Raw genomic sequence first — 144,179 nt, 5'->3', positions numbered from 1 at the left:
ATAAAGTAAACGATTTTCATATTTTTAAAAAATAGGGATGCCTTTTAGGCATCTGTTTCCTCTTATATATGGTTGTTGACTTGATTATTTTAAACTTCTAGCTTTAGAGTTCAGCCTGCTACAGTCAGAAGCCAGTTTTTCAAACCATCCCACTGCCACTTCTGCACCATCCAGTGAGCTTTGTACCATGCTCTTTCCAAAGAGAATGGTGAGTGCTGGACTTTGGTTGAGTGCTGTGACTCTGGTGAGTGCTTTCAGAAAGGCAAATAAGGCATAATGTCAGAAATATTTACAGTTGCCAGCAGTTCCATCTCTGAGCTAAAGTTATAAATACTTGACTAAATTCCAAAGGAATATTTATGAGGTTTTTCCCTGGAGAAAGAATTGCAATCTCTAAAAATGTGGTTAAAAAGAAATCTAGTTTGGAAAATGTGTTTCTTTTTGGTTTCACAGAACTTTGGAATCTGTGGTACAAGAAGCCCTAGGGCTCATCTTTTCTGACCCTTACCCCTGCCTCGGTGCCACATACAAAACTTAGAGCCTTGGGCTACTCTTAGTTGCTTTGGCTAAAGGCCTTGTTGGTAGGTCCTGCTTCTGTGTATTGCGGCTAAACCCTGTACATTAATTATGAACTAGAACAAGATCACTGTAAATTCTAGAAGACTAAACAAATTGGTTTCCAAAGCATATATTTTTGCAATTGATTAACCATATGGGCAATCAGAGATACCAAATGTCATTAGTGCATAGTTCATTATATATCCTGATTTCTATATTTGCTTTCCTAGAGTATAACATAGTATGTATTACTAAAGAACATAATGAAGAAAGGACCTAGTGATGTATAATAAAAAACTGATAGAATAGACAGCTAATAGTAATTAGGAAGTTTTCCCCCAAGTGGAAATTTTGCTCTATTTAGTTATTTTATTTTGTTTTTTTATTGAGGTGAAATTCACTTAACACAAAATTACCCACTTGAAAGTGAACAAAACAGTGTTATCTTTCTGGATATTTTAAAGCCTAGACTGGCTAACCATGCCATACCAGTGCTAAAACTGAAAGCTGCAATCAGTTAAAATGTTTTGTATTTTATGTTATGTTTATGCCAAATAAAAGGTTCGACTGATTTTTTTTTCCATTTAACTGACTATATTAGATACAGTTGACTCAAATTGACTGATTATTCAGGATATGCTTATATAACACTAACAGATCGACCAGAGGAAAAACAACAGTCAAGTCAATTGTGTTCTTATACATTTAGCTAATGAACAACATTTTAGTCTACCACTGTGCTGTCTTAGAGACATAAGTCAGCAGTCATTCCATTGAACCCTAAGAGCTTCACAAAGAGTACTATGCACTTGCTCACAGGACTTGACCTTATTATCTCCATCGTCACTCGGAGTTTGCAACATGGCTTTGACAACACTGTGTTCAGCTTTTCTGCTTCTGCCCAGGGAAGAATTATACCATCATATTTGACTCCTCCATATTAAGCATGAGCCTAGGCAGTGAGTGGCAAAATTGATAACATTTATATAAAGTCTGTTCTGTGGAATCTCCAAATTTGCTAATCAGAATCTTTCTCCTTCTTTGTTATAGTCTGGATGACCAGTAAATTTCTGTATCTCTGCATGCTCAGGCCTGGATGCAAGCTCCTAAACCTTTCTCAACTCCAATTAACCTAGTGCTTTATGCCCAGTACCTTCTTGATTGCTTTTGATAATATAATAAACAATTCAGAACTACAAAGTCAAAGGCTGTTAACAAATGACACTTCACATTACTGTTGCACTTCAGCCTCAGAGACACACAGGGGGAACTAGTGAGAGGATTCTCAGACATCTTTCTAGGTTTGGGGCACCTACTTCCCTTCTGTGCTCTTGTAATAATTGTGGGCTGTTACCCTGATGAGGCAGATCTTGAGAATGTGTTTATTTTAAGCTTAAGAAATTACAAATGTTATTCCAAAGGAGGAACTTTCACTCCAGAATCACCTGTGCATCTTTTCAAATGAAAAACACCCATGCCTGTGACCCACCTCCAGGCACCTGTGGATTTTGAAAGCACCCAGGTGAGTTTTAGCCACAGCTAGGGTTGACTTCTTCTTGAAAAATTCTAGTCATTAGATGATTACTGAGGACCAATCTAAATCTTAAGTTCAATGATGTGCAATTAAGCATTTATCTTGCCACAATCATGAGAGAAAATTACATCTCACAGTCTGCTCTGTTAGCCTTTTCTAGGACCCCATGAATCTTGGGCAAAGATTTTTAGTACCAAATGTGATATCCGGATTTTAAATCCAGATTTCATTTTCCTCCTAATATTCACCATTGACGAATGACAGGTTGAGATCTTAGTGACTCCACTCCATTACTGAAATGAATTGAAAGGCTTCAAAAAAGCATCCCCTACTAAGCCATCAATAATGTAAAAACATGTTCCCTGTGGATTGCAAAATAGATGTCTATTTCGATGGGAACATCCTGTGTGGCTCTTGTGTGTGGGGGTAGACTCATTTAATTAAAAGAGCTCCTCATCTCTGTCAGAGCAGTCATTCCAAACTCGCTCAACAAATCTTAACAAGAGCACGTCTGCCACCCAGCGTTCAAAGCCGGCATAAAATTGTGTCAGAATTCAAAGAGAAGCAGCTCCTCTATTTCAATTTTACTTTCCATAGCTAAAGTCAATTCAGGAGAGTAGGGGTAGGCTTGGCAGTAATACAAAGAGGTATTATGTTGATGCAAAACCTATAGAAACACAAACATTTGCACTCATTACTTACTTACTGGATACTATGAAAATCAATCCAAAACATCATGATTCATGCGCCTGATGCTCATTCTCATTAAATTGGCTCCACAAAATTGGCAACCAGAAGTACGTAGGCTTACAGAGCCCACGCTTGGGGCAAGCAGCTATATGTGGTGACTCCATGCATGTTTATAAACTTGAAAAATGTTGCTCTTCATTGGCTGATGGTAATTTACATTTCAAAGAGGATAATAGTGAGGACTGCCATATTTTGGTGCTGAAATTCACATTTCACAGAATACAATTTACGTCAAAATGTTCTGTCACTACAAAATGCCTGAGGCTCACAGCTCACTGAACTAAATAACTCTGTCTCCCCAGGTGATGATGATCAAGACTTAATCGCTCATCTAGTTTTTCTCAGCTGGAAATTAAACCTGAATTTACTTACAAGGAGTTGTTGAGGAATAGCTGGGACAGGCAAGAGTAAAAGGTCTTGTGGAAGCAATGATGCGGATGTATCTTTGCAATATAATGTCCTTTCCTCCAGCCAAAGTAAGAACCATGTTATAGCGAAAAAGGCTACGGATGGATCGCCAGGTAAAGGATTCAGAGACAGGAGCCTATGGGGATAACTAGCACATTCTTCCTCATGTTCTCACCTCTAAAACGCAGTATACCGTCTTTGCAGTCTCCAAGGTTAAACATAAAGTATCTATGACCCGTTGAGAGCAAATAAAAAATGGCCACCATGGGAATTTATCCAGCCACCACTGTGAAAGTGGTGTAAACCTGACCCTTCCACTAGTTGCATACTTGGCCACAGAGGGAACTAGCAGGCCAGCTCCTGTGCTTATCTACATCATTACTCCCATTTGAAGATAGCACTAGCTGTCTCACACCAAAGTTGTTGCTCTTCCCAGTACCCTGCACAATCAGACTGGAGGGGTCTAGAGGTCTTCCAGACACGCGGGGAATTCCAGCTCTCTGTTCATCCTTGGCACCGCAAGCAACCTTGGCTGTAAGCACTAGAAAAAAAAGACTGTGAAAACTCCAAAGCAATGTGCTTCAAACATTAGACTTATTTGTTGATATAATATGGTACCATCACTTTCCTGATCTAAATACATATGAACAAGAAGTCACCTAAGATTCTTCGACCCAGGGCAGGATTTTAACAATAGCCTCTTAAGTAATATCCTTCAGGCCATTAGTGCTTCCTCCAAATCCTTTATGTTCTAAATACACTTTTCTACATACCTACTTTACCATGATACATTCATGCTTTTGCATTTCTCTGGTCGTCTAGAATAAAATCCATACTGCCTACTGAGGTATTTGAGGCTTTTCTCAATCTCACCTCCATCAAGACATTCGGGCTTTTCTGATGCTCCATTTCATGAATCTTCCTTTCTAATCAGTCACACATATCTACTTACTAGAAAAATTTGCTGGCTTACATTCTTCTGCTCCTTCACGGCTATATGCCTCAAATCTGGAGTGCCCTTGCCAATCCTCCGTGCTTGTCCAGATGTTAACCATACTTTTCTAGTCTCGGTTTTTAGTCTGATCTCCTTTATGAGAACTTCGTCATGTTAGCTGTCACTGATGACTCTCACAACGGTATTCCTCCAGCCCTTATAGTCAGCATCAGTTGGTATAATGAGGTGTGTGTGTGTGTGTGTGTGTGTGTGTTTTCCCATTGCACTGAAGCTCATTTGGGGCAGAAATATTTCCAACTCAATTTCTTTTTTTTTTTTTTTTTGAGACACAGTCTCACTCCATCATCCAGGCTGGAGTGCAGTGACATGATCCCAGCTCAATGCAACCTCCGCCTCCCAAGCTCAAGCGATTCTCATGCCTCAGCCTCCCGAGTAGCTGGGATTACAGGCATGTGCCACTATTCCTGGCTAATTCTTTTTTGTATTTATAGTAGAGACAGGTTTTTGCCATGCTGGCCAGGCTGGTCTTGAACTCCTGACCTCAAGTGATCTGCTCCCCTCAGCCTCCTAAAGCGCTTGGATTACAGGGTTGAGCCACTCCGCCAGGCCCCAGCTCAACGTTAAAATACATTTATTGAGAATCTACTTTGTGCCAGGCACTGTGCTCTGCACTATCTTATACTTCTTTTAACCCTCAACACAACATCTGATGCCCAGCTGGGCTTAAATTGTGTATTCAAGTAATATTTCTAGAACAAAGAAAAAATGAACACTATTTGAAGGCATAATCCATGTCAAGCCCTGTAGTAGATGTTTCTATGTGCACTGCTTTATTTAATCATAAAAACCACCCTAGAGGGTAGGTATAATTTTCCCATTTTTGAGGATAAGAATCTGATATTCTAAGAACTTAAACAATTTACCAAAGAACACCTAAAAACATGGCCAAGTTCAGATCAAAGCTAGTGGATCCTGTCTCCAAAATATGTTATACTCTACAGTTGTCTTGTCCTTATCACAGCTAAATTTTTCCTCTGTCTAAACTGGCTAGCCATATATAGAAAACTGAAACTGGATCCCTTCCTTACACCTTATAAAAAAATTAACTCAAGATGGATTAAAGACTTAAATGTAAGACCTAAAACCATAAAAATCCTAGAAGAAAACCTAGGCAATACCATCCAGGACACAGGCATGGGCAAAGACTTCATGACTAAAACACCAAAAGCAACAGCAACAAAAGCCAAAATAAACAAATGGGATCTAATTAAACTAAAGAGCTTCTGCACGGCAAAAGAAACTATCATCAGAGTGAACAGGCAACCTATAAAATAGGACAAAATTTTTGCAATCTATCCACCTGACAAAAGGCTAATATCCAGAATCTACAAAGAACTTAAACAATTTTACAAGAAAAAAACAAACATCCCCATCAAAAAGTGGGCAAAGGATATGAACAGACACTTATCAAAAGAAGACATTTATGCACCCAACAGACATATGAAAAAATGCTCATCATCACTGGTCATCAGAGAAATGCAAATCAAAACCACAATGAAATACCATCTCACGCCAGTCAGAATGATGATCATTAAAAAGTCAGGAAACAGCAGGTGCTGGAGGGGATGTGGAGAAATAGGAATGCTTTTACACTGTTGGAGGGGGTGGAAACTAGTTCAACCATTGTGGAAAAGAGTGTTACGATTCCTCAAGGATCTACAACTAGAAATACCATTTGACCTGGCAATCGTATTACTGGATATATACCCAAAGGATTATAAAACATGCTACTATAAAGACACATGCACACGTATGTTTATTGTGGCACTATTCACAATAGCAAAGACTTGGAACCAATCCACATGTCCATCAGTAATAGACTGGATAAAGATAATGTGGCATATACACACCATGGAATACTATGCAGCCATAAAAAAGGATGATTTCATGTCCTTTGCAGGGACATGGATGAAGCTGGAAACCATCATTCTTAGCAAAATATCACAAGGACAGAAAACCAATCTCCACATGTTCTCACTCATAAGTGGGAGTTGAACAGTGAGAACACATGGACACAGGGAGGGGAGCATGACACACTGGGACCTGTTTGGGGGGTAGGGGGCTGGGGGAGGGATAACATTAGGAGAAATGCCTAATTTAAATGATGAGTTGATGGATGCAGCAAACCACCACGGCACATGTATACCTATGTAACAAACCTGCACATTGTGCACATGTACCCTAGAACTTAAAGTATAATAGTAATAATAAAAATTTTCCTCTGCCTTGTTCCCCTGCCTAACATAAGCATTTAGATAAGTTGGTAAGAGATCCCATGAGAAAAATCTTTCTTCTTTCAAATAAATGCCATCTTGTAAGGAGAACTTCTTTCATCACCAAACTGTGCAGTAAATTAGTGCATCCGAGTTCAAGTTACAAACTAGATGATGCAAACTTGTTATAAAATAGTGATATAAATTTAGGTGCAAATACTATGTTTGAATCTTTAAGAATGTGGTAGTAGGAAGAATTTTTTTCTAAAAGTTAAGCCTACAGATTTAACTACCAGATTACAGAGAACTTGGGGGTCTAGGGACAAGCCGAGCAACGCCTTGAAGAATCAATAAGCCAAATCCAAAATAGGGAGCACATTATTGGACAAATGACCCAATTTGACAATAGATCAGCAGCCCAGAAGTCAGTAGCTAAGCTAGTACTGAGCCCAGGCAGTCTGCAGTTTGCTCTAAAATCTGGGCTTGTAACCTCTACACTGTATATAATGTTGTATTTCTCCCTTGACGTAGTAGAGTCCTTAGCCCAATATAAAAAAAAATTATATATATATATATATATATGTATATGGCAATCTAATGCCATTTAAACTTAAATTGGAAACTGAACAACTTCACTTTTTGTCTCCAAAACAGTCATTTATAATGCCTAGCTATTTCCCAGTAGTATAAATACTGCTGACAGCATGACTCAGTGCCATGACGAGAAATTAAACCACAAAACCATTCTTAGGTGACCATTACTGATATCCGGAAGCCTGGGATGGTTGCCATGATTCTAACAACGTGTGTTCACTATTGTCTCACGCCACACTCCTTCTGGTTATGCAACATGACCACTGTATAATAATTGAATTTCCTTTCTACTAGGTTGAACAATATCAGTAATAATGCATCCAGATGTTGATTTCAACATCTGCAAACACAGTTTGTAAAGCAGTTTAAGACCATCTAATTTAAAAGTCAGTCTAACCATTGTCTGTGGTTTTAAACTCGGATGGATTAGACTATTTCCTTCCAGCAGACAGAATGTATTTCTGCCATGTGTATCCCTTGAAAAAGCTTTAGGAAGATGAAGTTCTCAAGTTGAAGTCATGGTTCCCACACCTGACTAACCATCAGAACTTCTAGGTCAGATTTTCAAAAACACAGGCTCCCAGCCTCCACCTTAGAAAATCTGAATCTGAGTATGATTTTGGTGAGGCCCAAGAATTTGTAATTTTTTAAAACTCCCATGGATTTTGATGGCCAGCTAGGTTTCAGATGCTCTGCTTCAGAAAACAGGAGGAATCCCTCTCTTTCCCTTTGTTCTGTATTGGTTCATGAAATAGAAACTTCCACCATCAATTTTACCTTAAGTAATAGGGAATCTGACAGCCATTTGTTCCTCTTCTCCTCAATTCCTCCCACCCAAAAGAAGAGAAATAAGTTGCCCCAACTGGGGAAGCCAGCGGAAGGCCCCTGAGCATGCATAGTTTGTCCTCTGGAGTCTGGTTATAGCTGTCTACCAAGCAGATCTCAGAAGTAGAGAATCTTCTCCAGTGAGCTCCTGCTTCCATACTGGAAGTCTTGAATTGCTCTGTCTTCTAGCCTTCTCTCTTGGCCCTCTGACTCTTGTTTATCTGAACTTGAAGGGTTACAAGCACACTGTGAACTTCCAATTGTCTGGAAAAGAAGCATCTACCTTATGAATATGAACCTAATATCCTCCACATGCAATTCCCATGGTCTTGACTTGGGTGCATGTAAAAGGAGTTTCCTACACAGGCCACGAAATGGATCTTGCTGTGATCTGAATCTGTGCATCTCCCACCTATCAAATTTCTATATTAAAACCTAATTCCCCATGTGAGAATATTTGGAGGCCTTTGGGAAGTGATTAGGTCATGAGGGCAGAGCCCTCATGAATGGGATTAGTTCCCTTATTAAAAAGGCCCCAGAGGGTCCCTCACCCCTTTCATCGTGATACAGCAAGAAAAATCCATCTGTGAACCAAAAAAGCAGGTCCTCATCAGACACTGAATCTGCCAGCACTTTCATCTGGGAATTTCCAGGCTCCAGAGCTGTGGGAAATGTTGTTTATAAGCCACCTGATTTATGATATTTTGTTATACTAGTCCAAATGACCTAAGAGAATCCTGCATTTCATTCCCATCTGGTTCCTATAACTGCTTCTCAACTGGCTCCTCCAGATCTCCTAATTCAGACCACCAGGCATCGAGCCAAAACACATCTGCATGGTCCCATGATTCATTTGACCATTCATCAGGAAATGGTGCACAAGGAGCTCCAAAGCCAATAAAAAGTTAGAGCCTCTTGCCTGAAAGCAGGCAAGAACTTTGTGAACGGTGTCCTTTGGACTGCCTCTGACAAACCTCGCCGGTGGCATCAGCAGGTCTAGATTACAAGATGGAGTAAAGCAGGATGCATGGGTTAGAAATATTAAGATAAGGCGATTGCAGAGAACAAAAGAAAAAAGACCTTCCCTCAGTTGTCTCTGCTCAGTAGAGCTAGATTCGCTAGCACCTGTAGAGGGCTAATCCTCCTAACTCTTCTCCCCTCTCTTGCTAACACACACGCTCACACATGCACACATACACAACCCTCATTTATAAGACTATACCTGTGGCTGGGTCACTTTACCCAGAAAAAAACACATGTATTGGGCAAGTTAATTTTTCTGAATGTGTTTCAGTGTGAATTTTATATATAATAATTGTACAAAGAAGTAGCAGCTTTTCCAAAATAATTGCTGTGAAAAATACTCCACACTCCAGTTTCCTATCAGCTTTCTTTATGCAAACCCCATTACACTGCAGGTAGAAATATGTAAGTAATTTTGATGTTGCTTTAGAAAAGGGGTCCAGGTGTTTTCAGTTTAAAGATAAATGCTCTTTATGGAACCAGGTAGAGTTCTCATAAAGAAGTAAACGCACTTTTCAAAACTCTTCAACCCAAATTTTGTTGATATTGTTACAAGGAGTTTCAGAGTGGACTGGTAGAATAGCAATGAGAAAAAAAAGATAAAACAAACCACTATACCAGGAATCAACCCTGATGCTAAAAGAACTAACAGCCTCCCAATTACCTACCATCAGAGTTTAACACATATGCAGTCAACATGCATCAAGCTTGAATTTGCCAACTTGAAATTGATTATAATTCACACAGTGTTTTTTTTTAATTTGCCTATGAGGGAAAAAAAGGCTTATAAAAAACCAATAGCATTAATAGCATATATGGGAGAATGCTTCTTAGAAAATAAAAAGTGTTCAAATGCTTTTTAGAATTATTTTGCAAAAAGTAATATTCAATGAAGCAGCAAATGTTATTGTCTCATTATATAAACAAACATTCCTAGGCTATTCTTTAACAATAAAAATTAAGGAAGGTACTAGTGTGACTTCAAAAGTGTGTCTCCAACCACAGTGGCTATTCTTTAATCCATTCTCATTCTTTTCAATGGCCTCCTACTGATCAGCAGTGCTCATCTGTCAGGACAAACAACCCTGACATAGAGTAAAGTTAATTGACCAATATTTAGATGGTCCTGAGCTGGTGAGAACTGTGCCCTGATTTGGTTAGCATAGAGTCCTAATCAAAACTAAACATAGTTATAAGTAGCTGTTTGCCCACTTTTAGAGTGTCTATTTATATACAAACAATGCAACTGTAATACACTTAGACAGGTGGTTTCATGAACTTTTCTATTTGTGGTTTCATTAAAGTAAGCATTCTAAGAGGCTTTCAGTGCAAGTGGGCACTTGAAAAATGCAATTGAATTCATTTACAAATTTTTGTTCAAATTTATTCCATTTATGTAGACATTACCACCCCCATTACCACTCATTTAAAACTTAAATTAGCGACATGGGACTATCATGTTGAGTTCTGAAGAATTCCCTCTATGAAATGCTTTTCATTAATGACATAAATTATAACTGTACTTTCCTTGAAGAGCAATTATGTATTCTCCACCTTGCAACTTATAGTTAAAAATAAGCTATCTTAATGCATTGTATATACACATAAAATATTTATCAAGGATCACCAAGGATTTGGTTCTGCCACTTTTTAAATATGCTTCACATCAAGGGCTTTGATATTCTTAAGTTATCTGGCAAGATGACATCCCAAGCAAGATATGATTTAATCAGATATTTGGAAGTCATTCAATTTCATATAAGAGTGAAGGAAAGAAAACACATTAACTGGCAAAGAAAATGCATTTTCACCTATAAAAATATTGATTTGCTCATATGAATGATTTACATTACCAGCAGAAATATCTAATTTGGACCCTTAGGGTCTATTTTGCACTATAATTTCAAACACGTGAATGTTAAATTCTTCCAAGTTACAAAATTTATTCTTCTCTTGCATCAAAAATGTATTCCTCTATGTGATTTTTCTCAACTTCAGCACAAACAATTTATTGCTAGATGCCTTTATAAAACAGCAGAAAATATGCTTACCTCTTTTATATCCTTTTAATCAGAAATGGACTGGAATCCATAGGGAATATTTAGTCACATTTGGAGGGGAGAAAGTTAAACTAACTTGCCATTTTCTTATGAAAACGTTGAGAAAGGAACCCTTCTAAATAACTTACGTTGTTTGTTAAATCTCTCTACCTAGAGAGAAAGCCAATAATTGAATAACGGTGATAAGAAAAACATATCCTTATGTGTTTTCTGCATGACTCATAAGAAAAAGGATTAAAAAGGAAAATTCTTATCCCATAATCACAAGAAACAGGACAACACTACCCCAGTATTGTCATTTGTGGAGGGACCTCCTTGGAAGGAAATCAGCATCCTCATCCATTGCAAGATGATCTTCAGTTATAGGATTCGTATAGTATTTTATCACAGCCACACTAAAAGAATTATGCTATTTAAATTACAGTGTATTTTAATAGTTTTATATCTTAAAGATGGATGTTGATGGCTGTCTTTTTAGCCCACCCCCTTCATTTTACAAATGAGGAAATTAAGGCCTAGGGAGGGTAAATGACTTGTTCAAGGTTACAAAATTCATGCTACAGGGGGTAGCGAACTCCATGTCACCTGGCTTTTAATCTAAGATTCTCTCTAAGTCATGCATCTGCTAACTCAGCTAGCTAGCTTGGGACAAAGGATCTAGCCAACGTTTATTGAGGGCTTACTATAAGCAGAGACAAGGAAGCCTATGTGCCAGTTATCAATCTATTGCTTAGCTCCAAATTCACCCTTCAATACATGCTCCGCATTAATGGATGAATTTCCGTATGCATTTTTCTTGTGCAGTGAGCATGATATTAAGCTTTTACTGAGGAGGACATTGCAGCAATATCCCAAAAGGAAAGGACTCCTCTTATTTTTCCTGTTGACTGCACAGTCAGTCAGGGGTGTTATGTGAGCGTGTGTATAGTGCTTGACCCCAGCCATACACTTAGAAGACATGGTCTCTTGACCTTGAAGCTCTGGCCTTACCTAGTGCTCACCTTCCCAGAACCCTATCAACACTGACACTGGCCTGTTCTGATGCCATTGCTCCCTCTGCATACCCACACGCCCTGCCTAGCCACTAGCTGCTGCTCACCCGTTCCCCCTCTTCTAAAGAGTTGCTTCCTCCTTGCCCAGAGACTGCAGACCAGCTCTGGCCCACACAAACCAGCAAAATTCTCTGCCATCCAATGAGCTACAAGTACACCTTCTCCAATAACGTCTGAACCTCGGTCTCAAGAGGGAGCCCCCAAGTATGCATTTGTCCTTCCTGTGTACTCCTCCTCAGCCCCAGGGTACCCTATAAGGTTTTTCTTATATCTTATAGTTACCCTTTATCATAGCTTAATAATTCTTTATATTATATGTCCCTATTTAAATCATTGTGTGGCTTCCATCACCTGATTGGACCCAGGCTGATACACCTTGGCAGAGATGGAGTCATGGCCCAGTCTAAGAATCATGGCACCAAGAACAAAGGTAAGCAAAAAAAAAAAAACTCCCTTTTTAGATATAGTGGAGTAAATCGAGTCACCCAAGGAATATCACTGTTCAGCTATACAACAGGGGCTCTGTTTTGCTGAGTAGAGTACACAAGCTTGGGAGAGAAGCAAATTGTTCAGGATTAGAGCAAGGATTTGATATTCTAAGAGTTAAAAGAAGTGAAAGAAGGATGAAGCATGAGGCAGCTGGAAAGGTAAACAACAGATCATCAAATGCAGACTTTGGTTGTTCTGTTGTGCCACATAGATACTCATCTATGTGTCCTCAGTAAAATATTCAAGTCTCATTGATGTGGGAACAATTTGGATATATCTGGGGGCTGCATCAAGGTGAGTCCAGCCTGAAGGCAGACCCAGAGCAAGAACAGTCTGTCCACAGGATCACTGCTACCCCGGCTCATATAAATCCTATGCAGAGGCCCAGTGGTATGCTGCAAATGAGTCTTGGGTATGCAGACTTGTGAATCCCTTCAGGCTTTAGATGAAGCCTGAAGCAGCCAAAGCCTCAAGCCAGTTGCCTCTGGCTGCAAAGAGCCAGATTCAGATCTTGAAGGTTTATGAAAGGGGCAAGGGAGAGGAGACAAAAAGTGATTATCAGTCTTACCACCTAAAATGTAGTTTTGAAACTTAACAAACAGAGAGCTTTCTGATGACATAGTTACTGAAGGACAAAAGTGGAGTGGGGCATGAACATGTTATTCTGGGAAAGCTTCATAAAGAATGTGAGTTCTCCAAATCTGATTGATGTTGTGGAATTTAAAAAAAAAGAATCATTGCTGGGCGCGGTGGCTCACACCTGTAATCCCAGCACTTTGGGGGCTAAGGCGGGCAGATCACGAGATCAGGAGATCGAGACCATCCTGGCTAACACAGTGAAACCCCGTTTCTACAAAAAATACAAAAAAAAATTAGCCGGGCATGGTGGCAGGCACCTGTAGTCCCAGCTACTCGGGAGGCTGAGGCAGGAGAATGGCGTGAACCCGGGAGGCGGAGCTTGCTGTGAGCCAAGATTGCGCCACCGCACTCCAGCCAGAAAAAAAAAAAACGGAATCATCAAACCTGTGAGGCAAGCAGGGCGATGACCAGACACTTGTGTGATGATCCAGAAGAGGATCTGCAGAGTTTCCACAAACAGACTCGACCAGCTCCAAAACTGGCAACGGTTGGTCCTACCTGCAGGACCGTTTGCCTGGTGTACATGCTTCTTGACTCTCCCCATCCTGAAAACTTTCCCTGAAATAATTTCTTCCTGCTTTTCTCTGTGGTCTACAGGCTGAGCTCTTCTACATTTCCTGGGTCTCAATTTGTAGGACATTGTGTTTAACCTGTGTTTCCTTACTTCTGATTGGTGTTACTTGTCTTGTGTCCTGAGTTCTGAAGACATTGATGACATTTGTTTGTTTGTTTGTTTTTGAGACAGGGTCTCACTCTGTCACCCAGGCTGGAGTGCAGTGGTGCGATCTTGGCTCACTGCAGCCTCCACCTCCTGGGTTCAAGTGATTCTCCTGCCTCAGCCTCCTGAGTAGCTCGGATTACAGGCATGCACCAACATGCCCAGCTAATTTTTGTACTTTTAGTAGAAACAGGGTTTCACCTTGTTGGCCACACTGGTCTTGAACTCCTGACCTCAGGTGATCCACCCACCTCGGCCTCCTAAAGTGCTGGGATTACAGGTGTGAGCCACCGCACCCAACCACTGATGACAGTTTTTAAGCAATAAAAGAAATCTGCTACTTCTTCTCACCTTCAACCACCCATGGCAATTTCAGTTCTGTTGGAGATTGAGTACCTCTTCTTGACGCTTGTTCTAGAATCAAGCTGATGTTTGAATCTGGAGGCTTCACAAAAGTCCACAGAAGCTGAGAGATGACTAAGCACAATCCGACTTTCTAGGCACTGGAGCCTCCCTCTTGCTCATTCATTCAGCAATCGCATGCACTGAGCCCCAGCTGTGGGCCAGTCACAGTGCTCAGCCTGGGGCATAGTCATGACAATATCTGCTCTCCAAGTTGACAATCCATGGAGAGACCAACTATAAACATGAAAGTGTGGCAAGGAGAAGCAGGGGCTACTGTGAAAGGAGGAGGTGGCCAAACCTGGTCTGAAGATCAGAAAAGGTTTCTCACAAGAAGTGACATATCGGCAGCTGAGGCTTGAAGGGTGAGCAGGAATTGGTCAGGCGACTGTCTTATCATGCCCAGGTGTCCAGTCCCTGCATTTCCTGTGCTCCAGAGGACACACCCAATTTGACACCTCATCCTAGCTCTCCTTTCGCAGGAGATACTGCATTTCCCCTGGTCACCCCTCATTCCACCCCCCATAATGAAACATAGGTCTTTGTCTCACATTGTCTTGGTTCGTTTGTGAATATCACTCATAGTCCAATCATCTGAGATCAACATTCTGACCCTACCATCTACAGTCTTTATGAATAAGTTGTCTTATTTCTTTTCTGAGTCATTTTTCTCATCCTGAAATATGGGGTCATTTATACCTTCCTACCTACTTCACAAACATAAGAATAAATCAAATAATTGTGTTTTTGCTGCTGGATTATAAAAGGAGATTTTAAAGAAGTAGAATAGTTAAAAAAAAATATGAGTTAAGCCAGCTGTCCCCAAAACTGGGGACATCTCCTATGATGCTCTTTATATCATAACTATAGTCATAATAATAATAAAACTTAATACTTTTATTGCTTATTTTGGTGTCTGTGCAGAGCAGACACCCTATAAATATTTTTTAATCACTTAATCTTCCCAACAAGTCTATGAGGTAGATATTAGTACTATTACTATTATTATTATCCCATTTTCAGATGGATATGAGGCAGAGAGATGGATATGTTCACTAATTTGTGCACAATCTTGCAGCCAAGAAATGGTGGAACCAAGAGCAGCTGTGGGTGAGCATGTCGTGGCTATCCTCCCTTCATTTCCTAACTCTCTGCTTCAACACCCCTCCCCTGATTCTGTCCCTGGTATTGTTTTCTGCGGTCTGCATTAAAAGCAGCTTAGTCTGTTCTTTTCTTTATAGCACCACAACAGAGATGACTTTTACATGCTGCAATCATCGCAAATTCCAAGCGGCTTCTTGAACAGGCAGTCACATAGAGTTACAGAATGTGACCATTGCCCACTCTGTCAGTGCTGGAAAGACTGATTCCATGGAGGGATAGAGAAAAAGCAGGTAAAATGAAAACCTCCTGCCTAAAGTGTTAAATTTTCTTTTTAAAAACAACAGCCTCTATCTACAGACAACAGCATGTGCATCCATCAGGGCACCTGACTCATTGCCTCTATTCCAGTGGCAATTCCTGACTGGATTAGGTTCAAAAGAGCAGGTAGAGAAAATATGATACTGTCAGAGAGCCTTGGGCCTCTTTGTTACCCTGGCAGGTTCTAGCTAGATTATCACCATCGGTGTTCCGGATAACAAGACACTCCTTTTCTCTGTTAAAGCTCATGGGAGACTTTCTTTCAAACAGACAGGAAATTGAGAATCCTGGATAGTTATTCTCCAACCCTCTTCCCTCCTGTCCCTGGCCTCTCATTCCAGAGAAGGTCCTGCCCCACATCCAGGAGGAAGAAATGCTGCTCAGAGGCCATATTAGAATCCAGACAGCCCTTTCTGGGTTTACCTATTCAGTCTATTAGTGTTAGATCACACCCTTTTTGTCCAGTCATATTTCTACATGGCTGTGCATACTTGGCTGAATGTAAGCATTAAAATGGACCATTTCCCCTGTCTCTTTGGCCCTTCATTCTGAAGGCTCCTATGTCATTTAACACTATGATCAAATAAATTTGTATGCCTTTTCTCCTATTAACCTGACTCCTGTTAGTGATTTTCAGCAAACCTTCAGGGGCCTAAGGAAAAGCTTGCCCTTGGCCCCTGCATTACTCTCAGGCCAATTTATCTAACTTCTTCTAGGTAAACTAGGGATAACAATGCCTACTTTGTAGGTTTTCATGAGTTTTTAAAAACTTAATAAAACTTTATTTTCTTTCTACCTCTCTTTCTTCTACTTTGAGCCTTCAGTTTCTTTCTTTCCAGACTTACTAGAATTCATTTCAATTGAATTCTGGATGCTTGCAGAAGTCAGGTCATTTTCATAGGATGAAGATTTACCACTATTGAGTTACTTAATTTAAAAATACCACAGTTTTTGTTTGTTTGTTTGTTTGTTTTTGAGACAGGTTCTTGCTCTATCATCCAGGCTGGAGTGCTGTGACACAATCACTGTCTACTGCAGCCTCAACCTCCGAGACCCAAGTGATCCTCCCATCTCAGCCTCCCAAGTAGCTGGGACCACAGGCATGTGCCACCGCATCTGGCATTTTTTAAAATTATTTGTAGAAATGAGGTCTCCCTATGTTGTCCAGGCTGGTCTCCAACTCCTAAACTCAAGCAATCCTACCACCTCAGCCTCCCAAAGTGTGGGGATTACAGGTGTGAGCCACTGCACCTGGCCCCCAGAGATTTTTAAGGCAATTTTATAACACCATTTCTCAAAATATACTGAGCAGTAACATTTATTGAAAGGTGTCTAAAGACTCTAAGGTGACTACTTTAAAAATAATAATAGGCCTTCTGTGAGTTCTGGTCTGTTGAAATAAAATTAGTTTCGATGCCTAATAGTGGTCAGTCATGCCATTGTTAAGTACCTGCTCTCTTGAAGAAACAGTGCTGTGCCCTGTGAGAAGCACAAAAATGAATCTAAGAAAACCAAACACTGCATATTCTCACTCATAAGTGGGAGTTGAACAATGAGAACACATGGACACAGGGAGGGGAACATCACACACTGGGGCCTGTCAGGGGGTTAGGGGAAAGGGTAGGGAGACCATTAGGACAAATATCTAAAGCAAGCAGGGCTTAAAACCTAGATGATGGGTTGATAGGTGCAGCAAACCACCATGGCACATATATAGCTATGTAACAAACCTGCATGTTCAGCACATGTATCCCAGAATTTAAAGTAAACTTTTAAAAAAATGGATCCAATCCACTCTTTGCTTACCTACCTAAATGATAGATATATTTTGAGAGTTAAAGTAATAAAATGGTGCATGTGAAACATTTTGTGATTATGTAAATAAATAGAGGAAGTAGTGGAAGTAGTAGTCAAGAATCTTTCAGTCAAAAATGACAAATCCAATTGGCTTTAAGAAAAAAAAAGGGGATTTATTATCTCAAGCAATTAAAGTCCAGGAAGATTTAGCTTCAGGAATGGCCAGATCACAATGTTCAAGTGATGTAATAATCTGTTTCTGTGTGTGTATATGTGTGTGTCTTACTGTGTGTGTTTCTGTGTGTGTATGTATATGTATATATATGTATGTGCGTCAACCTTTTCCAGCATTTTTCCTGTGTTGACTTCTTTTGCAGACCAGTCCTCTTCTGTGTTAGTAAGAGCCTCAGATTTATGTCCTCACAGTTGGGCAACTGTGGTGGAAAGAGAGCCTGTCTTTTCTATTAGTTACAGCAAAAGTCCCAGATCGCATCTCATTAGTCTGGTATGGACCATGTGACCATCCATGAACTAATCACTAGGGCCCAGTAGATGAAATGCTATGATTGGTGAGGCAAGACTCATATGGCCTTCCCTGGAGTCAGCTTCATCTAATCACATGGACTAAAGTAGGAAAATTAGGGTGGTGTTTCCTGAAGAATTGGAAATTAATGCTGCACATGCAGAACAAAGTAGGTGTTAATGATAATATTAGAATGTGAGCACCAGAATAGCCCAAAGTTACAGTGGCTTCAATAAAAATAGAAGTGCATTTCTCTTTCACATTCAAGAATCACAGTGGTAGTCAGATCAGAACTTCGAGAGGTAAAAGATCAGGCTCAACTACACTGTGGGATTTCCATTCTAAAAATCACCTCGTAGTGCAAGATGGATGCTGTGGCTCCAGTGATTACATACTCATTCTACCCAGCAGACAGGAAGTAGTGTACAAAAAAATGCAGATCCTCCTGCCATTGGACCACTTCCAGCTATATCCTACTGAGTAGAACATAGTCATGTGGTCACATCCATCTACAAAGGATGCTAGAAAATATAGCCTTTATTCTGGGCAATCATGCACTCAACCAAAAATTGAGATTTAAAACCACTATTGAATAAGGAGAGGATGAATACTGAGGGAGAACTAGAAGTCTTTACCACACAGATTTAAATATAGAATTATAATACAATATAAGTTAGTAAGTGCTAAGAAGACAAAATAAGATGGTGGGTTTTGCTTTATATTTCTGGAACACTAAGCAGTTGTAATTCTAATTAGTCTTCTGATAATACTGCCAAGTTAGGGAATCACTGACCCAGAAGAATACTAAATACTGATAAAAGTAAAATCATGGCAGCCAGAGACTTCAAACACATAACTTATATAGTTTTAGGCATTCACCAAAAACATAGTTTTGAGAATAATAATGAAATAATTTTCTACACATTAGGATTTTATCATTTCAGATCTTCAAATCATGTCACAAATAGTAACAATTAGTTTCCATGATAACTTTGAGAATAATTGTAAGCAAATATTATCCCTGTTCTACCATTAAGGAATCAGAATCAAAGGCAAAACAACAAAATACTTAAGAATTCTACAAGTCTACAGAATAAAAGGAAGAGCTTTGTTTCAAAGATTCCCATCTTTATGAATCCAGTCTACATTTCCAGATTCTTTTCTCAAAAATTCTCTTCCCAATGCAGCCAGTTTTTCAGTGTAACTATCCATTCATTCTGCACAGTCTTCAGGTTTTCACCTGAATCCTTTGATGCTGCTAGGCACACCAGGTGAAACTTCCTGAAAACATTTCTTCTTGTTAAAATTTCATCCTTCCTTTTATAATTGCAAACCCACTAAACAAACACATGGTGGGCACACTGGGAGACAGAGAAATAATAACTAAAACTAAGCTCCCCTCTCAAAATAAGAATGCTCTCTCTGAACACTAAAATAATTGAAAAAAATCTAATCAAGCCAAAATATAAATGTAATCAATTTCTGTATCATTTGACAAAGACCAAAATAAGTATATTTAATTGCTCATCAAAATAAATGCAAAACACATTATTCTATTTATTTTATTTTTTCTTGAGACATCACTTTATTGCCCAGGCTGGGGTGAAGTCATATGATTATTGCTCACCGCAGCCTCAAATTCCTGGGCTCAAGTGATCCTCACCTCAGCCTCCTGAGTAGCTAGGACTATAGGTGCGAGCCATTGTGCCCACCTAACTTTTTTATTTTTTATAGAGACTGGGATATCACCATGCTGCCGAGGTTGGTCTCAAACTTCTGAGCTCAAGCAATCCTCCTGCCTCTGCCTCCCAAAGTGCTGAGATTACAGGAATGAGCCACTGTGCCCGGCTTAAAAAGCATAATTCTAAAAAGAACAACTACAGTGAGAGATTTATAACATAATCTCCTCAAAACTAATAGGACAAGCAGATAGTAATAAATGAAGATATCAAATACTCGAACAATTAGTATTGGATATATGAAATTTATTTAAACATTAGGTTGGTATGGAAAAATACCTAATGTAAATGATGAGTTGATGGGTGCAGCAAACCAACATGGTACATGTATACCTATGTATCAAGCCTGCAAGTGGTGCACATGTACCCTAGAACTTAAAGTATAATAAATATATATATATGTTAGGTTGGTGCAAAAGTAATTGCTATTTTTGCCCACTATTAAAATTTAATATTAATTAAATTTCATATATCCAATTACTTTTAATGGCAAAAACCACAATTACTTTTGCACCATCCTAACATATTAGATATAGTAGATGATACACCTTTTGAATATACATGCAACATATATAAGAATGAACTATTTCAAGCCTTTACAATAATCTCAATAAATTCCAAATGACCAATATGTACTTCAAACTATTACTCAGACTATTATACAATAAGTTTATAAATTAATACCAAAAATGTAGCTATTGAGATGTAACAAATGTTTGAGAACTAAATAATATATGACCAAACAATCCATGAGCTAAGAGAAAAAAAAAAACCTTAAAGGACATTAAGATCTATTTATAACTGAATGCAAACAAAACCCAGTTTACGTAAAATTTAGTTTGACACAGCTAAGGCAGCACTTGGGAAATTTATTGTTTACATGGACTCACTAGGAATTAAGAAAGGTTAAAAATAAACATCTTTATTATTTCTCTCCTTCTTGCTTCTTTAGATGTGTCTTATTACTCTTTTTCAACTCATTGAGTTGAATGCTGCACTTGAATGACCTGTAAACATATGAAAAAAGATGCTCAGCCTAATTAATATTCAGAGATTAGCAAATGAAAGCCATGAGATACAAGCCTGGTGTGTTACATGCATCTGCATAGTCCAAGATAACTCAGTATCATATTTGCATTCCAGCTATCAGGAAAAAAAAAAAAGTTAGGAAATGGAGGGGAAAGGCAAACCCCTTCCTTTTAAAAGGGTGTGGCCTGAAAGATGCAACATTAACATTCTCATTGACCAGAACTTGGTCATGACTACACCAAGCTTTCTGAGGATCTGGGAAATGTATACTTTCTTGAAGGCTTCCATGTACCAAGATGAAAACTGGGGTTTCTATTACTGCAGAAGAAAAAAAGAATAGACATTGAATAGATAGCCAGCATACTCTAGCATGGGAGACACACTGAAGTAAATTTTTTTAACTCTCAGACTTTGATGGGGAAATCCAGCCCCTTTTTAATGTTCTCAGATCGTTCATTTGGGTGTGGAAAGTTATCTGCTGCTCAAGATTTGAAAAAAATCTTGAAATTTTGAAAAAATTTTTCAAAAAAATTTGAAAAATAGGCCAAAACTAGGTTTGGAAAGAAAAAAAAGTATGCATGCAAATATTTTTTCAGGAAAGTTGTGTTTATTCAGTCCAACATTTAATAACTTGAAGTTTTTTCAGCCTTCACCTTTTATGGAGCTTTTGAAGCAATGCTATCTGGGATGTTATTAAGCAGAACTGCTAGATAGTTCAAACCCTGAGGACTGATGGCAGCCAATGACTTATAGTGAAAATCAGACTACCTCTCATTTCTGTTTATGATATGCCATGATTTACTAATAGTTTTATATTATCAATTATATTCACATGAAAAGGACTATAAACCTTTCTGAACACACTGACAAGGATTTGTAATACCTCTTTGGTATCAAGAACACCATCTCTGGAAACCAAATGGGCATTTGACAAGCCAATCAATTATTTAATGGAATGCAGAGGAGAATATTTGGGGGGGAATAATTGACTCCTCCGAGTGGATTTGAAATGGTATAGCTTCTTTTCACAGAAGGCTTCTAGTTACTTTTCAAGCAACAGAATAACCTGGTGTTATCAATGTATAAAAGCTTAATTTTTTTATTCAGAAATATTTTAGCCTCCAGGCTTCCCGGCAGAATCTTGAAATATTGTTGAACACTGAAAGAGTTAAGAGACCTGTTGACACTTATTACTGGAGTGAACAGAAATGAAATATCATTTTCTATTATACTGCTTGTCTCCTCTTCCCCATACCATACAAGAAAATGTAGATACACAAGTAAAATCTGTTGAAAATTTACATTTGTTTGGAAAAAAAAATGTATTAAAGAGGAGATTACAGGAATTGGCAATATCATCTTTTTACTGGAGGGCTACTGCCTGCCTGCCAGCATCAATGCCCAGTACCAGTCAAGCAACTTACCATATTTTAGGGATGGATCTAATTATAGCCAGCGGAAATTAGCTACTTTCAGATGGCACATTCACTTTCCTGTGTCCTGCATTTTATAATGTGCTTTTCCTGTCATTTGTCCCTTTGTCTAATTCAGAAGTCTTAGGAGACATTTAGCAGGAATGTGAGAGTCCTGAAGGTACCAGACATGCAAAAAATGATAACAGGAACTATAATCACCAATTGTGGGCAATGATGATAAATTGTGTCCCACAAAAATTTATGTTCAACCAGCAACTCAAGTAAAAGAGGGCAAGATTGAGGAAGAAGCTGAAATACAGGTAGCTGTGCTCAGGAAACAAAAGCTAAAATTTTTAAAATTCAGTTTTTCTGTGAGCAAATACTTTTCTGCAAGAAAAGAAATGGGATAAAGGGCATACAGGTGCTTTGAAAAAAGAATTTCAGAATGATTTGGCACTTTAATCTATGTGACTGTATAATCTGATTTAAAAGCAAGCATTAAACAATTAAAAAGCTAAAATACAATTTATTTTCAGGCTCTAACTTCCAGTACCTGTAAACATGATCTTATTTTAAAACAGTCTCTTTGCAGATGTAATCAAATTAAGATGAGCTCATACTGGATGAGGGTGGGCCTTAAATTCAATAACTTGTGTCCTTATAAGGAAAGGAAAATTTAGAGACAAAGAGACACAGACATACATAGAGGGGGAAAGGCCAAATAAACACAGAGGCAGAGATGGGAGTCAGACAGGTATAAACCAATGTATTAGTCAATTCTCCTGCTGCTAATAAAGACATTCCCGAGACTGAGTACTTTATAAAGGAAAGAGGTTTAATTGACTCACAGTTCAGCATGGCTGGGAGGCCTCAGGAAACTAACAATGGCGGAAGGAGAAGCAAACACATCCTTCTTCACATTATGGCAGGAAGGAGAATGAGTGCCCAGTGAAGGGGAACTCCCATTATAAAACCATGAGATCTCATGAGAACTAACTCACTATCACGAGAACAGGATGGGGAAACCTCCCCCATGATTCAGTTATCGCCACCTGGTTCCTCCCATGACACATGGGGATTATGGGAACTGCAATTCAAGATGAGATTTGGGCGGGAACACAGCCAAACCATATCAACCAAAGAACACCAAGGAATGCTGGGAGTTACCAGAAGCTAGGAAGAGGCAAAGGAAGGAGTCTTTGAGTCTCTGAAAGCTCAAGGAGCCTTCAAAGTGTACATGGCCCTGCCAGCACCTTGATTTAGAGCTTCTAGCCTCCAGAACTATGAGAAAATAAATTTCTACTGTTTTAAGCCAGTCAGTTTGTAGTAATTTGGTTCAGCAGTCCTAGGAAACGAACATAGGTGGAAATGATATTTCTGGCTCAAAATTTTCTACTACGTCATCAGGAGTTAGTTGCAGACACTCGACCCTCAGGGATATGGAAAAATCTGGCACTGGTTATTTGACTTAAAGGTAGTAAGAACTATGTTAATGCTCAGAAACTAGACTTTAGCAGCCCATAGCATGCTGTGGTGAATTATCTAATTAAATGAATTCCTATGGTCACCTGGAATAAACTGACCTTTAAAAGAGATTTAGGTAACCTGAGCTACTCTCCGACCTTAGACTAGTATGAAAAACTGAAGGAATTCAATATTGCGGAGTAGCAACTTCTAACAAAACCAGATATTTTAAACAGAGAAAAGCTCAATTGCTTAAATTCTCTGAACCACGATGAACTAAAGGCTTTCTATTATTATTTAGCACTAAAGCTAAGATAATTGGAGATCGAATTTCTTCCAAGGTCTGAGGTCACAGTTTCATGATTTCTTACATGACAGTTATAGCATTGGTCACAAAGGAGTGGGACAGAATTTAGAAGATTTGGACTACACCAAGACTCCAACTCCCTATGAACCTCCTCAGACAAATGGATCGGCCCTCTCTACCCTGTCCTGGTGAGGCTGTGCTACCTTCTTAAAGACACTGTCTCTCTCTTATCTGAGTAAATCACTTTTCCAGAGGAAGCCACTTCTCAATTCTCATCTTCAGTCTTGCCCCCCACCCCCACCGCTCCTCACAGTATTTAGATATTAACCATAGGAAGATACAGTATATGCTAGTAGACTAAACCCAAGAAGAAAATTCCTTGTAGTGTGTTACTTAAATTTTAGGAAGGATACCATACCATGGTGGTTAAAACACTGGAATCCAATGGCCTGAATTCAAATTCCACCTGTGACACTTACTGTGTGACCTTTGTCAAGGTTTTTTTTTTACATATTTTTGCCTTAATTTCCTCATCTGTAAAATTCAAATAATAACAGTTTTATCCCTTAGGGTTTTTGTAATAATTAAAATGAATCTATATATATAACATGCTTAGAACAGCTGCCATACACTAAGCGCTACGTAAGTCGTGGCTATTCGTGCACATTAAACTCTAGAATACAATGCACTCAGGCTCCACCCAGCAATCATCCCTTAGTGTAGTTAGACTCTGGCCTTTTCTGCTATGGAGGCTCCATGCTGCTGTGTTCCACACCTCTGGATAACTGCCATTCTCAGCACAGTCAATCTGCACATCTATGCTGAGCAGGTGCACACCGCCAAGGAAACAAAGACAATAACAAAGCCATATGTGCTAATACCAGATTCAACTTACTTAATCTGCAACATGAAAAAGTAGAATTATATAGTAACATCAAAACAGTGAGGCCCAGGATACAGCTGCTTCTTTTTATAAAACTACCATTTATTGAGGGCCTTCAGTTACAGAAACTGTGTGCTTCCCACTTTACAAGATATCGTGGATTGATGTCTTCTCAAATGTTTATGTCCCCTCATATTTCACATGTTGAACCCTAACCTCTAGTGTGATGCTATTTGGAAATAGCGTCTTTGGGAGGTAATTAGGGGCCCTCGTGATAATGGAATTTGTGTCCTTATAGAAAGAGACCAGAGAGTTTGCTCTATAAAGCTCTCTTCACCATTCTCCCTCACCCTTATGCGAGCACACAGGGAGTAGGTGGCAGTCATGTGCAAGCCAGGAAAAGAGCCCTCACCAGAATTCAACTATGCTGGCAACCTTACCTTGGACTTCCAGCCCCCAGAACTGTGAGAAAATAAATTTATATTGTTTAAGCCACCTAGACTACAATGCTTTTTATGGCAGCCCGAGTTAAGACATGGACATTTTCCTTTGTCCTCACAAGAGTGCAGGAGACCCAGTCCCTGCCCTCAGTGAACTTTCAGTTTACTGATTAGGTACTGATACCAAGGTGATTAGGCACCTAGATAGGGAAGTACACCAAGGATAGCTTGAGGAAAGGAATATATAAAGTACCCCCTCAGCAAACACCTACAATTCTCTGCCAAATACAAGGGGGTTGTTTCTTGCTTGATGACAGCAACCAATGCACTTTGAAAACAATGTCAAGCAGGTTCCTTCCCACCCCTTTCCTAGCAAGTTCTTAGGAATTATGCTTCTCTCTCTCTTCCTCCTCCTCCTCCATATTTTCCTCCACTTTTGCCCTTGCCTGCTTCAAAATTCTTGGAAGAGTTTGGACCAGCATTCACCAGTATCCTGAGGTTTCAAAGTAATCATGTCCTAGTGTGGTGGTTTCAGAACCAAGGACAGCACTGTGTCTATCTCTCCCAGACAAAATTCTGTAATCCACACCTATGGGAGTGGTGTGATTAGATTTCCCCCAAAGTCACAGTTAAGACAGATCTTTCATACTCCATCCTAAGAAAATAATATTAATGTAAAATAATAGTAGTAATGCCTAATGTTTATTGAGTGTTTAATATATGCTATATGTTTATCATTTCACTTAATTCTCATAACAACCCTATAAAGTAGATTTTTTTATTATCCCCATTTGACAGTTGAGAAACAAACTCAGGAGGACATCAAGTGGTTTGCTCAAGGTCACGTGGATAGTAAGAATGAGAACCAGAAGTGGAATCCAAATTAGGCATTTACTACTATTATTCTATTTGACATGACTTCTTACATAACTGTACTTGCTGAAATTATTCTTTCTCTGAATAGTTTTTCCATCATAAAGCACTGTTTTCCAGGAACACTATCAGAATTATGTGCATTTCACCATATGAACCTTACACAATATGACCTCATTACTCATGGGACATTGAGCTTCCATGAAGCCAGATAACATTAGCAGAGACTCCTGCAAGGAATTACATGGCGAGGCTGAGAGAAGACATTCCCAATTAATCATTGCCTTCCACCTTAACCATTGAACTACCAGCCCCAAGAACTGTGAGAAAGTGAATTTGTATTGTTTAAGCCACCTAGTCTATAACACTTAATTATGGCAGCTCAAGCTAACCATAAGACATAGACATTTTCCTTTGTCCTCAGCCTGTGAGTGATGGAGAGTTACTGTCACCAATAGGAAGGAAACGAGAATGGCAAATAATATTCATGGAAAATTGCTGTTTTGCAAGGACCTTGGTAGGCATTTTTGCAATATTTTAAAATTTTATATTCAATTTTTAAATAAAATGTATTATAGTTTTTTTAATTATATATAGACACTCCAGCGAAAAAATAAAACCAAAAGGAAAACCTCACTTATTTTCCAGTACTCAAAGATAACTACTCTTTCTGTTTTGTGTATTTCTCCACAGTCTTTACTTTCTACAGTTATTTTCAGCAAGTAGGGGAGTGAGTAGACCATCCAATGATAAACTAAGTATTTATCTGCTAAACATACTGGGACTCCAAGTAAACTCTCATTTGAAGAAAGGATATCATTTGTTTTTAAAACTAAAGTTTTTAAAATTTATCTAGTAAATATTTTGGATAAGCTTGTGGATATTTTGAAGTTGACTTTCGATTATAAACCAGAAATATTAGTAGCTAATTTGTAATCCCATGGAAGAGAAATGTCTGAGTATTGGATTTCAAAAATTCCAGAATCAACTCGCTATCTACTTATACACCACTAGGTGGTACTAGGTGATTTTTCTTTTCTCTTTAAGTCAGATAATTGTGTGTGTTTTCTGCTCTTAACACTCCTTAAAAGGTGAAATTGAAGGAAATTTGGGAAGTGCTAGAAAAGTTCTAAAATTGGATTGTGGTGATGGCTTCTAAATTTAAATCACAAATTTACTAATATGTCTTGAATGACATTTCAGTGAAGCTGTAAAAATTTTTTAAAAAGCTAAAACTTTTTCATATGTGGTTTATCTTGAGAATCCATATGCTTTTTCTGTATATTTAAAAGAAAGCAAGCAATCTGCTTAGCGACAAGTTGAAAATTTTTAATTCATTTATATAATCTGGACATGCTTCCACCATTGTACTTTTACTTCTTTAATTTGCATACTTTCAGAATTGTCTTACATCAGAAAATTGTCCTAATATTGCAGGTACCTAATTAACCAATATAATTAAGTATTTATTTAAAACCTTTTTATATAGTACTCTCAAACAGAAACAATTTGATTTTTGGTATTGCCTTTCAATAGCTTCTTTACCACGCAGCGTATCTCTATGAAATGCAAGAGTCCATAAACCCACATCTTTAACTTTTAACTTGGATGGTATTTTCAGCATTTAATTTGATTAAAGATGGGGTTTTTTTCCACAGTGATATACATGGTACAACATATTATCACTAACACAGGTATCCCTTGTTAAGGAAATTACAGAATTGGGAAGTAAGCAAATCTAGTGCAGTAGTTAAATCCCTTGGCCTCTTAGATCTGCATTGAACTCATTCTAAGCTCTGTGAGCTTGGGCAGTGTTCAGGAGTTGGAAGCTGTTTAACCTCCCCAGGCCTTTTCCTCATCTGTAAATTTGGAATAAAACTTTCTCATAGAGATTGTATGAGGATTAAATGGGTTTGACATCAGTAACATAGAGGAAGAAAAATGTTACTGAAACTACCATAGTCAACTGTGCTTGCCAAAAGTGGCTATCATAATTCATTTTTGTAAAACTAAACCTCTGTTCTTTACAGACGTGTTGAGAAACAGGGGAACAAAACTGAGACTGGAAGGCTTTGCCAGTGATGTTAAGCTTAAGATCTGAAGTAGGTAGATGGCTTGTTGCTTTTAATAAAGACATTAAGGACTCAGATATAGTAACTGTTAAAAATTCCAGGAGGGAGAGATGTAGGCACTAAAGGGTAGTTTAAGACACAGATGTTAAACATTCTATTTCAATTTGTTTGTGTTATTGCAATGCAACCAAGTTTATCATTCCCAAGCCTTCCTTTAATCCTGCTGCACAAACAAAGTCTCTGTGTGATTAGTATGAGAGGAAATCAAAGAAAAGGAGCTGAGTCCCACCCTGGCTTGTTATGGAGCAGAAAGAGCAGCTGCAGAATTAAACAAGATCAAGGGCTGTTGTCCAGGCAGTGATGTGATCATAGCTCACTGTAACCTCCAACTCCTGGACATAAGTGATCCTCCCAGCTCAGCCTCACAAGTATTTGGGACTATAGGCCTGAGTCATCATGCCTGGCTGGTTTTTAAAAATTTATTATAGAGACAGGGTTTTGCTTTGTTGCCCAGGCTTGCCTCAAACTCTTGGCCTCAAGTCATTCTCCCACCTCAGCCTCCCAAAGTGCTAGGATTACAGGCGTGAGCCACTGCACCAGGCCTCAAATTTTTTTTAAGATGTGAGATAGAAGGTTGTAATCAAATGTGCATGTTTGTGTGTGTGTGGGGGGGGGGGGGCGGGGGGATGTCTTAATGTATACAGAGTTGAGCCTCATTATTCATGGATTTCATATTTGCAAATTCACCTACTTGCTAAAATTTATTTGCAGCCCCAACACAAATACTATAAACAACAATAAATATTGACAGCATTTTCTCAGTCATTTGCAGACACATACAGAACAGGCACACACACAAAAAAATGAGTCACCGGAGGCACGCTTTCCTAGCTGCAATGAAACAAGGTAATGTTCTGCCTTCTTGTTTCAGCTCACATAAACAAGTATCCTTTTCACAGTCTATTTACTGCCATGATTTTGCATTTTGGTACTTTTATTATTTTTATTTACTTTTTTGGTGATATTGCTGTTTAAAATGGCCCTACCAAGAGTAGTGCTGAGGTGTTGCCTAGTGTTCCTAAGTGTAGAAGGCTGTAATATGCGTGAGGAAGAAAATACACATGAAGATAAGCTTCATTCAGGCATGAGTTACAGTGCTATTGGCTGGGTGTTCAGTGTGAATCAATCAAAAGTATATATTAACCAAGCCATCTTTAAACAGCAACACACATTAATATACTGCAATACAATTCTGATGCTAACTATCCAGTTAGCATTCAGACTCCACAAGTTAAAGAACACAGTCCCCGCAAAGACTGCTCTTATTTCAGATGCCAATTCAGGGGTGTCCAGGCCACCCATACTTCTGACCAACTGGTTACAAATCTGGGGGTTTCAAGGACCCCCTCAGGTTCAATAATTCACTAAAATGACTCACAGAACTCAGGAGAGTGCTACACTTATAATTACAGTATATTATAAAGGATACAAACCAGGATGAATTAAGTGAAGAGACACAAAGGGTGAGGTCTGGAAGGGACCCCAAACATACAGCTTCCTTGCCTGCTAAAAAAGCTTCTATTCAAAAGAAAGAGAGTAGCTGTCGAAAAGCAGGGAGAACAGAACTACCTGAGAGCACGGCCAACTAGAGCCATTTATGCTCCAACACCCTTGGAACCCTCAAAAGCCCCTGCAGCTAGTGGGGAACAGGATCACAAATATTTATCCTCTAAAACTTAAAGTCACCAAAAAGACATTATCCTTCCTTCCTTCCTTCTTTCCTCCCTCTCTCTCTCTTCCTTTCTTCCTTCCTTTTTCTTTCTTTCTTTTTCTTTCTTTCTTCCTTCTCTCTTTCTTTCTTCTTTCTCTCTTTCTTCCTTTCTTTTTTTCTCTCTCTTTCTTTCTTTTCTTTCTTTCTTTCTTCTTTCCTTCTACATATAAGGAGCACCTACTCTGTCCCAAGCAGTGTTCTAGATGCTGCAGAAGCAACCAGGAACAAAAATGACAAAGCTTTTGCTCTCCTGGAGCTTCCCTTCTACAGGGGGAGAATATGGTGTGGGGGCGTGGGTTGGGACAGGGGATAAGAGAGACAGACAATAAATAAATAAGAAAAACATAATATATGTCAGATAGTAAGAAGTGCTGTGAAGAAACATTTGACAGTGCAAAATGCCTGAGTCATGAGGCACCGGCTGTTCTTACCCAGCAAAAAGCCTTCTAGGGCAATGATACAGGCACGGGGAACTGGAAAGCGTTGGGGAGAAGTCTATGAAGATGTGAGAGTTGAAAGTTCCAGGTAAAGGCAAGTGCAAATTCCAGGCGTAGCAGGAAGAACTGCACGAAGGGCAGTGCCAGCTTAGCCAGAGGGCTAAATATGATAGGAATGGAAGGAAATGAGATCAGAGAGGCAGCCACAGTTTCGAGAATATAAGGCTCTGGAAATCACCGTAAGTATTTTGGATTTTATTCAAGTGAGATGGGACACTATTGGAGGATCTTGAGTGGGAGAGTGAAATGATTTGACTCGGATTTTAACATCCTCATTCTCACTGCTAGTGGAGAAAGAGGATAGGGTGACAAAAGGGAAAGCATGCAAGTATCTAGAAGGCCACTGGGCAACCCTGGAAAGAGATCATGGGGACTTGGACCAGGGTATTAGCACTGGAGGTGGTGAGAGGGAGTCGGACTCTGGGTGTATTTTTGAAGGTAGAACCAACAAACCTTACTAATAGAATGGATTTGGAAGAAAGAGTCAAAGATGACTCTTTTTTTTGTTTTGTTGCAGAGACAACTGGAAAGATGGCGTTGACTCCAAAGATGGAGCTAAGGATCACCAGAAAGGAATCTATATTTTTCTAAGACTTTTTGGTATATTTACTGCTCTCAGGTAGCTAAATTACACTGTGACTATTTCTAATTACTTTGGCTGCTAAATGGCTAATGGCTTAATTCATATAAAGTACAGTGCTGGGAGTAAGCTACTGTACTATGAATACTAGCTACTGTTACTACACTTTAGATCACAATTTAACTTCTAGTTACTATACCTTAGATCACAGTTTAACTTCAGTAAAATATCCGGAATAACCAGACCAAAAAGTAGGATAGTTCATGAGAAAGTAACCCAATGTTTTCCGACTTGGTGACTTATCACCCATCTAAGTAAATGAAGGGTGTTCAAGTGCGTGAATACTCAGAAGAAACTAAATTTGAATACATGGACCTCTGATTTGTTCTTTTGGAATACAAGTTTAAGAGCTAGAGATTAAAATGATTAGTGGTCTGCTAAGAGATGCTGCTGGGGGAAGGACATTTAACCTTTATAAACCAGAAAATGTATTTTTCTTTCAGTCATATTGTGTTCTGCTCTGTGCTTTACTGCTTAATTTTCATGAAAATAAAGTAAATTTATGTCTTAGAACAAGGACAGTTGGCAGAGCATGTGCAGGCCCTACATTGCCTATTGCTTATTTTCATAACTCTATTTAATTATAATTTACATATAACAAAATGCAACTGTTCATAAGTTTCTCAAGTCTTGACAAATAGATAACATTTGTATAACTACTGTCACAATCGTGGTAAACAATGTTGCCATCAGTGCTTTCCCAGAACCCCTCATCTCTTCTGGAGACCACCTCTTCTATTTATCGTTAAAGATTGTTAACTCCAAGTCACCAATCTCTGTCCAGCCAGGGAAAACGAACCCTACGAGTTCAGTGGTTTTTCTCATTTCGGGGAGAAGGAGGGAATTCCACCTCACAGTAACACTACCTGGTATAGTGGGAAAGAGAGGGTGGTATTAGCGACATATTTGCTGAATTTTATCTAATTCAGTCATCCTTTGGTATCTGTGGAGGATTGGTTCCAGATGGATTCCAAAATCTGTGGAGGCTCAAGTCTATGATATAAAATGGTGTGGCATTTGCATACAACCTACCCATATCTTACTGTATGCTTTAAATCATCTCTAGATTATGTATTAAATATAATACAATGTAAAAGCTATATAAATAGTTGTTATACTGTATTTTAAAATTTGTATTATTTCTAATTGTTGTATTGTTATTTTTGTTGGAGTTTTTTTCCTGAATATTTTCCATCTCTGATTGGTTGGATCTGCAAATAAGGAACATGCAGATACATAAAGCCAACTGTATTCTTTTCCCCAAGTGCTACTAGATAAAAGTATGTCTGTCTGTCTGTCTGTCTGTCTTTGGGTGGGACTTTTCTAACTTCATACTTATGCAAATGAACAAATTGTGTACCTAAAGTGTGGAGAAATGATAGATATAAGGAGAGAAAGACAAGTACCCACCAGCCCTGGGCCCAAATCTTAGCTTTAACACCAACTAACTGCATGACATTAGACATGGGCCTCAGTTCCCTCATCTGTAAAATGGACAATAGTGGCTTCATGTACTGATTGGATCAGTTTGTGCTCTGGAGGGTAAGACAGGGCCTGCTTCTGCTGCAACACTCGCCATCACTGCTTCACAGGCCCGGCCCACAGGAAGGAGCTGATCCAGGCTGTGGAGCCCACAGTGTATCTCTAAGTGTCTTCTAAATCTCTTGGCCTCACCTCAACTTTGATTCCCTCAGAAAGATTCTTTTCAAAGACCCTGTTTCTTGTGATATTCTTTGTGGCACACTCCTTCATGGCCCATTTTCATGGAATGAACACAATGAAGACAGGAAAGGAATCAAGAGTAGAAAAGGCTGAAAATGCCTGAAATAATCAAGTTGCAAATTTTTATGTAGAAGAAGCTCATTTCTTCATTAAGAAAGACATTTACAGATATGAAAATACAACCTAAATTTTCTATTTTTGTTCATTTACTATTTAAGGTCTTTTTAAAAATAATGCCACTGTTTTATGAGAACGCATGGGATGATTTATTATACAAGGTCAAAGTATTTTCACCAAAGGAGAGGCCACTGAACTGCAGAAACTCTACTTGAACTTTTCTCACAATGTAATTAATACCCACTCCTAGTTTAGAAAAAATAACTAGCATGCTTTAGTGTGTTCCTAATAATGAAATACACCTAACTTGTGGCTGGAGCTTGACTCCTTTGAATTGTGGTGTGGTGCGTTTGGGTTTGTACCCAAGTTCCTGATAGTGTAGACAGAGCTGTTAAACCATTTGAGGCCCAAGCTCTCTCATCTACGCAATGGTGACTGTAGTGAAAATAAATTGTAGCCTAAAAATGTTTTACACACACACACAAAAAGCACTGCAAGATGACGCTATGTGATTTTAAAATGTAAGAAGTGTAATTTCATTTGTTCATTCAATACATATGTACTAAGAATCTCAAATCATAAAAATTCATGACTTACCCATGATGTAAAAATCTTTGTGACCTTGGGTTAAGTAAATATTTCTTAGAGCCAATATCAAATGTACCATACATAATAAAGAAAAAAAATTGATGAATTAACCTCTGCAAATTTAAAAATTTCTGCTTTTCAAAAAGAATGTCTTCTCGGTAATGAGAATGAAAGACAGTTCACAGACTGGGAGAAAATACTTGCAAATCATATCTAATAAACAACTCGTATCCAGGATGTATCATGAACTCCCAGTGTGCAATAATGATATGGGCAGGAAAGTGTATAAGAAAGGGATGGTTAAAAAGTTAAACAGATACTTCCGCAAAGAAGATGTACAGATGGTAAATAAACACATAAAATGACATCATTAGCCATTAGTGACATGCAAATTAAAACCACAATGAGATACTACTATACATCTATTAGAATGCCTCAAATTGAAAAAAAAAAAAACTGACCATACCAGTGTTGGTGAGGATGTGGAGCAACCAGAATGGTAAAAATGTGAAATAGTGAAATCGCTATGGAAAATAGTTCAGCAATTTCTTAAGACGTTAAACCACTAAATGACCCAGCCAGTGTACTTCTACGTATTTATCCAAGAAAAAGCAAAGCATATGTTCATACAAAGATTTGTACACAAAAGTTTGTAGTAGCTTTATTATGATAATAGCCAAACACCAGAAATAATCTAAATTTCTATCAACAGGTCAACAGACAAGAAAATTGTGCTCTCTCTCTCTCTCTCTCTATATATATATATGAATACTATTTAGTAATTAAAAAGAAATGAACTATTGATACATGAAACTATGAGAATAAATTTTAAAACAATTATTCTGAGAGCAAGAAGCCATACCAAGTAAATCAATAAATCAAAAGTATAGAAATAACAAAAATTCAAATCATTGTATGTACTTGAAAGCAGGTAAGTATTTGCTTGGGAATGGAGAGAGGAAGGAGGGATGATGAGGAGGGCCTACAAGCAGGATTACCAATGGGCATAAGGAAATTTTTACAATTGATCAATATGTTCATTTTCCTGATGGTTTCAAGGGTATATGCATATATCAAAATTATCAGATTGTACATTTTATATATGTGCAATTTATTGTGTATTATGTAATAAAGCTGTTAAAAAACAAATTGATCATATTTGCTTGTGTCTACTTCTGAACTTTCTTTTCTGTTCCATTTATCTATGTATCTATCTCTCAATACCACAGTGTCTTTGTTTTTTGTAGCTTTAGAGTGAATCTTGGAATGTGGTAGTATGAATTCTACAACTTCATTTTTTTTTTTTTTTAGACAGAGTCTCCCTCTGTCACCCAGGCTGCAGTGCAGTGCCGCGATCTCAGCTCACTGCAACCTCTGCCTCCTGGCTTCAAGCGATTTTCCTGCCTCAGCCTCGTGAGTAGCTGAGACCACAGGCATGCACCACTACGCCCAGCTAATTTTTGTATTTTTAGTAAAGACAGGGTTTCACCATGTTGGCCAGGATGGTCTTGAACTCCCGACGTCAGGTGATCTGCCCTCCTTGGCCTCCCAAAGTGCTGAGATTACAGGCGTGAGCCACCACACCCGGCCATACAACTTCATTCTTTTTCAAAATAGTTTTGGCTGTTTTATTCCCTTTGCCTTTCCATACATATTTTAGAGTATAGATTTTTTTTAAAGGGAAAAATATTCTGCTAGGATTCAAATCAGGATTGTTTCAAATCTATAGATCATTTTGGTAATAATTGACATCTTAAAAACTGAGTCTTTCAATCCATAACTATGCCATATCTTTAATTTATTTAGGTCTTCCTTGATTTTTTATCAGTGTTTCGTGTATTGATTTTTAAAAATCATATGTGTGAAAAGATTATATTACCTATAAGTTTCAGTTCAGGATAGCAAATATGGTTTCATAAAGTAGTCATTATTGGAACCTATTAAGTCTAATAGATTTGAGAACCTGACCTAAAGAAGTACTACATAAAAGAGAAGACTGACTTTCAGAATACACCAAGACTCAAGGGTTGGTGAAAAGAGAATGATTCAATGAAAGGTGCTGAGAAGATAAGAGGTGGGAGAAAAATATGGAGAATGAAAGTCAATAAGGCCAAATGAAAAAAGAGAACATTTATAAAGGAGAGTACATTCAACTGTCTCCAATGCTATTACATCACATAAAATGAGGAGAATTGAACTTCAGATTTAATAATATAGAAGTTGCTCTTGTCAAGAACTATTTCAATTTATGGGGGTGTCAGGGCTGGGGTGGTGAGAAAGCCTGATTGGAGTGAGTTAACAGAGAAAAAAAGGAGAATTGGAAATAAGTTGAGGCATTTTGATGAAAAGGGAGAAAAGAAATAGGGTGGTAGGTGTAGGAGCAAAGGAAAAGTCAATAATAGATGCTTAAGGGGGGAATATCATAGGTGTGGAAAATCTTACATGTATACTAACAGGAATGCCACAGCAGAGAAACATTCCAGTTGCAGGAGAAAGGAGTGAGCATCACAGTAGTAATGTTTTGCTGTTGTTTTTGAGATAGGGTCTCATTCAGTTGCCCAGGCTGAAGTGCAGTGGCACCATTGCTACTCACTGCATCCTCCACCTCGTGGGCTCAAGTGATCCTCCCACCTCAGCCTTCTGAGTAGCTGGGACTACCAGCACATACTACCACACATGGCTTTTTCTTTGTTTGTTGCTGTTTTAGAGGCAGGATCCCACTATGTTGCCCAGGCTGGTCTCGAACTCCTGGGCTCAAGAGATCCTCCCTCCTTGACCTCCCAAAGTGCTAGGATTACAGGCATGAGCCACTACACCTGGCCCAGTGATGTTTTTTAATATGTGTGAGAGTATTGGATCTAAGGGCAACAGGAGAAGAGAACTTCACATAGAAAATGGCAGTGTTCATCCATTATAACAGCAAAGAAGAAAAAAATATGGATCTAGAAGGAGGTGGATATGTAGGTTTGAAGGTGAGATGATGTGCTAACATTTTGATTACTACCATTTTCTTAGTGAAAAAGTAAAAACACGGACTAAGAGAGGCTGAGGGAGGAGGCATGGTGAAACAGCCCTCTGGAAGGATGGTGCGGTAATTGGCTTTGAAGGTGTAGTAAGATTGCCTTGACAGTAGTGAAGGCAATCTTCAAATCACTTGGAGTTTGAAGTAATAAATTTCAAGAGACACCATGAAGATGGCTGTATTTTTCTCCAACCATTTTCATCTAGCTCTTTTTATTAAAATAATTTCAACTTTTATTTTAGATTCAGGACGTACTTTTGCAGGTTTGTTACCTGGGTATATTATACTGGGTGATGCTGAGGTTTAGGGTATGATTGATTCCATCACTCAGGTACTAAGCAAAGTACCCAACAGTTCTTCATCCCTTGACCCACCCCACCCCCAGTAGTTCCCAGTGTCTGTTGTTGCCATCTTTATGTCCATCAGTATCCATTGTTTAGATCCCCCTTTTAAGTAAGAACATGCCAACTCTTTTCATCTCTAAGGTACAGGTACTGAGTTGGTAGAAAATAAGGAAAACCAGGGTTTGAGTTTTCCAGGGAAATACAATGAAAGGTATAGGGCTAGAAAGTCTGTGGTGTTGTGTATGGGAGTGACTATAATGAAGGACTTTTGAATCCAAGTTGTATAAGGCTTAAAATAAGAACAGGAAGATGATGGACAATGCAAAGGTTAGAACCAACGCACTGGATCCTTGTGGGTGAAAATAGTAGAAAGAGGAAGTTGAAAGTATAGGAGGAGATAGAGTAGGATATTAATCAGTAATGTCTAGGGTGCCCATGAGAATGAGTGGCTGAAGTTGGGGTAGAAAATAAAATCACTGGAAGTGAGGAGGTCAGGGACTGAGAGGTCAAGGTATTGGAAAAATCACCTATGGGTACAAAAAATCATCAAGAGTAACTTCAGAAACTGGAATGTGGAGTAGGAATGTGAGCCAGGTACTGTGTCTGACATCACTGGAGGGGCTATGCATAGATGACTGAAATAAGGAGGGAGAGCAGGTACTTCAGAGGAATTTGTCTTGTTTTGTTAAAGGAAGGAGTAGGAATAATGATGATTCTGAAAGTGGCTACAGAACATCTACCACCTCCTGGCCTGACCTTATTTAAATATGGTGAAAAAATAGCCACTGTTTACCTTAAATATCTCCTTCTGAAAATATAAGGAATTGTGCAATATCTTTTGGAAGGATTATTATAAACAGTTTGAGAACACCATAATACTTGAAGAAATACACTTCAGTTATTTGCAGATTTGTTATGTGGAAGCTTCTAATATGTTATCTGCTATTTATGGCTTCATCTCAAATGGATAATATCATATTTCAAAAACTCAGATCCTTAAGCACTTTTTTGAAAGCAAGGTCTCTACAAAAGCTATATGGAAAAAAGTAAAAATTAGCCTGGAAAAGCTACATAGCACATATTTGTGTAGTAACTGAGCACAGGTCTGATTAATCCTCCTACTTAAGATTAGGCAAATTTACTTAGAGCTAGAGACTAGAAATTAGGGATAAACACACTGACATGTTTGGATAAGGCCAGAGTGCTAGATGTTGCCATTTTTCAAAGAAGATTTACTAATTTTATTATCCCCAAGAAATATATTCAAAACCAATTATTACATATGCAAATGTACATATTATTACCAATAATAACAGGGTAAAAACTTAATAGTATCCCCTCTGGGGAAAAAATGAATGGGAAGTTCATGGGAAAGGGACATTATAAATAGGCATTCCTCCTAAGACTTTTCACCCTCTTTGGTACATTATAAAGAAAAAAAATACAGGGAGAAAATGACAATGAATTAATGTGAAATTCTGATTTAGGATGATGAAAATCCAGCTAAACGGAAATAAAACAGCATATTCAAGTTCATCTAAAAGCTGAACTAAAACTACTAGATCTGTGAAAAGAGTTTCAACATTAACTAGTGAAATGGTGTTTACAACACATAGTAGAAGATATGCATTCTTTTGCATAATTTGTCATAGAAGCGAACAGTTTGTTTACACTTGAAATAAAATCAGTTGACATTGATCACCAAGGAAGCTCATGAATAAGACAACATTGCTTAGGATACGAAACCATTCTCCAAACGATAACATCATAATTTAAAGTGGAAGATGGCAATACTCTAGGACTGCCCAGCGGCTCTACCTAGAAGAGGTAACGGATGAAAGAAAAAAAAAAGAAACATTTAGGGATTTTAAAACTCGCATATGCTGCTTGTCCTGCTGCCTCTGTTCTGATCCACAGAATTAAATATCCACATTGTCTAACTTGTTCTGACATTGCTGCCCCATAAAGCCATGGACTACGACAAGACAGACTTTCTTGGTGCCCTGTGTGAGTTAATCTGAGGTTGGAGCATGTGGTTGATTGTACTGTGGCTTCCCTGCATCCACACCCTTCTTCAGTGTCCTCCCACTCTGACTCTGGATTCAGCAACGGTAGCAAACTTAAACAGAAACTTGAAACCTGTTTGCATGTTTTCAGCTTCTTCTTCTGGACTCCTAACTACAACTAAGAGAAATGCCTGGGTTAGCCTGCTGAAATATGAGACACATCGTCCTACCCGCACCACCAGATGACCTGCCAGCTGATTCTAGAGACATAAGTCTAGCCAAGATCAGCAGAACTGCCCAGCCAACTTGCAGATCCATCCAAATAATAAAGGGGGTTAAGACTTACGCTGACACTTCGGGGTGTTATGCAGCAATAATTGCGGATACAGTGCTCAGGCTAGTCCATGATTTAGATTGATTATCCCCTCCACCTCTGACATAACTTGGGTGGGTCAGGGCCAACCACTATGAAGAGTGGAAACTGAGAGTTAAAACGAGTAAGAATGAAAAGTTATGGTATTACAGTTTCTTTATGAATTTATAAATATGAGGATGTTCTTTGAACTGGATTCAAGCCTCGAAAGCTATAAACTAGGTCTATTTACCTGAAGTCTATGATCTTTAAAGTGTATGAGGTGAGACTGGTTATTCCTCCGTGCACTATCTCCACAAGATGCTTCCACACTCATCATTTTCCTTGAGTCCATTCCAAGGCACTTTAACAATTTATGTTAACTTTCATTAAATAATAATTTTAAAGACCTTCCTAGCTCCTCTTAGAAAGACTTGGTTTTCAACATTTCTTGGCATTTGAGCCAATTGTACCATGTCATTTACGCCCAAAGCACCTCTAGAATGTTGTCAGATGACAACTACAATGTAATTAACAAGCATATGCAGATTATTTTCTTAGGCTGGCAAAGTAGTAACTATTTACACAGAAATAAAAAAAGGCCAATGGCACAAATAAAAGAAAATAGCAAGTTTATCATTACAGGACTCCCAAAACTTGTTGCAGGAGGCATGGTTTAACGTCCTTGACATTAACTTTCCAATGAACTTTTTCTTCCAACTAAGTGGCCAGAGTTATATTAAGCCATTTCTGGCTGTATTTTCTTCACATTCCAAGCCCATTTCCTTTTCTGTTGCCAGCACTCTCTCTTGGCTTTCCAACAGCTCTGGTTGGGCCTCTGTTCAAGTGGTAGTGCACACCCTACCTCCAAGGAACTTGTTGCAAATCTTGTTAGTCAAAAGTGTGGTCCATGGACCAGCATCAGAGTCCAGTCCAGTCTACTTAATCAGAATCTGCATTTGAACAAAATCCCCACGTGATTATTTTTACCTATAATTATTTTCACTTTTTATTCTTTCTCTTTAGCTTTTATTTAGTCTTTACACTTAGCTATAACTTGGGGACTGTGGCAGTGGGGTTCCATGTTAATCTTTTCAGCAGTTAGGCAGCTTATCTTAATCAGGAGGGAAAAAACTACTAGATCACATAGTATTGCTCCTCCCCATGGCATTCACAAAGAAGCAGGCATTAAGGTGGAATTCAATACAACCTTCTTTAGCACTATGATGTTATAAACCACACTCTCTTCTTCCTCTTGCATACTGTAGAATGACTTCTCTATCTTCACAACCCTGCTGGATATTGAGAAGTCAATCATAATTCCACTATTTTATCCCACATTGACATGTTTTTTTTCTCTTCCAGCCAGTATATATCTTGATAATAGGTACTGAATCCTTTTTAACTAATAATGAAAATAATAACTTGGTCACTAATTCCTGAAATTTCGAATACATGCAAAAAAAAAAAAAAAAAACCTTACCTACTTAAGCTTAAGTTACTGCATTTTCATAGCCATATCAATTTGTTTCTCCTATGGCCCACTTCTCTCTTCTAGGTTGATTCCAAAGATTTGTTTATGTGACAGAAAAAATAAATATCCATGGAAAATGGTTTACATACTTTATCATTTCCAATGTGTACACTTAAAAAAAAATCCCTTCCCCAATTTGTCTGAAAGTATGGATCTTTCCACTGATGCACTTTGTCATCTTTGATTCCCCAGTGATTCCTATAGTTTCTGACACACAACATTCAAATATCTGTTGAATGAATGAGTTATTTTTAAACCACCATGTTAGCATGTTACAATTAATGAAAAAAGTTCCAATGCAAAACATTTTAATAGGTTGTCAAATATACAGTTATTAGAATTATGTAAATATCACTTATAAAAATTGGTATATCACATTAGATGATTCTATAAAATAAAGACACAAATCACACATTGACAATAACCCCTGCAGTCCAAGTATACCCCCACAATAGTACAAATTACAAACACATTTAAAAAAAAACCCTAAAGACATTTATACATTTAAACCAAAGTAACTGTGACTAAATACATTCATTCATCAAGTACAGTAAATTTAGCATTGCTGCTTATAGTCACTAATAACACAATTTTAGGTGCAATTTCACATGCTTTCATAAATCTTCCAGTACAGTTCCCACAGTAAAGTGTCTTTGTGCACGCCATTTTCATTTATATGCAGGTGCATCATACATCATACTTAAAACTATTTCACTTTACAAACTGTTAAATTATATTTAAGTGGACAGTAGGTAAAAAATTTAAACTTTGATAACAAAATCTAAAATTAAAGAAAAGTCTTAAAAGCCTATAGTGACTTGTTTATTTGCATAAATAATATTTTCACTTAGTACAGGCTATTAATATAAGTAATGAGAATTTAAGTATTAACTCAAAAAAAGATAGAGGCTCCAAACTTTTCTAAGAAATTAATACATTTTCAAAGTAATAATATAATCAATCTGTAAGTCAAAAGAAATTTCATATTCATTGCCAAATTTAAAATACCAGTGATGTTAAGATTGAGGCCTAAAACTGTTGTACTAAATTGTAAAATACAGTAAAGAAGATGCAGCTCATTTGCTTGGGAATATGTAATGGAATGTTTTTCACAGTAATGTTTATGTTAAACATTACTTTAAATGGACAGTCTAAATAAATGTACCTTTGCCAGCAAGGAAAGTGAAAAATTAAGGCTTTTTTATGCTATCTGTAACTAATACCCAAACTTAAATAGAGGTTACAATACTGTAAAATATTACTTCTAACTTCAACTATTGTTAGATGCTTCATTTCAACCCCACACTTATTATCTTATTTAGATGCCTATTTTTCTATATCTCTATTTTAATTAAGTCCCCAATCCCACCCCATCCAAAGAGAATGCTGAAAATGGTTAGGGCCTTATCCGTTTGGTTCACAGTTGTAATACTGGGGGCTAAAAATGCTTAACACATGGCATAAATCCAAGGAATATTTTTGAATGAACTAAGAAGCCTGGCCTCCAAAGGCAACCCTACTTGTTTTTCCAAAGCATTAACAGATAATTGTTACCTCTTTAAATAATCAGATTGACAATTATTAAAAAGGAATCGATGTTTCCTAGGCTATGAAAACATCAAAAACATGTAATAGAAAGGGTAACTGAGGGTACAAACATATCAAATCAAGACTAAAGGCACTGGAGAAAGAAGGTAAGCATTATAAACAATTTTTAAAGCAAAACAAGTTTTAAAGTATAAAATGCCAAACTACTAAGAGAAAATGTACTAAAATGACAATGCTTTACCATAGTGGACACAATTCCTGTAATTTCACAAACAGAATTCTTGCGTTGTTCTATCGTTTTCTTTCATCCTACATCTTCTATAATATTCCAACCCCTAAAAACAAATGTATTTTCAGTAGCGTGAAACAAAAAATTGCAACTGAAGTATCTGTGGAAATTCCTTTTTCTTAAATGATGTTATAAATTTGATACATAGACTTGATAGACATAAGAACATCATCTTGGAAATCATAAAATACCAAATTATGCTCAATCAAAATACAGACAAAGGTTCTTCAGTTGAACAGTTTAGAGCCCCATAAGAGCAAACTGTAGTGTAAAGAGGAAAAGTAAGTACAATCTTTCCAGACACACAACTAATAATGAATACTGAGTTGAAATACCACAAGCTCCACATTAGAGCCATTTAATATACACATTTTCATAACTGTTTCTTGAAAAACTATTTAGATAAAATATTTAGCATTTATCATTGATTTTAATTTATTTGAATCTATGCAATGTCTATCCATATTAAAATATCAATTAATGTAAATATTATAAAACTATTATACAATTTAAATTTTTATTAGAGAAAGGTATTATTCACATCCACAATTTCTTAAAGTCCTTTTTAAATGAGTGTATTCCATAAGAAATACACTAAAATCATTACTTATGTTTCAAAGGGGAAAAAAAACTATGAGAATCCTATTAACCCAAACTATATCCGTATTATGCTTATTTCTTAAGCATTTACATGTTCAAATATACTTGGTGAATAGCGATCATTCATCCCCACAGTGGTAAATTTCAGCATAATATTAAGTGACCGAGAGAGACTAAGATAGTCACATGTAGATTAGATAAACAGATACTTATTCTGTTATACCTAAGCCTACTTATAAAGCAACATAAAATGAGCATTGGATAACAATGATAACAAATGTAAACAAACAGAATTAAATGTTAATCCCTTCCCTGAAAAACAACAGATAAAAGGGCTTCTTGCTTTATTAAAAACAAAACATGATCTATTGTATCAAAAAGGTAAGACATTGATTTTACAAAATTATATTTCCAAATACAGATAAAAAAAATCTTGAACATTAATTAAGATTTTATTGAGCTAAAATGTGCAAAAAATCTGACAATACTTAAGTTTATTAAATTCATTGTACATAGGTTGATATCATCCCATACAAAAAAAGCCTCAGTATCTTGTTAAGATTCAAAATAGTGTTTAATTATCTGAGCTTAAGATTTATTGAACCACTATCCAAATAACAAAATCCATATTGTAAAAGAAAAAAGTAAAACTAAAAATTTTGATTATTATGACTTGAAATTCATTCCCATTAAAACATAAAACTATAGCCAATATCCATTCAAAAAGTGAAGAAAAATTGGAAGTCCCTACGATAAATACACCAATTCTAAATAAAAAATTAAAATCAAATTTTGCTATTACAAAATGAACAAGATCTTTTAAGTTATTCAGGATTAATAGATTTACTAAGGATAGAGTTCATAGAGCATTTAGTTGGTACTTCTGTTTGGACTCAGGTATTTGCAAAGTGCCCTCAGAGAAGGCTGAGAAGGTAAAATAAACATAAAATTGTGATAATTTTCTCCACACCACAATAAAGGTGCTTGGATTTAAAATTTCAATTTGTAACTCCAGAAGAAAAAGAGGAGAAAGAATTTACAACCCCAAAATATTTTCCAGGAATATGACAAAACTGATAACTACCTAGAAATGTTATTAGTGAATGGAAGTGCAAGTAATGATAGCATTAACATCAAATCTATTTGAAGACTCAAAGTTTTAAATGTTTTAAATGACAAATAACTAGTTGATTTTTTTTTAAGGTGGTGGGTGTGAAACAAAGATAATACAAATCTAATTTTTCCAGGAACTGTAGCACTGCCCCTGTCCCCATGAAATTAAGTTACAATTTCACTGGTCAACATAATATAAAACTGTTTTGAGGAAGAGTGAAATAGAAGCATGAATATAGATACGCACCAAACCCTATATTACGGACTAATTTACACACAGTATTTTTGATAACAACCTAATTAGATATTGTCTTTCATTGCTTACTATAATTCTGAGAAACTGTTTTTAACAACATACATTTACACTACCACTTAACTAAATGGGGACATATAAATACATAAATTTTTAAAGAAAAAAATTCAAGTTATTTAGAGGAGAAATAAAACTTCAATTATTTACTTTTTTGAAGCTGCATTTAGATACAAAGGTATATGGTTTATGATACTTTCACAATGTAATAAATTTATATTCCAATTTTCTCATGAATGAAAGATTGTAAAGGAAAATATTTTGTTCCTTGAAAATAACATCTCTCTTCCCCTAACCCCAGTAAGGACAATTAGTGTGCCCTTAATTTCAAGACTTTGTTGTTGTCATCCACATCAATTGTCTTTTTCATGAAGTATAATATTTTGAGAGAGAGATGTAAAAATTAAAGAGAAAACCTGCTTTTGGAATGCAACAATTCTAAATCATTTCACCAAGAAGCACCCTTTGATATGCTGGTCTGAACTTTTAATATAAAACCTAAACAGTACTTATTTCTGAAGTAGAATTTTCTCCAGTTTTAGTAACTTCATACATAGCAATACTAAGGACATCAACCTGTGCTTTCGAGATTTTGGTAGGTGTTCTAATAATGTAATATTTTAGATATGGCTCATTGTCAAGGCTGGGTGGACAGAGATTTCATGAATTGGCTACGGAAAGCTAACTAAACTCTTAATGACTGAATAATGGTTTGCATTTTGCTTGAGCCAAAAAAGATGTTTAAGCCATGTACCACCACATTCCCTGCTTAACATTCCTAAGTTTCTTTATTCTTCATAGTTTTCTAATGAACAAATAGTTAGTTTTCCTGAGTAAGATTATAAAAAAGTTAACCATTCTTCCAAAAGTATAAAGACAAATAAAATGTCGACTCACAATACAAATTTTTTACATAGCATTAAGGTGCAGATATTGACTGCTCCTCTTCATTATGATTGGCCCACCCCTTAAAAAGACTGCAACAGAGGATTCAATTGTCTAAAATACTTCGAAGTACAGAAATTAAATGCTTTAGCCCATAAACATATCCCTCATCTATTGTGTTGCTAGGGAACACATGAGCAAAATCTATCATTCGCACTTCTACTTCAGCAATCTCTTGGCAACCAGTGGGAAGATGGTAGAAAACTTTTTCCAGTTGGGAAAGTACATTTCCATTTAAATGTTCCTGTGACATGCTTTTCCACCCATTGTCTTGCTCCAGATTTTCAACTTTCAATGAAGTCTGACTGTGATGCTTTTTGGTATATATTTTCCTGTGACGCGCATACATCTTGGACAAGCTTTTGCCCACTGAAGACTCTATTTTTCCATTAGCTGTGGAACTTAACACATGAAAGTTATTATTGTACTCTAGTACTTCTGTGTCTGACAGTTGTCCTTTGGACAAAAACTTTTCTGCCAAAGTTCTGTCATTCAATTTTGTAGTGGTTGGCTGAGATGAACCTTCATAAACAAAGAGTAATGAACTTGCATAAAAATTAAGCTGCTTCTGGTTTTCAAACCACTGCAGAATTTTCTCAATCTTCTGAATACTGGCAGCAATAGCATCTTTTCTTAAGCAGTACCCATTATGAAAAAATCTGGAGACTCCTATAAAAAAAAATATGAGCGTTATAATCAAATTATGAAATAACTATTATTTGGGAAGTAAACTCATCACAGAATTCTCCAATATTTTCCCCATCATCCCTTAGAATTAAGTGAACAGTTAATCCTAGAATTCTAAGAATTCTAGTCAGATATAGAAGTCTGACCTCAGCTTGATTTTTGGTGAAGATGCTCTTATTAGAAAACATTTAAATGACACTAATATAATATGAAATATCCTATTTAGACAAAAGGAAATTTATTACAGGTAGACTCGTAGTTTACTTCTCTCACTATATTCGCTTAAGAAACAGGATTCCAGGCTGGGCACGGTGGCTCACGCCTGTAATCCCAGCACTTTGGGAGGCCAAGGTGGGCGGATCATGAGGTCAGGAGATCCAGGCCATCCTGGCTAACATGGTGAAACCCCGTCTCTACTAAAAATACAAAAAATTAGCCGGGGATGGTGGCGGGCACCTGTAGTCCCAGCTACTCCGGACGCTGAGTCAGGAGAATGGTGTGAACCCGGGAGGTGGAGCTTGCAGTGAGCCAAGATTGGCCACTGCACGCCAGCCTGGGTGACAGAGCGAGACTCCGTCTCAAAAATAAATAAATAAATAAATAAACAAATAAATAAATAAATAAATAAATAAATAAATAAAAAATAGGATTCCAGGCCGGGTGCGAAAATAGGATTCCAGGCCGGGTGCGGTGGCTCACGCCTGTAATCCCAGCACTTTGGGAGGCCGAGGCGGGCGGATCACGAGGTCAGGAGATTGAGACCATCTTGGCTAACAAGGTGAAACCTCGTCTCTACTAAAAACACAAAAAATTAGCTGGGCATGGTGGCGGACGCCTGTAGTCCTAGATACTCGGGAGGCTGAGGCAGGAGAACGGCGTGAACCCAGAAGGCGGAGCTTGCAGCGAGCCGAGATCGCCCCACTGCACTCCAGCCTGCGCAATAGAGCGAGACTCCGTCTCAAAAAAACAAAAAAAAAAAAAGAAAGAAATAGGATTCAAGACTTGCTCTATTTGCTATCTTGAGCAATTTTACAGTAAAATTACTTGTTCGGGCTGGGCACAGTGGCTCACGCCTGTAATCCCAGCACTTTCGGAGGCAGAGGCGGGTGGATCACCTGAAGTCAGGTGTTCAAGACCAGCCTGGCCAACATGGTAAAACCTCGTCTCTACTAAAAATACAAAAATTAGGCATGGTGACGCATGCCTGTAGTCCCAGCTACTTGGGAGGCTGAGGCACGAGAATCACCTGAACCTGGGAGGTAGAGGTTGCAGTGAGCCGAGATCGTGCCACTGCACTCCAGCCTGGGTGATACAGCAAGACTGTCTTGAAAACAAAAAACAAAAAACAAAACAAAACAAAAAACAAAAACTTGCTTATTAGAATCTCATTTAGAGCTAACTGAAACCTAGAGTCAAATTTAATTATTTTTTAATGGTACCATTACTAAATACCAAACCATAACTCTACTAATTTTCATTTGCTCTCAATAATATTGATTAAGTCAATTTTTCCAAAAAGTTAAGCTCACTTTTGGGAATAGCACTTTCCCACGTTAGGTCTATTATTGAAAATTGAGACCTTTAAATGTTTTAACCTATCAGATTATTAGGCCTTTTCAAAAACTATGCCTATTTTACCATACTTGGGAATTTATAGGTATATATAATTTGATTTCTGCTTTCAAATAACTTGTTCCCCCAATTTGGGACAGAAACTATTAAAAGATATATTCAGATATGACTAAATTATTAGCCTGGGAAAATATTTTTTAAATAGCCCAGCTGAATGTTATTTTGTTGTTGATTAAGTACTCCAAAGCAAACACTAATTGTTAAGCTCATGCTATGGATGTTTGCTTTCTATATATAAAATAAGAATTCTTCTACAAACTTTTTACACTATGCATAAGTTCTTCTCTAAATATCTTAGTAGAGCTAAGAATAAACTTGTAATATAATGTTATTTCCAGGAATCTAGGATATTGTTGCTTTTGTAGTATCTTGGCCGTAAATATTTTAGAAGCATGTATGTATGTTAACAGATTTTATTTAAATCAGTTTAATGCCACTTAATTATTCATTATGTAGCTCTAGAAACTTACATAGCTCAACTACACATGGGAAAATTCAATAAAAATACATTAAATGCTACAACACATATTTTAAAGCCTCTTATGTAACAAGCAATTTTAATATACTATGATCTATAACGTTTACTTACAAAATAATTTTATACACAACCTCTAGTTCCAGTATTGAGTTAGATGGCTGGTACACAGCTGTTCATTTTTTTTTAAGTATATTAATAAGAAATAAATGAAAATGTAACAGAGGGCCATTCATAGTCCCATGGTCTTGATGTATTATGAACCAGGGCTTATGGTTAATCCAATTCTGTAAATCTAAGTTTCATTATTATTTAAAAAATGTTTATTATGAATCAAATCACTTTTCCAAATGACAACTAAAGCTGAAATAACTTTAGAAGTATTTTAACTGTTCAATCATAAAAGCATTAGTTTTTTAGTCCTTACCATCCTTTATAGTTTCTTTTGTTAAGCTTCTTCCGTAATGCTGGTTTTGTGTCTCATAGCTATCGGAATGAACATGATAAACCTGTCAAAAAAAGCAGTGAATATTAAAAAGCTAATACTCCTTGACCATGTGGGGTTATCCCAGCCACAAGGGTGGCTAAAGATGAAATCTACTCAGGTAATTCATTCTAATAGATTTGAGAAGAAAAAAAAAATCGCAGTTATATCAATGGATGCTGAAAAGGCACTTTACAAATTTAACATCCACTACTGATGAAAACTCTTCGTAATATAAGGATAGATGAATATTTCCAATATGATAAAACTATCTACCTCAACCTACCAGTAGTTAGTCTCAAGTTTAAAGGAGAGAACTGAAAAAGCACTTCTTTTAAAATACAAGAAGCCTTCACAAAAATATTTTATCATGATGTCTTTTATATTATTATCATCTAATATTCTGGAGTTCCTAGTAAATGCAATTAGAGAGAAAGAAATTAGAGGTATAATAATTTGGAAAGGTGGAGATAAAGTTAATACTCTGAAGATAATAGTTGTACACTGGAAAATAAAATTAAAGACAAATACAAATAATAAAATATATGACATGGCATTTGAATACAAATTAGTAAACAGAAAATAAGCTTTCTAAACACAAATAACTCATTAGAAAATGTAATGAAAGACCCCATTTATAAAATGTAACCCCCAAAGAACATGAAAATAAGCTAGATAAGTAAAAGATGTAAAAGAAGATATCTTTAAAACATTCCTAAAACACACACCTATGTTCTCAAAAAAGATTTAGCATAATAAACTATATCAATTTTACTTAAATTAATCTACAACTAAAGTGAGATTATAATAAAAATACCAACTTTTTTTGGTTGGGGGAGGGACGGAGTCTCTCTCTGTTGCCCAGGCTGGAGTGCAGTGGCGTGATCTCAGCTCACTGCAACCCCTGCCTCTGGGATTCAAGTGATTCTTGAGCCTCAGCCTCCCGAGTACCTGGGATTACAGGTGCGTGACAATACGGCCAGGTAATTTTTGTATTTTTAGTAGAGGTGAGGTTTCACCATGTTGGCCAGGCTGGTCTCAAACTCCTGGCTTCAAACGATCCACCCGCCTCAGCCTCCCAAAGTGCTGGGATTACAGGTGTAAGCCACCACGCCCGGCCTCAACAATTTTTTTTAACCATAAGCCAACTCTGAAGTTCACATATTTAAAAATAAATAAATAAATAAGAGCCAAGAAAAGTTAAAATAAGATTAATAAGGTAGAACTAACCTTGCCATCCTACCAGATATTAAAACACATTTTAGAATCAAACATATGTGAGAATTTAGTATATGATAATGGGATTTTAAATCAATGGGAAAAGATTATTAAATTGTGTTAGTCTGATTAAACAGTGATCAGGAAAAAAGTAACTTGTATTCATACCTGATATCTTATGTCAGGATAAATTCCAAATGTATCAAAGATTGAAATGATAAAACGGTCCCCGAAAACATACAGGAATCCTTGAGTAACTGATAATAACTAGGGACAGCATTTCCAACTAAAACTCAGAAATGTCAGTTGGTTCTTTCTGGTAGATAATATTTGTACATATTTATGGGGTACATGTGATATTTTTTTACAGGCATAGAATGTGTAATGATAAAGTGAGGGTATTTAGGGTATTCACCACTACAAATATTTATCATTTCTATGTGTTCACAGTGTTTTTCCCACGCAGAAATCAAAAGAAAAATAGAGAAAAAAAAACTGTTTGAAATTTATTTGATGAACAAAGGACATGTTTACACTTATGGGGGAAAAAACAAGAAACAAAGTGTTTAAGGTAGGTTTTGTAATAAACATATGTGCAGTATTTGCATGTTTAAAATATCTCTGGAAGGGTATATAGAGAAAAAATAAGTATAATATGATATCTTGTATGGAGGCAGACTATTCAACTGTACAGGTATACCTCATTTTATTGTGTTTCACTTCATTGTGCTTTACAAATATACTGCATTATTTACAAACTGAAGGTCTGTGGCAGCTTGAGCAAATCTATTGGTGCCACTTTTCCAACAGCATGTGCTCATTTCATGTCTCTGTATTACAATTTGGTAATTTTTGAAAATTCTCAAACTTAAATATCTGTTATGGTGATCTGTGATTAGTGATCTTTGATGTTACTCCTGTGATTATTTTGGGATGTCACGAAGCACACGCACATAAGATGGCAAATTGGATAAATATGTGTGTCCTGACTGCTCCACTGAGACCCCCGTCTCTCTTCCTCTCCTCAGGCCTCCCTATCCCCTGAGGCACAATATTGAAATTAGGCCAATTAATAATTAGTAACCCTCCAATTAATTAATTAATAACCCTCCAACGGCCTCTAAGTGTTCAATGAAAGGAAATGTCACGTCTCTCACTTAAAATGAAAAGCTAAAAAGTGATTAACTTAGTAAGGAAGGCATCCTGAAAAGAAAGACAGGCCTAAAACTAGGCCTCTTGTGCCAAACAGCCAAGCTATGAATGCAAAGAAAAAGCTCTTGAAGGAAATTCAGAGTGCTAACTACAGTAAACACACAAATGATAAGAAAGTGAAACAGCCTTACTGCTAATATGAAGAAAGTTTTAGTGGTCTGGATAGAAGACCAAACCAGCCACAACATTACCTCAAGTCAAAGCCTAATCCAGGGTAAGACTCTCTTCAATTCTATTAAGGCTGAGAGTCACCATGAGGAAGCTGCGAAAAAGTGCAAACTAGCAAAGGCTGGTTCATAGACCCTAGCAGAAGTTTATGGAAAGACGTTGTTTTTAACCTAAAATGCAAGGTGAAGCATTTAACCTAAAATGCAAGGTGAAGTAGTTGTAGAAGCTACAGCAACTTATCCAGAAGATAACTGATGAAGGTATCTACCCCAAACCACATATTCTCAATGTAGATGAAACGGCCTTCTATTGAAAAAAATGCCACCTAGGGTTTTCATAGCTAGAGATAAGAAGTCAGTATCTGGCTTCAACGCTTCAAAGGACAGGCTAACTCTCTTATTAGGGGCAAATGCAGCTGGTGACTTTAAGTTGAAGCCAATACTCACTCATTTGTCCTAGAGCCCTTAAGAATTATGCTGAATCTCCCAGCCCTTTGGGAGGCTGAGGCAGGAGGATTGCTTGAGGCCAGAGGACAACTTGAGGCAAGGAGCTCAAGAACAGCCTGAGCATCATAGTGAGACCCCGTTTCTACAAAAAATTTAAAAATTAGTTGGGTGTGGTGGCATATGCCTGTAGTCGCAGCTACTTGAGAGGCTGAGGTGGGAGGACTGCTTGAGCCCAGGAGTTGGGGGCTGCAGTGAGCTATGATTATGCCACTGGACTCCAGCCTGGGCCAAGACCCTGTCTCAAAACAAACAAACAAACAAAAAAATGTGCTGAATCTACTCTGCCTGGGCTCAAAGCCTGGATGACAGCACATCTGTTTATAGCATGGTTTACTGAATATTTTCAGCCCACCATTGAGAACTACTACTCAGAAAAAAAGATTCCTTCCAAAATATTACTGCTCATTGACAGTGCACCTGGTCACCTAACAAGATTACTGATGATGTACAAGGAGATTAATATTGTTTTCATGCCTGCTAATAACATTCTTTTTGCAGTTCTATGGATCAAGGAGTAATTTCAACTTTTAAGTTCTATTATTTAAGAAATACATTTTGCAAGGCTACATACAGCTGCCATTGATAGTAATTCCTCTGATGGACTGGGGCAATGTAAATTGAAAACCTTTTGGAAAGAATTCACCATTCTAGATGGCATAAAGAAGATTTGAGATTCATGGGAGTAGGTCAAAATATCAACATTAACAGGAGTTTGGAAGAAGTTAATTCCAACCCTCATGGATGACTTTGAGGAGTTCAATTCAAGACTTCAGTGGAGGAGGTAACTGCAGATGTGGTAGAAAGAGCAAGTGAACTAGAATTAAGACTGAAGGCTGAAGATGTGACTGAATTGCTGCAATCTCATGATAAACTTTGAATGGATGAACAGTGACTTGCTTGCTTGTTTTATTGACTGGCTGACTGAGATAGGGTCTCGCTCTGTCACCCAAGCTGGAGTGCAGTAGCACGATCATGGCTCACTGCAGCCTCAACCTTTTGTACTCAAGCAATCCTCCCACCTCAGCCTCCTGAGTATCTGGGACTACAGGTGCATGCCACCACGTCTGGCTAATTTTTGTATTCTTTTGTAGACGGGGTTTCACCATGTTGCCCAGGCTGTTCTCAAACTCCTGAGCTCAAGCGATCCACCCGCCTCAGCCTCCCAAAGTGTTGGGATTACTGGCATAAGCCACTGCCCCTGGCCTCAGAGTGGCTTCTCATGGATGAGCAAAGAAAGTGGTTTCTTGAGATGGAATCTACTCCTAGTAAAGATGCTGTAAACATTGTTGAAATGACAATGAACAATTTAGAATATTACATAAACTTACTTGATAAAGCAGTGGCAGGATCTGAGAGGACTGACTCCAATTTTCAAAGTTCTACTGTGGGTAAAATTCTATCAAAGAGCATCACATGCTCCAGAGAAACCTTTCATTTAAAAAAGAGTAAATTTATGTGGCAAACTTCATTGCTGTCTTATTTTAAGAAATTGCTGCAGGCACTCCAACCTTCAGCAGCCACCACCCTGATCAATCAGCAGCCACAGGCAAGAGCCTCTACTAGCAAAAGGAAACAACTCACTGAACGCTCAGATGATCATTAGTATTCTTTAGCAATAAGTATTTTTTAATTAAAGTATACACACTGTTTTTTAAAAAACATAGTGCAACCGGGCACAGTGCCTCATGCCTTTAATAATAGTGCTTTGGGAGGCTGAGGCAGGAAGACTGCTTGAGTGTAGGAGTTTAAGATGAGCCTGGGCAATATGGCAAGACCCCATCTCTATAAAAAATAAAAAATAAGCTAGGTGTGGTAGCAAAGATATTTGTAATAAAAAGTTAACATTCTCAACCTAAAAACATGTAAATATGTAACAAAAAAGTATCCAATTTTTTTTAATGGAAAGAAAACTGAGAAACAGGTGTAGGAGGACAGAATGATAAGCAAAAGCAAGCTCCAGCTTTTCCTCGTACGTCACCATATTAGTTGCTCATTTTGCGACTTCTTTGCAGAAACTGACAAGCTGATCCTAAAATTCATGTGGAAACTAAAGGGATCCAGAATAGACAAAACAAATTTGAAAAAGAGAGCAAAGTTGAGGCCAGGTGCAGTGGCTCACACCTGCAATCCCAGCACTTTGGGAGGCCAAGGCAGGAGGATCACTTGAGCCCATGAGTTCAAGACTAGCCTAGGAAACAAAGTGAGACACAGTCTCCACAAAATAATTTAAAAATTAGTTGGGTGTGATGGTGTACACTTGTAGCGTCAATTACTTGGGAGGCTTAAGTAGGAGGAATGCTTGAGCCCAGCAGTTCGAGGCAGCAGTAAGACACGATCACGCTACTGCACTCTAGCCTGGATGACAGAGCAAAGACCCAGTCTCAAAATAAAATAAAATAAAATTTAAAAAAGAACAAAATTGGAGGACTCATAATTCAAAACTTACTCCAAAGCAACATTAATCAAAACAGTGTAGTACTTGGCATAAGGATAGACAATATGAAAATGGAAAACATTTATGGTCAAAAATTTATTTCCAACAAGGGTATCAAGAATATTCACTGGGGGAATAACAGTCCTATCAACAAATGGTGCTGGGACAACTGGATATCCATATGCAAAAGAATGAAGTTTGACCCCTTCCTTAAAGCATACAAAAAATTAACTTAAAATGTATCATAAGTCTCAATACAAGAGATAAAATTATAACATTCTTACAAGAAAAATAGGAGTAAATCTTGATGAGTTTGGGTTAGGCAATGGTTTCTTAGATTTTACACCAAAAGCCTAGGTAACAAAAAAAAAGTAAATTGGACTTCAAAATTAAAAATTTGGAGGCTTTGACAAATACTATCAAGTAAGAAAATCAGATTAAAAAAATATTTGCAAATCAGAAGTTTGATGGATTTATATACAGCTCAATAATTAAAAACAAAATGTCTGAATAGACATTTTTCCAAAGAAGACATATGTAGTCAAAAATACTGCACATGAAAAGATGCTCAGCATCATTAATCATTAGAGAAAGGCAAATCAAAACCACAAGGAGATGCTACTCGACACCTACTAGGATGGCTTATAGCAGAAAAACAAAAAGGAACAAAGGTTTCAAGAATGTGGAGAAAATGGAACCATCATGAATTGCTGGTGGGAATGTAAAATGAACGGTGAAGCCACCATATGTTCTCACTTACAAGTGGGAACTAAGCTATGAGTAAACAAAGGCATACAGAGTAATACAATTGACTTTAGACACTTGGAAGGAGAAGAGTGGGAAGGGTGGCTAGGGATTTAAAAAACTACATATTAGGTACAATGTACGCTACTCAGGTGATGAGTACGCTAAAATCTCAGAATTTACCACTATATAATTCATCCATGTAACAACAACAAAAAACTGTACCCCAAAAGCTACTTAAATAATTTTTTAAAAAATTAAATAACTAAATAAAATGGTGAAGTCACTTTGGAAAAACACTTTGGCAGTTTCTCAAAAAGTTAAACATAAACTTAACCTTAGGACCTACCAATTTCACACTTAGGAATCTACCTGAGAGAAATAAAACATATACCTACACAGAAACTTCTATACAAATGTTCATAACAGTTATTAGTAGCCCAGAAGTAGAAACAACCCAAAGTCCATCAATGAATGAATGGATAAACAAAATGTGGTATATCCATATAATAGAATATTATTTGGCAATAAAAAACAAAGTACTGACTTATATGACAACATGGGTGAACTTTAAAAACACGAAACTAAATCAAAGAAGCCAGTCACAAAATACCACACATTGTACTGTACAATTTGATTTATATGAATTGTCCAGAAGGGGCAAATCCATAGAGATAGAAAATAGATTAGTGGTTCCCTAGGGACAGGGAGTTTGGAAGGAAATTGGTAGGAACTGCTAATGTGTATGAAGTTTTTGCAGAAGTGGTAAAAAATACTGTAAGTTGAATGTGGTAATAGTTGCCCAAGTCTATGAATTGATTAAAACCAGTGAACTCTATACTTTAAATGATTAACAGAATGGTATGTAAATGACATCTCGCTAAAGCTATTTTAAAAAACTAAACCTCTTTAAGAAATAAACCTCCATTTATGTCTAGGGAAACAATAAATCCCAGCAGAGTGAAATCATACAATACCCTATTTGCTTATCCTGTCCATGTACCCTAAAGGTAATGCAAACCCAAAGAAGAGTTTACTATTATTATTATTTTATTTCAATAGCTTTTGGGGAATAGGTGGTTTTTTGTTACATGGATAAGTTCTTCAGTGGTGATTTCTGAGATCTTGGTGCACCTGTCACCCAAGCAGTGTACATTTTACTGAATGTGTAGTCTTATCCCTCACCTGCATCCCACCCTTCCTCAAGTCCCCAAAGTCCATTATCTCATTCTTATGCTTTTGCATCCTCAAAGCCTAGCTCTCACTTGTGAGAGCCTATAGTATTTGGTTTTCCATTCTTGAGTTCACTTAGAATAATGGTCTCCAACTCCATTCAAGTTGCTGCAAATGCCACTATTTCACTCCTTTTTATGGCTGAGTAATAGTCCATCGTGTATATATATATATCACATTTTCTTTTCTTTTTTTGAGACGGAGTCTTGCTCTGTTGCCCAGGCCTGGAGCGCAATGGCGCGATCTCAGCTCACTGCAAACTCCGCCTCCTGGGTTCAAGCGATTCTCCTGCCTCAGCCTCCTGAGTAGCTAGGACTACAGGAACCCGCCACCAAGCCAGGCTAAATGTTTTGTATTTTTAGTAGAGATGGGGTTTCACCGTGTTAGCTAGGATGGTCTCGATCTCCTGACCTTGTGATCCGCCTGCCTCGGCCTCCCGAAGTGCTGGGATTACAGGCAATCACATTTTCTTTATCCATTCATTGGTTGACAGGCATTTAGACGGGTTCCATATTTTTGCAACTGCGAATTGTACTGCTATAAACATGCATATGCAAGTGTCTTTTTCATATAACAACTTCTTTTCCTTTGGGTACCCAGTAGTGGGATTGCTAGATCGAATGGTAGTTCTCCTTTTAGTTCATACTGTTTTCCATAGTGGTTGTATTACTTTACATTCCCACCAGCAGTGTAAAAGTGTTCTCTTTTCAACACATCCATGACAACATCTGTTATTTTTTGATTTTTAAATTATTGCCATTCCTGCAGGAGTAAGGTGGTATTTCCTTGCGGTTTTATTTTACATTTCTCTATTAGTGATGTTGAGCATTTGTTCATACGTTTGTTGGCCATTTGTATATCTTCTTTTGAGAATTGTCTATCCATGTCCTTTGCTCACTTTTTGAAGGGATTGTTTTTCACTTGCAGATTTCTTTGAATTCCTTGTAGATTCTAGATAGTAGTCCTTTGTCAGATGCATAGTTTGCAAACATTTTCTCCAACTCTGTGGGTTGTCTGTTTACTGTGCTGATTATTTCTTTTGCTGTGCGGAAGCTTTTAAGTTTAATTAGGTCCCATTTATTTATTTTTGTTTTTGTTGCATTTGCTTTTGGGTTCTTGGTCATAAATTCTTTGCCTAAGACAATTGTAGAAGAGTATTTCCAATGTTATCGTCTAGAATTTTTATAGTTTCAGGTATCAGATTTAAGTCTTTGATCCATCTTGAATAGATTTTTGTATAAAGTGAGAGATGAGGATTCAGTTTCATTCTTCTACATGTGGCTTGCCAATTATGCCAGAACCATTTGTTGGACAGGGTGTCCTTTACCCAATTTATGTTTTTGCATGCTTTGTTGAAGATCAGTTGGCTGTAAGTATTTGGCTTTATTTCTGGGTTCTCTATTCTGTTCCACTAGTCTATGTGCCTATTTTTATACCAGTACCATGCTGTTTTGGTAACTATACCCTTGCAGTGTAGTTTGTAGTCAGGTAATGTGATGCCTAGAGATTTTTTCTTTTTGCTTAGTATTTCTTTGGCTATATGGACTCTTTTTTGGTTGCATATGAATTTTAGCATTTTTTTTGTAGTTCTGAGAAGAATGATGATGGTATTTTGATGGGCATTGCACTGAATCTGTAGCTTGCTTTTGGCAGTATGGTCATTTTCACAATATTGACTCTACTCATTCATGAGCATGGGACGTGTTTCAATTTATTTGTGTTATCTATGATTTCTTTCAGCAGTGTGTTGTAGTTTTCCTTGTAGAAATCTTTCACCTCCTTGGTTACGTATATTCCTAAGTACTTCTATTTTTTATTTTGTGGATGTTGTAAAAGAGATTTAAGTTCTTGATTTGATTCTCAGCTTGGTAGTTGTTGGTGTATAGCAGTTAGTGTACACTGATTTTGTACCCTGAAACTTTACTGAATTCATTTCTCAGATCTAGAAGCTTTTTGGATAAGCCTCTAGGATTTTCTAGGTATACAATCATGTCACTGGTGAAGAGTGACAGTTTGATTTCCTCTTTACTGATCTGGATGCCCTTTATTTCTTTCTCTTGTCTGACTGCTCTGGCTAGGACCTCCAGTACTATGCTGAATAGAAGTGGTGAAAGTGGGCATCCTTGTCTTGTTCCAGTACTCAGGGGAAATGCTTTCAACTTTTCCCTATTCAGTATGATGATGGCTGTGGGTTTGTCATAGACAGCTTTTATTATTTTGAAGTATGTCCCTCCAATGCCAATTTTGCTCAGAGTGTTTATCACAAAGGCATGCAGGATTCTGTCAAATGCTTTTCTGCAACTACTGAGATGATCATATGATTTTTATTTTTAATTCTGTTTGTGATGTATCACATTTATATAGACTTGTGTATGTTAAACCATCCCTGCATCCCTGGTATGAAATCCACTTGATCATGGTGTATTATAGTTTTGCCATGCTGTTGGATTTGGTTAGCTAGTATTTTGTTGAGGATTTTTGAATCTATATTCATCAGGGATATTGGTCTGTAGTTTTCTTTCTTTGTTATGTCCTTTCCTAGTTTTGGTATTAGGGAAATATTGGCTTCACAGAATGATTGAGTGAGGATTCCCTCTTTATCTTACAGAATTTCAGTAAGATTGGTACCAATTCTTCTTTGAATATCTGCTAGAACTCAGCTGTGAATCCATCAGGTCTTGGACTTTTTTTCTTGGTAATTTATTACTGTTTCAATCTCGCTACTTGTTATTGGTCTGTTCAGAGTTTCTATTTTTTCCTGATTTAATCTAGGTGGGTTGTATATTTCCAGGAATGTATCCATCTCCTCTAGATTTTCTAGTTTGTGCACATAAAGGTGTTCATAGTAGCCTTGAATGATCTCTTGCATTTCTGTGGTATCAATTGTAATATCACCAGTTTTGCTTCTAATTGAACTTATTTGGATCTTCTCTCTTCTTGGTTAATCTATCTAAAGGTCTATCGATTTTGTTGATCTTTTCAAAGAACCAGCTTTTTTGTTTCATTTATATCTTGCATTATTTTTGTTGTTGTTTCAATTTCACTTAGTTCTATTCTGATCTTTGTTACTTCTTTTCTTCTGCTGGGTTTGGCTTTGGTTTGTTCTTGTTTCTCTAGTTCCTTGAGATGTGACATTAGGTTGTCTATTTGTGCTCTTTCAGACTTTTTGATGTAGGCATTTAATGCTATGAAATTTACTCTTGGCACTGCTTTTGCTGTATCCCAGAGGTTTTAATAAGTTGTGTCACTATTATCATTCAATTTAAAGAATTTTTACATTTCCATCTGGATTTCATTGTTCACGCAAAAATCATTTCAAGGGCAGATTATTTAATTTCCATGTATTTGTATGGTTTTGAGGTTCCCTTTGGAGTTAATTTCCAGTTTTATTCCACTGTGGTCTTAGAAGACACTTGTTATGATTTTTATTTTCTTAAATTTATTGAGACTTGCTTTGTGGCCTATCATATGATCTATCTTGGAGGATGTTTTGAATGTTTATTCTGCAGTTGTTGGGTAGAATGTTCTGTAAATATCTGTTAAAGTCCATTTGTTCTAGGGTATAGTTTAAGTCCATTGTTTGTTGACTTTCTGTCTTGATAACCCATCGAGTGCTGTCAGTGGAGTACTGAAGTGCCCCACTATTATTGTGTGTTATCTCATTTCTTAGGTCTAGTAGTAATTACTTTATGAATTGAGGAGCTCCAGTGTTAGGTGCATATATATTTAGGATTGTGATGATCTTTTTGCAATGAATTTCCTAGGATTTCTTTGCGTTTCTTGTAATTGATGTCTAGATCTCTAGCAAGGCCAGAGAAGTTTTCCATAATTATTCCCTCAGATAAGTTTTCCAAACTTTTAGATTTCTTTAGGAAGACCAATTATTCTTAGGTTTGGCCATTTAACATAAACCCCAATTTCTGGGAGGCTTTGTTCATTTTTCTTTTTTTTTAGATGTAGTCTTGCTTTGTTGCCCAGGCTGGAGTGCAGTGGCGCGATCTCGGCTCACTGCAAGCTCCGCCTCCCGGGTTCACGCCATTCTCCTGCCTCAGCCTCCCCAGCAGCTGGGACTACAGGCGCCCGCCACCACGCCCGGCTAATTTTTTGTATTTTTAGTAGACACGGGGTTTCACCATGTTAGCCAGGATGGTCTCGATCTCCTGACCTCGTGATCCACCCGCCTCAGCCTCCCAAAGTGCTGGGGTTACAGGTGTGAGCCACCACACCTGGCCCTGTTTTTAAAATTTAAGTTGCTTTTCACCTTTCTCTGGTATCTCCTTGAGTAGCTTAATAATCAGCCTTCTGAATTATTTATATGGCAATTCAGAGATTTCATCTCGGTTTGGATCCATTGCTAGGGAGCTACTGTGATCTTTTCGGGGTGTTATAGAGCCCTGTTTTTGTCATATTACCAGAATTAGTTTTCTAATTCCTTCTCGTTTGGGTAGACTGCTTCTTCAAATTGTTCTTGAATATATTTTTGATTTGACTGTTTTTTATTTACTTTTTCTCTCTCTCTCTTAAGGATTAGACTTCAATGTTCATTTTAGTCTAAACTGATTCTTGGTACTTGTAGGGATAAAGACTCTGTATGAGTTCCTTAGTTATAGAGAGTCTTTGTGTGCTGGCTTTCCCTAATGCTGGCTATAGTAGTTACATTATTAGCGTGTGGGTGAGTTCACTGTCTCCTACAGAGTTGGAATGGCAGGGATCTCTTGAAGCTTATCTTGTTCTCTCGTGGTGTACACCTTATTTATTTAACTTTTTCCTAAGTTGATGATTCCGGCTTCAGGCCCATAGAGGGGGTATCCCTGCGTAGGCAGCAGGTGTGGCTAAGGCAGGTGAGTAGATGTAATACCCAATGGTGGGCCAAAGTCCCAGCCTTGATGAGGGTAGCTGGGGCGGCTCTCAATTAGATGTGCTGAGGATTTATCAGAGTGAAGAGTGGGAACTACCACAGCTTCCCTACCAAGTCAGCGGGAAAACTATTTACCTCACAGCCTCACTCCTATACTAGTGTTTCAGCTATTCTGATCAGACAGGCACCTCTTTTCATCTATAGGAATGTTGGTATTCCAAACAGGGAGCGATTGTGACTCTGCCTCTTGTGCAGGCCTGAATCTGGGGGGTGCTCCTCCTGTCAGGCTGCACTCACCCTGGATTATTCCAGAATGGCTTTCTATAGGTGCCTCCATGCTGCATTCCTGTAGGGGATGCCCAGCTATGTCTACAGTGGAGCGCTGGGGAGAACAAGGACCTCTTCTCCAAGGTCCTTCATGATCACAGTGGCTGCCTGCCTGTTGCGGTGTATGTGCAGACTTTCCCAGCTGTACCTAGCACTGCAATTGTGTCTCTGCTGTGAGAAACTACCCACCAGTGAAAAGATCTGGAACTCAAGGCCTGCTGTTCAGATTCTTTTGTCCCACAGGGTGATCCTTTGATGTGGTGCTCTCCCCATTCCCCTGGCGATGGGGCTTCCTGAGAGCCAGACTGTAGTGATCATTATTGTTCTTCTGGGTCTAGCTACTCAGCAAGGCTACCTGGCTCCAGGCTCCGGTTTGTGCTGGGAATGTCTACCTGTGATGCAATCAGTCTTCAGGTCTCCCAGTCATGGATAACAGCACCTGCTCTAGTGGAGGTGGCAGGGGAGTGAGGTAGACTCTGTGAGAATCCTTTATCGTAGGTAGGTTTAGTGTGCTGGCTTTCTCGAATGCTGGTTATGCTAGCAGTGAAGTTGTTACATGGACAGACTGAGGACCACTGGTTAGCCAGGGTGTTGGAGGCAGCAGCTTTAGCGGTTGTTTTCTCCTTCCTGGGAGCAGAGTTATTCTGTCATGAGTTGCTGTAATGGCCTGAGTTGGTTGGCCTCCAGCCAGGAGGTAGTGCTTACAAGAAAGCACCACTTGCAGTATTGGCAGTAGGATCTGAGCTTGCCCTAAGTTGGCAAGGGGGAATTATTCTGATTTCTCACATGATGGGCAATGCCATAAAGCTCCCAAGAGTTTATGTCTTATCAGGGCAGGTAGAGAAAAACCATCAGGTGGGGGCAGGGTTAGGCAGGTCTGAGCTCAGACTCTCCTTGGGTGGGGCTTGCTGCAGCCACTGTGGGGGATGGGGGGTGGTTCTCAGGCCAATGGGATTATATTCCAGAGGAACGTATTGCTGTCTGTGCTGTGCTGTATAGTTTGCCAGAGAAGTGGGGAATAGCCAGTAGCGAAGGGACTCACCCAGCTCCCACACAGTTGGCGAGGCTGGTGTTGCTCCCACAGTGCATGTTAAGAGCCCCAAGTTTAGATCCAGGCAGCCTGCATGTGAAACACAGACCTGCCCTGGGCCATAAGCTTCCCCACTGAGAAAGCAAGCATGGCTTTCAGGCTACACCCCTCCTTGTCTGCCAACAATGGTGATGGCTCCTGTGCTCCTATCTGCAGCATTTCCCATTTGCCCCTGCATTCTGCTCAAGTAAGTTCGTGCCCACTTGAAATTGCCACAAAATTCAGCTGCAAGCTTCTTTCACCCTGTGACTAGTCCCTAATTCCGCTGGCTGCCTTCCCTGAGATCCCATGTGAAATACAGTCAGGGATTACTTCCCTGGGCTTGCGCTGGAGACTGGGAGTACCTACAAGGCTGTTCCTGCTGTTGCTTCTACTTTTACATTTTACGTGGCCCCCTAAATCCATTCCACCTCTAGGTAAGGTTAAATCCTCCAACTGTGATCTGGATTCTCAGATTCACTCAGGGGGTATGTGTTCAAAGGCAGGTTTTCTCCCCTCACACTTTGGGAATTCACAGTTTTTCACCTAACTCACAGAGTTTGCAGTGATCCTTTCAAAAGATCTGTGAATTCGTTTGGTTTTCCTGGTACTTTCCTGTGGCGGTTTTTGGAATGATAGTTCACATTGTGAATCTCCACACACTGTTCTGTCCGTCCACGTGGAAGATGCACATTAGCCCTGCCTCCCATCCACCATCTTCCTCCCATCTGACAGAAGAGTTTTTGAATAGGGAACATCATGATTATATATACATTCTACAATGTTTACAGAAAGAATTATAAAATAACAAAACTGAACTTGAGAGACTAGACTCTGGAGAGGGATAATAGTGATAATGGGACTCGAGAAGTTTAGGAATCAAGATCAGTAGGATTGATGGATGGCTGACAGGTAACAGTGATTACCCGGTTTTTTTTTTTTTATGAGACAGAGTCTCGCTCTATCACCCAGGCTGGAGTGCAGTGGTACAATCTCAGCTCACTGCAACCTCCACTTCCTGGGTTCAAGTGATTCTCCTGCCTCAGCCTCTCGAGTAGCTGGGACTACAGGCGTGTGCCACCATATGCAACTAATTTTAATATTTTTTATTAGAGACAGGGTTTCGTCATGTTGGCCAGGCTGCTCTCGAACTCCTTACCTCAGGTGATCCACCCACCTCGGCCTTGCAAAGTGCTGGGATTACAGGCATGAGCCACCACACCCAGCTGACTACCTGGTCTCTAATGTGTAAAACTGGTTATATGGTGATTCCATTTACTGAGACAGGGAATAACAGGGATTTGTTTTTAGGCTGGGCACAGTGGCTTATGCTTGCAGTCCCAGCACTGCTTGGGATTGCCCAGGATCACTTGAGCCCCGGAGTTCAAGACCAGCCTGGGCAACGTGAACCTCATCTGTACTAAAACCTCAGTGCAACAGTGAAACAGTGCACAGTAGCAACAATGAAACCTCATCTGTACTAAAAAAAAAAAAAAAAATCAGCCAAGTGTAGTGGCACATGCCTGTAGTCCCAGCTACTCGGAAGAAGGCTGAGGCAGGAGGATCCCTTGAACCCAGGGGTTGAGGCTGCAGAGAGCCATGATCTTGCCACTGCACTCCAGCCTGGGTGACATCTCACCAAAAAAAAAAAAAAAAAAAAAATTTGTTTTCATTGTTGTGGTTGTTGGTTTGCAAGAGGGATAATGAATGTGTCAGTTTTGTGGTGTTTTTTTCCCCAACTAAATTAGAATCTTTTTATTCTCTTAGTAATCTCTTCCAGAGTCAACTACTTCCATTGTAGGTGATAAAATGTATAAGGCTCCACTTCAGATGTTGGCATTGCTATGAGCATGGTCTCTCCCCTTTACTGCAACTCAGAATTAAAACTTTTGCTTCTTATTTTTTATATTCCAGTTCCAGAAGTAGTTTCCACCGTGAAAGTTATTTAACAACAGTCTTATTCTTTCTAGTAGTGGCTTACTACCAGGCTCCAGCTTCTTCAGGAACGTTACAAGATGGATTTAGTTTAAATATGTATTAAAGTAAAAGGTATTCTATCAAATGAGTTTAAATGCATTTTATTTTTAGATAACCTACATGACACGTTTTTCTTAAAAACAATGCATCCACTCCATGCATCCATAGTCAAAATAAATGAAGAGCTCAAAATGACATCAGTACCATTTGTCTTAAGTCCTGGTGTTGTATGGATGACAAGCAGCAGCCAGTTATGATGACAGGTGATAGATCCAAAGTAATTGCCGAATTTGTTAACACTTTTCCATTTCTGAACAACCCTTAAAGAAAATCATTTATGGGATCACTATCCTCATGACAGTCCAACAGAGCAACCATGCCATCTGGATTCATGTTTTCACCAGTAAAGAACTAGTAGCTTTTGCAATCAGCAAGGATGTGCAGCCTCTGTCGCAAAAGGTTTTACTTTTTCTGGTCTCTGTTCTTCAAGTTTGCCTTTGATTGTTTTCATGTAATCTTTGATGTAGTTCTTGTAGGTGTTTTTTGTGAAGCTGGTTTCTTGCAAGTGATAGTCTGTGACAGTATCAACAGTGATAACTTGGTTTTGGTACCTTTGCCCTCAGGACCTTCAGCAGAGGCATTTCCACCAATGAGCAAGTCATCAATGTTACCCTCTGTCCTACTGACCATATTCCCCTCCACCACCAGGCACAGCCCATCTGCAATCTCCCAAATCTCACAAATGTGGAATAAAACCTATCTCATCATAGCTGATGAGATGCTGGTAAACAATCATGATGGCAGCTGAAGGGAGACAGAGGACAGCAGTGCTAGCTTAGCAGGAGCCGGGAGCTCTGGGCGACGGTGGTGGAGCTAGAGCGCTCCAGGAAAGGGGAACCATGGAAAAAGCTATGTCAGTTTTTTATGTACTGAGTTCAAGATGTCTTTAAGCACTTAAGATATTTAAGTAAGGTATCCAGTAAGTTGTTAGATGTACATATCAGGAGATCAAAGAAAAAGCAGAGCCTGCTGATAAACATTCATGAGTTATGTGTGTAACTAAAATGAGAATAGAGAGCCCTGCTTAAGAAGAAATAGAAAAGGAAGGCAGATGTTAAAATGGAACCAAGAGGAATATCTCAGCATTTAAAGAATAAATAGAGGCTGGGCGCGGTGGCTCACGCCTGTAATCCCAACACTATGGGAGGCCAAGGCGGGCGGATCACAAGGTCAGGAGATTGAGACCATCCTGGCTAACATGGTGAAATCCCATATCTACTAAAAAAAATACAAAAAATTAGCAGGATGTGGTGGCGGGTGCCTGTAGTCCCAGCTACGTGGTAGGCTGAGGCAGGAGAATGGCGTGAAGCCGGGAGGCGGAGCTTGCAGTGAGCGGAGATGCGACACTGCACTTCAGCCTGGGCGACAGAGCGAGACTCCGTCTCAAAAAAAAAAAAAAAAGAATAAATAGAAATGGGCTGGCAAAGAAGATTGCAAAGTGGCCTTAGGCAGAAACCAGGAGAGAGATGGGTGTCATAGATTCAAAGAAGAATGTTTCAAGGAGGGTGTGGTTGGCATTGAAAGCTACTTTTCAAAGTAAAGTAAGGTAATGAAAAATGCCATTTGGAATTAGTGGCATGGTGGTGCTTAATGAAGAGCTAATCCATTAGCATGATGGGGCAGAAGCCAGATTAGAATGAGCCAAATACTGAATGGGAAATAGGGAAATAGAAATAACGAGTTTGGTTGTAAAGCCGAGACAAGCTAAATCTGCAGTTGGAAAGCAAAGCAGGTTAAAGGTGGGGTTTTGATGTTTTGTTTTTTAAAAAACTTGACAGTGATTTTAAGATATTTAAAGCAAAATGACAAAAGCCAGTAAAGAGGCAGAAGTTGAAAATATAAGAAAGATAAGAGAAAATCAATAGTATAAGGTTCTTGAAGAGATAAGAAGGAATGAGATTCAGAGGGCGTACAGAGGAACTGTCCTTAGATAGGAGGACGGAAAATTCTTCAATGTGACGGGAAAGAACAATGAGGGAATAAAAGCAACTGCAGGTAAGGCATGTGCATCTGTTAGCAAGAAATTAAGGTAAATCCTGTTGGATGATTTTTATTTTTTCTAAAGCAGAAAGCAGTCATCTGCTAAAAGTCAGAAGGAAAGAGGGAGGGTGAGAGATCTGAAAACAGTGGAGGCTTAAATAGTTGCCCAGTCAGATTCCTATGGGATGTTTATTTCTTGTTTGTTTTAACTGTATTCCATTACCGTTTTTTCTTTTTCTATACACTCATATTTAATTATAGTTTTCTAAAATGAAATAACTGCTTGAACAATTTCTCTGGTTTTATACACAACCCAAATATCAAATTCAATTTTGCTATTACCATCACAATGACAATTTATCTATCATGCTTCCTATTAGCTCTTCTGTTTAAAACTCAAAAAGGAAGATCCATATATCATTTTACATGAATTTCAGAACTACCCATTATGCTTACATACAGATAAACAAGTATTTGGTATATCCACAAATTTTACCTTCACGCATCTAGAAGATGCAGCATTTGTTTAGAGGACTTTACACCACATTACTTTGTTTTTTCTCTTTTTTATCAAAACGGCCTCAACAAAATTCTCCTCACCCTGTGCACATTGCTATTCATGCTGTGACTTTGCCTTTCCTACCATCGGAGGTGGAGTCTGTTTTCTTGCCCTATAAATCTGGGCTAGCCCTGTACTAGATTTTTGCCCTATAGAATTTCATAGAAGTGACAGCAAATAACTTCCTAACCTAGAGTTTAAGAACCCTTATATTCCTCCTTCTTAGAATGTGGTACTTCAAAATTAAAAATCCCAAGCTAGCCTTCTGACAGATAAGACCACAAAGAAAAAGACCCAGCCAACAGTACCAACTTCCTGACACAAGAACAATTCTCTGGCTTTACATACAACCCAAATAAATGAGAGAGAGTCATTTTAGACCATCTATACCCAGCTGAACCATCAGATGATTGCAGAAGGAACCCTAAATAAGATCAGCAAAAGAACTGCACACTTGAGACTAGCTCAAATTGCAAATTCACAGAATTGTGAGAAAATGAAACAACTGTTTTAACCCCAAAAGTCCGAAACAATTACCTATTTTTTTTTTTTTGGCGCGGGGGGGGGAGTGGCGTTGTTTGTTTTTCTGAGACAGGGTCTCACTTTGTCACCCAGGCTGGAGCGCAGTGGCATGATCATGGCTCACTTCAGCCTTGACCTCCTGGGCTCAAGTGCTCCTCCCACCTCAGCCTCCCGAGTAGCTCGGACTATAGGCACACGCTACCTCTCACCCAGCTGGTTTTTGCATTTTTGTAGAGATGGGGTTTTGCCATGTTGCCCAAGCTGGTCTCAAACTCCTGAGCTCAAGCAATCCACCCACCTCAGCCTCCTGAAATGCTAGGATTATAGGCATGAGCCACTGTGCCCAGCCACACAATTACCACATTTTAAATTTCATTTATATTTTGAAAATGCAGAAAAATGACTGAATATATATATTTAGCACTTTTCTCATGGGAAAATCATAAATATCACATTTACATTTAATATTTGCTTGCATCTAAATTTAAGACTTCTTTAAAACAAAATTACCAGAATTATAGTCTTGAGATTCAGCCATCCATCCATTTATTTATCAATCACCCTACTATATTCCCGAACCAGAGAAACTGACCATATATCAGTGAACAAAAAAAAAATTTTTTAAATCCTTGCCCTCACTTTTCACATTGGGGAGTTACAGACAACTCAATTCCAAAATACATTATTTTCTGATATATTAGTACTACAATGACATCCATAATTTTCAAGGGAAGAACATGTACAGAGAAATGTGCATATTATACTAATAAGCACTCTTACCCTCATGCCAAGCACCAAGAACCCAATCTCTTCCATTAATGGGTACTTGCTGACCTGTTGCTGAATCTTCTCAGATGAGGCAAAAGGATCATAGCTTTTTTGCCCTATCTTTACATCCATTATACAGGGCTTATTAAATTTATGGGTCACATCTTCCAGTTTTAGGTATAAATCTGTTATTAAAGAAAAATATTAATTAGTAATAGGCAAACATATTACTACTCAAGTACTTGCCAGGGAAAAACAAGATGAGAAAATCCTAAAACAGAGAAAAAAGTTAAAATAAATGTAAAGTCAATAATTATTCTTAACTCTACCTAAAAAAAAAATCTAAACAACAAATTTATAACAAGTATAAACATCACAGAGAAACTCTTGCAGGAGGTGAATTAAATAAATTCAACCATAAGCAAAAGACAGCAGATACAAGGTTTCCAACAATATTAAAAAGGCAATGGGATCATTTCAAAAGCTTTTCCAGAATGCATTCCCCTTGTGAATACAATTTATGCCATATGTTTCAGCAGAACTCTTAGTATTTTAATAATTTTAAAAAATTGATTCATTTAAAATTAGTAATAGGAATAAATCCTTCCCACAGAGTAATACAACAGAAGTACAGATTAAGAAAGGGTAAACCTATCCAAATGATGATAATTGTCAAATATACATTCAAGTCTCACCAGTTTCAAAGGAAAAACACGAATCTTGCTTTTTATTTTTTTGAGACATGGTCTTGCTTTGTTGCCTGGGCTAGACTGCAGTGGCCGATCTTGGCTCAGTGTAACCTCCGCCTCCCAGGATCAAGCAATTCTTGTGCCTCAGGCTCTCAAATAACTGGGATGACGGGCGTGTACCACTGCCTGGCTAATTTTTATATTTTTAGTAGAGATGGTGTTTTGCCATGTTGGCCAGCCTGGTCTCGAACTTCTGGCCTCAAGTGATCTGCCTGCCTCAGCCTCCCAAACTGCTGAGATTACAGGTGTGAGTCACCATGCCCAGCCCATCTTGCTTTTTTTTTTTTTTTTTTTTAGAACACAGGCATTCCCCAAAAGTTGGTCTGTATATCATGCTGGCATCCTGCATACATCTTTCCACAAAAAAATTAAATAGAGATTCAAATACAGTATTATAAAAGCCCCAGTTATCATACATGGCTGACCTGCTTTTAGTTTTAGTTTGAAAGCCAGGGTCCAGGTCCCGAGGGAAACAGTAAGGAAAGAAATTCTTCCCTCCTTTCCTGGGTTAAAGAATCGTCTCGGCCACGCGAGGTACCTCACGCCTGTAATCCCAGCACTTTGGGAGGCCGAGGCAGGTGGATCACCTGAGGGCGAGAGTTTGAGACCAGCCTGACCAACATGGAGAAACCCCGTCTCTACTAATAATACAAAATTAGCCAGGCATGGTGGCAGGTGCCTGTAATCCCAACTACTCGGGAGGCGGAGGCAGGAGAATGGCTTGAACCTGGGAGGCAGAGGTTGCGGTGAGCCGAGATCGCGCCATTGCACTCCAGCCTGGGCAACAAGAGCAAAACTCCATCTCAAAAAAAAAAAAAAAAAAGAATCATCTCAGTTCTGAATGAGATCATGACTCATTTTTTAGTTAGGAATGTAACAAGAAGTATTTCTCCTCAAACACAGAAAAGATTACTATCAACGAACATGACAAATAAGGTTAGAGAAGGTGTTTATTTTCTCTGAATTAAATAAAAGAGTACTGGGGTAAGAGAAGCCTTACTCTCTGATGTCCTTTCATTATCCCCATTCCACCAAGACTAACATAGTTACTAAATGTTAACTAGTAGCTAAATGTCACAGCATCTATATCTCACTGTAGGGTTAGTGTCTTCTACCTGTCAACTTGACAGTGATTAAAAACAAACAACAAACTTTTTATGATAAGATAAAGATAAGAGAAGCTAGGGTAGAGGCTTTGCAACTCTGAAATAAAATCTCCTATCTCTTACTTTTTCTTTTTGAAAGGAGGAAAATACAAATGCAAACTCTATATATAGTGGAAATACAATAAATGTTTGCTGAATGAATGAGTGTTTGCCCTTCCCATTCCTATTGTCCAGTGAAACTTTAGACTTGGCCTTCCTCACACTATAATAAATTGAGGCACCCCTTCAGTAAATAGGGATGAATATCATGGGTTTTATTTGATATTTTGTTAGACTATCCAAATGTGTTTTTCTTTACTTTACTTTCAGGTCCTTTTTATGTTTCATATGGTTGGAATTACCAAATAACTGCTAAATTATTTCTTATTAGCCTTCAGAAATAAAACCATAAGTTAAGCCTAGTGAAGAGTGGTTTGGTGTTTTCTTTCTGTTCTCTAATCTCACATTTTTTAAGTGAAAATAAGAATTTGAGATTCTCATTTCTATCTTTCCCTCTGAGTTAAAAAATAAACATCAAAACCTGCTTTAGAGATGCAGAATTCTTATGAAAGAATGCGATACCATGTATTTCACAACTTGACTGCAAGTGCTTTTGAAAAAGGTAAATAGAAAAACAGGGCATGATCTGAGCATTGAGATTTTTACTGATTTACAGGCTGTCATTAATAGAAATAAATCTGATTATTAATTCACCCTGAAAAATGCTATTAGCAAATTCTTTCCCTAGAAGAGAGTTTAATTCAAGGTAGATCAATCCTGAGACTCAGTTACTTAAATGACCAAAGATATTTTACTACAGGCAGCCTCACTTACAAAGCAATGCCAAATTCTGGATTAACAAAGGACACCTTTTCGGCTAGGCCCCTCTGGGTGTAGAGTGGAGCAGTATTTTTCCATTTCTAGGTCACAACCCATCATTGGATTATGAATTCAACTTAATAGGTTGTAACTAAGTTTCCTAAATGAAAGAGAAAAGAGAATATATGAGACTATCTCACAGATAGTAAGACTAAGTATTGTTGTCTGGGTTGGTCTGTCTTATAAACATAGAGTTGCAATGTAAAAATGTATTTATTACGTATCATAGACAAAGAAGTTTATTCCCCCCATGCCCTAAAGGCCCAGTGTTTTCTTGTTTTTTTCCTTTGAGACAAAGAAGTTTTAAAAACACTTGACTAGATAGAATGTCACTCTGTCATTAGCATGTCTGCCCAGCTCAAGAACTATCCTCAGTCCTACAGAAGTGGTCCCTTTGCCAACACCATCATACTTTGGGAATCCAGCCCATGGCCCACAGTCACTGACTGGGGCAGGAGCAAATATCTGATACAAGCTTGGTCAGTCTTGCCAATTTGGAAATGGAATGCAGAGAAAACCTGTTGCTGACCTCTGTGGGTGACTGGTACTGTAACATGTAAGTCCCTTGGTAGCGAGGGGAGAGGTGTGAATAGCAAGGAAGGCAGAGGAGAGAAGAGGAAGGGTTAAGTAAATATGAAGCGAGAGATCTCCCTGGGCTTTGATAGGGTTCAGATTCTAGTTCCAGTCCCATCTTAGACTCAGATGCATGGCCCTTGGCTTTCATAAGACACCCTCATATCCTTATAAGAACTTTTCCTTGTTGCTTAATCATGTTCAAGTTCATTTCCATAACTTGTGCCCAAAGAATCTTAACTGAGATGATAAAGTTTAAAGCAACTGCTTTAGAAGAAGAAAAAGGAGGCTCAAATCTCAACTCTATAATTTGCTAGCCTGTGACCTCAGGAGCACTTCTCAAAACCTCAATTATATGTAAAATGCAGATAATTACAGACTCTACCACAGGGATATTAAGAAGACTAAATGAGATAATATACAGTAAAGCACTTAGCATAGTGTCAGTCCTCATCCCATAAATGCAGGTTACACATTCCCACATCCCCTCCAAAATAAAATTTCATACATTCCATATATAATTACTGTCAAGGCACACAGGTGAAGAAAACAGATAAAAACCTGCCTTCATAGAGCTGCTTTTGAAGAGTTGAAATCGCATTACACTTAGCATAATTGCTGCTACGTATTTGGTACTCACTGAATATTTATTCATTTTACCTCTAAGTATATATAAATATTAAACAAGCAAGTCACTGATAAATATTAAAACCTGCTAACCATGTCAGGTCACCAATGAGTACAGGTCTAACTTTGATATTCAGTATAAATAAAAATAGAAGATGATTCCCTGGAGTCTATTCTTACCCTTCCAGATGAGACAAGCATAATAAACACAAAATTAAAAGATGTATTCATAATTCAATTATGCACTTGATAATGGATATTCTCCAACCCTCAGGCTAATATCAAGCCTTAGCCTTTAGTTATATTAAAAAGAATACTTATATGTAATAAACCTACTTATTACATATTGATTTCACCTCAAGTTAAAGTAACTCTCTTTTGCATGTGTCATGACTGCAAAACACACTCAATCTGACCACTAACCTCAAGTATGCCCTTAAAGTTGCTCAACTATCATGATCTGTTTCCCAAATCTCCTCACTTTTCCATCCTCTGAGACTACTATTTCATCCTTCCTTCCCCCATCATCCATAAGCTCAGCTTGCCTATTTTTTTTTTAAATTCTGAAGAAAAAGCTACAGATTAGTCAAGGTTATAGATAGTAAAGATTACTACAGTAAAGATTACTACAGCTAGGTTTTCTTTGATGCAATAATAACATAAAAAAGATGATGGCGAATAAGAAATTTGTTCTAAGACTGATCCAAAAAAATCTAATAAACTAAAAATAAGATAGATTTCTGTTGTTGTTGTTGTTTGAGACAGGGTCTTACTCTGTCACCCAGGATGGAGTATAGCAGTACAATCATGGCTCACTGCAACCTCAAACTCCTGGGCTAAAGTGATCCTCTCGCTGCAGCCTCCTGAGTAGCTGGGACTACAGGTGCATGTCACCACACCCAGCTAATTTTTATTTTTTTCTTTTCTTTTCTCTTTATTTTATTTTTGAAACAGGGTCTCTCTCTGTCGCCCAGGCTGGAGTGCAGTGGTGTGATCTTGGCGCACTGCAACCTCCACCTCCTGGGTTCAAGCAATTCTGCTGCCTCAGCCTCCTGAGTAGCTGGGACTACAGGTGCCTACCACCATGCCCAGCTAATTTTTGTATTTTTAGTAGAGACAGGGTTTCACCATGTTGGCCAGGCTAGTCTTGAACTCCTGACCTCAGGTGATCCACCCGCCTCAGCCTCCTAAAGTGCTGGGATTACAGGCATTAGCCACTGCACCTGGCCTAATTTTTAAAATTTATTGTAGATATAGAGTCTTGTTATTTTGCCCAGGCTGGTCTTGAACTCCTGCCTTAAGCAATCCTCCTACCTTGGCCTCCCAAAGTGCTGGGATTACAGGTGAGAGCCACTGCGCCTGGTAAGATAGATGTGTTCTATCTGGAATAGTTTAAGTTCACTCTGTTCAAGGTCAAGAATATAAATTAGGCTATATTAATATGATGATTGGAAAATATCTTGTAAAATAATTATAATATGATTATTTCACATGATGTAGTTTACAAGTAAAGGCAGAATTTTGAATATTAGAATAGAGCTTATTTTTACATATCTATATGCCCCTCATAGATGTGTGTGTATCATAAAGATAGCACAATTAACTAGATTTACTTTTATAACTCTGGAAACTCTTATTTAGGACTCTTATGAAGTGAGTCCTGCAGAAGTCTAAGGACTGGCACTTGTAAACCCCAGATCTAAGACACAGAGTCTGTAAAGCTTAGTGCTGGTACTTGTATAATAAATAAAAGGATATCTACTCTTCATAAATATGTGGAGTTCATTTCAAGAGGTAACAATGTTTAGAAATAAAGCTACATTTAAGAGGCTATGGCTAATAACCTATCACTTATTAATTTATAGAAAGTATATAAAGAATTTCTATAGTGCCTTAATTTTTCTGAGGTAAAGATCATGAAAATACCACGTGTTCAGAAATATAACACTTCCTGCTGTTTTAAGTAGACTACATAAGATCACTCTGTGGCTTTACCAAGGATATTGTTTTCATGCCCAAAATATTTATATATTTCATGATGCTGATGATAGTATGAGATTATATTAAGTGAAGTAACTCAGGAATGGAAAACCAAACATCATATGTTCTCACTCATAAGTGGGAGCTAAACTTTGAGGATGCAAAGGCATAAGAACAATACAATGGACTTTGGGGATTCCGGGGAAAAGGCGGAAGGTGGGTGAGGGATAAAAGACTACGCACTGGGTACAGTGTACACTGCTCTGGCAATGGGTGCACCAAAATCTCAGAAATCACCACTAAATAACTTATTTATGTAACCAAACACCACCTATTCCCCAAAAACCTATTGAAATTTTAAAAAATTTAAAAATAAAGATTACACAAGGTTACTATGAATGAAACTTTTCTATCTTGTTAAACATACATAATTAAATATAATTATCTTAAACATAAGTTAAATACACATATTGTTTTATAAGTGTTAGGTATAAAAAAAATTCCTTTAGCTAATTTTCTACTGCTAGTCTTGATACCCTAAGAAAAAGAGGCAAAAAGAGCCCTACAGAAAAATCTCGAAAAATCTACAGATCACTAAATAGTAAAGATGAAATAACTAGTTCCTTTAAAGGGAAGGCAACAGGGAGGGCATTTAGGGAATTGAAAGAATACTTATTTACAGCCACTTAATCAATATTGTTGATTTCATAAATTATGAAAATATGGGTTTCAAATTTCATTAAGGTTTTCCTCATCCTATCTGGAAAATCTACTAGGTATCAGCTACCATCTTGATTTCTAAACCTCATAAAAAAGGGGGAAAAGCCAGATGAAGAACCACTGCTCGATTATGAAGCCAACTGGAAAAACAGATGATATGGTTTGGCTCTCTGTCCCCAACCAAATCTCATCTCTAATTGGAATCCCCATGTGCTGAGGGAGGAACCTGCTGGAAGGTGATTGGATTATGGGGTGTTTTCCCCCAAGCTGTTCTCGTGATAGTGAGGGAGTTCTCAAGAGATCTGATAGTTTTAAAAGTGGCAGTTTCCCCTGCACTTTCTCTCTCCTGCCACCATGTAAGACATGCCTTGCTTTCCCTTCACCTTCCACCATGATTTTAAGTTTCCTGAGGCCTCATCAGCCATGCAGAACTGTGAGTCAATTAAACCTCTTTTCTTTATAAATTATCCAGTCTCAGGCAGTATCTTTAAAGCAGCATGAAAATGGACTAATACAATAAGACCTTTCTTTTCCACATCAATCTTCAGCTATTCCTGAGAACAATACAAGTTGAAAGCAGAAAGAATAATAAGTAGAGACCTTGGGTCCCCAGATTAGGGGTGAAGGAAGAGGGATGCAACAGACATGTACGTCAGCTTGTTTCAGTTCATGCCTCCTGCAACATGACTAGTAGCTAGCTCCAGAAAACTACCAATCAATCAGACTAGAGATTACATTTTGAAAACTCTCAATTTTTTCAAACCTACTCGATGTTATACTTTTCTATCCCTCCAAATAATTATATCCAACAGTTTTTGATGCTACATGTATTAGCCTTTTATGTGTTTATACACAGGTACAAAAGATATTTACTATATATAACTAGCATGAAATGTTCAAAGATAATTGCCAACAAATGTTATATTTTTAAAATTCCACTGCTCATGTTCTAAAATTAGATAATTGTGATGATTGTATAATTCTGCGAATATACTAGAAACCACTGAGTTGTATGCTTTAAATGGATCAGTTTTATGGTATGTAAATTATATCTCAATAAAACTATCATAACAAAATTAAAAGAAAAAACCTCATTGGTCAGAACATTCTTATTCTTCAAATTATTATATGATAATTTGTTGAACAAGTTGGCTTTCAGCATTTTACTACTTTGGATTATTAAAAACAGTATCAGCTTTATAAAACTCTACCCTGGACACATAAGAAAAGATACCCAAACAACAAGAACAAAAACCAACAGGAAATAATGTCATTAGTTTCAGACTACATAAAACACAGTAACGCAAACCATAGTATTCTACTACAACTCAAGCAAATATGTTTTCATGATCCTGTGAGCTAAACATGTACATAAGTTTGCTGTCTTCTATTTCTTTCATTTGCAATCAAAAGGATAAAAACAGAAAGATGATTATATGAAGTTGCTAGTAAAATCAAAAGAAAACAATCTGCATGGTCCAACAGTTTTGTCCCACTTCTTCCAGAGCTAACAAAGTAGGAAAGAAGTAGAAAATCCCTTGAGGCAACTGTTGGTACTACTGGACCACTCTGTTATCATATATACTTTATTCCTTGTCCTTTTTTCCCTTCAGTTTACAGTTTCTCCTCTCTTCACTCAGCTTCCTCACTTCATCCTCTCATCTTAGTAGCACCAATATCTCCATTTATTTTCAAATGAGAGAATTAGAGTTTATAAAATATTTTCACATAAGATAACATGCATCTTTACAACTCGGTGGTATTACTTTCTATTTGTAGAAGAAAACGTGGAGCTCAAAAAGATTACTGAGTTAGCCAAGTTCACAACATTTGTAAATAACCAAGATAGAGGCCAAATATTTTTACTTCAAAGTTACTGCTCCTTCTATATTAGCATAGCTGAACTTCAAGATTATATAGTATTGAAGACCAAAAAGGTTGATTACTAGCAATCCCTTGATTATTTAAATCATATGCTAGTAACCCTAAACTAAAAATGCTATCTTTAATCAAAATGTTTCTTCTCTTGTCCAAATTCTTTCTATATACTCTATTCATAGTAATTATGCTGTATTTGCTAGTTATTCTACTCTTTCCAAACAATCCTTTAAACTAAGCATTTAATTACGTAGATTTTCAATCAAATACCATCCTTAGCAACCTTCATTAATTTTTCAGCGTCACTTTACTGAGGAATAATGATTTACTCTAAATTAAACAGCAATCAGTAGCAAAGTTCATTGGAATCTAGATACTGTACCTTCTCCTTTCCTTTATCTCATTTATAGCATTCCTGAAAACTTCCACTTACAGCAAAGAGGGAAAAAAAACGCAGGCATTAAATGGGTTTGCGAGAGATTATATAGGGAATGATGACCAAAGGGCAATCATAATGACTTGTAAACTAATTTAAGCAAAATGTTGATCTGAATCATAGACAAATAGATATAGTCAGGACTAAAAAGACCTGTAAGCCCACAAAAAAGAAGGAAGGAATTAAGGGAGGGAGGAAAAAAGACAGTTAATAGAGCTTTGGCTCACTTTCTTTTTTTCATACAATTAAAGTACAGAGGAATCATAAATACTCAAGGGAGCCATCGATTTACTATCAGCTAGCTGAGGATACTCACAGAGAGATACCAGGGTTCCCTATTAGTGAAACCTGGCACACAAAATCATTAAGTTAAAGGAAGACAAGAACTGACAAAAGGAATAGGCAGGCTCACACTGGAATCCCCTTCTCTTTCTGTCCTCAAAGTGTGGTTCAAGAACTATCCACATCAGAAACACCCATGGCTTTTATTTAACAGGCATATCACTACACTCCAACATAGACCTGTATAAACAAAATGTCTGGGAGTTGGCCTTATATATTTGCATTTTAACAAGACCATAGGTTATTTTTAAACCCACTGAAGTTTGAAGCCCTTTCCCCTCAATTCACCTTTGTCAATGGTCAGTCAGTCAAGCTGCTTGTTTAATTAAATTGTATGTGTTTTGGCAAAGGCCTTCTGGGGGCAAATACTGCTTCAGGTATTAGTTAATCTTAAAAAAGAGAAATTCTGTGCCCTATTTAGGTCATTTTATTCTCTATGAAACTTACCAGTGTTTTTCAAAAGACTGTAATTTAAAGCCTGGAGGTGAGGGATGAAGGAACAGGATAAGAGACAGGGAGGAAGTCATGCAGAGACAATATTTTTCTTGATTTTTAAAAAATTACTCAAAATGGGAAAAGAAACTACACAATAAATTAGGACAGAACATCTGCAAATTAAGATAGTATTAAGTATATATGCTTCCATTCAACTATAAGAGATTGGCCATTTACTTGTATATGCCATTTTAAAAATGGCTATGAAAACAAAAGTATTAATAAGTTTCATTTAGTGAAAGATTAGAAAGCAAAACATATATATTTTGTGTTTTTATAATACATACTCAGTTAAATTTTAATTTTACATAAGGCCTTTAAAGAAGCTACACTCATGAATTAAAACTGAAAGATAATTTTTATGACAAGATTACCGTTTGGTGCAGTGGGAGGTGACCAGATGCCATAATATTTTGGCAAATATTTTCGTAGCTCTAGAAGAACACCATCAAAACAGTCAGCAGCATAAACCTGAAACAGAGAAATATAACATTGCTAGATTTTTACAATGCTTTGTAACTGCCCTGCACATTTCTCAAATAAAATTTATGTTGAATTATAATTCATCTGGTATGGCTTCAATTGCAAGTAAATTTGGAACAAGCAAAAAATATTACTGTGTGTCTCCAATGAGTAAATATGTATTTAGAGTACACTCTTCTTGGTTATCTAATTCTATCCTTTTACTATCGAACTATTTTACAACTTTGTAAGTTATAGATACTGATAGCATATGCAAAATAACTCTTGTCCATAAACATGTAAATAAATTCTGGCCAGAGGACATTCTTCTGACTTTCCTCCATGCACCCTGAGAGGAGGAAATGTAGTGGCAATATGAAAATTCACATCAAACTTCCATTATTCCAGATAAATGTGTGTTTCTTTAACTTCTCTTTTGAACAAGTTTTAACATTTATCTGGTTCCCTCATTAAATAATATGTTAAAGCAAATCTTTAACACATATTTATTTTATATCTACATGGTGATTTTTGCTTTTGTCTTTTTAAAAAAAATCCTTTAACACAATGTAAGTCTAATTGCTGCTCATTTAATTCCTTGATTTGTAACCATTAATAATGCTAAAAGATATTAGAAAATTCTAATATCCTAGAACTAGATTCTAGTTTTCCTAGAAGACAGAATATTTTTTGTTTACAAAATGGCATGTAAGACATGTTATCCAATGATCTTTCCTAAATATTCTCTACCTAATTATCTAAAATCAATGAAGTTTACTGGTGTAAAATGCTTACGAAAACTTAGTATTAGAATCTAATTATATATGCCAAACCATATTTATGTCAAGTAGTTGTATGCAACATAATTCTTCAGAATAAACTCAAGTGTGGCAGACTCTTGGCAGACCAAATATCCAAGTGGTACATTGTATTTCCCAGATTCCCCTGTTGAAATGTTAGAAGTGATTCATATTAGTCACTTCCAGGCCAAGGTAATTTAGAGTAAGTATATCTGAACGTCCCTCTATTCCCAGCACAATGACCGTGGGTGCAGTGCTGAGGATGAGCTAATTACAAGACGGAGGAATGAAGTAGATCTCTGTGTACTGATCTAAAGAACTCCATGCTATATTTATACATGAAAAAGATAAAAGGCATATTACATACAAATATAAATAGCAGGTCTATGAAATTAAGTAAGATACATATGTGTCTATCATCTCTGTAAAGGCACAGAAAAAATTACAAATATTCATTTGAAACTACTCATAGTTTAATTCTGGAATGGAAATGAAAGAGATAAATTTTCTCTTCTTATTTAGAATATTTTTTAAAAGTAGTGGGACTGGTGTTTACTGCAACATGCCAGGCAAGATAACCTAAAAACCTTTCTTTTTTGTGTATGTGTTTTGTTTTTTGAGACGGAGTCTCGCTCTGTCACCTACACTGGAGTGCAGTGGTGCAATCTCAGCTCACTGCAAGCTCTGCCTCCTGGGTTCACGCCGTTCTCCTGCCTCAGCCTCCCGAGTAGCTGGGACTACAGGCATCCACCACCACACCCAGCTAATTTTTTATATTTTTAGTAAAGACGAGGTTTCACCGTGTTAGCCAGGATGGTCTCGATCTCCTGACCTCGTGATCCACCCATCTCGGCCTAAGATAACCTAAAAACCTTTCTATCTTGAAATGTAGAATAAAATATAACAAATATTTTCTTAAATGCATAGCTGAGCTCTCAAGGAAAAAAAAGGGAATTCTTCTTAGTTTTGCATGCCTATGAAACAAAAGTGTTAACCCAGGCAGTGATGTTTGGGCTTCACAGAGGTTCACTCAAGACCTGAACCAAAGGATCTCAGAACTCAGGGATGAGGCAGAGCTGAGGACAGAGTTACTATACTGAAACATGGAGAGTAAATAAAATTCAAAATCCTGAAAAATAAAAATCTTGGCTTACTTCTCTCTCCCCCAACCACTGAACTCCAAGAATGCTGGCAGCTAAGCTTACAGAGAAAAACAGAGAAGCAGCAAACAAAAAATATTAGGAAAGAAAAGGGACTCTCAACTGATAGAGCAGAATTTTTTTTTTTTAAATACTAGGAAAAGCTTTGTCAAGAGGGCAATTTGTATTTAAAAAATAATCTAGGCCAGGCATGGTGGCTAACGCCTGTAATCCCAGCACTTTGGGAGGCTGAGGTAGGTGGATCACCTGAGGTCAGGAGTTCCAGACCAGCCTGACCAACATGGCAAAACCCTGTCTCTACCAAAAATACAAAAATTAGCTGGGCCGGGCGGCATGCACCTGTAATCCTAGCTACTCAGGAAGCTGAGGCAGGAGAATCACTTGAACCTGGGAGGTGGAGGTTGCAGTGAGCAGAGATTGCGCCACTGCACTCCAGCCTGGGCAACAGAGCGAGACCACGTCTCAAAAAAAAAAAAAAAAAGTAATCTAAATATATTGTACTATCACATTAACAAATAAAATAAAAATCTGAAGAACTTTAAGAAATCAAATCACTGGTTAAAAATCTATCCTTCCCAGGAACAAATGAAAGAAAGAAAGCATGAAAAAGAGGAAAGAAAGAAAAAGAAAGAGGGGGGTGTTCCAAGATGGTCGAATAGGAACAGCTCTGGTCTGCAGCTCCCAGTGTGATCGACGCAGAAGACGGGTGATTTCTGCATTTCAAACTGAGGTACCTGGTTCACGTCATTGGGATTGGCTGGACAGTGGGTCCCTCACCAGGGAAGCACAAGGAGTTGGGGGATTTCCCTTTCCTAGCCAAGGGAAGCCGTGACAGACTACCTGGAAAAATGGGACACTCCCGTCCAAATACTGCACTTTTCCCAAGGTCTTAGCAACTGGCAGACAAGAAGATTCTCTCCCGTGCATGGCTCAGTGGGTCCCATGCCCACGGAGCCTTGCTCATTGCTAGTGCAGCAGTCTGAGATCGAACTGCGAGGCAGCAGCCTGGCTGGGGGAGGGGAATCCACCATTGCTGAGGCTTGGTAAACAAAGAAGCTGGGAAGCTCGAACTGGGTGGAGCCCACTGCAGCTCAACAAGGCCTACTGCCTCTAGACTCCACCTCTGTGGGCAGGGCATAGCTGAACAAAAGGCAACAGACAACTTCTGCAGACTTAAACGTCCCTGTCTCACAGCTTTGAAGACAGCAGTGGTTCTCCCGGCATGGTGTTTGAGGTCTGAGAACAAGCAGACTGCCCCCTCAAGTGGGTCCCTGACCCCCGTGTAGCCTAACTGGGAGACAGCCCCCAGTAGGGGCCAACAGACACCTCATATAGGCAGCTGCCCCTCTCGGACAAAGCTTCCAGAGGAAGGATCAGGCAGCAATATTTGCTGTTCTGCAACATTTGCTGTTCTGCAGCCTCCACTGGTGATACCCAGGCAAACAGGGTCTGGAGTGGACCTCCAGCAAACTCCAACAGACCTGGAGCTGAGGGACCTGACTGTTAGAAGGAAAACTAACAAACAGAAAGGAATAGCATCAACATCAACAAAAAGGTCATCTACACCAAAATCCCATCTGTAGGTCACCAACATCAAAGACCAAAGGTAGATAAAACCACAAAGATGGGGAGAAACCAGAGCAGAAAAGCAGAAAATTCTAAAAATCAGAGTGCCTCTTCTCCTCCAAAGGATCACAGCTCCTCCCCAGCAATGGAACAAAGCTGGACAGAGAATGACTTTGACGAGTTGATAGAAGTAGGCTTCACAAGGTCGGTAATAACAAACTTCTCCGAGCTAAAGGAGGATGTTTGAACCCATCGTAAGGAAGCTAAAAACCTTGAAAAAAGATTAGATGAATCGCTAACTAGAATAAACAGTGTAGAGAAGACCTTAAATGACCTGACGGGGCTGAAAACCATGGCAAGAGAACTTCATGATTCATGCACAAGCTTCAATACCCAATTCGATCAAGTGGAAGAAAGGGTATTGGTGACTGAAGAACAAATCAATGAAATAAAGCAAGATGACAAGGTTAGAGAAAAAAGAGTAAAAAGAAATGAACAAAGCCTCCAAGAAATATGGGACTATGTGAAAAGACCAAATCTACATTTGACTGGTATACCTGGAAGCGATGGGGAGAATGGAACCAAGTTAGAAAACACTCTTCAGGATATTATCCAGGAGAACTTCCCCAATCTAGCAAGGCAGGCCAACATTTAAATTCAGGAAATACGGAGAATGCCACAAAGATACTCCTCAAGAAGAGCAACCCCAAGACACATAATTGTCAGATTCACCAAGGTTGAAATGAAGGAAAAAGTGTCAAGGACAGCCAGAGAGAAAGGTTGAGTTACCCACAAAGGGAAACCCATCAGACTAACAGCGGATCTCTCGGCAGAAACCCTAAAGCCAGAAGAGAGTGGGGGCCAACATTCAACATACTTAAAGAAAAGAATTTTCAACCCAGAATTTCATATTCAGCCAAACTAAGCTTCGTAAGTGAAGGAGAAATAAATTCCTTTACAGACAAGTAAATGCTGAGAGACTCCGTCACCACCAGGCCTGCCTTACAAGAGCTCCTCAAGGAAGCACTAAACATGGAAAGAAACAACCAGTACCAGCCACTGCAAAAACACACCAAATTGTATAGACCATCGATGCTATGAAAAAACTGCATCAATTAATGGGCAAAATAACCAGCAAACATCATAATGACAGGATCAAATTCACATATAACAATGTTAACCTTAAATGTAAATGGGCTAAATGCCCCAATTAAAAGACACAGACTGGCAAATTGGATAAAGAATCAAGACCCATTGGTGTACGGTATTCAGGAGACTCATCTCACATGCAAAGATGCACATAGGCTCAAAATAAAGGGATGGAGGAGGATCTACCAAGCAAATGGAAAGCAAAAAAAAAGCAGGGGTTGCAATCCTAGTCTCTGATAAAACAGACTTTAAACCAACAAAGATCAAAACAGACAAAAAAGGCCATTACACAATAGTAAAGGGATCACTCAATTCAACAAGAAGAGTTAACTTTCCTAAATATATATGCACCCAATACAGGAGCACCCAGATTCATAAGGCAAGTCCTGAGAGACCTAAAAAGAGACTTAGACCCCCACACAATAACAATGGGAGACTTTAACACCCCTCTGTCAATATTAAGACATATCAACGAGACAGAAGGTTAATAAGGATATCCAGGAGTTGAACTCAGCTCTGCAACAAGCAGACCTAATAGACATCTACAGAACTCTCCACCCCAAATTAACAGAACATACATTCTTCTCAGCACATCACACTTATTCTAAAATTGACCACATAATTGGAAGTAAAGCACTCCTTAGCAAACGTAAAAGAACAGAAATCATAACAAACTGTCTCTCAGACCACAGTGCAATCAAATTAGAACTCAGGATTAAGAAACTCACTCAAAATTGCACAACTACATGGAAACTGAACAACTTGCTCCTGAATGACAACTGGGTACATAACGAAATGAAAGCAGAAATAAAGATGTTCTTTGAAACCAATGAGAACAAAGACACAACATACAAGAATCTCTGGGACACATTTAAAGCAGTGTGTAGAGGGAAATTTATAGCACTAAATGCCCACAAGAGAAAGCAGGAAAGATCTAAAATTGACACCCTAACATCACAATTAAAAGAACTAGAGAAGCAAGAGCAAACACATTCAAAAGCTAGCAGAAGGCAAAAAATAACTAAGATTAGAGCAGAGCTGAAAGGGACAGACACAAAAAACCATTCAAATAATCAATGAATCCAGGAGCTGGTTTTTTGAAGAGATCAACAAAACTGATAGACCACTAGCAAGATTAATAAAGAAGAGAGAAGAATCAAATAGATGCAATAAAAAATGATAAAGGGGATATCACAACTGATCCCACAGAAATACAAACTACCATCAGAGAATACTATAAACACCTCTATGCAAATAAACTAGAAAATCTAGAAATGGATAAATTCATGGACATATACACCCTGCTAAGACTCAACTAGGAAGAAGTTGAACCTCTGAATAGACCAATAACAGGCTCTGAAATTGAGGCAATAATTAATAGCCTACCAACCAAAAAAAGTCCAGGACCAGATGGATTCACAGCCAAATTCTACCAGAAGTACAAAGAGGAGCTGGTACCATTCCTTCTAAAACTATTCCAATCAATAGAAAAAGAGGGAATCCTCCCTAACTCATTTTATGAGGCCAACATCATCCTGATACCAAAGCCTGGCAGAGACACAACAAAAAAAAAGGGAATTTTAGACCAACGTCCCTGATGAATGTTGATGCAAAAATCCTCAATAAAATACCGGCAAACCAAATCCAGCAGCACATCAAAAAGCTTATCCACCATGATCAAGTTGGCTTCATCTCTGGGATGCAAAGCTGGTTTAACATACGCAAATCAATAAATCTAATCCATCACATGAACAGAACCAACGACAAAAAACACGATTATCTCAAGAGATGAAGAAAAGGCCTTCAAGAAAATTCAACAGCCCTTCATGCAAAAAACTCTCAATAAACTAGATATTGATGGAATGTATCTCAAAATAATAAGAGCTATTTATGACAAGCCCACAGCCAATATCACACGGAATGGGCAAAAACTGGAAGCATTCCCTTTGAAAACTGGCACAAGACAAGGATGCCCTCTCTCACCACTCGATTCAACATAGTGTTGGGAGTCCTGGCCAGGGCAATTAGGCAGGAGAAAGAAGTGAAAGGTATTCAGTTAGGAAATGAGGAAGTCAAATTGTCCCTGTTTGTAGATGACATGATTGTATATTTAGAAAATCCCATCGTCTCACCCCAAAATCTTAAGCTAATAAGCAACTTCAGCAAAGTCTCAGGATACAAAATCAATGTGCAAAAATCACAAGCATTCCTATACACCAACAACAGACAAACAGAGAGCCAAATCATGAGTGAACTCCCATTCACAATTGCTACAAAGAGAATAAAATACCTAGGAATCCAACTTACAAGGGATGTGAAGGACCTCTTCAAGGAGAACTACAAACCACCGCTCAACAAAATAAAAGAGGACACAAACAAAGGGAAGAATATTCCATGCTCATGGACAGGAAGAATCAATATGTGAAAATGGCCATACTGCTCAAAGTAATTTACAGATTCAATGTCATCCTCATCAAGCTACAAATGACTTTCTTCACAGAATTGGAAAAAACTACTTTAAAGATCATATGGAACCAAAAAAGAGCCCCCATTGCTAAGACAATCCTAAGCAAAAAGAACAAAACTGGGGCCATTATGCTACCTGACTTCAAACTATACTTCAAGGCTACAGTAACCAAAACAGCATGGTACTGGTACCAAAACAGAGATACAGACCAATGGAACAGAACAGAGTCCTCAGAATTAACACCACACATCCACAACCATCTGATCTTTTGACAAACCTGACAAAAACAAGAAATGGGGAAAGGATTCCCTATTTAATAAATGGTGCTGGGAAAACTGGCTAGCCATATGGAGAAAGCTGAAACTGGATCCCTTCCTTACACCTTATACAAAAATTAATTCAAGATGGATTAAAAACTTAAATGTTAGACCTAAAACCATAAAAACCCTAGAAGAAAACCTAGGCAATACCATTCAGGATATAGGCATTGGCAAGGAATTCATGACTAAAACACCAAAAGCAATGACAACAAAAGCCAAAATAGACAAATGGGATCTAATTAAACTGAAGAGCTTCTGCATGGCAAAAGAAACTACCATCAGAGTGAACAGGCAACCTACAGGACGGGAGAAAATTTTTGCAATCTACCCATCTGACAAAGGGCTAATATCCAGAATCTACAGAGAAACTCAAATAAATTTACTAGAAAAAAACAAACAACCCCATCAAAAAAGTGGGTAAAGGATATGAACAGACACTTTTCAAAAGAAGACATCTAGGCAGTCAACAGACACATGAAAAAATGCTCATCAGCACTGGTCATCAGAGCAATGCAAATCAAAACCACAATGAGATACCATCTCACACCAGTTAGAATGGCAATCATTAAAAAGTCAGGAAACAACAGATGCTGGAGAGGATGTGGAGAAATAGGAACACTTTTACACTGTTCGTGGGAGTGTAAATTAGTTCAACCATGTGGAAGACAGTGTGGTGATTCCTCAAGGATCTAGAACTAGAATTACCATTTGACCCAGCAATCCCATTACTGGATGTATACCCAAAGGATTATAAATCATGCTACTATAAAGATACATGTAGACGTATGTTTACTGCAGCACTATTCACAATAGCAAAGACTTGGAACCAACCCAAATGTCCCTCAATGATAGACTGGATTAAGAAAATGTGGCGCATATACACCATGGAATACTATGCAGCCATAAAAAAGAATGAGTTCATGTCCTTCGCAGGGACATGGATGAAGCTGGAAACCATCATTCTCAGCAAACTATCACAAGGACAGAAAACCAAACACCACATGTTCTCACTAATAGGTGGGAACTGAACAAAGAGATCACTTGGACACAGGGGAACATCACACACCGGGGCCTGTCAGGGGCTGCGGGGCTGGGGAGGGATAGCGTTATGAGAAATACCTAATGTAAATGACGAGTTGATGGGTGCAGCAAACCAACGTGGCACATGTATACTTATGTATCAAACCTGCACGTTGCGCACATGTATCCTAGAACTTAAAGTGTAATAAAAAATTTTAAAAAAAAAGAAAAAGAAAGAGAGAGAGACAACCAGTAGGCTGTTGTGACAAATTTATAGATAAGTTCTATCAAGCCTTTAAGGAACAAAACTCTTAAAGAACTTCTTAAAGAACTTTTTTTTTTTTTTTAGAAAGAGTCTCACCCTGTCCCCCCATGCTGGAGTACAGTGGTGCAATCTTGACTTACTGCAACCTCCACCTCCCGGGTTCAAATGATTTTTCTGCCTCAGTCTCCCAAGTAGCTGGGATTACAGATACGTGCCACCCACAGTGGGTTAATTCTTTTTTTTTTGGTAGAGACAGGGTTTCACCATGTTGACCAGGCTGATCTTGAACTCCTGACCTCAAGCGATCCACCTGTCTTGGCCTCCCAAAGTACTGAGATTATAGGCATAAGCCACCATACCTAAAGAACAAAACTCTTATCTGATGCAAATTCTTTAACAAAATAGATACGAAAAGGCTCCTGGACACATTTATGAAGCTAAATGAAACATATCAAAAGCAGATAAAGATAATATGTGAAGAAAATAAGAGTTTAATTTCATTTGTGCACACAGCTGGAAAAGATCTTAAGCACTCCCAAGCAAAATCTCGCAATGCATAGTATTAAAAAATTAAAAAGACTTAAGTAGGTTTTATTTCAGAAATGAAAGGTGATGATACAGAAATCTATTTTTGTATTTTACCATATTAACAGAGTAAAGAAGGAAATTCATATGATCATTTCAACAGATACCAAAAAGGCAGCTGGAAACTATTCAATATTCACTCATGCATTAAATTGTTTCTGAAAACTAGAAAGGCCAGGTGTCGTGGCTCATGCCCGTAATCACAGAACTTTGGGAGGCAGAGGCAGGAGGATCGCTTGAGCCCAGAAGTTCAAGACCAGCCTGGACAACTGGTGAAACCCTATCTCTACAAAAAAAAACTGTTTTAAAATTAGCCAGGCTTGCTGGCCTGTGCCTGTAGTTCCAGCTACTGTGGGGAGGTTGGGTTGGGGTGGGGAGATGCTGAGGTAAGAGGATCACTTGAGCTTAAGTGTTTAAGACCAGCCTGGACAACAAAGTGAGACCCCATCTCTACAAAAAATACAAAAATTAGCCGGGCTTCGTGGCACACGCCTGTAGTTCCAGCCACTTAGGAGGCACAGGCTGAGGTGGGAGAATAGCTTGAGCCTGGGAGGCAGAGGTTGCAATGAATCAACATCATGCCACTGCACTTCAGCCTGGGCAACAGAGCCAGACCCTATCTCAAAAAATCAAACTAGAAAAGATGCTATGTATCGTCCCTTTCCCATTCCACCCTTCTCCACCCAAGAGGCTGACTTGAATCAACTGCATCAATGAGATCCCTTGCCCTCTTGCCCTTACAAGACACAAACAAGAGACTGGAGGGTATGAGAAGAGTTGAGATCAGTTATTTACTTTTCTAGCTCCCTCCTTAACAGGTCATGTCTTCTCATAAAATTACCTTCCCTAGGCTCCAGGAACCATTCTCTCCACTTCAGGCCCAGGGATGGTATAACATTATAACATCTCTTGCAGGTTGCCATAAGCTCTAACCTTACCTTTGTAAATAGTCCCTTTATGAAACCAACAGAGCATACCGTTTGTTTCTTGACAAAATGTTGCCTCACACAGAGGGTAATTTTAATTTCCTTAACCTGAGAAGAAGTGCCTACCATAAACACAGAAGAAGAATCTAAGAATTGAAATAGAATAGAAAATACTAGACTGCATCACATACAGTAAAGATACGCACTGCTTTCCATGAAGCTTTTGTTTCCGTTACATACACACAGTGACTATGCTGTCAAATATGTGTCTTACTGTGAGTCACCACCAGAAAACTCTGAAAAACACTTTGAAGACAACAAAACAAATCTTACCTCACTTACCATATTATAGAATTCCAGCTCTCTTGGGCCCCTTGGAGGTGGTTGTAACTGTTTCAAAACTGTGCCATCTGGATGTTGCAGTATACCTATGGAACAAAAATCAGAAATTGTTTAATGCTTTAATAATAGTAAACCTTGCTTCATTAAATAGATTTGTTCCTGAAGTGACAGGTAAACTACTTCCATTAAACTTAAGGGTTTACTTTTACTTATTTCAGAAATTTTAACATTCAACCAACATGTTTCAGTACTTATTACAGCAAAGCACCAGAACACAAATTCCAAATGTCTTCATTTTAGTGTCTCCAACCACTACCTCTTTTGGCACCCTCGGGCTTTATAATACATAAAACATATGTGTCAATTTATATAGAAAGTCCTCAGTAATAGGCTTTCTGTAAGATGTTAACTTACGGTTATAAGAAGCAAGTTAAAAGCAATAGCATGAATTGACCCCACTTTTAAAACCAGAAAAGAACATATGTGTTAACAGTGGCCATATATGAATTTCCTACTTGATAATTTTTTATAAGTCTCTCTTGTCTAAAAGCAACTAAAATATTTGCTGATTCAAATGTACTGTATACAACTGTATAGATAGTACCAGGGCATCTAGCCAATGGGTAAAGTGAGGGCTGAAATCAGGCAACAAGCCTAGAGCAGGAAAGGGCACCTTTTTATAATCTGTCCATTCAAAGAGGGAGACTTTTTATAAAGTCACCATATATATACCAACACTGGTCCTACCCCTATGCCATGAAGACTCATTCCAAATTTATATCTTAAAATCTTAAATTTTGATGTGTTGGGATTTTATAAAATCATGCTAGCTAGAATATGGCTCAAATAAACATTTAGAATTTCGATTAAATATGCCACTTGAGTTTCCTTTTCTTTTTGGCAAGTGTTAGGAATTTTTTTCTTTCTGTCAGATAGGTAATGTGCTAACATTGTAACAAGATTGGAGTGAGGCATATCTCACACATGAGCATGAAAACTCAATCATTGTGCTTATGAACTACAAAAGGATCTATAATTTTTAATAATGGCAAAAATGCAGAATTCAGCCAACAGAAGCAGAAAGTCTCAAGAGATACAGAAATCAAGTTTTTTTTTTGTTTTGTTTTGTTTTTTTTTTAATCTTAAGACTTAGATATAGGCCAGGCATGCTGGCTCACACCTGTAATTCCAGCACTTTGGTAGTCTGTGGCTGGAAGAGTTTGAGATGAGTCTGGGTAACATAGCAGACCCTGTTTCTACAAAACATTTAAAAAAGAAAATTAGCTGGGCATGGTGGCATGTGTCTATAGTCCCAGCTACTCAGGAGAATGAGGTGGGAAGATGGCTTGAGCCCAGGAGTTTGAGGCTGCAATTAGCTATGATCAGGCCACTGCACTTCAACCTGGGCGACAGAGCGAGAGCCCCTCTCTAAAAATATTTGTTCAAAATTTTAAAAAGGCCTAGATATAGAATAGAAGGAAGGTAAATATTAATCTTTCTGTATAAGACTGGTTGGTAAACAGTCAAAAGACTTCAAAGAGTAGTCCAATATAACTAAAAATTTCGGAAGAAGAATTCTGTTCCTGAAGGTTCAGATGGAGCACAAGAAAGGCCTTTATTCCCATGGTTATAACTTTTTCTGTGGGGCTTAAAATGAGTAAAGAAGCTTTGATGAATAGAATTCCAGAGGAAAATAAAAATTGAACTTTCATAAGTAAGCAGAGAACCATGACAGCTTCCCTGCCTTGGGGCAAACACCTTGGTCTAGATACAGGTGATCTTCCCATTAGACAAATACATTTTATCAGGCAAGCAGTAATCAGCCAAGCGGTAGACAACAGTGTGGGATAGCAGGATGGATTAGAGACTGTAATAATCCCAACACAAAAAGAGATTGCTTCATCCAATATGTCTCCCATATCACTCACCCTGCAACATAACCCCTCACGTTTGAGAAGACAGAAGATGGTAATCTCGGCATTCTCTAGTTGAGTGAATTCCAGGATCCAAATAAACCAACAGTAAACCAACAGTATCTGAGCCTGCAACCAAATCCCCACCCCCAGCTCAAAAACTGTCAAGATAAAAAAGGAGGCACCTTGGAATGCTGAGCCAATAACAGATACACTGAAACTGAGACTGCAGCCTAGCACTAGCTCAACTAAACTCAGTCCCTTACCCTAAACGCAGGAAAGGGCATGTACTGCATGGGGGATCAAAACAAAACAAAAAATAGTACACATCACTTCCCACGGTTCTTTAAATAAAATGCCCTAGATTCAAGAAAAAATTATGACACATACTCAAAATATCAGGAAAACATGAAGCACAATCAAGAGAAAACATAATAGGAGATGACACACAGATGACCAAGTCATTGTAATTAGCAAGCAAGCATGTTAAAACAAAAAGTATAAATATGCTAAAGAAACAATAGAAAAAGATGAACGTAAATGCTAAACAGATTAGGTATTTCAGGAGATAAACTACAAAAAAAACTCTAAAACTGAAAAGGCACAGTATCTGAAATAAAAAATTTAATTAATGGGATTTAATCAACAGATAAACAATCACAGAAGAAAAGAGCAATGAACATTCACAAAGACCAATACAAAATATCTAAATTAAAGAAAATACAGAAAAGTATCTAAAAAGAAAAAAAAAATGTATAGAGCATTAGAAACCCATAAGGTAATACCAAGAGTTTTTAACAAATGTGTAGTTGGGGTCCCATAAAGAGTAAAGAGAATGGGCCAGAGAAAAAATTCTGGGCTTTCAAGTTTCCACCTAGGATACAGAAAGCTGGAAGAAGCATTGCTCCCACCTAAAAGCAAGAAAAAGCTAGATAATCTACAAAATCACAACTTTTCACGAAACCATCAAAGTGTTGAGATAATAACCAACAGACTTGAAATCTAAAGGAAGACATACACCACGAAAAAAAAAAAAAAAAGACAAATGAGAGAACTGACTCATCCATGGAGCGGAATGGGAAGGTGGGGTTACCTTACAAGGGGGTTAGAATAATACAGCTAAAATTTTTAACAAATAGCTAATGGCAAAGTGTAGATTCCAGTGAGGATATAGAACTCCCAGAAGTTGCAAACACTTGCAACATTTTCTTCCAGGCCGTCAAGAAAAAGACTGGAGAGAGGCAGAAAGCCAGAAAAAGTGACCATCAGAGGTACAGGCATTAAGGAAGTGAAGCACCACTACTAAAAAAGACCTTTTCCCCTCTGGATCAAAAGTCTTAAGTTGTTGAGGTAAGAGCAGCAAATCATGTTGTCCCCAAGAAACAGGTGACAAGCCATTGTGGATGGCAGAAGAATAAAGAAAAATATTCTCCAACCCTGGGAGGGTGAAGGAAGACAGGAAATCATATGCAGTCCTAACTTTAGAGGTCTCCTACTGCTGGGGGTGGGAAGGAAACTCATGCAAACGACTTGCTGAAGGCAGAAGGCAGTCTGACTTCTACAGGAAAGAGGGGCAGGATCCCTGAACAAGTCCCATTCCCCAAAACTTAGGATCACAGAGCCTACCTAACATTGAATCTGGGCCAAGACAATAGAGGATACCTCTGCAGCCTAGCACCAGGGTAGCTATCACCAAGTAAAAAATAATAGTAATCTACATTTGCGGGAGGGGCACGAACATAGAGAAAACCACCTCTGAGGCCTAGGTGCACAAAGAAGACCTAAAGTAGACAGTTAAACAGAAATACTGAGAAAAATTCTCTGGCAAATCAGACCCACCCTAAACAAAAGACGACACTAGCAGAATTTCAAATCTGTGGTGCACTGACAGTATTTTAGTCAGCCAGGGTTTGCATAACAAAATGCCATAGACTGAGCAGCTTAAACCACAGAAATTTATTTTTCCATATTTCTGAAGGCTAGAAGTCCCAGACCAAGGTGCTGGGAGATTTGGTTCCTAGTATGGACTCTCTTAGCTTGTAGAAGGTCACCTTCTCACTGTGTTCTCACATGGCAGACAGCTAACTCTCTAGTGCCTTTTCTTATAATGATACATTCTGTTGGTTCAAGACTTAACCCTTATGACCTCGTTTAACCTTAATTACCTCCATAAAGGTGCAATCTCCAAATATGATTACATTTACAGGGGAGGGGGGCTTCAACATATGAATTTTAAAGGACACAAACACTCAGTCCATAACAGAAACCAACTATAACAACAATACTTACATTTATCTCAACTCCTCATTAGATTGGTTCAAATCACCAACATTACCAGTCAAGCAGAAGAGGTATAATCATTTCAGTAACAAATACTGTTGGCTTCAGTTTGCTACAGTCCTACACATGATGCCCACCAGAATTTAATAAAAATTACAACAGATAAAAAAGCAAGGAAAATAATACCGTCAAGAGATACAGCAAAATACAGACCAGTATCAGAAATGACAGTGATGTTAAAATAATCAGACAGGGGAACTTAACCATAATTAATATGTTAAAGCTGTAATAGAAAAAGTACACAACATGGATGAAAAGACATCACGAGGTAAGAAGATCGAGACCATCTTGGCTAACGTGGTGAAACCCCATCTCTACTAACAATACATAAAAAAATTAGCCAGGCGTTGTGGCGGACGCCTGTAATCTCAGCTACTCGGGAGGCTGAGGCAGGAGAATGGTGTGAACCCGGGCAGCAGGGGTTGCAGTGAGTTGCGATTGTGCCACTGCACTCCAGCCTGGGCGACAGAGCGAGACTCCGTCTCAAAAAAAAAAAAAAAGAAAGAAAACAAAAGACAAGTGTGTCCATCAGAGAGAAACTTTAAGAATTTAGTGGAAATAGTAGAAATAAAATACATGGTATAACAGAGACGAAGAAAGCTTTCTATAGGCTCATCACTATACTCAAATCAACCAAGGAGAGAATCAGTAAATTTGGTGTCAGATAAATAGAAATTATACAAATTATACAAATTATACAAATTATACAAACACAAAGGGAGAAAAAATAAAAAGGAAGGAGAAATCAGAAGAAAGCATCCCAGATCTATAGAATAATATCAAACAGTCTAGGCCGGGCGCGGTGGCTCACGCCTGTAATCCCAGCACTTTGGGAGGCCGAGGCGGGCAGATCACGAGGTCAGGAGATCGAGACCATCCTGGCTAACACGGTGAAACCCCGTCTCTACTAAAAATACAAAAAATTAGCCAGGCGTGGTAGTGGGCGCCTGTAGTCCCAGCTACTCGGGAGGCTGAGGCAGGAGAATGGCGTGAACCCGGGAGGTGGAGCTTGCAGTGAGCCGAGATCACGCCACTGCACTCCAGCCTGGGCGACAAAGCAAGACTCCGTCTCAAAAAAAAAAAAAAAAAATCAAACAGTCTATGATAACTATCTGATATGGTTTGGTTCTGTATGCCCACCCAAATCTCATGTTGAATTGTAATCCCGTGTTGGGGGAGGGACTTGGTGGGAGGTGACTGGATCATGGGGGCAGATATCCCCCTTGCTGTTCTCATGATGGTGAGTTCTCATAAGATCTGGTAGTTTGAAAGTGTGTAGCACTTCCCCCTTCTCTCTCTCTCTCCCTCCTACTCTGCCGTGTAAAGAAGGTGCTTGCCTTCCACCATGATTGAAAATTTCCTGAGGCCTCCCCACCCATGCCTCCTCTACACTCTGTGGGACTGAGTCAATTAAACCTCTTTTCTTCATAAATTACGTCTCAGGTAGTTCTTTATAGCAGTGTGAAAACGAACTAATACACTATCCTAGGAAAAAAATCAGAGAAAGGCACACCCATGGTGATTATAACATTATTTACAATAGCTGAGAAGTGGAAGCAACTTCTATGTCCATTGACAAATAAAAGGGTAAAAAAAAAGTGGTATAGGCATACAATAGAATGTCATTCATTATTTTGTATGTATACATGCATATGCATTGCATGGATGGATATACATTGTATATGTATACAATAGAATGTCACTGCCTTTAAAAAAAGGAAAATCCCTCTCCCTCTCCCTCTTTCTACCATGACAGCTTGCATGAGCGTGGACCGTACTGCCATGATATCGGCTTGCTGCAACCTCGCTGCCTCGGGCTCCGGTGATTCTCCTGCCTCGGCCTGCCGAGTGCCTGGGATTCCAGGCATGTGCCGCCACTCCTGACTGGTTTATGTATTTTTGGTGAAAACGAGGTTTCCCCATGTTGACTGGGCTGGTCTCCAGCTCCTGGCCTCGGGTGATCTGCCCGCCTCGGCCTCCCGAGGTGCTGGGATTGCAGACAGAGTCTCGCTCACTCAATGCTCAATGTTGCCCAGGCTGGAGTGCAGTGGTGTGATCTCGGCTCGCTACAACCTCCACCTCCCAGCTGCGTGCCTTGGCCTCCCAAAGTGCTAAGATTACAGCCTCTGCCCGCCCACCACCCCATCTAGGAAGTGAGCAGCATCTCTACCTGGCCGCCCATCGTCTGGGATGTGAGGAGACCCTCTGCCCGGCCGCTCCATCTGGGAAGTGAGGAGTGCCTCTGCCCGGCCACGACCCCATTTAGGAAGTGAGGAACGTCGCTGCCTGGCCACCCATCGTCTGGGATGTGAGGAGCGCCTCTGCCCAGCCGCCCCATCTGGGAAGTGAGGAGCACCTCTGCCCGGCTGCCCCGTATGGGAGGAAGTGAGGAGCGCCTCTGCCTGGCTGCCCCCAATGGGAAGTGAGGAGTGTCTCTGCCCAGCCGCCACCCCATCTGGGAAGTGAGCAGCGTCTCTGCCTGGCCGCCCATCGTCTGGGATGTAAGGAGCCCCTCTGCCTGGCTGGCCCATCTGGGAAGTGAGGAGTGCCTCTGCCCGGCCTCCCCGTCTGGGAGGAAGTGAGGAGCGCCTCTGCCTGGCTGCCCCGAATGGGAAGTGAGGAGCGCCTCTGCCTGGCCGCCCCCATCTGGGAAGTGAGGAGCACCTCTGCCTGGCTGCCACCCCGTCTAGGAAGTGAGGAGCGTCTCTGCCTGGCAGCCCATCATCTGGGATGTGAGGAGCCCCTCTGCCTGGCCGCTCCGTCTGGGAAGTGAGGAGCGCCTCTGCCCGGCCACCACCCCGTCTAGGAAGTGAGGAGCGTCTCTGCCTGACCGCCCATCGTCTGGGACGTGAGGAGCGCCTCTGCCCAGTCGCCCCGTCTGGGAAGTGAGGAGTGCCTCTGCCCGGCTGCCCCGTCTGGGAGGAAGTGAGGAGCGCCTCTACCCGGTTGCCCTGAATGGGAAGTGAGGAGCGCCTCTGCCTGGTCGCCACCCCATCTGGGAGGGGAAGGGCATCTCTGCCCAGCTGCCCCGCCTGGGAAGTGAGGGGCACCTCTGCCCGGCCTCTCTTCGTCTGGGAGGTGGGGAGCGCCTCTGCCCGGCCGCCCCATCTGGGAAGTGGGCGCCTCTGCCTGGCCGCCCCGTCTGAGAGGTGAGGAGCACCTCTGCCCGGCCGCCCCGTTTGGGAGGTGAGGGGCGTCTCTGTCCGGCCACCACCCCGTCTGGGAAGTGATGAGCGCCTCTGCCTGGCCGCCGCCCTGTCTGGGAGAGGAAGGGCGTCTCTGCCCGGCTGCCCCGCCTGGGAAGTGAGGGGCACCTCTGCTCGGCCGCTCTTCGTCTGGGAGGTGGGGAGTGCCTCTGCCTGGCCGCCCCGTCTGGGAAGTGGGCGCCTCTGCCCGGCCACCCTGTCTGGGAGGTGAGGGGCGTCTCTGCCCGGCCGCCCCGTCTGGGAGGTGAGGAGCGCCTCTGCCTGGCATCCCACCTGGGAGGTGAGGAGTGCCTCTGCCCGGCTGCCCTTTGTCTGGGAGGTGGGGAGCGCCTCTGCCCGGCCACCCCGTCGGGGAAGTGGGCGCCTCTGCCCAGCCACCCCATCTGGGAAGTGAGGAGCACCTCTGCCCGGCCGCCCTGTCTGGGAAGTTGGGGGTGCCTCTGCCCGGCCGCTCCTCGTCTGGGAGGTGGGGAGCACCTCTGCCCGGCTGCCCCGTCTGGGAGGTGGGGAGCTCCTCTGCCCGGCTGCCCAGTCTGGGAGGTGAGGAGCACCTCTGCCCGGCCGCCCATCGTCTGGGATGTGAGGAGCGCCTCTGCCTGGCCGCGACCCCGTCTGGGAGGTGAGGAGCACCTCTGCCCGGCCACCGCCCAGTCTGGGAAGTGAGGAGCGCCTCAGCCAGGCCGCCCCGTCTGGGAAGTGTACCCAACAGCTCCGAAGAGACAGTGACCATCAAGAACAGGCCATGATGACGATGGTGGTTTTGTCAAAAAAAAAGAAAAGGGGGAAATGTGGGGAAAAGAAAGAGAGATCAGATTGTTACTGTGTCTGTGTAGAAAGAAGTAGACACAGGAGACTCCATTTTGTTCTGTACTAAGAAAAATTCTTCTGCCTTGGGATGCAGTTAATCTATAACCTTACCCCCAACCCCCTGCTCTCTGAAACATGTGCTGTGTCAACTCAGGGTTAAATGGATTAAGGGTGGTGCAAGATGTGCTTGGTTAAACAGATGCTTGAAGACAGCATGCTCATTAAGAATCATCACCACTCCCTAATCTCAAGTACCCAGGGACACAAACAGGGCCAAAGGCCGCAGGGACCTCTGCCTAGGAAAACCAGAGACCTTTGTTCTCATGTTTATCTGCTGAACTTCTCTCCACTATTATCCTATGACCCTGCCACATCCCCCTCTCTGAGAAACACCCAAGAATGATCAATAAATACTAAAAAAAAAAAAATAATAAACAAATAAATTAAAATAAAAAAATAAAAATAAAAAAATACAAAAAGGAAAATTCTGTCTTATGCTAAAGCATGGATAAAACTTAAAGACATTATGCTAAGTGAAATAAGCCAGTGTAACAAAAAGATAAATACTATATGATTACACTTATAGGAGATATTTAAAGCAGTTAAATTCTTAGAAAACAGAAAATAGAATGATAGCTGCCAGGGGCCAGGAGAAGGGAGAAAAGAGTTGTTCAGTGGACATGAGTTTTAAAAGATGAAAAAGTAGGCTAGAAAATAGTGGCTCATGCCTATAATCCCAGTACTCTGGGAGGCCAAGACAGCCAGATCACGAGGTCAGGAGTTCAAAACCATCCTGGCCATCACAGTGGAACCCCGTCTCTACTAAAAGCACAAAAATTAGCCAGGGGTGGTACCACATGCCTGTAATCCCAACTACTCAGGAGGCTGGGGTAGGACAATCGCTTGAACCCAGAAGGCGGACGCTACAGTGAGCTGAGATCATGCCACTGCACTCCAGCCTGGGTGACAGAGGAAGACTCTGTCTCAAAAAAAAAAAAAAAAAAAGATGAAAAAGTCCCAGAGAGATGTATCTCAAAATAATAAGAGCTATCTATGACAATCCCACAGCCAATAGCATACTGAATGGGCAAAAACTGGAAGCATTCCCTTTGAAAACTGGCACAAGACAGGGATGCCCTCTCTCACCACTCCTATTCAACATAGTGTTGGAAGTTCTGGCCAGGGCAATTAGGCAGGAGAAGGAAATAAAGGGTATTCAATTAAGAAAAGAGGAAGTCAAATTGTCCCTGTTTGCAGACGACATGATTGTATATTTAGAAAACCCCACTGTCTCAGCCCAAAATCTCCTTAAGCTGATAAGCAACTTCAGCAAAGTCTCAGGATACAAAATCAATGTACAAAAATCACAAGCATTCTTATACACCAACAACAGACAAACAGAGAGCCAAATCAGGAGTGAACTCCCATTCACAATTGCTTCAAAGAGAATAAAATACCTAGGAATTCAACTTACAAGGGATGTGAAGGACCTCTTCAAGGAGAACTACAAACCACTGCTCAAGGAAATAAAAGAGGATACAAACAAATGGAAGAACATTCCATGCTCATGGGTAGGAAGAATCAATATCGTGAAAATGGCCATACTGCCCAAGGTCATTTACAGATTCAATGCCATCCTCATCAAGCTACCAATGACTTTCTTCACAGAATTGGAAAAAACTACTTTAAAGTTCATATGGAACCAAAAAAGAGCCCGCATCGCCAAGTCAATCCTAAGCAAAAAGAACAAAGCTGGAGGCATCACACTACCTGACTTCAAACTATACTACAAGGCTACAGTAACCAAAACAGCATGGTACTGGTACCAAAACAGAGATATAGATCAATGGAACAGAACAGAGCCCTCAGAAATAACGCTGCATATCTACAACTATCCGATCTTTGACAAACCTGAGAAAAACAAGCAATGGGAAAAGGATTCCCTATTTAATAAATGGTGCTGGGAAAACTGGCTAGCCATATGTAGAGAGCTGAAACTGGATCCCTTCCTTACACCTTATACAAAAATCAATTCAAGACGGATTAAAGATTTAAACGTTAGACCTAAAACCATAAAAACCCTAGAAGAAAACCCAGGTATTACCATTCAGGACACAGGCAGGGGAAAGGACGTCTAAAACACCAAAAGCAATGGCAACAAAAGCCAAAATTGACAAATGGAATCTAATTAAACTAAAGAGCTTCTGCACAGCAAAAGAAACTACCATCAGAGTGAACAGGCAACCTACAAAATGGGAGAAAATTTTCGCAACCTACTCATCTGACAAAGGGCTAATATCCAGAATCTACAATGAACTCAAACAAATTTACAAGAAAAAAACAAACAACCCCATCAAAAAGTGGGCGAAGGACATGAACAGACACTTCTCAAAAGAAGACATTTATGCAGCCAAAAGACACATGAAAAAATGCTCACCATCACTGGCCATCAGAGAAATGCAAATCAAAACCACAATGAGAGACCATTTCACACCAGTCAGAATGGCAATCATTAAAAAGTCCGGAAACAACAGGTGCTGGAGAGGATGTGGAGAAATAGGAACACTTTTACACTGTTGCTGGGACTGTAAATTAGTTCATCCATTGTGGAAGTCAGTGTGGTGATTCCTCAGGGATCTAGAACTAGAAACACCATTTGACCCAGCCATCCCGTTACTGGGTATATACCCAAAGGATTATAAATCATGCTGCTATAAAGACACATGCACACGTGTGTTTATCGCGGCATTATTCACAGTAGCAAAGACTTGGAACCAACCCAAATGTCCAACAATGATAGACTGGATTAAGAAAATGTGGCACATATACACCATGGAATACTATGCAGCCATAAAAAATGATGAGTTCATGTCCTTTGTAGGGACATGGATGAAATTGGAAATCATCATTCTCAGTAAACTATACAAGAACAAAAAACCAAACACCACATATTCTCACTCACAGGTGGGAATTGAACAATGAGAACACATGGACACAGGAAGGGGAACATCACACTCTGGGGACTGTTGTGGGGTGGGGGGAGGGGGGAGGGATAGCATTGGGAGATATACCTAATGCTAGATGGCGAGTTAGTGGGTGCAGCACACCAGCGTGGCACATGTATACATATGTAACTAACCTGCACATTGTGCACATGTACCCTAAAACTTAAAGTATAATAATTAATAAATAAATAAATAAATAAAAAAGAATTAGAAATGCAAGGCTTTTGATATAAATAGAACAAGCTCTCACATTAAAGGGAGTAATGGGATGAATTAAAATTTGGAAGTAAAGCCCTCTAATCAGCTAGTGGATATCCACAGCTTGCTCCACAGCTACAGACTTTTTCCTTTATGTATGTGTTGCCCCTTTTTTCTCTTTACTAAATGAACACCTATATTAAAAACAAAGTCATCCTTCTATGATTATGCAAGTTGCACATGCTCCTTGTGAAAAATCGGGGAAAAGTGCAAAGAATAAAAAACATAAAGGGCTACAACCCACCACCTACTGATAAACACTGTTTATACTTCACTTCAGTCTATTTTATGTGATAATAAAGCATATTATTATATTTTAAAACTTAAAGTATAATAATAAACTAAAAAAAAAGTCCCAGAGATCTGTTGCACATCAATGTGCATGTAATTAAGAATACTGTACATTTAAAAATGGCCAAGATGGCAAACTGTTTTTTAACAAAATTTAAAATGTTGTATATTCAGCAGGATTACAAATATTAAAAATAAATGCACGCTAAAATTTCTATCCGCAGAAGTCATTTTCTAAATATTTGTTTTTTGATACATAACTGTACATATTTATGTGTGTGCACATATATGTATTTTGATATGTGCTTACAATGTGTAATGATCAAATAAGGGCAATCAGTGTATCGCTCACCTCAAACACATAATTCATTTGTGTTGGGAACATATCAAATATTCTCTTCTAGCTATTTTGAAATATACATTTTTATGAACTATAATCACCCTATTGTGCTATTAAACACTAGAACTTATTCCTTCTAAGTGTATTTTTGCACCCGTGAAACAACCTCTCTTCATTCCTCCCAACAACCTTTCCCAGCTTCTGGCAACCATGATCCTACTCTCTACCACCATGAGATCAATGTTTTTAGCTCCCTCATCTGAATAAGGTCATGTGTTATTCGTCTTTCCATGCCTGGTTTATTTCACTTCATATAATGAGCTCCAATTCCATCCACGTTGCTGCAAATGACAGGATTTCATTCTTTTCTATGGCTGAATAATATTCCATTATGAACCACATTTTCTTTATCTATTCATCTGTTGTGGACACGTAGGTTGATTCTATATCTTGGCTATTGTGAATAGAGCTACAATAAACAGGCGAGTACAGATATCTCTTCAACGTACTGATTTCTTTTGGATATATATTCAGAAGCAGGAATGCTGGATCATATGGTAGATTTATTTTTAGTTTTTTGAGGAACTTCCATACTATTTCCCAAAGTGGCTATACTAATTTACATACCTAACAACTGTGTAGTAGTGTTCTCTTTCTCCACATCCTTGGCAGCATCTGCTATCCTTTCACTGTTTTAAAAAGATGTATATGTTGTTGTTGTTTTTGAGATAGGGTCTCTCTCTGTAACACAGGCTGGACGGCAGCGGCACAATCATAGCTTACTGCAGGCTCCAACCTCGGGGCTCAAGCAATCCTCCCACCCCAGCCTCCCAGGGCTGGGATTATAAGCATAAGCCACCATGCTCAGTTTGACGTTTTAATAATAGACATTTTAACTAGCAGGAGATAATATCTCATTGTTTTTTATATTTGCTTTTCTCTTATGATTAGTGATGTTGAGCACTTTTTCATACCCCAACTGGTCATTTGTATGTCCACTTTTGAGAGATATCTATTCAGATTCTTTGCCCAGTTTTAACTCGATTATTTTTGCTGTTGAGTTGGTTTTTTATACATTCTGCTTATTAATCTGTTCTCACAAGGATAGTCTACAAATATTTTCTCCCATTCTATAGGCTGTCACTCTGTTGATTGTCTCCTTTGTAGTGCATAAGCTTTTTGGCTTGATGTAACCCCATTTGTATGTCTGCTTTTGTTGCCTGTCCTTCTGAGGTCTTGCCCAGAAAATCTTTGCCCAGACCATTGTCCCAAAGCATTTCTTCAGTATTTTATTCTAGTAGTTTTATGTTTTACATCCAATCCCATCAAATACATATTGGTTTTTTATATATGGTAAGGGATACAGATCTAGTTTCATTTTTCTGCTTATGGATATCCAGTTTTCCCACCCCACTTATTGAAGACACCATCCCTTCCCCAATGTATGTGGCTTAGCACCTTTGCCAAAAATCAGTTGGCTGGAAACATGTGAATTTATTTCCAGTTCACTATTATGTTCTATTAGACTATGTGTCTGTTTTTATGTCAGTGCCATGGTGTTTTGGATATTACAGCTATGTGGTAAATTTTGAAGCCAGGTAGTATGATGCCTCCAGCTTTATTCTTTTTGCTCAGCATTTCTTTGGGTATTTGAGGTCTTTTGTGGTTCCATACAAATTTAGGACTTTTTTCTATTTCTCTGATGAATGTCTTTGGTGATTTCATAGGGATTACATTGACTCTGTAGACTGCTTTGGGTAGTATGAACATTTTAATATTAATTCTTCCAATCCATGAACATATCTTTTCATATTGTGTGTCTTCTTCAATTCTTTCAGCAGTGTTTTATAGTTTTTATTGTAAAGATATTTCACTTTTTTGGTTAAATTTTTTCCTAGGGTTTTTGTTGTTGTTGTTGTTGTTAACTATTGTAAATGAGATTGCTTTTTTAGTTTCTTTTTCAGATTGTTCACTGCTGATGTATAGAAATGCAGATTTTTGTATGTTGACTTTGTATCTTGCAGCCTTGCTGAATTCTTTCATCAGCTCTAACAGTATTTTGGTGGAGTCTTTAGATTTTTCTAAATATGAAATCATGTTGTCTGCAAACAAGTATAATTTGACTTCTTCCTTTCTTATTTCCTTCTCTAGACTAATTGCTCTGACTAGGACTTCCACTCCTAGGAGTAGGACTTCCACTCCTAGGAGTAGAACTTCCACTCAAATAGGAGTAGTGAAAATGAACATCCTTGTCTTCTTCTAAGATTTCAGAAGAAGGGCTTCACTTTTTCCCAATTCAGAATTATATTAGCTGTGAGTTTTCACAAATGGCCTTTATTGTTCTGAAGTACGTTCCTTCTATACACAGTTTGGTGAGAATTTTTATCAGGAAGTGATGTTGAATTTTATCAAATCTTTTTCAGCATCTATTGAAATAATTACACAGTTTCGGTTCTTTATTCTGTGAATGTGATGTATCATGTTTCTTGATTTGCCATAGTATGTCAAACCATCCTTAGAGACTTTTCATCTATTTAACTTCTACTAATTTTGGTTTTGGTTTGTTCTTGCTCTTCTAACTCATTGAGATGCATCATTAGGTTATTTGAAGTCTTTCTACATTCTGACATCAGTGTTTATTGCTAAAAACTTCCCTCAAAGAACTGCTTTTCTTGCATCCCATGTGTTGGTATGTTGTTTCCATTGTCATTTGTCTGAAGGAATTTTATAATTTATTTTAATTTCTTAATTGACTCCATTCATTGTTCAGGAGCATGTTGTTTAATTTCCATAAATTTGTACCATTTCCATCATTCCTTCTATATCGTTTCTGGGTTTATTCCGTATGGTCAGAAAGGATAGTTGATATTATGTTTAAAGATTTGTTAAGACTTGCTTTGGGACCTAACATATGATTTATCCTGGAGAATGCCCCATGTGCTGTTGAAAAAAATGTGTATTCTGCAACTGTTTACTGCAATATTCTGTAAATGTCTGTTGGGTCCATTTGGCTTACAGTCCAATTTAACTCTGAAGACTGTGGATTTTCCTATCTGGATCACGTGTCTATTGCCAAAAGTGGGGTGTTGAAGTCTCCTACTATTATTCTATTAAAGTCAATTTCTCCCTTTAGGTCCATTAATATGTTTTATATACTTGGGTCCTCCAGTGTTGAGTACATACACATTTACAATTGTTATATCCTCTTGCGGTACTACTGACTCCTTCACCATTATGTAACAAATGGCCTCCTTTGTCCTCTGTAACACTGTTGACAGTTTATTTTATCTGATACAACCATAGCTACTCCAGCTCTCTTTTGGTTTGCATTTGCATGGAATATCTTTCTATCCCTTTACTTTCAATCTGTGCATGTCTTTAAAGGTAAAGTGAGTTTCTTGCAGACAGCATATAGTTGGGTCTTGTTTTATTATCCAGTCAGCAACTCTATGTCTTTTAACAGGGGAATGTAATACACTTACACTCAAGGTATGATAGGTAAGGGTTTACTACTGCCATTTTGTTAGTTGTTTTGTAGATCTTTTCTTCCTTTGTAGTTAAGGATTTTTTTCTAGTAGTACGTTTTGATTCTATGCCATTTATTTTTAGTGTCTCTCTTACAGTTTTTGGTTTGTGGTTACCACGAGGCTTATAAAAAACATCTTGTAGTTACAACAGGTTATTTTAAACTGATAACAACTCAATGTGGACTGTCAAGTATCAAAAACAAACTCTATACTTTAACACCATATCACCCCCGGTACTTTGACTTTCATGTTTCAATTTATACCTTTTTATATTGCCTCTTAACCAATTGTTGGAGTTATTAAGAGTTTTGTCTTTTAGTCTTCATCTTTAAGATATAAGTGGTTTTACTTACCATAATTACAGTATTAGAGTATTCTGAATTTGACTGTTTTTTTTTTTTTAAGGTTTACTTTTAGGCTCAGCGGTCCATGCGCATGTTTGTTTTGTAGGTAAATTATATGTCATGGAAGTCTGGTGTACAGATTATTTCATCACACAGATAATAAACATAATACCAAATAGTTAAGTTGTTCTACTTTTATCCAAGAGTTTTCTTTTCTTTTTTTTGAGATGGAGTCACCTTCTGTCACCCAGGCTGCAGTGTAATGGTGCAATCTCGGCTCACTGCAACCTCCGCCTTCTGGGTTCAAGTGATTCTCCTGCCTCGGCTGCCTGAATAGCTGGGATTACAGGCACCCACCACCCGCCTGGGTAATTTTTGTATTTTTAGTAGAGATGGGGTTTCACCATGTTGGTCAGGCTGGTCGCAAACTCCTGACTTCAGGTGATCCACCCACCTCGACCTCCCATAGTGCTAGGATTACAGGCATGAGCCACTGTGCCCAGCCTTATCCATGAGTTTTTTAACTTCAGATGTTTTCTTGTTACATCTTAGCATCCATTTCCTTCAGACTGAAGAACTCTCTCTAGCAGTCTGACATGGTTTGGCTGTGTCCCCACCCAAATCTTACCTTGAATTGTAGTAATCCTCACATGTCAAGGGCAAAGCCAGGTGGAGATAATTAAATCATGGGGGTGGTTTCCCCATACTGTTCTTTTGGTAGTGAATAAGTCTGATAGTTTTATAAATGGAAGTTCCACTGCACAAGCTGTCTTGCCTGCCGCTATGTAAAATATGACTTTGCTCCTCATTCACCTTCTGCCATGATTGTAAGGCCTCCTGAGCCATGTGGAACTGTGAGTCAATTAAATCTCCTTCCTTTATAAATTATCCAGTGTCAAGTATGTCTTTATTAGCAGCATGAGAACAGACTAATACACAGTTCTTGTAAAACAGGTCTGGCATTGATGAACTCCCTCAACTTTTGTTTGTCTGGAAATGTCTTTATCCTTCCTTTGTGTTTGAAAAATAGCTTTACTGGGCCAGGCACAGTAGCTCAAGCCTGTAATCCTAGCACTTTGGGAGGACGAAGCAGGCAGACTGCCTGAGCTCAGGAGTTTCAGGAGTTCGAGACCAGCCTGGGCAACACAGTGAAACCCTGTCTCTACTAAAATACAAAAAATTAGCTGGGCATGGTGGCATGCACTTGTAGTCCCAGCTACTCGGGAGGCTGAGGCAGGAGAATGCTTGAACCCAGGATGTGGAGGCTGCAGTGAGCCATCACACCACTGCAATCCAGCCTGAGCGACAGAGTAAGACTCCATCTCCAGAAAAAAAAAAGAAAAATAGCTTTACTGGGTACAATAGTCTTGGAAGACAATTTTCCTTCCTCTCTCCCTCCCTCCCTTCCTTCGAATATAGCACTCCAGTCTCTCCTGGCCTTCAGGGTTTCTGCTGAGGAATCCACAGAAAGCCATATTGGGGCTCCATTGACTGAGATATGTTTCCTTTCTCTTGATGTTTTGAGTATTTTTTCTTTGTCTTTGATTTTTGCTTATTTGATTATAATGTGCCTTGGGGAATTCCCTCTCTAGGTTGAATTTGAATGGTAATCTCTGAGCTTCCTTTACCTAGATGTTGTCATCTTCCCTCAGATTTTGGAAATTTTCAGCCATTATTTCCTCAAATATACCTTCTAGGCCTTTTTCACTCTCATCTCCTTTAAAAATTCCAATTATCAGAGGTTGCTTCCCTTATTGATGTCTCGTAATTCTTGTAGGCCCTCTTCATTCTTTATTCTTTTCTTTTTGCTCCTCTGTTTAGGTAACTTCATAGCTTCCACCTTCAAGCTCAATAATTCTTTCCTCTGTTTCATCAAGTTTGCTGTCAAAACTTTTTAATGAGTTTTTCCATTCAGTTATGGTACTCTTCATTTATAGGATCTCTCTCTTTTTTAAAAAATCACTTCTATTTTTTGTCAAACTTCTTATTTCATTTCTGGAGTGTTTTCCAAATTTCATTTAGATTTCTATCCATATTTTCTTGTGATTCCCTGAACTTCTTCAAAAAAAAATTCTAAATTATCTTTCAAAAATCTTGTAGATCTTCAATTCTTCTAGTTCATTATTGGAGTTGAACTGGTTTCTTTTAGTAGTACCACACTTCATTGGATTTTCACAATCCTTGCATCTTTATGTTGATGCCTGCACATTTGAAGAGACAGTTACCTCTTCTAGTTTTTGCAGGTGTTCCTTATTGGTGTCAGACCTTTACTTTTTAGTATCAGAACTTAAACATGGCCTGTTGTTTCTTCCTGTTCAGTGGATGACTTACAGTAAGTACTGGAACTAAAACCCTGCACTAGAACTCATTCATTGCCCTGTCATTGTTTCCTGTTCTGGGGGAAGACTTATAGTGAACATTGAAGCATAAATGCTGCTGCAGGATGAAATCGCTGCCCTGCCATTGTTTCTCAATCCAGGGAAGACTTACAGTGAGCACCAAAGCTTAAACACTGCCACAGAACTACATTGCTGCTCTACCACTGTTTCCCAAACTGGGGAAAACTTTGGTGGGCACTGGAACTTAATCATGGCTGTTAGTTGTTTCTATCCAGGGAAGGTTCCATGCAAGCACCTGGGCTTTGTGGAAAGCCTGGGACTCAGGCTATCCCACAGACTGTCCCCCTACAGCTCTATGGCATCAGCCAGCCTCTTCAACGTGGTTTCCCAGGTGACTGGAGTACTGAGTAGCCACAAAGATCCACACACCTGTCACTGCAATCACTGACCCACTTTTGTTCCCAATACACTCCAGTTGGTTCAGCCCTTCTGGCATTTCCAATGGTTCCTGTGACATGGAGCTGGAGTGGGCTTTCCATGAAGATTCCCAGACCAGTGAGAAGATCAAACATCCACCTCCAATTCTCTCCTCTCCCCTCAGAAACCACGGGTCTAGGGAAATTTTCTGTGAGTGGTGTCATGCCAGTTTGGGGGAGGGGGTGACACAGTCTGAAATGATTTCTCTTATCAGTCAAGGTTTCTATCAGGTCTGTGGATACAGGTGATTTCTCTGATTCTCCCCTGGGCTCTGGTGTATTCAGGCTGGTGCTCTTGTCTTTGAATGGTTTCTAATTGTATTTTTATGAAAGCAGTGAGGTAGGGGATCTTCTATTCTGCCATCTTGATGATATCACCATCTAGGTAATTTATATTTCTTTTTTTTTCTTTTTTGTAAATTTCTCCTGGAATTTTCTACGATAAACATATATTGGCCAGGTGTGGTGGCTCACACCTATAATCCCAACACTTTGGAAAGCTGAGACAGTGTTCCGGGAAGTCAGAGACCCCAAATGGAGGGACCGGCTGAAGCCACAGCAGAAGAACATAAATTGTGAAGATTTCATGGACATTTATTAGTTCCCCAAATTAATACTTTTATAATTTCTTATGCCTGTCTTTACTGCAATCTCTGAACAGAAATTGTTAAGATTTCATGGACATTTATCACTTCTCCAATCAATATTCTTATAATTTCCTATGCCTGTCTTTAATTTCTTAATCCTGTCATCTTCATAAGGTGAGGATTTATGTCACCTCAGGACCCTGGATTGCGTTATCTGCACAAATTGTTTGTAAAGCATGTGTGTTTGAACATTATAAAATCTGGCCACCTTGAAAAGAACAGGGTAACAGCAATTTTCAGGGAACAAGGGAGATAACAATAAGGTGTGACTGCCTGCGGGGCCAGGCAGAACAGAGTCATATTTCTCTTCTTACAGAAAGCAAATAGGAGAAATAGCACTGAATTCTTTTCTCAGCAAGGAATACCCCTGGGAAAGGAATGCATTCCCAGGGAGGAGTCTCTAAAATGGCCCTCTGGGAGTGTCTGTCTTATGTGGTTGAAGATAAGGGATGAAACACACGCTGGTCTCCTGCAGCGCCCTCAGGCTTCCTAGGATTAGGAAACTCCAGCCCAGCAAATTCTAGTCAGACCGGTTGTCTGCTCTTGAACCCTGTTTCCTGTTAAGATGTTTATCAAGACAATGCATGCCCAGTGGGACATGGAACCTCATCAGTAATTCTAATTTCGCCCTGGCCTTGTGATCTTGCTCTGCCCTTCTGCCCTTGTAATCTTTTATTGCCCCTTGAAGCATGTGATCTTTGTGATTTACTCCCTGTTCGTACCCCCCTCCCCTTTTGAAATCCCTAATAAAAACTTGCTGGTTTTGCAGTGCAGGGGGCATCACAGAACCTGCCGACATGTGATGTCACCCCCAGAGGCCCAGCTGTAAAATTTCTCTCTTTGTACTCTTTCTCTTTATTTGTCAGACCAGCCGACACTTAGGGAAAATAGAAAAGAACCTACGTTGAAATATTGGGGGCTGGTTCCCCCGACAGACAAGAGGAAAACTTGAGCCAAGGAGTTCAAGACCAGCCTCGGCAACATAGTGAGATCCCATCTCTACAAAAAATAAATGAAAATTAGCCACGCATGTTGGCACATGCCTATGGTCTCAGCTACTTAAGGGGCTGAGATGGGAGGATCACTTGAGCCCAGGAGGTTGAGGCTGCTGGTAAGCCGTGATCACACCACCACGCTCTGGTCTGAGTGTAAAAGACCCTGCTTCTAAAAACAAACAGAATAAAACAAACGAAAACAACATTTTGCTTTTATTATTAGAAAAGAAAACCTGTGATATAGGAAAATATATACATTCTATACATACTAAGAGAATTATAGATTCTGTTTAATCTCAATTAAACACAGGGTATTTCAACAGCCAGGCCCAGTGGCTCACACCTGTAATCCCAGCACTTTGGGACTCCAAGGCGGGTTGATCGCCTGAGGTCAGGAGTTCGAGACAAGCCTGGCCAACGTGGTGAAACCCTGTCTCTACTAAAAACACAAAGATTAGCGGGGCATGGTGGCACGTGCCTGTAGTCCCAGCCACTCGGGAGGCTGAGGTATGAGAATCTCTTGAACTTGGGAGGCAGAGGTTGCAGTGAGCTGAGATTACGCCACTGCACTCCAGCCTGGGCAACGGAGCAAGACTCTGTCTCAAAAACAAAAATAAATAAATAAAATAAAATAATAAGATAAAGAACATTTTTAAAATGTGAGAAAGGGACTGAGAAAATATTTGACAAGGCAATGGCTGAAATGTTCTAAAAGTATTAAGAAACATAAAAACGTACAGCCAAGGTGCTCAGAGAATCCGAAACAGACTGAAAAATATCAAACCCCTAGACACTTTTTAAAGACACAGATGAGTTAAAAGTGAAAGAATGGAAAAGATGCATCATGCAATTATTGCTCATAAGAACGTTTGATATAGTAATATTATATATCAGACTACATAGTATTAGAGACAGCAGACTACAAGAAACAGAACATTAAACATAAAGAGAGACATATCATAACAATAAAAAGGTCAGTTCATTAAGATGATACAAAAATCCTAAATAAGTGTGTACTAAATTATTTGGTGGTTCAAAATACACCAAGCAAAAACTGACAGAACTGAAAGGACACACAAATCCATAAAGGACAAATCCACAATTACTTTCTCAATAATTGATAAAACAAATAGAATAGGCCAGGCGTGGTGGCTCACACCTGTAATCCCAGGACTTTGGGAGGCCGAGGCGCGCAGATCATGAGGTCAGGAGTTCAAGACCAGCCTGGTCAACATGGTGAAACCCCCATCTCTACTAAAAATACAAAAATTAGCCGGGCATGGTGGTGCGTGCCTGTAATCCCAGCTACTTGGGAGGCTGAGGCAGGAGAATTGCTTGAACCCAGGAGGTGTAGGTTGCAGTGAGCCAAGACTATGCCACTGCGCTCCAGCCTGGTGACGGAGCGAGATTCCATCTCAAAACAAACAAACAAAAAATAGAATATTAGTAATGATATATAAAACTTGAACAGCAACAAACAAGTTGACCAAATTGACACCTGCAGAATGAATGCTATATCCAACAGAATATACATTCTTTTAATATATAAATGGAGCATTTACCAAGATTGAGTATGTGCTGGACCATAAAACAAGTCTAAAATCTAACAAGATTGGAATCACACAGAATATTCACATAGGGAATATTCTCTGACCACAATGGAAGTAACAATAAGATATTTAGGAAAATACCAAATAGTCGGAAAGTAAACAACACCCTTCTAATTATTAATGGATCAAAATTCACAATGCAAATTAGAAAGTATTTTTAATATAAATTATAATAAAAACTCAATCTATATCAAAATTTGTGAAATGCAGCTAATATATTGCTTAGTACTTAAAGGGAAATGGGCAGTTTTAAATGCTTGTATGAGAAGAAAAAGGAAGTCTCCAATTTAAGATGTCAGAAAAAAGAACATATTAATTCCAAATAAATAGAAAGACAGGAATGAAAAATCAAAGAAATAAGAAATGGACAATGAAGAAAAATCAATGCAATTTTAAAAAGTGGTTATTTTAGATCGTTCTGGGAAAATAAGTTGGTTTAAATATTTCAAAATGAATAAATATACTGATGTTTTGAAGAGGCAGAGTTCTCACTGAGGAAGAAGAGAGATGTAAATACAGAATGGAGGGAGGCAAAAAAGAACTTTGTGGTGCTGAATTTAAATTATAGGTATGGGGATTAACTCAAATGTTTAATAATATGAAATACATTTCTTAGTCCAGTCTGTGAATGGACAAACAGCAATCACACCCAAGGAACCATGAGCACACCTAGTGGCCAGACCATAGTTTCTAAATACCATTTACCCCTAAAGGAACAAGGGTTTCTTGAAGAAAAATGGCTCATTTCAGGGCCGAGACAGGGAAAACACAAAAGGAATATGGAATATCTTTTTATGCCAGAAAGTTAAAAAATGCTTTGAAAGAAAAAACAGGAACTATCAAAAAGACACAGGAGCCAGCTTGAAGTTCCCACTGCTCAAATCTGAGACAACCATAACATCAAGCACCAACAATAATGGATATCTATCCACTGAAATTTGAAAAAAATCCACCTTAATAATGAATGAATGAATGAATGAACGAATGAGGAGGGAAATCTATTCCTTAACATAGAATGCCAACTAACAAATGTAATAGGAATGAGGGCTGGGCAGAATGGCTCACGCCTATAATGCCAGCACTTTGAGAGTCTGAGGTGGGTGGATCGCATGAGCTCAGGAGTTCAAGACCAGCCTGGCCAGCATGGTAAAATCCCATCTCTACATAAAAAAAAAAAACAATTAGCCAGGCATGGTGGTGCATGCCTATAGTCCCAGCTACTCAGTAGGCTTCGGTGGGAGGATCACTTGAGCCTGGAAGGCGGACGTTGCAGTGAGCCATGACTGTACCACTGCACTCGAGCCTGGGTAACAGAGCAAGAACCTGTCTCAAAAAACAAAAACAAAAACAAATGTAACACGAATGATAGTTAGAATTTACTATTTTGCAATTATCATAGTACTATATGAGTCTGTCAAATATTATCAATCAAGGTAAAGTTTCATGAGGTACAGAATATCTAACAGTCTCAAAATATTCCTCTCAAATTACTTAACAGCAAAAACGATAACTTTCCTGTGGAAAAACCTGGCAGAAATCACTTAACCAGGTGATCAAAGTTACATCACCAATAATGCAACTGACATCCTATGTCTTATGATATGCTTTGAGGACATGACATAGTCATATAATATTCTTACCAAAAATGCATAATCTGAATATAATCATGACAAAACAATCAGACAAACTGAATTTAAAGGACATTCTAAAATGTCATACACCTATACTCTTCAAAAATTTCATGGTTATGAAAGATACAGAAAGAAGAAGTGCTCCCAATAACAGGAAACTAAAGAATCATAACAACGAAATGCAATGTGTGATCCTGGATAAAGGAAAGTGCTGTAAATGATATTACTGGAATAATGGCAAAAGCCAAATGCTAAATACTCTGAATTTTGTAATTTTACTATGGTTAGGTGAGAAAATTGTCTTATTTTTAGGCAATATACACAATTATTTAGAGAAAAGGGGTCATGATGTCTAAAATTTATTCTTAAATGTTTATGCACAATCATCATATACAGAGAGTAATAAAGCGTATGTGGCAAAATTAATATTAACAATTGATAAATCCAGATGAATGGCATACATTAGTTCACTGTACTATTCTGGCATATTTTTAATAAATTTAAATTTTTTTCAAAAAAAAACTTAAGGCAGTACAATTTACAGTAAAATCAAATACTTAAGGAAAAAGCCTAGTAAACAATGTGTAAGACCTGTACACTGAAAACTATGACTCACTGAGAGAAATTAAAGGACTAAATAGAGAGATATACCATGTTCAAGTATTGGAAGACTCAATATTGCAAATAAATCGATTCTCACCAAAGCTATCTACAGATTCAAGGCAATGCCAAATAAAAATCTCATCCTGTTTCTGAGGAAAAGTAATGAGTTGACTTAAAATCTGTATGTAAATGCAAAGGACCAGAAAAAGCCAAGACAATCTTGAAATAGTAAGTGGGATGCATGAAGACTTATTATAAAATAACTTGAATCAAGATCGTGAAGTAGGATAAACAAGCCAATGAAAATAAAAGGCCAAAAGCAAATCCACGAAATTGATTGAATATGCACGGCTGAGCTATAAAAAAAAAAAATGAGGAGGAACTCTATGAACTGATACATATGAATTTCTAGGATATAGTCTTAACTCTTAAAAACCATGTGAAAAACAGTATATACAGCATACTAGATTTTGTATCAGAAAGGGAAATAAAACTTCCATAGATCTATTTAATTCTGTAAAAAGAAACTCAAAAAGGGTAAATCAGAAAACAATGAAATTGATTACCTACAAGAGATGCTGAGGAGTGGATGGGGTGGAGTGATAAGGGAGTGAAATTTTTTATTATACTTTTCTGTAAAGTTTTGTTTTTTGGAAGCATGTTAATGTTATAAGCTTTCAAATATATAATCAAACAAACAAAATTTGAGGAAGCAGGGATGAATTTAAACAGAAACAAATGAACCCAACTGTATTTCAAATGAATACTACTACTGCGAAAAGGGAGAAAAAGAAATAACAACCAAAAACAAAAAACCTAATCCAACTAACTTTTGTTTGTTTTTTTTTTTTTTTAGACAGTCTTGCTCTGTCACCCAGGCTGGAGCGCAGTGGCACAGTCTCAGCTCACTGCAACCTCCGCTCCCAGGTTCATGTGATTCTCCTGCCTCAGCCTCCTGAGTAGCTGGGACTATAGGCGCCACCAACACATCCGGCTAATTTTTGCATTTTTTGTAGAGACAGGGTTTTGCCATGTTGGCCAGGCTGGTCTCAACCTCCTGGCCTTGGCCTCCCAAAGTGCTGGGATTACAGGCATGAGCCACCGTGCCCAGCCCCAAGTAATTTTTGAACACAGTTTATACCCTCAGTATAAGAAAATCTCATCCTGAATTCATGAGTTATGTCCTTTGTAGCGACATGGATGAAACTGGAAACCATCATTCTGAACAAACTATCGCAAGGACAGAAAACCAAACACCGCATGTTCTCAACTCATAGGTGGGAACTGAACAATGAGAACACTTGGACACAGGGCAGGGAACATCACACACTGGGGCCTGTCGTGGGGTTGGGGGGATGGGGGAGGAATAGCATTAGGAGAAATACCTAATGTAAATGACTAGTTAACGAGTGCAGCAAACCAACACTGCACATGTATACATATGTAACAAACCTGCACGTTGTGCACATGTACCCCAGAACTTAAAGTATAATAAATAAATTAAAAAATCTCATCCTGAATTCTTTATTCTAGGCTTGTTTTCTGAAGTAGTATGGGTGTAGAAATTCTGAAAATTTTAAGATTAAGCAAAAGAATAAACATATTAATATCACTGGGAGCCAGGGTTCTTACTACAGAAGAAGGGAAATACAAATTTAGAATCAAGGGAAAGGAAGAACTCGGGTTTAAATGAAATTTGAAATATGAAATTATAATTTCTAAAATATTTATACATACTTTAAAAATCATGTCCATTGAAAAGTCCTGGAAGAAATGATACTCCAACAGTTATGACAATACCTAGTAACACAGATCTTGGTTTCTAAATACCATTTTCCACTAAAAAGAAACCAGGGCTCCTTGAAGAAATGGTTGACTCTAGGGCTGGGGAAGAAAGTTATGAGATAATTCTAAAAAATCTGTTATGACAGAAAGGAAGTGCTCTCAATGGTCAAATTTGGGACCATCTGAGCAACAAAATAAATAAGTTCCTTTTTTAAAAACATTGAGATGTGATTAAAGTCCAATAAATAAGTTCCATAATGGGTAATGATACATGTTATTAAATAGGAATCCATGATGCAAACTGATTATAAATAAGGACATAAATACTTAAGGGTAAAGGAAGAGCTATTTCTTGGAATGTTAGCTGTTAAAGCAGAGGGAGTGAAAGAATGGGGGGAAAAAATCACAATTTTGTAACTATCAGAATAAACACAGCTTCAGGCAAGAATCAACAGATGCCAAATCTAGGGGTGAAGTTGATGAGAATCCAGATAGCTGCATGACTGTAAAGTGTCTCCTCACATATAGCTTATTAATTGTAGAACAGAAAACATTAACTATATACTGAAGCCAGGCATGGTGACTCATTCCTGTAATCCTAGCACTTTGGGAGGCTGAAGCAGAAGGATCACTTGAAGCCAGTAGTTCAAGACCAGCCTGGGCAACAAAGCCAGATCCCATCTCTACAAAAAATTTTAAAATTAGCCTGGCCCAGCAGTGGTTCACGCCTGTAATCCCAGCACTTTGGCAGGCAGAGATGGGTGGATCACCTGAGGCCAGGAGCTCAAGACCAGCCTGGCCAACATGGCAAAACCCCGTCTCTACTAAAAATACAAAAATTAGCCAGGCATGGTGGCGCACTCCTGTAATCCCAGCTACTTAGGAGGCTGAGGCATGAGAATCACTTGAACCTGGGAGGCGGAGGTTGCGGTGAGTCAAGACCACGCCACTGTTCTCCAGCCTGGGCAACAGAGCGAGACTCCGTTAAAAAAAAAAAAAAAAAAATTAGCCTGGCCTAGTGGTGTGCACCTATACTCCCGGCTACTCAGGAGGCTGAGGCAGGAGGATTGCTTGAGCCCTGAAGTTTGAGGCTGCAGTGAACTACATCACGCCACTGCACTCCAGCCTAGGTGACAGAGCAAGAGCCTGTCTCAAAAAACAAACAAACAAAACTATATACTGAAGAAACCAGACTACACTTGAATCAGACAACCAGAAATAATCCACTACCAAAGGGCAGCTATTGTTGGCCTCCACTTACACAATGTTCCAGCTGGAAAAGTATCATCTGAATCCCATCATGAGGAACTATCAGAAACCCAAATTAAAGAACATTTCATAAAATAACTGGCCTGTACTCTTCAAAATGACAATGTCATAAAGGACAGGGAAAGGCTGAGGATATGTTACAAATGAAAGGACACTAAAAGACATAACAACAAATTGCAATAAATGATTCTGGACCAGATCCTGTACTGAGAAAAACAAATGTGATAAAAGACATTACAGTATTGGAACAGTTGACAAAGTGAGACTATGGACTATAGATTAAAGTATTATATCCCTGTTAAATTTCCCATAGTTGATCAATGTGCTGTGGCTACAGAAGAGAATATCCTTGTTCTTAAGGAAGACACACTTTAGTATTAACATGTAAAGTGGCATAATGTATGCAACCTACTTGCAAATAGTTAGGAAAAAATTATTTGCATTGAGAGATAATAAAACAAATTTTGCAAAATGTTACTTTTCCATTGTTCTTGCAACTTTTCTGTAGGCTTGAAATTATTTTAGGTTAATTAGTTTCAGAGGATATCTAATAAAAAGAGACTACTAAGCCAAGATAATTGTAGGTCTTTCTCCCCCAAAACAATTATCAGTTTAAATCCTTGTTTTCCCTATAGACTACCCCATTTCTACATTCTACATCAGATCAAGAAATATCAGATTTCCATCATTTGTTTAAAACTTTAAGGACTTTTTAAAGAACTTCATGATACATATTAAAAGAATTTTATGCTAACTTTGGTGAGTTTTGGGAAGTTATATTGATCTTTTTTTTGCGAAAACTTCCTACAGAGATAGGTACACAACGTGCAAGGTATGCTATTATATACAAGAATGTTTAATAAGTACATTACTTATCACAGCAAACAAATGGTGAAAAGTCTAAAAATCTACGATTAGAGAAATAGTTAAATAAATTGTGATACATCCACATTGTAGAACACAATTTTTAGAAAGAATAAAGTATACCGTAAGTGCAAAAATATAGGTATAATACATGATATAATACAGAATGAGAAAAGTTGCTGATAGATTTATTTGTATAAAAAAACAGAACTGCACTAATGTGTTTATGTATGTGCCCAGAAACAAAGGCCTGAAAGGATAGACAGGAAGTAGTTACCAGTGATTGCCCCTGGGAGAATGAGTAGGGGGAAGGGCACTACTTAAACTGAATTTTTTTCCTAAAAGATCCGTGTACTATACAATTTTTACAGTTTAAAAAACAAAATACTTTGTATTCTTAGAACTAAGATGTAAATGTATTTTGATGAACTATGGTTTCAGTGAAGAACATAAAATACAACGGATGTCTGAACTACTAATATATGCTTGTTACTTAGCATATATAACAAGATCTATTTTTCTGTTCAAGCACCTTTGTTCTATCAAGTTCCATGAGTTTAATTTTTAAACTAACAAAGCCAACAACTCCTTTTTGGAAATAGGTAAAATAATTCTAAATGGAACATTTCTGGTTACTTACTGATAGTAACACAAATTTAAAAACAAAACAAATACCAACATAACGTCCTTAACAAAGCTTATCCTGAGAATTATTTCAGTTGACAGACCAAAGCATGATCTAAATGATGTAAACTGTACATGACTTATGACAGTGGAGAAACATAATAAAACTGTTGAACTTTGAATTAGTGACCATCTTATCCATTTTACAAATAGGGAATATATCATCAGTCAAGTATCCTTTTACTTAACAATACAGTCAGGATTGTATAACTAACTGAGAATTAAATTCAACAAATATTTATTAGGTTGCTAGCACAGTATGTTTAAGCCATTCTACTATGGTGACACAAAGACTGTCCCTACTCAAAAGACCCTTATGAAATTGCAAAAAAAGTTTATCTTACATTGAATGCCATATTAAAATTAAGGACTACTACCTCTAGAATCTAAACTTTTCCATTAATTAGGCAATTTGGGTGACAAATTAACTTTTCAGCCACTATTTGCAATCACTCTGAATGGGATCACTATTACATACTGTAATAAGCAGTGGTTACACTCTTAAGTGACAATTATTTAGATTGTTTTTATGTTGAGATTTTTAAAATCTATTCTCCTTTGCATATAAGTCAATCTCTAGGGACCTTTAGGGAAACATTTACTTTTTCAGGCATCTAGAATATTATTAGGAATATTAAAATCACAATGTATTAATATAAATCAATAGGCATTCCTCTATTAACAGAAACCCCATGAGTACTCTCAAATTCTCATTACAAGACACTGGTACACAGGAGGAAATGTCTATGCTGAGCACCTTGAGGACGTTGTTTCTTTACCTCGGTATACTAAAACAACTGTCAATTTTCACCATTCAACATTTCCTGAGTGTTACTGATTCCCAGTCCGTGCACAAGGCTATGAGAATACAGATTCTCTCTCTAACATCTAGGAATTCACAATTCAGTGGGGAGAAAGGCACACAAACAAAGTAGGTAAAAATAAAAGTAGTGGAAAATGTCGCTTTGAGAAATAGCATATACTCAAATTAACACTTATCCATTTTCTAAAAGCCTTGAGTTGTTTCAGCAAACACAATACATGGTGAAAAAATACAGTACTCCAAGGAAGAACTCTTGGTTTCACAATTCTTAACATATTGTAACGTGACTTCAGGCACGTCATTCTTAACCAGGGTTGGCCTTAGTCACCTCGTCTAAAAATGTCAGTATTAGCAACCTAAACCCGAATCGTTTTACCGGCATAAACTAAATTGTCTCTAGTGGCTCTTCCGGGTCAAAGATCCACAATACTCACATACTCATCCATCAGATTACCCCAGTAATCATGGCCCAGGGAACCACTACGGGTAAACTAGATGAATTAGAGTTCCTAAACTGAGATAGGCTTTAAACTTGTGAACTCAGAAAATGTATTACAGTGGCCATGATACAGCCTTATAAAACGAACAAGAATAGCTGAACATTTTGTGTATCATTCTGGTACAATATGCGTGTGAATTTCCTACCAGGAATCCGAGTTTCTGCACTACTGGAAACACGCCTCCCAGAGAAATCAAGGAGACGCCAGAAAAACCTCCTCAAGGGACAGGGAAAAATCACGGACAAGCTTTCTTCCCTTCTCACCTCCCCCTAAAAAAGCCCAGTGTTTTTCTTCCCCTCCAGCTATGCAGCTGCACCCAGCAGAGAAGTACTAGATTAGCATCATCTGCATTTCATTCCTTTTCTTTTGCAATAGCTACTCGCCTATAATAAACAGACCTTGTGCTCAAGGGAGAATTTACTTCCCCGTCCAGTAAAAATGAAGTTCCTTATTTTCACTAACAACGCCGTCTCCAATCAACACCCAACCTCCCTGGGGGGTGGGTGAGACCAGACACGCCTCTCCCTGCCACCCGTGCTGCAAGCCTGACGACCCACACCCTAGGAATTGTCCCACTTTCCGAGCCCCTTCTGCTCGAGTGGCGAGGCTTCGGGGGACAGCGGAAGAGGCCAGGGATTTGGCGTGCACACCAGGGGGGCGTCCAGGCAGGCCCGGGAGCGCCAGGCTGCCTCCGCTGAGAGGGGGCTCGCACAGGCGGAAGGGGAGCGGCGAGCCCTATGCCACCCCCACTTACCCACTTTGTCCTTCCCGTACATGTGTCCGGCCACCTGATGCGAGAGGGGCACGCAGCCGTTGAGGAAGCGGAGTCTGCCGCCCGCCGGCTGCGGGGTGCCCTCAGGGGTGGACTCGATCGCCGGTGAGGTCCGCATTTCTGGGGGGCCCGGCGCCTCGACCCGGAGGGGGGATGGTGGCTCTGTTGCCATAACGGAGAGCAGAAGCGGTAGCGGCAGCGAGAGTAGGAAAAAAAATAGGGCGAGGGAGGGGGCGCCGGAGAACCCGAGGGTCGCTCAGGCTCGGGCGCGAGGAGGCCCGGGGGTTCCCGCGGCTGGTGCCCTCTGAGGCGCGGGGAGGGGGCCCATGACGCCGCCGGGGCGCGGGCGCTCCTCTGCCCAACTCACGGCGGAACGCGGCTCCCGGCTCCTGTTCCTCTGCCGCCGCAGCCGCCGGCCCCGGCGCTGCCCGGTAGACAGAACCGAGCCGAAGAGCAGCAGCAGCGGCGCCCCGCGCTCCCTGGGGCCCTGACGGCGACGGCGGCCCCACCTCCTGCGCCCCCGCCCCCTCCCGCCGTCCTCCAGTCCCCTCAGCTGCCGCGCGCGCGTCACCGCCGCCCGCACCGCCGCTGCCGCCGCTACTGAGCATGCCCAGAGGCCGTCCGACGGGATTCCGGCCCCCCCAGTCAGCGGTGCGGGCGCGCCGGGCTGCCGGGACCTGGCGACGGCGACAGGGATGGGGCGAGCGCACCCCTGTTTCTTCTCACCCCCACCCCGCGGGCATTTCGAAGTCACGCGTGCTGCTGTGGCCTCATTCATTCAACACGCTTCTCAGCGCGTCAGCTCAGAGAAGCCAGGGACTTCTAAGTGTGCGGAGCAGTCCGGCAAGAATTGGAAGGCACTAGCATCGCCAAGGGTGGCTCTAAAGGCCACCCCTAACTGCACTCAACTCCCTCCAACTCCCACCCCGCACGAAAACAACAGAAGTAAAAGCAGGCAGCTTATTAGAGATGCGCCTTCAAAATACCCTTCGAGTTAATCTCAGCCCCCCTCCCTGGATTGCTGTCTGTAAACCGCTCTTACCAAAAAATAAAACATATAAGAATAAAATAAAATTGGAACCGACACGAATTTCAGACCGCAGAAGACAGAGAAAACTTCTAATTTTTTTAAGTGAACATTTTTTTAAAGAAAGGAGCAAGTTTCTTCTCTCTCCCACTCGACCTTTAAGATAGTGCAGGTTCCAAGGTCCTGAGTAGATAATTATATCAAAAGCAGAAAGGGATGGACACCGGTAGCTACGCGAGGTTCTGGAATGGGACTCAGTCACTGATTCCTGTATGTCCGCCACTGGCATGTTATATAAAAGCTGGACCTGGCCTTGAAGGTAAATCGTCACAAGCCCCGAGCAAGAAAAACTGGGGTCAAATCTTAGGTATCTATTAACACCTGTTTCTGCCCCCAGAAGCCCACACACCTGGAAGAGACGTAAAATCTGGCCTGGATTCCCTAATCCCAGGGCCCTGCCCCTCGGCTTCAGGGCCCCGCCCCTCGGCGTTGCGCAAACTCTGTTGCTACCTAAGTCTTTTCCTCATCCCCCCTCCCGTAGCTGTCAAAATCCGGAGTCCAGACTTCCTTAAGGCCCAGGACAGCTCCACGCATGCTCAGCACCTACCAGGGTCGAGCTCACACACGTGCTTACGACCCGCCGCGGCGCCTGCGCGGTAGCAGCGCGGAGTCGGTGCTTTAGTACGCCGCTGGCACCTTTACTCTCGCCGGCCGCGCGAACCCGTTTGAGCTCGGTATCCTAGTGCACACGCCTTGCAAGCGACGGCGCCATGAGTCTGACTTCCAGTTCCAGCGTACGAGGTGAAGTGGGGCCTGGGAGCGGGTGAGGCTGGTGAGGCTTAGCGGTTGCCGCGCCCGCAGTTCGACGGGGTTGTTTTACCACTGCCCTACGCGCCCGCCGGTCCTATAACCTTGAGATGCAGAAGGGCAAGCGCTCGGCCCGGCTGCGGGCTCCGGGCCGGACAGCGAAAGGGGGCGAGGTCAGGGATGGATTGATGGTTTGGGGCCATGCCGGACCAGAGTCCACGTTTACCCCAGCTAGCCAAACCCTAACACCTAATGACCGCGCCGCTAGCTTTTCTTGTTCTCCCCTAAGACGCTTTCATGTCCTTAAGTCACATAGCCTGGAAAAGAAGGAAAGGTGGGAGAATACAACAGCAAACCTGTTTGCCCTTCTCATGTTTCAGTCAGCGTCGGGCCACAACGTCGATTTCCTGCAATCCCGAAGCATTGCGTGACTAATCACATCTTAGTTTTGCAGATTTTTTTTTTTAAAGGATGAAACGCAATCCGAGGTTCTCAGTTTTCCCGGTTTTTTATTATTCCTCTGGCATCTGACACTCGGTGGCAGTAGTCCAGGATAAAGGATTGAAAACCGCGTTCGTTGAACCTTCAGCTTTCTGAGTCTTCTTTCCCCTGTGCTAGTACCTAGCGTTTGGAAACAGTATTTCGCAGAAAGTCCCGTTATAATAAAATTAAGAGACTTTATAAGCAGTCATTTAATGTGGAGTTTCACTTTATAACCATTCTTGGTGATGTTATAATTGTTAATATAATACTGTGTACCAGACACACAATATATGTGATCTTTGCCCCTCTATAAAACGCCACTTCGCAAGGTTTTGAGTAAAGGCAAAGAGACTGTCTAGAGGTTAATTAAAAATACGTTCAGTAAATATTGAACATCTGTAGTGCCAGGTAATAAAAAGTCCCTACTAACTTGAGCCCTAATTTTTTAATAGGTAGTTTCCAAAAATTGGAGAGTTCCACTTCTGTTGACAAAATTTACCTGGCTAAGGGTGATATTCCATGACATTTCGAAGTTACTAATGATATAGAGATTATTATTTGCAAAAATTATATTAAAGGATACTCATCTTGAGACTTTTTTTAATAGAGGCAGCTTGGTGCATTTAAAATAGGGTGTGATTTTTGTTTTTGTTTTTTAAAAAAGTATATTCTCTTGGGATTAAGACTTGTGAAATGAGATGTTCATGTGACTTATGCCGCTGATATTTTTAATTTTACAGGAAGACTGCACATGTTTGAGGTGGACCAAAAGATTCCACAGTGTGTGTTTAAAATACGGGATCATTTTGTGTACATGAACACTAAACTCTATTTAGGTTGCATATTATTGAAATGTGAAACAGGTGAACCCCTTAGGACTTACCACTATCTGCAGGCTAGTCTGCAGGATTTCTTTTTTAGACAAGACAAGGTTTTTTGTTTTGTTTTGTTTTTCAAGTCTAACCATAGGGGAATTCAAAGGCAACTTTCCCAATCATTTTCCATTGCCTAAGGAATAGGAAATCACTGAAGCAGGTTATTGGCTTCAACTGGAAGTATTCAACTTTGTTAGGAGGAGTGATTATTTTTTGAGACAGAGTCTTACTCAGTGGCCCAAGCTGGAGTGCAGTGTTGTGATCATAGCTCACTGCAACCTTGAACTTCTGGGCCCAAGCCATCCTTTCTCCTTGGTCCCCTGGCTTCCCAAAGTGCTGAGATTACATATGTGAGACACCACACCTTGCCATGACTACTTTTTTATTTCGCCAAAAAGCATGCAAGTTGTCATGAGGACTGTAGGGAGAGGCCCAAAGCCTTTGTAAATCTCTTCTACCAACACTTTCCTCCTCAATATAGTAGTAGGTAGGCAAGGTAGGGAAAGAGAATGTCGAGGGGATTTAACTTTTAATGTTTAGATCACACACAAGTTTGGTTCTCTTCTCAAACTTTAAACCAAATTTATTCCTACAGATTGAAAATCAATTTAGATCTTTTAATTGGGGGAAAGATATCATGTCTCTTCTCAATTAAATGAATTTGTAATTATAAAGGGTTTAGAATGATATGTGACAGTGGTAAGCACTATATAAATATATGTTAAATATAAAGTGTGTACGTATATGCAGAACTCTTGTTCATCATCAGAAGAAAAATAAAAGGTAGTTTGTAAAAAAAAATTTAACGGGAATCAGGCCAGGACTGGAATCAGGCAGAGGCAGTGAGAATGAATGATTGGAACTGAAATACTCTTGAGATCCTGATCATTGAGATAGCTCTTGATACCAGTATGGTCGATAAGACCATTAGTTTATTATATTTTGTAGTACTAAGTGGCCTTCACTGCCTACTCGTCCAGTCTCTTATGATTCCTCCTCATATCCAAATAGATGACCTTTCTGAACATCATCCTGCTCCTTGATAACTCTAGCACTCATTGATCACTCTCACCCTTAACCCTTTCTCTTCTATTTGCAAGCAAGATGTTAACTCTTAGGCTGTTCTCTCTCCATGTCCTCCAGATGCCGTTTTCTTTTGCTTAAATCTTTGCCTCAGTGATACCTGTTGTTCGTAAATATTTAGCGCCTCATAAAGATTTTCTTCAGCCTTAAGTCACTCATAATTCACCCTCATCTTTAAAAAAAAAAAAAAAAAAGCCAACTATACCAGGTAACTTTGAAAGGCCTTCCTTAACCTGCCTTCCCCCTGAAATCACTTTTTTTTTTTTACTTTACCCTCAAGTTGCAACATAGGGATTTGTCTGTTCATCTTGTACTTCATTATCTTTCCCAAACCCTGATCGTTACAATGCTTGTAACCAAAATTGCATTTCATAAATTCTTATTCTCTTTTATATTCTTGTGTATTTTATTGAAACTAATTTTCTAATTCATTTAACCACAACATAGGAAAATATTGTTTTGGTTCACTAAATTCACTAAGTCATTTAAAGTCACTATTTAAGGGTTTTTGTCTGAAAAGAAAGGTATGGATCATACTGAAAATAAAAGGGATAGCTCCTGTAAGTTATAAACAATAAATGAAAAATAAGAGGGCTGGGCGCGGTGGCTCACGCCTGTAATCTCAGCACTTTGGGAGGCCAAGGCGGGCAGATCATGAGGTCAGGAGTTCGAGACCAGCCTGGGCAACATGGTGAAACCCCTGTCTCTACTAAAAATACAAAAAATTAGCCAGGCATGGTGGCACGCACCTGTAGTCCCAGCTACTTGGGAGGCTGAGGCACGAGAATTGCTTGAACCCAGGAGGCAGAGGTTGTGGTGAGCTGAGATTGCGCCACTGCACTCCAGCCTGGGCAGCAGTGCGAGACTCCATCTCAAAAAAAAGAAAGAAAAATAAGGGGGGAGTTTGGAGCTATAGATTGGCCAAATTGATGGTTGTTAGAGCTAATTGAGGGTAAATGGGGTTCATTATAGTATTCCCTGTGTGTGTCTGAAATGGTCCATAATAAAGTTTTTTTAAAACATAGCTTCTTATATATACCTGAAGTTTTTTGTTTGTTTGTTTTTAATATATGTATCAGGGAGTAAATTCCACACCCTGATACAGCAGGTTAAGAAGAAGGTAAAGATAAGTCATTTAGTATAAGAGCAATGCAGTGTAAGGATAGAAAAATTGCACATAGGAATTGCAAATTTAAATTAGTCATCCATTATTTCTTTTGACTCAACCAACATTATTGAATATCACTTATATGCCAGGCCTTGAGAAAAAAAAAATTACCAGTCATGGCCTGCCAGCCTATGGGAGATCTAAGGGAGGGAAGGGTTTAAGCACAGCTCCCCTCCCCCTCTCCTGATAGAAGAGGAGAAACATTATGATTCTATGGCAGTTGATGGTGGGCTGGAGAGGGCAGTTTAGAGCAGAAAAGGGGCTAAGGTAAAAGAAGCCGAGAGAGATTTCTAAGTTAAAGCAAAATAATGGTCACAGTAAAAGAAAAAAAAAAAAGCCGAAGATTGGGTTATATACAAGGCTGATGAGTTTGGGAACAAGTCCATGTTTTCTCTCTCTCTGAATAATTTTAAAGAGAAAACCAAAGATTATACAATAGTACTCCAATGGAAGAATAAGCAAATGGGAGGATTATTTAGAAATTATTGGAAATGTTACCTTTCTCTACATTTGTGATCTTTAATGGTATTTGTGTAGATATAAAGCATGATTACCCAAGGTCTGGTAGGGTGGGGTTTGACCTAACTACAGGAATTAACTGTCCTTGAGAAATGTCTATAGAAAAGAAAAGCGAGGGCTGGTCATGGTGGCTCATGCCTGTAATCCCAGCACTTTGGGAGGCCGAGGCAGGCGGATCACCTGAGGTCAGGAGTTCAAGACCGGCCTGGCCAACATGGTGAAACCCCATCTCTACTAAAAATACAAAAATTAGCCAGGTGTGGTGGTGGGCACCTGTAATCCCAGCTACTTGGGAGGCTGAGGCAGGAGAATTGCTTGAACCCAGGAGCAGAGGTTGCAGTGAGCTGAGATTGTGCCATTGCACTCCAGCTTGGGCGACAGAGCAAGACTCCATCTCAAAAAAAAAAGAAAAAAGAATTGGGTCTCAGTAAAGTTCCTTGTTGCTTCTGAGATTATGACAATTCTTAATAGGCATATACCCATTTATCAAGGATTATTGGATGTTGCTATTTTTATTTGTTCAATTTCTCAGGTCTTCAGTTCTTTCTTTATCCTAATTGTTGATTTTTGGACCTGTCATCATTTTTGTCTATCTCTGTATAGTTTCCTTCTCCTTTAGAGTTGCCAGTGGCATCCACAGCTTTTTGCTAGAAAAGACTGATGATTCAGGTTACACTCATGAAGTGATAAAATAGCAACTTTTTTTTTTTTTTTTTTTTTTTTTAACTTCTGGGAACTGTTGCATTTGTCCCTAATGAGATTACAGAATTAGAATTTGGGAAGGGAAAAAAAAAAAGAAATGGAAATTGTTTTCTCAAGACCTTAGAGCAAATACAAAGCTATTTTCCTCGAACACATGGTACTGTGACATTGGCATAGGGTCATAAGTGGCCCTTGCTAGGGGTTAGGGGGTAGAGCACAAAGTGTGTGTTTTGATTCCCCATGGGGCAGCTAGTCTTGGGTATCTGGAATCAGTTTCCATTTCTTTCAATGATGCCTTTGGTGTTACCCCTTTTCCATGTCAGTTATGCTGTCCTCTCTCCCACCATCACAAAATCCAAGGGAGGTAAAGCTTAAAAAAAAAAGTGACCTGTGGGTGCAGTTGGCAAATTACATGAGAAAAAAGAATGCAAGAAGAATGGGATTTAATGACTAGGAGAGATTATTTTCACTTATCATGATGAGTTTCATGTAGAAATTCCTATAGTATTCTCTTTTTAGGTCATGAAACAAATTAACCAATACTAACCAATTGTAGTTCTTTGGATCTCAGGACTGTTTGCAATATGCAGGTGCCATCAAGCAAATATGTTATGAAGTACTTTATAATTCACCTAAGAAGTAAAGTGTAACTAAAATCGACAGCATTAAGGAAGTTGCGTTATTTTAGTCTTTTGGGATATTGCCCCCCTTTAAGTTTGTACTAAAGATGATGTTCAGCAAATGTTGTGGTGCATATACTATGCAAAGCAGCGTTTTCGCCCATTTTGTGATAGGTACATTAGCTATTCAGAGTGGCTTTCCATTAGCTAAGAAGTGGATTGCTACAGCTCCTGGCATAGGAAATGTTTTCTCAAGAAAGTTCCATGGTAAATAACATTAGAAAGGAAGATCATGAATCTAGCCAGAAGTCATGGCAAAATTGTAGACCTGCTTGGAATAACCACAGGGTAATACCATGAAGCAGCACTAAAGTTGGAGATAAATCTACACATAATGTGTACCTACTTAAAAAATGTCTTCTGATGAGGCCAAAGGTTTGAAGCTGTCAGGTGATATATTAACTTGTCTTCTCAGTCATGCAGGACCTGGGAAAGACAAAACGTTAATGTTTATTAGGGAATTATAGCAAGAAAGAATGATAATGCTATGGGAAGGAAAACAGTATAAATTAATTTGTTAAGAAAAATGCTACCGTGATTGAAAATAAAATCCAAGGAACACGTTAATTAGAAAGTGAGGATAAACCGGAAGAGGCAGAAATTATGCTCTCTTACGAGATGAGCAAAATGCAGGAATAAGTTAGATAAAGTCTAAATTATTCAGTAAACTAGAAAAGAAGACCAAGATACAAGAGACTGAGAATGATCCTTTATATTACAGTTTTAGAAGATTAAGCTCCAGTTTTATGTAAGGTACTATTAGGTATGGTGAAATAAGAAATTTGACTCAATAGTGCAAGTAAACTATACAACTAATTATTCATTATGTGTTTTTATTTGGCCTTGGAATGTGTTTTTTTTGTACTTGTCTGTCTAGGGTTTTATTTGATAGTCTGGGAACTTGTTTCAAACACTGAAGATCTGACTCAGGAAGTGCTGGGAAGGAGTCCAGTGTGTTTATCCTGACCCCTGTTCAACTTCTTCCTGCAGCCCACTCCATGCTGGGAATAGACAACTCTCCTCTGAGACTGAGGCTAACCAGATTTTGCAGAACTTTCTTCTCTCCAACATTGCCTGGAGCTGGGGTAGTTGTTAAGTCCTTGGGTTTCTAAAGACTTGAAAAGCTGCTTGAAAAGAATAACTAGATGGCTTGTTAGTCAGTTTTTTTATTATTAGAAAGCAGAATAATGCCATTAAATTTAAAATAAATTTTATAGAAAATTAAAATATATTTAGAATTTATTAAATTAGAATATAACTATACTTATATTAATCATGTTTTCTACAAAATATGAAGTTAGTACATTCTGATTTTTATTTTAATGAGAAAACACTTTGAAATTTTAAAAAAAGGACTTCTGAATGAAGAATGACTTTGAAACCTGGAATCCTGCTACATATATTCCTTTGAAAATTAACATTAAGGGTGGTTTTGTTTTGTTTATCTGTTTCTTTGGGTATCGTTTCTCTTACAGCTTTCTGTGATAGTTGCAATTGAGTTTTGGTAAATTAAATAATTTAAAAATCACTAAGGGATCTTACTATTTAAATAAACTCAAAGGAGTCATTTTGTTAACATGACAAAATGTTATTTGTAATCTGAATTTTTATGTTTCGGGGCTTTTTTTTTTTTTTTAAGCAATAGTTACCTGCAAGTTCACATGTTATTTAAAATCTACTTATAAACACTTTTTAAATGATTATTGGGCTTTGGGTTTTTTTACTCCAGCTCTAAAATAATAATTTTAAGTTTCTTCTACTTAATGTAGCTATCATCACTCAGTAGAAAATACACAATTGCTTCAATAAGGGCCAGGGAAAGTCATAACAAAGGACTATTATACCAGTGTTTTCTGGTCATTTTGTTAACATTAAAAACCTTGGACTATTAGGATGCTTAATACTCAAAAACTGGATTTTCTGACATGCATGTGATATTATTGGTGTATATTTTGGTTTTGATAATTATTTGTTTTCCTTCCCTGCTCTAGTTGAATGGATCGCAGCAGTTACCATTGCTGCTGGGACAGCTGCAATTGGTTATCTAGCTTACAAAAGATTTTATGTTAAAGATCATCGAAATAAAGCTATGATAAACCTTCACATCCAGAAAGACAACCCCAAGATAGTACATGCTTTTGACATGGAGGATTTGGGAGATAAAGCTGTGTACTGCCGTTGTTGGAGGTCCAAAAAGGTGAGGAAAGCAATTCCTTCATACAGTACCATTTTTAATGTTATATTTCTTTTTAAATTATTCTGTCAGACTTGTTCACCAGATATTGTTATGATATCCCTTTTTTGTTGTTGTTGAGACAGAGTCTTGCTCTGTCATCCAGGCTGGAGTGCAGTGGTGTGATCTCAGCTCACTGCAACCTCCACCTCCCGGTTCAAGTGATTCTTGTGCCTCAGCCACCGAGTAGCTGGGATTACAGGTGTGAGCCACCACGTGTGACCTGTTATAATATCACTTTTTCTTTCTTTTTTTTTTTTTTTAATGAATCCTATTCTTCTTTGCCTTCCATATGCTCTTAAAGGAATATATTTTCTAAAATATCTAACCAATATGCAGTAGAATTACGTTGTACCCTCATCGAGTTCAGGCAGATTTAACCATATTCTTGGCCAAAGAAAAGAAGAAAATCCCTTTAATTTGCTCTTAGGATTTCTTAGCTTCCAGTGTCCCAGAAAGTGAAGTGTACAGCCTAATCACAAAGAGAAGCAGAAAAAGTAAAAAATTTTTTTGAGCTTTCAAGCACCAGATACTAAGACAAGTGTTAGAAATTTGAAAAGAAACTTCTTTAAAATCACCCGTAAAAACTTATCTGGTAAATGTCCTATACCTTCTTTCAGCTGCAACTCCTCTAGTTAAATATCTAACAATATAGGATCCTAAAATCTTGTTTTCTTATATGAGAATTGTATTTTATCAAGTCCCTTTTGGAGGTGTCATCTATGAAACCTGCAGGTTTTAGACATGATGGCAGCTAGTGATCCACAGTTGATAAAATACTGTCTCGAGCATCTCAAAAGGATTTGTACACCGAATGACTTTAGGATTTCTGGTGTGTTGTGAGAAATATGGTATAAACACTGTACTGCCACTCTTAGCATTCAAATAAAATGGATTTCAGCACAGCGTGGTGTCTCACACCTGTAATCCCAGCACTTTGGGTGGTTGAGGCAGATCACTTGAGCCCATTAGTTCAAGAGCAGCCTGGGCAACATAGTAAGACCATCTGTTGAAAAAAAAAAAAAGCCAGGCATGATGGCATGCACCTGTAGTCCCAGCTATTCAGGAAGCTGAAGCAGGAAGATCACTTGAGCCCAGGAGGTTGAGGCTGCAGTTAGCTGTGATTGCATCACACTGCGTTCCAGCGACAGAATGAGACCCTGTCTCAAAAAATAAAATAAAATACAATGAAAAAAATAATGTTAAAGGGCCCCCAAAAAAATCAATAAAAATGATGTATCTGTTTTTGAAAGCACGTTATGTTGGGGATCTCTTCCCATAGTGGAGGGTCATTTTTGCAAAAAACTTGTCACAAATATGGAAGAAGCCACATACTAGGTACAGGTTGAGCATCTCTAATCCAAAAATTTGAAATCTGAAATGCTCAAAAATTTGAAATATTTTGAACACTGACATGACACCACAAGTGGAAAATTCCATACCTGAACTCATGTGACAGTTCACCGGTTGAAGTCAAAACACAGACGCAGAGGACACAGTTAAGTCAGTGACCCAAAGGGAAAAAAAGGCCCCCCCAGCTGCTGATGTAGGTATTCTGGTGGTGCTATTATGCTGCTTAATTTCCCAGAGAACTCTTTTTGTTAACTGAATTAATGGTATGTTATGTTTTTTACTGTTAAGTACTGACATGTGAATACATGCAAGAAAATGATTGCTTATCAGTAGCATATAAATTCATAGTCGGGAATGATGGTGATGCAAGATAACCACAGATAGTCCACATGTGTGACTAAGATGGTGACACCTTTGCTTTCTGATGGTTCATTGTATACAAACTGTTTCATTCACAAAACTATGTAAAATATTGTATAAAATTACTTTCAGGCTACGTGTATAAGGTATATATAAAACATAAGTAAATTTTGTGTTTGGGCTTGGATCCCATCCCCAAGATAACCTCATTATGTATATGCAAACATTTCAAAAGTTGAAAAAATCTGAAATCCAAAACATTTTGGATTTCAGATTTTCTTTTCATTTTTATGAAAAGTCCCAAGCATTTCTTTTCATTTTTTATGACCAAGTATTTCAGATAAGGCTTACTCAACCCATACTAGAAAGCATATTTCACTCCTTTCTCCCAATAAATCCAGTGATAAAGTACTTAGATTATGCCATTTTGTTCAAAAACTCCTTGATGAATATATTGAATATAAACCAAAAATTAATAGTCTCATTACAACAAATTATGAAGAGCACTATTCATTTGGAATTTGAAATTGTTGATAAGTACTAGTGGGGTTACTAGAAAATAATAAAGTAATCTAGAAATTTGGAATTTCTAAGTTGGAGTTTTATAGTTCCTTAGTGATCTTCAGTAGTTCATTTACTATCTACTATATATGCATGCATGAGAAACATTAAAGAGTAAAACAGCAGATGTCACAGATGTATATAGTACATGTAGTGTAAGTGGTCTAAATAAATGGAAGCTAAAAGGAAGAAATTACACCATGAGGCTGGGTGCAGTGGCTCACACCTGTAATGCTAATACTTTGAGAAGCCAAGGCAGGAGGATCACTTGAGGCCAGGAGTTCAGTACCAGCCTGGGCAACATGGTGAGACCCAGTCTCTGTTTTTTGTTTGTTTTTGTTTTTTCTTAATTAAAAAAAATCACATCTTCTGGGAAAGCATAGTCATATACTTGGGAGTTAAATTGCTCTGAGAAAAATTGGTAGCATTTGAATAAACTGCATATATTGGAGACTCTCAAAATCTGCAAGAAAGGACTTGTGAACAAAGGTGAAATGAATAAAGAATCTAGTCTGGTTCTTGTACTGCCCTTCCCCAAGGAATAAATCTAAACTGAGGAGAATCTTGAGGACCAGTGTGAGGAGTCTGTGACTCCAGACATGGGGAGCTCCTTGACAGGGGTTTCAAACATAGAGTTATGATACTTTTACTGGGGTGCTAGCTATGGAAATGGAGACAAATGATCAGAGACATAAAAGATTTCGGGGAAAGGATCAGCCAAATGCACTGACTTCTGTGTGAAAGACTAGGGGAGAAAAACTAAAGCTCATTGAAGGATCTAAGCATGTAGGATTAGAAGAGGGTTATGCCATTAACAGAAATAAGAGATTCGAGGTAAAAGGCAAATTTTCCAGGACAGCAATAAGGAGTTCTGTTTCAGAGAGCGAATTTGAGATGATAGTTGAATGGAAATGCACAGCAGACAACATGAAATGTGAGACATCGGGGTTGGAGATAGAGATCAGCAAAACTGATGAGTCAAGTGTAGGAATGCAACTGATCTTTGATATGGATAAAAATCAAGGGCTAAATATGAAATCTTGGGGAATTTTCTGCATTTTGGAAGGGGGACAAGAGCCATTTAAGGAGATGGAATGGGCCAGAGAGGTTAGAATAAAACTAAAAATATCATAGCTTCAAAGTAGAAGAGGGAAAAGTTTCAAAGATCTGGTACTGAACATTGGCCTGTGCAAAGACAGCTACATGAATAGACAAGACTATTAGATTAAGCAATTGCCATTTTGGTGTCATTTCAGCAGAGTAATTAGAATAGAAGCTATGTCCATGTGAGTTAAAGTGCAAATTAACTAATAAAGAAACGACAGAAGTCTTATGTCATATTTTCCATAGATGCAACAGTGAATGGAAAGAAAAGTAACATAATTGCTTGAGTGAACACTATAGCTTGGCTTTGAGATCAAGTAAAGGGTGTTTGCTTTGATTGGGTTTTCCCAGAGGGCAAAGAATCCAATAAACTAAATATGGGCTTTCATGAACTAAGATCTCAAATATTTCAGGAAGAATCACCAATGGACACAAACTAGTGGTGTAAATGTTTATTAGACTTTATAATTCAAAACATTCCAGGATTATTCTTTCATTTTACAATTTAGAGTTTCCAGATGGTTAGGCCAGGGACTGCCATTTCCTGTAGGTGGACTGAGAGAGGACTAAGAGAGGGAATGAGACCAGTCATTTTATTTCCAGTTTTCTCATGCCTTTTTTTCCCCCTCTGTCTTATCTTTTATGCTGTTTAGTGATCCTCTTTGTGTCTTGAATTTGTCAGTTCTGAATTTTCATTGCATCTTGGGCACTTATTCCTGCATTAATCAATTAACAGTTTGCTTTGAATATTACCCAAGTTAACAAATGTTGTTATTCTTCAGACACTTTTGGAAACTCCCCACATTCCTGTGGTTCTAAGGTTATCACACAGGTGCCAAGTCACACACGTAAACGCCAGTTCACAAAGACTAATTAATACCTTTGATTAAGTGGCTACATTGAGTTTATAGTCAGTAATTTTTCCCTCATACAAACCAGTTGTATTTATAACAAAATTTAAACATCATTTTACCAATGGAAAAAATGTTATATGCGATACAAATTTCAAATCTAATTCATTCTTAAGGTGCAGTCACTAGTAACCTGTTGTGTGTCTGTAACATTTTGAGCAGGTTTCCCAACCCTAATGAATCAGATTTCTTAGTAATGTGCAGAAATTACGTTTTTTAAAAACATATCCCTCCCTTTTGTCCAGTGCTTCTCTTGCCAGCATTGGTATGTCATCTGATGTTTCAGAAATTGGCTTGGCTTTTTTTTTTCTTTTTCTTGAGACAGAGTCTCACTCTGTCACCCAGGCTGGAGTACAGTGGCGTGATCTCAGCTCACTGCAACCTCCACCTTCTGGGTTCAAGCAATTCTCATGTTTCAACCTCCTGAGTAGCCATGATTACAGGCATGCACAACCATGCCCGGCTAATTTTTGTATTCTTAGTAGAGACAGGGTTTCACCATGTTGGCCAGGCTGGTCTTAAACTCCTGACCTCAAGTGATCCACCCGCCTTGGCCTCCCAGAGTGCTGGGATTGCAGGTGTCATCCACTGTGTCCGGCCCAGAAATTGGTTTATTTTATAGTACAGGCTTCCCTCGGTGTCCATGGATTGGTTCCAGGACCTCCCATGGATACCAAAATCTGAGAATGCTCAAGCCCCTGATTTAAAATGACAGTATTTGCCTATAAGCTATGCACGTAATCCTGTATACTTTAAATTATTACATCATCTCTCGATTACAAATAATACCTAATACAGTGTGAATGCTATGTAAATAGTTGTTATACTGTATTGTTTAGAGAATAATGGCAAGGAAAAAAGTGTACATGCTCAGTACCCATACAATTATTTTAGCGAGTATTTTCTATCAGCAGTTGGTTGCATCCATGGATGTGGAACCCACAGATACAGATGGGGCCAATTGTATTTCACAAAAGGGCTATCCATATTTGAAGTGAGAATGAAAGGAGCCAGTATAGAGGAAATGATTAAAGTGACTACAGGGAAAGATACTATTTGAGTCAGTGGTATCTTGACAAAGGGTGGAAGGAAATGAGAGTAACAGCACAGATGTGAAACTCAGCCTTAAAAAGGAAGAGATAGTCTTACTTTCGAAACAAGAAGATGAAAGGACTCTGATGTAAGAGGGAAGGGTATGGGATGTAGTATTGCTAGGTTCCTTTCCCTGCAACTTCAGGTTGGTTACATCACTTGCTGAGTTGTATGACGGCCACCTAGGAGGCAGTTCAAACAAGGACAGCAAAAGAATACAGACTAAGAAGAAAGAGAGGAAAGTCTTACCAGTTAACATCAGGAGCTGAACTGAAATTGAAATGAAATGCAACTGGACATATTTAGACTCATTTTCTTTCATTTACAGTGTAAGATTTGAGTTGTGATACTTTTGTTTTGTCGTTGGTAGTAGGCTTGATCCTGGGTGGTTTTTTTTGGCGGGGGGTGTTGGGGGAAAAAGAGAAATCCTCCATCCTGTTAATGGCTTAGAAGTGCGTTTTACTGAGTCTTTCTTCATAAAAACGATAATTCTGAATGTTGGTGACATTCCTTGACCAATCCACATAAAGACAGTCTTATAAAAATCTTAATTTATCTTTGCACATTTTCATGTTATAGCTACTGTCTTAGGTTTATTGAAATAGGTACATAAGAATGGTATAAAATGTCATAATCTCTAGGTTAGTCTCAAAAATCTCATTACTTCGTTTTCGTTCTCAACCAAAACAAGCATATTTTTCTGGACAGTTTATGGTAATGAGCCAAAATGGTGCCAGGCAACTTCCTTGGGACAGAAAATCAAAACTCTAATACAAAGTATGAAGTTCAGAGAAGGAAGATAGTCTTTAAAAGAAAATTGTTTCAGGTGGAAGAGATAAGTCAAAGAGGAGCATTTATTAAAACAGAGGCATAACTTGAGATGTGGGGCCATTAAAAAGAAATGTTGTGTTTTTATGAAGATCCATATAGCATTGCTAGCTTTCCAGGTGGAGAGCAAGGACCTCCATTGTTTTTTCTACTAAAAGCTTTATTCCAACTTCTTCTAACCCTTTCTTCCCCCACTTTTAAAGATATTTGGGATTTGTAGTGTTCAAATTGGATTAACAAACATAAAAGGATGTTTTCTGGACATAAAGGAAATTTGATTTACAGACTTTTTCCAGGATTTGTTAATAAACAAACACTGACATCTTAGAAAAAATTAAGTATCAATACTACATGAACTGAATTTAATATTCTTTGTGTGTTTTTTTCATAATTTAAAACAATTTAACAAATTTCAAAATGTTTAATGAGTTAATAAAATTCTCATATTTTTGTACATTATTTAATGTAAAAATTACTGTACTTCCTACATTGTATTTGAAAGTATATAATGCCAGACACAGTCGCTTAGGCCTGTAATTCCAACACTTTGAGAATGTAACGGCCAATGTAGTGAAACCTTGTCTCCACAAAAAAATGTAGAAATTAGTTGAGTGTGATGGCATGCACCTATAGTCCTAGCTACTCAGGAGGCTGAGATGGAAGGATCCCTTGAGCCTGGGAGATTGAGGCTTCAGTAAGCTGCGATTGCACCACTGTGCAATCTAATTTAATCTCTTAAAAAAAAAAAAACTGTATACCCACCACATATTATCTTTCTCCTGCATAGATCAGAAATAAAGCAAGACACACAAGGCAGTAATTCCTAGGGTTAAGTGATATAAAAAGTACCATTAAAAAATATGTCTCTGCACAAAATTATTTTTAACACCTAGTTTGCATTATAAAGGCATAAAAGCTTTATACACTTTAATCGCATGAAAGTTTATTAACAAATAACCAGGATAAACTACTAATTGCTTTTTAAAGAAATATTTATTTGCTTTTAAGAATATGAAGCAACAGGCTAATTTCAGTTTTTAGGCAGAATTGGGTGAGGAGAAAAAATGTATTCTCACTTTTGATATATGACTTTCTTAATATTTTGTAAGATTTTCTTTGTATATTTTTCTATAGATTTCTCTCCTATTCTGTATATGGAGGAAAATAATTTGAGAAAATGTTAGTTTCTAATATTTTCAACATAAGATTAAAAAAATAAAAGTTAAACATGCCATTTCAGTAAGTTATTTAGAAATATTTCATTTTTCAGAAATGTAGCCTGCATGGATTTAATTTACAGTGAAGTGTTTTGTGTGTGCTATTTATAAAAAGAGTCTTTACAATGTAAACTTTTATGCTCACTGTAAAATCATCTGTGTTTGTTTATTAAACATGTCACTTTGAAATGCTGTACTTTGCTGTGGGATACATTTTAGTTTAATTTTTATCGCCTCTTTCCTCATCCATGCCAAGAAAAAACTGAAAGCTTGACTTTATGTTTTTGCATCAAGGCTTGTTTCTTATATGAATATACTGTGTACCACATCTTATTGACCTCAAAAAAAGAAATAATATAAACTTTACATATATTACATTTACACTGCCCTCTATGACAGGATAGAATTTATATCTGGAAATATAAGATATGCCAATACCTTGAGTTTTTCTGTAATTTTTAGCTAATTTAGTGCCTCTTGCAATTATTTACAGATAGATTAAAATTTGATTACTTTAACATCAAGTAGCCTTTTGGATATCAAAGTTTAAGATTAAATACCATCATTGTCAAGTTTCACAGATCTGTTATGCTCCCTTCACTGCACGTAATGAGGTGCTTGTTACTCATAAGGCTAAGAATCCTCTTACTTTACTCTTCTAAATAGGCTTCTTCAAAGCAACAGTGTACCTTAAACAGTGAAACTCTAGATTCTAGAGTGTAGATACATTCAAAACACCAAGATTAATGCAAAGATGCTAGCTCTTGTCATTTGACATGAAATAGAAATAAAAGATACAAATATAGAGAAACAAAAAAATTACTGATAATTATTCCTTCTAAGTGTAAAATCCTGAAGAGTTACATGAAATATTATTAAATTCTTATTTTTTCATTTTACAAGAGGATATACTTGTTAAAAATGATTTTATATAGCAAGAATGTTCAGATATGAAAATAACTTAATTATAATAGTGATTAAAAATATGACAGAAATAATCTTACCAGAATATACATGAGATCTGAGGATGAAAACTACAAAAGAAATTAAAACTTGGCAAAAAACATTCTCAAGCTTATCTGGAGGAATAAAGTGATAAAGTTTAATAAAGTTAACAGGCCGGGCGCGGTGGCTCACGCCTGTAATCCCAGCACTTTGGGAGGCCGAGGCGGGCGGATCATGAGGTCAGGAGATCGAGACCATCCTGGCTAACACGGTGAAACCCCGTCTCTACTAAAAATACAAAAAATTAGCCGGGTGCGGTGGCGGGTGCCTGTAGTCCCAGCTACTCAGGAGGCTGAGGCAGGAGAATGGCGTGAACCCAAGAGGCGGAGCTTGCAGTGAGCCGAGATCGCGCCACTGCATTCCAGCCTGGGCGACAGAGCAAGACTCTGTTTCAAAAAAAAAAAAAAAAAAAAAAAGGTAAGAAAAAGAAACAATGAAGGAAAACTAGCCCTACAAAACACTGAAATGTTTAAAATGCAAATATCCCAGCGTAGTAGGCCGATCAACATAACATAGAACCTATAAATAGGTGCTTTTACATGTAGAATTTATTTTGATAAAGTTACGAATAAAGGTAATAATGTGGGAAGCAATAGCCTCCAGTAATGCTGAAGCAACAGGATCTTAGAACAGCGTTTGCAAAGTGTGCTCTACAGAAAACTATGATAATAGAAATCAAAATTTAAAGTGTCCATAGTCCAGTCACCTTGAGAAACTCTGGGATAAAATTGTGTATTTTATAGCAAAATTAAAATAATGTGTGTGTGATTCAAATGGGCTATATGATATGTTTTTTTAACACAGAATGAAACCAAATCAGAGTGTCTTGCAGGATTCAGCTTCTTTGGACCACACTCTGCAAAACACTATGTTAGAAATTTAGTTTTGTCCCTTTCCCTCCCACTGGACACCAAAACATCAGTTATATCTAAAATGTGAATTCACAAAAATGAATGGAAATTTGTATTTGTCACATCTCTAGAAGAAAGCTGTCTCCATGAATGATGTTAAAAAGGGAGATATTGGCATATTTGTATGAAAGTGGAGAAATTGAGAATATGAAAAAATAAGCAAAATGAAAAGATTTGGGAAAGACTGCTGCAAAAATAACAAAGGAATAATATGCAGTTGATTTATTTTTTATTTTTTATTTTTATGTTTTTTGAGACCAAGGCTGGAGTGCAGTGGCGCAATCTCGGCTCACCGCAACTTCCCCTCCCAGGTTCAAGCCTCAGCCTCCTGAGTAGCTGGGATTATGGGCACTCGCCACCGTGCCTGGCTAATTTTTGTATTTTTAGTAGAGACAGGGTTTCACCATGTTGGCCAGGCTGGTCTTGAACTCTTGACCTCAAATGATCCACCCACCTCAACCTCCCAAAGTGTTGAGATTACAGGCATGAGCCATCGCGCCTGGCCGCAAATTGATTTTAAATAAATGAACTTAAATTCTTAGAGGTAAATAGGCAATGGGCATGTTCACTAGAAAGGAATGTAACTAATATATAAACATAAAAAAGGCCTTCAACACTCAATCACAATCACACTGAAATTCAATAAATGATGTGTGTATTATGCACAAGTCAATTTCTTCATCTTACTAAGTAGCATATGTAGTTTACATATGCTGTTTAAGAAAGCCTATATAAGATAGCCAAGAAAATCTTTATGTTATATGAATTAAGCATCACCTTCCACTCTGCCGAGCATAATACTGATTTTGAGATTAGATGTTTCACATTCATTCTTTCTCTTCCTAGTTCCCATTCTGTGATGGGGCTCACACAAAACATAACGAAGAGACTGGAGACAATGTGGGCCCTCTGATCATCAAGAAAAAAGAAACTTAAATGGACACTTTTGATGCTGCAAATCAGCTTGTCGTGAAGTTACCTGATTGTTTAATTAGAATGACTACCACCTCTGTTTCACCTTCGCTGGATTCTAAATGTGGTATATTGCAAACTGCAGCTTTCACATTCATGGCATTTGTCTTGTTGAAACATCGTGGTGCATATTTGTTTAAACAAAAAAAAAAAAAAAGGAAAAACCAACCTCATGGCCTGTGGGTTATTTTGGTCTTGTAAGGATCCATTTCTTTAAAATACTGACATATAGAGTTGTACCTTATATAGAATATAGTTGTATCTTGAAGTCAACATATTAAATTATTCTCAAAATTATGTATTTGCAGATTGTACTTGTAAGTTTCAAAGAAAAATTACCGTCTTTTCATATTGACCTGGAAACTAAATAGGATGTGATTCAGCTACATTAATTTCTTAATACAATCTAGGAAAGACCTGTTGTAGCCTTGATTTTCTTGAGATTGGTAATGACACTGAGAAAATATGGCTTCTGTTTTTCACCGTTTTCAATCAAATGATTGATAAATGTTATTCTGCTTAATTTCATAAGTCAGGTCAATAATAAAGGGGTGGTAACTTCCTCATATTTATCTTCACAGATATTTAATGAAGATGGATCCATTAAAGGAGCCAATAGTGAAAATTTAGTTAAAGGTGATATTAGATTTAAATTAGTCATGAAGAATGTCTTAAAATCTAATGTTCCAGAATTCTGGCCCAAGGAATGGTAAGCACTTGAACTGAGGATTTTGAAGGAATTGGAACACATAATGTCAAGTCTTTTGATCACTAAGCCACATATCCTGACAGAAATAGTAGTCACAAGATTAGATCAAAGGCGTGGGAAGATTTTTTTTTTCCCACTCTAGCTAATCAAGCACATGGCTTTTAAATTGTATGATCTTTTTCTTAAAAGCAAAAATTTGAAGACAAGTGTTTATGTAATATTCTTCAAAGACTCCGAGCAGAAACATTGCATTCATTGTTGATTCAGAAAAAAGAAAATATAAAAACTGAAAATAATTAGCAATAAAAGATTTAAGACAAATAGTTCATAAATATTTTTAAAGAGATTAGGTTTTTGAATTTCATAGGTTAGAAGGAAAATCATGGCAAAATTTATAGAAAATTGGGCAAACAATTGAAATTGATAAAGCAGGTAAACATCATCATTTATTTTAGTATACATGAATTCTCAGTAGCAGTCAATCACAAATTTCTACTTGCTAAAATCGATTTACCTTGACAGGAATCAAACCTGACAGCAGCATATCCTATGTAATATATGATCATGGCTATTTTTAAATATGTAGCTTTGTGTATTACTGTAGATAAAAGTTGGTAACAAAATTGTACAGTGGTTTTAAGAAGCCCATGTAACTAACTTGGACATGTCTTTAAGTCACATATTCATCATAAAATCTAAAATCCTACAAACTGATTCTATTAGATTCTTAGGGTAAATTTTTTCTTTGCCCGCCTCCTTCTTTTTAAGATAAGTATGCATGTCAGCAAAACAGAGCAATCATGCTTTTAAAGATGAAATGTTTTAAAGAAAAATAAATGCATCAACTCCCAATGTTTCTGATAAAGGGACATCCTTCTAACTTAACAGACTATTCTTTATCTTGAATTTGAAATTATATTGTTAGTCATGCATTTTTGTAATGTCAGGGGGAACCTGGTACCAGTTCTCAAAACTATAGGATTATATGAGTGCATGTATACATATGGCAAAATTATAAATGACCACCTTACTGTGAAATATAGATCTTGAGCATTTTGAAAGGCCAAAATAATTAGGTAAATGTATTTTCAAGGTCATGTTAAAATGTTTACATGCTTTTGAACTAGCATTCATTTATGATTAAAACCCTTTTCAGGTTATTTGACCTAAAAACCAAAGTGAGTGTGGTTAGGTTAATATGAGATTTTTTTACACAAAAATCATTGTGTGCAATTACTGTTCTAGCTAAGCACCTTAATGCTTCTAAGTGCTTTTCATTTCGTTGAGGCAAGACAAGTGGGGCTTTCATCTTTTTTTTCTCTATGTCATTTATATTCTAGTTATTTCTGAAGAGTGTACTAGGTTGAGAAGTTTCTAATGTGAAAAATCTTGTTCATCTGTTCATGCAACAGACATTTATTAGGCATCTGTAGACCATATAATTGAGACAGAGAAACATTTTGGAGAATTAGAAGCTCACACTATTTATGGCATAGGTTATATAATTATGATAATTTATGATTTACTTTCTTGACAAAAACAGCTACAACCATGTATACCTACTATTTCTCCTACAAAGTAGGTGAGATTTTTTGATTTTACATTAGTTAGGGAGCTTTTTGATTTGGTTTTGCTTTAAGATAGGCATTGACTATAGCTTCTGATTAGCAACACACAGTATTTTGTGCTTTGGTATCTGTGAGGGTGTGTAACTCTAGTTGTCAGAAGCTGTGCTTTTTCTCCTTGATTTTAATACTAGCTGACCTCAGGCAAAGCCACTCACCTCTCAGCCTTTTAAATTGTGAAGTGAATGGACTAAATGGCATTTTAGGCAATTGTTCCCAGATTCTAGGCCAACAGTAAATATTCAGCTCTCCTCAAAGGAAAAATATAAATAATGCTGATAGAAAGCTCAAATTTGATTTTTTTATTATGATTATTTCAGCTCTTATGGTATTTAAGTGTCTTTTATGAAATGTTGATTGTAGTAGCTTGGCAAAATAGTAAGGTGGCAGCCCAATGTTGATCCCTACTTTTTTTTTTTCACTGCTCCATGGAATTTAAAAGTCTGGGAACCACTAAGCCAACATCCTATCTAAAGTTCTGAGACTTATTAAGGTATTAAAGTAACAGTTTTATTTGGAGATTTAGCTTGTGTTGTATGGAATTTTTCATTAGCACAATGTGTTGAGGTGAGACTTCATGGAAAGTTACTGTAAAAAACAAAAAAAAGTCCTTACTTCCATTCAGTTTACCATCATGGATCCAAACTAAGGGTAAAGCCAATACATCCTAATATGTGCCCAACCCATAACTTTAAATGATTAAATGAAACACACAACAGGGAGATCTATTGTTAATGTGTTAACCAAAATTGCCAGGAATTGCCCTAAAGGGGAAAAATTGTTTAATCAGTAAATCAGTGAAGAAATACAAGATTATAAATTAGAAGTGTTGCTATGGTGTTAGCTCTTATATCCCTGAACAACAAAAAAGACAGTTCAACCCCAAGCATGGAACAGAAAAATGCTGAGCTTAGAATGTTGTCAGCTAGATGTTGTGTAAAATAGATGTTCTCTTTAATACCTGTATCTCTGTGGATAATGTATTTCTAGTTCTTCCAACCTGTCCCTTACAGATAACCAAAAGTCAATTCATGTTAATATTTTGTTCTTTAATTGTGACATCGTTTTCATTTGTAAATATGCAGCATTGTGTAGATTCCCAGCTTTTTCATTTAAAATAATTTCGAGCATTGCCCACCTGCCTGAATGCTCATTACTGGGAGGTAAATAATTTTTCTGCTGGTGATACTGCCTGCCAACAATTTCATAAGCAGTGGTTTATCTAATTCATTATACAAGATCGACATGAGATACAGACGAGAGATTATGTCTCTTATGGCTTTATCATCAATTAAATTTAGCAAAGTCTGTTAAATTTATTTCAGAGTCTCCCAGCTGTGAAAAGTAGAGTTCCACTTATGTCATCCGTATCTGCACAGTAATCTTTTTCTTAATCCTAAACTTTCTTAACAGGTTTCTTCTCCTTATTCTAGACAATAATGCTATGTGTTTTCCTTGAATACCATGATTTTAAACTTTTAAAA

General features: G+C 38.5%; 2 protein-coding genes, 1 non-coding gene and 1 pseudogene across 5 annotated transcripts; 1 reads left to right on the top strand and 3 right to left on the bottom strand.

Annotated features, from left to right (window-relative positions):
• Nucleotides 1-41,128: 41,128 nt before the first annotated feature.
• IPMK (inositol polyphosphate multikinase) lies at nucleotides 41,129-120,993 on the bottom strand. Of its 2 annotated transcripts, none has more exons than XM_019034311.4 (6): nucleotides 120,453-120,993; nucleotides 89,433-89,527; nucleotides 78,754-78,850; nucleotides 68,568-68,740; nucleotides 48,864-48,945; nucleotides 41,129-46,311 (listed from the first exon to the last, which is right to left on the bottom strand). In XM_019034311.4, exons 1-6 carry the CDS (start codon nucleotides 120,640-120,642, stop codon nucleotides 45,689-45,691), a joined length of 1,260 nt encoding a protein of 419 aa, XP_018889856.2. In that variant the 5' UTR covers nucleotides 120,643-120,993; the 3' UTR covers nucleotides 41,129-45,688. The 2 variants fall into 2 exon arrangements, with proteins under 2 accessions (XP_018889856.2, XP_030871556.1); XM_031015696.3 differs by having other exon boundaries at nucleotides 89,442-89,527; nucleotides 120,453-120,992.
• On the bottom strand, nucleotides 64,373-68,559 carry LOC129525149 (translationally-controlled tumor protein-like; annotated as a pseudogene).
• On the bottom strand, nucleotides 90,368-90,471 carry LOC115936134 (small nucleolar RNA U13). Its single transcript, XR_004071712.1, has one exon. It is a non-coding gene; the product is annotated as a small nucleolar RNA U13 (small nucleolar RNA).
• Nucleotides 120,994-121,899: 906 nt separating the features above from the next.
• Nucleotides 121,900-140,658, top strand: CISD1 (CDGSH iron sulfur domain 1). Of its 2 annotated transcripts, XM_055353928.2 has the most exons (4): nucleotides 125,840-126,180; nucleotides 128,805-128,899; nucleotides 129,806-130,011; nucleotides 140,236-140,658. In XM_055353928.2, the coding sequence occupies exons 1-4, from the start codon at nucleotides 126,119-126,121 to the stop codon at nucleotides 140,323-140,325; spliced, it is 453 nt and encodes a 150-aa protein (XP_055209903.2). In that variant the 5' UTR covers nucleotides 125,840-126,118; the 3' UTR covers nucleotides 140,326-140,658. The 2 variants fall into 2 exon arrangements, with proteins under 2 accessions (XP_004049484.1, XP_055209903.2); XM_004049436.5 differs by lacking the exons at nucleotides 125,840-126,180; nucleotides 128,805-128,899 and adding an exon at nucleotides 121,900-122,298.
• The last annotated feature ends 3,521 nt before the right edge of the window (nucleotides 140,659-144,179 follow it).

Source organism: Gorilla gorilla, chromosome 8 (assembly GCF_029281585.2).
Source record: "Gorilla gorilla gorilla isolate KB3781 chromosome 8, NHGRI_mGorGor1-v2.1_pri, whole genome shotgun sequence".
Taxonomy (NCBI): domain Eukaryota; kingdom Metazoa; phylum Chordata; class Mammalia; order Primates; family Hominidae; genus Gorilla; species Gorilla gorilla.
The sequence above is the reverse complement of the archived record's forward strand: the minus strand, read 5'-3'. Positions and strand labels throughout refer to the sequence as shown.

Coding starts and splice junctions, on each gene's coding strand:
- IPMK (XM_019034311.4), bottom strand. CDS start 120,642: ATGGCAACAGAGCCACCATCCCCCCTCCGGGTCGAGGCGCCGGGCCCC. Junction 78,851..89,432: donor TCTATAATATGGTAAGTGAG/GTAAGATTTGTT, acceptor TCTCTGTTTCAG/GTTTATGCTGCTGACTGTTT. Junction 46,312..48,863: donor AAAAGAAACTATAAAGGATG/GTAAGGACTAAA, acceptor TTTTTTTTATAG/GAGTCTCCAGATTTTTTCAT.
- CISD1 (XM_055353928.2), top strand. CDS start 126,119: ATGATTCTATGGCAGTTGATGGTGGGCTGGAGAGGGCAGTTTAGAGCA. Junction 128,900..129,805: donor CAACATTGCCTGGAGCTGGG/GTAGTTGTTAAG, acceptor TCCCTGCTCTAG/TTGAATGGATCGCAGCAGTT. Junction 130,012..140,235: donor GTTGTTGGAGGTCCAAAAAG/GTGAGGAAAGCA, acceptor TTCTCTTCCTAG/TTCCCATTCTGTGATGGGGC.